The following is a 121,896-nucleotide window of genomic DNA, read 5'->3' on the forward strand; positions in this document are numbered from 1 at the left end:
ATTCTCTATTTCTTTTTCACTTTCTCCTTGTAGAAATTACTAAGCTATTGTAAAATATTACTGCATACATGAAAAATGTAAATGTTCAATACTCCACTGACTTTACAGGTGAGTTCTCTTTACATTCTAAGAGTACAGTTAAACTTGACACACTGATGCCACAGAAGAGTTCCAGGCAAGTGTTGCATAACCTTAGAAAGACAAAAGGAAAAGTATGTTCTGACAACCGAAAGAAGAGAAAAATTATTGTTATCAGGCTACTATAATTTAAACCTATCTCGCACCCAGAATTGTGACTACTGAGATTTAATCTCAATTACTGTGATACAGGAGACAAAATCTGTAGTTCAAATTTTTGGCTCTAAGGAGCATGAACTAGTAACTCCCTAATTGTCGTAATTGTAACTCGAGGCAAGACACAACAAAACACACTTTTAAGCTAAGATTAAGATTCTTTCCCAGTACTTTAATGAAAAAAATATACAAAAGGAAGAAGTTTATTACTGTTACTTTCAGTAACTATAAATTTTACCTAAAGGCTGCAGTAAGTATCTCCTGGTGTTAAATATTCTTGCAACTCCAGCCAGTGTTAATACCCATGTCTCAGCCCACTGTTTCTCAGCTGTATCCCTTGAATGATGGATGAGAATGTTGCCTCCTCCTGATTCAATCTTCTCTTTGTCAGCTGTGGTAGAAGATTCTCTAACTCTATCCAACAGGTGAAATAAAACCTGTGATAGTCAGAAGAAAAGAGGAAAAAACCTTTTCAAATAACATAGTTGTATTCATAGTAAACTAACAAAAAATAGTAATTTTTCCATTATCCATTCTGTCACTGTGTCACTCTGAAAATTCCCTTGTTCTAAATAGTCTCCACAGCAGCCAAGATTATGAATCAGTCAAATGATGGCCACTTGAGAAGGCTTAGAAATAGCACAATTAACCCCACCTAGAACAGTGTTAGGACTAACAGAAGGCTAAAACCAGTGGATGTAAGATTCAACAAGCAAGCTCAAATATAGCCTAATTTTTCCACAAAGAACAACAAACATGACTGTGACTTAGAACAGGGCATTTGACAGATCCTCTCAAAAGAAGAGAGTCAAAACAGATAGCAAAGCAAGGCTCCATCTAACATCAGGTCAGCCCAACCACATGACCCTCAAACATCTCCATTTTCACACAAAGAAATGTCATTCATTCTTGTAGGAAGGAAACAGTCTTTTAATCCAACTTACGAGTAAGAAATAAATAATCAGGACATGAAAATTACATTTCAAGAGAGGCTTTAACGGCCAAAGAGAAAGTGCAAAAAACATTCCCAAAACCTGAGAAATCAGATTTCTGACACCATGTTATCTTTAAAAAGTCTAAATAAGTTATATAACTAATAATGGTTATTAACCGGTGAATGCTCAATTATTATTGAAATGTGAATGCTATTTACAAAACCTTCAGTGGAAGCTTACACATCATACCTTCCATATTACTGTGTGCCATGTTGAATGTTGCAATAAAGTTCCATGAGCACCAATAGTAGAAAACAATGTCTGTCCAGCACTCTTTCTAACTGCAGGTCGGGGATCCACACACAGTTCTCCAAGTTTGGCATACAGGCATAACCAAAGACAGTCAAATGGTGATGCAGGATGAAAAGGTCTATTCAGCATCACTCCCTTTTCTTCTGCCTGTTTCTGCAACATTGCTTCTTCTCTGTTTAGCTCCTTTTCAATTATTTCGCCTCTTTGGAAAAAATAATCTGAAATATTCCACTACAAAATAAATAAGACATACGGTGTTGTACAATAAAAATATTGTACTGCTCTTAATGATAATTAAATAAATTGCTTCTCATTTTCAAAAAGTATTTTGTAACGTACATCACGATAATAATTTCTCTACATTGATGAAATAAGATCAGCACATAAATATTGCAAAGTGCAAAAAGTATTTTTCTTATCCTCAGCTTTTAGGCCCCAGTTATACATGAAGCACCAGAAAGGGGAAAACATATTAAAAGATGAAAAATGCATAGTGATGAAGAGCACGGTAAGAACCCCCCAAAAAAGCTTGTGGCCTTCATTTGTATCATTGTCTACAAATTAGTTTTCATTAAAATAAGAAAAGAAAAAAATGAAAGCCAGAAGCAGCATCACTGTAGGGTAACGTAAAACTCACCAACAAACCAATTGAAGTTAAGCTAATATTTAGCTCTTGATTGTGAAGTCCAAAGCTTCCAGCAACTTCAACAACTATCTGTAGACAAGTACATGGCATTGTTGGAAGGAAGTCGGTCACAACCAACTGAAGACACTGGAATGCAGTCCGTATTAAGGACTCACTTAAAAAAAAAACAAAACAAAAACAAAATACACACACATGCACTCATTTCAAATTTCTTCAAGAGCACAGAAATGTTTTGAATACAATACCTCAGGAGATAGTATTACTAAAAACAAAATGAAAAAATCAATTTAATGTTTTTGAGATGAGTTTGCAATATTTTAAATGGGGTTTTTTGAGATATTAAGTTGAAGTTTGGAATTCTGACTAAGCATTTTAGCCCATGTTAACTATCTAGTAGAGTTGAAGTTTAGACTTTCTGGTGGTTCTTAGTTAACTTTATATAGTAGAGTCTACTTCTCTGTTCTAGAGTTCTAAGACTTGTTAGTTCAAATGCAGTAGCTAAAATCCAGACTATAGATATGTCAATTACCTGTTTCAAAAACATAAATTAAATATTTTTTTTCTGATTAATCAAAAATAAAAGTCATGTGTGGGTTATTTCCACTGCATCATAAAAGCCAACATGATATGGAATCCAGAAGAATGCACAAGAAACTTCACATGGACAATAAAGGTATAACTAATAATTCGCTAATATGATGCATACTGCACGGAAACATCCACCCTGCCACATAAGATCAAAGTATTTATCATTACTATACTGATGGAGGAAATGCTCACAGCAGTACTTTCCCCCATATACATTACAGGAGTCTATAAAGTGAAACACAACCCAAAATTGCTGCAGTTCCCCTCCACCCTCCAAGTTCCAGAGGTATGTCACCTTCAAGGACTCTAAAAGAACAGGGAAGGAGAGAGGAAATGACAGTATAGTTACACTACTCATTTTGAAGCACTGAGTTAATGGGAAAGTAATCTCTCTTTCTAAACTTCAAATGCAAGGCTACAAGAATAAATTCAAAACAGGTCATTTCCCAAATAATGTCCCACACTACTATGTGTTTGGAGAAAGGTTTCGACATCCGTTGTGCAAGTGGCAATAGCAATACAGCTCTTCAAATCGTAAAACTGTCCTTGATGTTATAGGTGACCACAAAAAAGGTAAATATAAATGCAAGAAACTCAAGCTTAGCGAGAACTCTTTATATTGTACAGGGCTTTATCTATTTTAAAATAAACAGGGGTATCCCATTGAAAAATTCTTCAAAGACAGAATTCCTTTTGTTTGGCAGGCGGGTACTGTACAATCTGGAAGTGAATGAAGCATCAATGGCTCTCAAAAGAGCATTTTCTGTATTTATAACAGCCTAGAAAGAAGTTCTCTGGGGAGGTAAATGACTTTCTGTCCTGGAATCCAGGATGTTCACTAAGCAGAGGGAAGATGCTCGTGAAGAAAGTCTTGTGGTCAGTAAGTTTATATTTAAAGTATGATAATAGTATCTGCATCTTGTGCTCACAGCTGTAACTTAGGTAAGAAATTCAGTTGTTTCTCAAGGTAAAGGAGGCTTGCTTAATTTTTTCCTACTATAGTTAATATGATGTGGGCAAACAGTGCTTTTAGTTGAAGAAAAGTAGATTATTCTATATGCTTTGTAGGCGGAGACTAAGACATTACACAAGATGCTAGTAACATCTCGAGATATCTGCCACTGAGGTATGGATTTGAGATGTAACCGGATCTGAAGACTGTCTTGAGAAGGAATCTATGTTGGTTCTCATCCCTCACCAACAACAGTGAAAATCAAAAGGCATGCAGGAACACATTGCACCAAGTGTGGAAACAGCAAGTACCAAAGGATGCTCACAACCAAGAATCCCAAAATCCTTGGTGACATAAGAACTACTGCCAGAGAATACTGGTACAAGAGCAAAATCCTTCAAGCATTTGAACTGGCTTTAGGAGTTTTTATATTGCTAGAAGACCGAATCCAAAGTGGGACAAAAGGAGAGATGCGCCAAGGAGATTCTTCTGATACCAGAGTATGACCTATCCTGCTGCTAGTCTTGACTAGCACCAAAGAATGGTTTCAGTGTGTGGGTATAATTCTTGGTGCTTACAGTTCCAAAATCAGATGTTCAATTCAGTGCTCATTTCAAAAAAAACTCCTTGCAACTTCATCTCTCACTTTCCCTTGCAGGCAGAGGACCAGTCCAGTAACATTACACCTCTGGTGGCAACAGTCAACTATGTTAGTAGGTCAAGGAATTCACCCACAACAAGTAAATAATATTCCATCCTTCTGCTACCAGCAACCATTTAGGGAGAAAGTCTTCAAGAAAGAGAGTGATCAGAAGATGACACACAGTGGAGACTACTGGAAGATTTAAGAAGAAATAGAAACAACAGATAAACTGTGAGCAACAGCTGATTGATACAGAATTATCTGCAAGCAGCAGAGATGTGTCTAGCAGATGCTTAAGATGAAATTAAATGGCACACTGAGTACTCCTCCATGTATACTAAATGCTGACCACAGGAGAGGTTAGAGTGGAATAATATTCTAGTCTTCTGAGAGATGAATTCAGTAAAATAAAAGTGTGCTTCAGGAAAATTTAAAACCTGTATTTTAAAATAAAAAATTAAAAACTGTAAAATTTTTCACAAGCTAAGAACTACAATGAAACTATGGTTATTATTGAAGAGGGTATTAAAGAAGAAAATATAAGTAAAATTCTTTCTACTGTTCTTATCTTATCTGATTTTAAAATTTTATTTCCACCACTTACCCCTGATCACTTTGGATTGCCCCCATGACTCCAAGCACCAATGGCCAACCAGGTCCTAAGCTGTCACCCTGACTCTGTAAAATCTGTAGCACACACTCCAACTGCTTGATCCTGATATCAGGATGACTAATGTTTGACAGCTCCTTTAGTGGATTCAATAAAAGCAACTGCAGTCTCTAAAAGCAAACAATAAATCATATTAAGGACGCTAACATTTAACTGATCCTTAATTATTTTTATGTATAGTTAGTGAAAATATAAAGTACAAATTAAAGATTTATTAAATTAATTCAGTAGCTCACTGATTAAATGCTTAAATTCAGAGTCAGAAAGGACTTTCTAAAATACTTTTTATAAAGGATCTTAGCAGAAAATATACTTCCCTGGCCCCTGTTCTCCAGGTTCCTCAGGAAGCAGCTACATCATGCTGTTACAGCTGCATAAAAAGTATCATGCAACTTTATGCTCACCCAGCAGGGCTACACTCAGCTTCAACTCAAGAGATCTTGGAAAAGCTACCCACTGAACCTCAATAAATATATCAGAATGCTTTATTCATCATGGATTGAATAGCTGAAGGTTAAGCAATGTATTTTTACCTGCCATGACATCACATACACACTTCTAAACATTCTGAAATTGTTTTGCACTCATGAGGATGACCCATAATTTGTTCTAAAAAACGGACATAATATGCAAACATCACCACTCTCTGTTAGGTATTTGAAAAAAAAGGAGGATAGCTTATTAGAATGCACGAGGTGATTCTCAAGAGTTACATTTGAATGTTACAGCTATAGACTTTATAAACTCAATAGTAAAGCTCCTTTACGAATGAAGGAGGAAAGCAGCTGCTCTTAAACTTACTCTACCTGATTTTGAGACAATGGAGGATCATGTCTGAATGTCAACCCTGCTTTAATGAGAGAAGTTAAAGCTTCTGCTCCCCATTCTCTCATTCTGGAGTTAGGATGCTGACAGACCTGAAAACATAGCAGTGTTTTGTTTAAAGTCACTTTTATTTAACCAAGATTTATATAGAGATATACATATTAAAAATTGCTATTTTAATTATATTATAATGCACATACAATATTATAATAATTTTAAACCAGAATAAAATAAATCTCTAGATGATAAATTAGGTTTAATAGTAAAAAAAAAAGAAATTGATCTTTTGGGCAGACATACCTTCTGCATAAGGAAGCAATAGGGAGCAGTGAAAGACACAGAAGGAAACATAATGAAAGTTACATACATAATTCAAGTCAATAAATTTTCCAAAATTAATATACTAACTGCTAATTCAGATAATGATTGATCTAAAAGCACCGAACAACACTTCAGTGAATGCCTGAAACTCTCAGGTTTAACTTAGCCTTAAGCTACTATAAAACTGTAAGTATCACACACTGCTAAAGGCAATTAAGTGAGGAACATGGCAGCAGCCAACACAGAAAGTGTCTTCTATACTCTCAAATACAAAAAGTAACTACATATTGAAGGCAAAATAAGCCTTACACTTCATTATTTAAAAAAACTTGACAAAACACTAGTGAACACTTTGAAACTTGAGTTTCAAACATGTCTTCATTTCTCTTTGTCTCCTGATTATCTAAACCTAATAAATTCTGCCAGTTGCTTTTTTAAGAACAGGAAAATTAAAAACATTTTGCATATCCATTGCATAGATAGCTAGTATGAACTGTACCACCCATACCTAATATATTACACTCAAACAAATATGCAAAGTCTACAGTTTCTTTGACCTCTACATAATTATTCTCACTCATCCTTCCAGCCCTAGCTCAAATGGTGTGAGAACCCAAAGTCCAAGGCAGGATCATAAAGAAGGCTGATAGCTTTTGTTCGTGGACCATTCTTTTATCAGCCACTAGCCAAAGTGAAAAGGAGGACAACGTAGAAGAGCTAGTTTCACATTAAAAAATGCAGACAAGAAATAGCTACTCTCCTGATTTACTTATATTTTTGTAATCTTATATATAAAAAAAAAAAAAAAAAAGAGAGAGAGAATTTGAACTACTTCATAATGGTCTGAATCTGTCCAGATAATCAGCTCCAGAGAGAGGGAACAAATTATTCCCTCAGGTTGTGTTTAATTAAATTTGCAGCCAATGTTTTCTCCTTCCTTATTGGACCTCAACAACTTAGGTTTAAAAGGAAATAAGGCAATAATTTAAAATAAAATTAAAGACTTTATTTCCTACAAAACAGTGGCAAATTACCCACAATGCACGGGTAACGTTGCAATAGACTACTTTTGAGATGAAAACACACAATCTCAAGATGTGGATGGTAAAGTTTATTGTTTTGAAGGGAAAAAAAAACAAGAGAAGGACATGCCTGTGCTTTAAGTCTTTAAACCTCAAAGTATCCAAATTTTTTCTTCTAGATAAAACAATACGTGGCTTCCATAAATAGAGATGACCAATCCTTAATACTGTTTGAAATAATGCACTTGTGCTAAGGAAGGGTTTGATACACTCTGGAATATGAGGAAGAAAAGCTTTCTCCTTTACCCGCTCTAAATCGAACCCTGTTCTTGTATTTTACTCTTCTGCATATCTGTGTGGAGAATTGAAACTACAATTATATTCCATCACCTGTTTTTAGTTTTCAATTCAAAATAGAAGATTTTTTCCTTGATGGAGCATATTTTTCACATTGAAGTTAAAATATTTAAGAAACTGAAATAGGATTATATTTTATATTTGTACAGTATTCTTCTAAAGAAAGCAATTAAATGTTAGTTTAAATGTTTAAAACCCCAACCCTTTGTTAGTAAATCTCATGGCTTCAGTCCATCTCAAAATCTTCCTAGATATTTGTACTGTGTGAAACAGTAAAATCTGTTTGTGTTACCTTAATTACAACACATATATGAAGTATAATAAATTGACCCTTTTAAACATTTCTGTGTTAAAAACACAAAAAGACTGATGGCACCATAAAGACAAAGTTAGTAAAAGATATTAAAACAGTGGAATTTAAATATGTACATTAACTATTAAATTCAAATTGTGTTGCAAAAACAAGGTGCTTAAACCAAAACATGTAATTACAATTTAGATTTTTTTCATTAATACAAACTAAACTCTAGTACAACGGTTAAAAGCCATTAGTTACCTCCAGAAGATGACCGGTCAGAGGTCTCCAAAGAATCTCAATCCTGCGCATGTTAACTAGTCCTGTTTCCAGTAATTTAGCAACAGCAAAAAGCGATGGTTCCTTAATAAAATGGAATTTGAACACATGACTTTGATGTAACCGAGATAATGTCAGAGCATTTTGCTACATGATAATTTATGCATTAGGTGCACACCGTTTCGCAAGCTGTGAACGCTGGGAAGCTCCCGCAGAACCCGCAGCGCTGCAGGAGAAGCCACAAGGGGGCAGCAGCAGCACACCCTGAGGAACTCCCATAATTTTTCACATCGTTTTCCCTAAGTTTGACAACAACCAGAGCACTGATATTCCTTTAAAAACTCGCGGGTTTACATAGTCCTCTGTCCAACCAGTTTTATAACATACTTTGCTAGCAAAATAGCCTTTTTCCCCATTAAAACTTCTAAAGTTAAAATTGTATATGAACAATCTAGAATACTTCATTTAATAATCCTCTAATTCTTTATTTTCCATTGGCTTCAAAAATGCTCTGCAGGAATATGATAATCAAATACATATGTAAATATTTTTTATAAACTTCTTTTAATTTTATTTTTTTGAACATCAATATATAGTCAAAATTACTATTGTGCTGGAATTATTGTCTCTTCCCATTTCTGATGATTCCTTATTCTAGTTTTCAGCTGACTTTAAGCACAAACTTTGTTTATTTTAATTCACTCTCTGTTGCTGTAATTGCCAAATATTATGAAGCATGTTTTCTCTCTTCATTACCTCTAGTGTAACAGATGAATGAAAAACTTTCAGAAACTCTTCTCTGGGATTAGATTATGATTAGGATCATATATATTCAACCTTATTCAATCACAGGGTCTTTAACTTTTCTGGGTAAAGGTTGTTTACTGAGGCTGACATGAATACTATGGTTTTCCCAAGTAAATATGAATTATCAGGTTTTTTTAATATCTAAATTGTTGGCTTTCTCTGAAGTGCATTGTAAGAGAAAATTTAAATGAAAATGAGCACCTCACAGAACATACTGTGCTTCTCAGAATCCCTAACCTCTGAAATTATAAGGGCTTTTAAAAGTTTCATCCACCCACAATCTCATTAAGGGAAACACACGACATTCCTTAGTTAACAAAAAGAGCAAAGAACACAATGAGAATCTTCACAGAATTTAGAAACCGTTTAACTATCACAAATGAGACATTCTCTGGTTCATAATTTAATTTTTACTGTAGAGCATCAAAGGTATTACTGTTCTTAGTATTAGAAATAGTTAGCTTTGAGGATAAACACACAAGTCTTCTGAGTGCTTCACAAAAACATCTAAAAAGAAAGTAAAGAACTCTTCTTATACCTTATTGTTTCCATAGGCCATATCCATGGCTTCCAGAGACAAGGAGCAAAGGGCATTTATTAAGTGGTGTAAAGACACATCATCAAGGTACCTGAAAAATAACTGGTATCAAAACACTGTTTGATATACACACATTATTTTAATTATAAGATAAGGTTTCTTACTGTGAGTTTTCAAAAAGCTTTGAAATCATGCTGGATATAGATGGCAGATCAGTCATAACTGCTGTAGTCAGAACCTTAAAAAGATAGAGAAATATGTCTTGTAGACTGCAATAGAAAATACTGTGTAATCATTAACTGAAAAACGAACAGTGGTGCTTACTGTACTGGGCCCTTCCACAGCTCTTCCAGGTTTTAATGCACCTCCAACACTAGGCTTCAGTCCCAGAATCCACACAAGATGCTGAAATACAAAAGGATCATTTTCAGCAGAAAACCCTTTTCAGGCAGAGGGGAAACTAACATTATACTCGAACTAGTTAGCGACCTTCCAGCCAAACAGAATTCAAGGAAATGCTACAGTACTTACTCAAGGCAATTCAAAGTACAGCATGAAAAGAATCATAGCTTCTTCTCTTGCTCACAGACTAACTCAAAACCAAATTACGGCAAAACCTCAAGGTATAAAAGCAAGGCATAAATATTTCCTGCTATACCTGAAGAGTAGCCAGGACAAGCTGCCAAGATGTACCGAGAACGGCTCCATGGAAGTGAGCTAAGTTGAGTAATGTCCTCATACACTGGATATTTTTTGACGTCAACTAGGAAAAAAAAAGAAACAACCAACCAATCCACCACACAATTTTTATCATTCCACAATGACAGTGTTTCTAGCAATCTTCCAATTTTTACTAAGTAGCTTAAAGACTACATTTTGTTTGCACTGGAACACTATATCTTTTTTAGAGAAGTAGTTCAGTATCTTTCCTCTCAGTCTTATCCTGTTGAATATGACTATTCGAATATTGCATCCAGCTCTGGGGTCCCCAGCACCAGAAGGATATTGACCTGTTCGAGTGAATCCAGAGGAGGCAACCAATATGATCAGAGGGAAGGAGCATCTCTCCTATGTGGAAAGGCTGAGAAAATTGGGATTGCTCAGCCTGGAAAAGAGAAGGCTTTGGGGTGACTTAATTGCAGCCTTCCAGTACCTGAAGGGAACTTACAGGAGAGATGGGGCAAGACTATTTAAAAGAGCATGTGGTGATAGGAAAAAGGGGGAATGGGTTCAAATTGAAAGAAAGTAGGTTTAGATCAGATATTAGGAAAAAATTCTTTACTGTGAGGGTGGTGAGGTACTGGAACAGGCTGCCCAGGGAAGTTGTGGATTCCCCATCCCTGGAAGTGTTCAAGGCCAGGTTGGATGGGGCTCTGAGCAGCCTGGTCTAGTGCAAGGTGTCCCTGCCCATGGCAGGGGGATTGGAACAAGATGATCTTTAAGGCCCATTTGAGCCCAAACCATTCTGATTCCATGATTTGATCGCTGCCCTCTTCTCCCAGTTTCACATTATTATTAAAGACACAAGTTCAAGTGCTCCAGCTTAATTGCATCTTCTCCACAAAATCAGTCTATCTTAAACAAAATAATATGTAAGTGGACCTTCCCACACAGGCCCATAACAGAGCAGAGATCTAGGGTTTTCCAAACGGAATGGATGAGAGTTTCTGAGCTAAAAGTTGGGAAAAAAAAAAAAAGGAGTAAGACTTCTTCACAGTTAGAGAACTTTGGTGTCCTGGGCTGTCCCAATTAAAACCTTAGGATCATAGTTCAGATGACCATTATTTGTAAGAATGCTGTTTATCTGTAGCCTATTTTTGAGACACATTGAGATGCAGAAAGAAGCAGTTAAGCAGGATAAGATCACTTACAGGTTGTACTTACCATTACTGTTCCCTGTGGCTGAAGAGCTAAGGGTTGCCCTACTGCTACAACTTGCTGATGAGACTCACTTGAGGGACTAATCATTTGAACATTCTGTCCCTGAATGGAATATGCTATAGGAAAATTGAAAAGAAAAAAAAAAATCTAAATTTAAAATCCAGTACTACTTGTAGTAACAACCACCTTCTGGTAAATACGCTCCAGAGAATTTTTTTCACAGTATTAGCTTTAAGGTAGCTCACTTTGAGATCTTTAGTTATATTTAGATTATATCATTGCCTTACAGAGTTAAAGAGCCTGCAATTACTCCCTGTCTCTAACTATTAGACATTGCTCGCAAAACATTAATAGGTTTTATGTTAAGACTGAAATATTTATGCTTAAGATACAAGCATTAGACTCAAGTCAGCTATTGGTAGTAACTGTGGGTAAACGGTATCATTGTGTGCTACCATTGTACTAGTGCACTCAGAAAATGAGGGTGTCATAAATACTATGTCATGATGTTTTTCCAATACAGGACTTCAGGACACCCATTTTATAACTCACCTGTAAAAAGAAGGACAACCTACATACATAACTTAAGTTCTCTGCTTTGTTTCCAGCAGATATTTGTGTGGCTCAGTCATGCATACATCTTCACAGACTAGGATCTAATAATACACTTAGTGGATTGGACTGAAGTAAAGGTGCTGGTCCTTGTTCCCAGCCTAAGGTAGTTTTGTTCTATATTAAGAGGTCTAATGTTAGACCCATCTGTATATTTTTCAGGTAGTTGCATTTCTCAGTAAACAGTAATTCATTTTCAAAATTTGAAAGAGTACATCCTCAGCTGGTATATCTCATGAATTACAACATTCTCTCAAGGTGTGGAAAGCATCGATTCAACCTTCTGTAAGCTGAATAGAGCCCAGTGCTTAGATCTTTCACTTATGCAGTAAGTACTAACATCACTAGACAACTGTAGAAAACATTTTAGTACACCATAAATGCAAGATGTTCTAGCCAAAGCTTTAGTACACAAGTTGCCCAGAGACCTTTTCAGATTTTGGATGCCTTAATTACATATCCCAGCAGATCTTTAGCACGGCAGACAGATCCTTAGAATTCTGACATACCCTAAGCGTTCAGGAAGTTTTAGGTTGACTAGAATGATGCTCAGCAGATGCTGCAAGACTAATCAGGAAACCCAAGTCCTGTCTGAGGATTCTTACATACTTTATTATAGCCACATCCTGAAAAAAATGGGTTTAGAGGACAGTACATGGAAACACAAGGAAAATTTCTGTATTTACATTTGCTGGACAGAGCTGCAGTTGTGCTGTTTAATACAGTAAGGGCATAGTGAGGAGGCAAGGATCCTTTGCAAATGGCAGTGATAAAGGCATCTCTTGATGTTACAAGACCCAGTCTTCCACAAAGTGCAGCCATGGTCAATTCTGCTTTTAGAATATTTTCAGTGGCAGCTTCATCAGTACTGAAAGAGTACACATTGTTCAGCAAGAATTAATCCAGAGCACAGAAGCAAGTAGGTAACCAACATCAAAAGCCCTGAGAACATACACTTTAAACCTGTCAACACTATAAATACTGAAGAGTAAGCATAACCAATTAACAAAATTCTTCAGAATCATTTCTTATAAAATTGGACTTTAGTTCTCAGAGACTTGGTAAAGGAGACTATGAGGAGGTATTTAAAACTATTTTCAGAAAAAGATGTTTTATAACAAAAGGTTCTTTGAAGGAGACAATTAATTTACCATAGTTATTACCTAGTAAATAGCTTTTCCTCTTAAAAGATTAGATAGTACTAACAAGTAGCAAGACATTACTTAATCTCTTACCTACAGTAATTAGGACATGAAATCACGTCAAAGTAAAAAGAAATAAAGATCATTTAAATTAATTGTTCTTTATTGAAATGCATTAAATGTTGATGCTAGATGTCTGGAGACTTCTGTATCATTTACTCAGTCTAAGCCACAAACCTGACTGCTCAGGTGCCATGAACGGCACTCATGCTGACAACTGTCAACTTGGTCAGTATCAAAAGTGAGTTCAAAATAAAGCTTGGAATGTCATCTTAGAAAAATCAAGATAAATGAAAGACCAGATACCTTGCATCAAGTAGGAGGGATAAAGCAGCCAGAAGACCACACCAACAAGCATTCACCATTTCTTCCCAGACAGCTCTGCTAACTTAAAAGAAATACATAAACTTTTTTATAGCAGAAACACAGTATTTCCCTTAATAACTTTCAATTATATCACAAACAAAATGCTTGCTTGCTACTGCATCTTTTAATGTGTGTTTTTATATGTATGTTTACACAGACACATATATGTATATACAGAAACACACTCACACCAGTAGAATTTCAACACCTGCATTTAAAGTAACATTCTTAAAGCAAGAAATGTCATCAAGGCACTGCTTATTCTAAACTGCACCAAAAAAAAAAAAAAAAAAAAAAAGCAAAAATGAGGGACAAGAAACACACTAAAATTTTTCAGTGAAGGAAAAATACTCTCCCCTGGTACTCATAATTCTCCATTTCTGTTTTCCGTTTCTTTTATTTAATAGGGAAGAAGTATTGGTCTAGCAGATGGGTAGCTGCTTATACCATTTCCACATGTCCCTCTCCACCCGGCCATGACAAGTCCCAGGGCTGAGCCGGCACTGCTGCAGCACCATGGAGAGCTCCCCAGGCCCGAGGCGGCAGGACAAGCCCCTCTCTTTCCCTCTCGTCTCCCTTCGGCAGCCCCGGTGCCTGGGTTCGAACTTCAGCCCTACAGTCTTGGCTTCCTCTTGCACAAGCCAAACTCAAGTCTTCAACCACACGCCCTTCTGTACGTACAGACCCCTATACAGACTCGTCATATGTTGCACAAATAGAATCCTCAGTTCATATCAGTTCTGCTTTTAAATAAGTTCTTTCCTAATTGCTTCAATCTTTCCTGAAATCTCTCCATTAAAATGCTTATTGCTCTTTTTATCTTGTTACTAGAAATACATTTGTCTTCTAATGTGGACGTAAGTGCCCCGTTTTTGTCAGTCAGGTTGTCTCTTGTGACCTTGGATCTCAGTATTAAGCAGAAATTAAGGGCACGGGAAGGCAGAATAGTATTTCTGTCAAACACAATGCCTATTACCCCTCCCTCACATCCCACCTACCTACACATAAAACAGTATTAATAGACCATAAGGAATCTGTGACTAAGGTGCTATAGGACAGAAGCAGAACATAGTCAATTTTTTTTAATAGGCTACTGATGTTCCATTACAAAAAAAAAAAAGGCAAACCAAAACCACTTCATTAAAAGTTTTTATACATAAATAAGAAACACTAAATTTAAGCAACAAAGTAAGAACTTTAAAATCCTTCTTTCTGCAGAAATGTTGTATTTTATATAGTGTTTGAATTTTCAAATACCTAGTTCTTTCTCTGATTGATCAGAAAGAGACTGCAAATCTTGCTGTTCTGAAGACTGTGCCGGCAATGAAGTTGTCTCTGCTGTGGCTGGAGTGACTGTTTCTGTGTCTCCCAGCTCTCCTTCAATCATGGTAGTGATACCACGGACAAGATCCAGTAAACAGTGAAATGCCACCGACATGGCATAGCCTTCAGGGATTGTAGGTGGCTCTACTTTGTCCAGCATTTCCAAACTAAAAAAATTGAAAACATGACAAGTAAGTGTGTGGCAATACCATTGTTTTTAATAACAATAATAAAAAACAAGCTTCCAAATGAATGTTAAGTACAAACAGGCCCCAATTACCATCCTTCAAGATTTACAGTAACTCAAGGAAAAAAAACCCTTAAGTCATTGAGTAAAAGATTAAAGGAGTCACTAAATAAAACAGTAACAGAAGGAGTACATACACACTGAGCAGAGAACTGCAAATAAATATTTTTTAAAATGAACACTTACAAGCAAGTATCACTTAATGAATAATTCTACTTGTATTTTTATTTTTCTTAAAGCCACTGCAACAGAACCTATTCAAAAGAATACAAGTACATAGGAAAAACAGAAGAAATACATCATAAAGTCATGACAGTGTGAACATAGTTATAGCAAATTGAGAACAAGTCAGACGTTCCATTATCATTACCTTTGAGTCAATATGATTGGAAAAGCTTGTAATAGCTATTATTATAGCTATAGATATTACAGGGCCAAATATTCCTCACCTACATGCATAAATAGACAATGGAAGTTATTTGTATGAAGAGGAAATGTCTACATGATTCACTCCTGAAAAGCGTATAAATAAAACATCTATGCTGGAACTGCAGCCTCACTGCCACTTTTCTTCATCTTTTACCTTAAAAGCACATAAAGTACTGCTGACTTACAAATCTAACAGGAAAAGATTGTAGCTGACATACAGCAGCATCTACACAAGTAGAGACAGGCCATTACCTGCTATCTCAACCACCATTTCATTATCCTACAAACTACTCTTAAATAGCTAATATTCCAGCTAAAATATGCCAAAGACACTTTTACACTGTAGTGTCACCATTCTTTTCTGCACAAAGGATTATTCTTTCTCTCAAACATGCAACACTTCAGTTATCACCTCTAATTTCCTAAGATAGCTGCCTCAGATATCTGGGAGCACAAGTAGTACAGGTAAATCACATGATCAGTTCTCGTTATATACAAGTAAGTGTGAATGTATATACAGGTCTAATTAAAATTATTAATGGGTTTTATAGTTACAAACTATTTGTGACATACAGGTCACGTCCTCTTACTTTCAAAGACAAGAAATTCTAACTTCTAAATAAATTACAAGTTGTTACAGTTATATGTCAATGGCCACGAAAAATCTTGAACAGTCTGTCTAGTCCTCTTAAAAACACTTACTTCCTCATGTAAAGAGGCATAGTGGGAATGAGAAGAGACATTGTGTAAAACTGGGAAGAGACATCGTGTAAAAGTATAAGGTGTGGCCATTGTATGAAAATCTAATGGTAGCAGAAGAGAATCAGTGATAGGATGACCCAAACTCACAGTTACAGCAACTCATCTCCTTACATGCAGGGACTATAGACAAAAGTACAAGATAGGGGAAAAAACTGCTGACCAGACATGCTCATGACAACTCCATAATCTTACACAGAAGAAAAAAAACCACAAAAATTATGCAGAGGAAATCATGGAGCCATTTGAGGTATCCAAAAGTAAAAGAAGCAAGCTCAGAGCAGGATAGATTATGATGGTGGCCACAAGGTTCTTGAACCAGTTAAGAACAGAAAGAAAGAAAGAAGACAAGGAAGAAAATCAGAAGGTTGTGGTAGCTGACCAGATTAAAAATTTGTATTTCCTGAGAACAGACAGGTAACCTAAAACAACATTCATGGTCACTGCTGGAACAAAAAGTCAAGTTGACACATACATGTTAAGTACTGAAATCTGAAGACGAATTTTTCCTTCTGTCTGTCAACTGTAGAAAAAGGAGCTTCTACTGTAAAAAATACTAAGATCCAGGCTACTTGTAGATTTCACTGAATTTTAGTATGTCAAAATTTTATGGTATACAAGTAACTTAAAGTTTGGAAGATATTATTCATCAATGGTCACGACTGACATGAAAAAACTTTCACTATTTCAAAAGTAACATAGTATTCACAGCTTTAAATTGAGAACACCATCTCCATTATACAAACTCATGACAAAATAACTGGTCATTCTAAGAAGCATTCAGAGTCTAACCTTGGTATATAGGTCAACACATTGTTTGAAATGACAACCTGGCCAATATCCACCATAATATCCTGCTCAATAAAAACTGCAAATACAGTAAAGCTGGTGTAAGAAAGCTGTTTTTCACTCCCATTATTCCCATTTGCTTAATGCCCCTAATGTTTGCCATTACACATTGCAGCAACAGATATTCCAAAATTGTTACATACTACAGTGAGGCCTAGAAGTGAAGAGTTATTACAGAAACAGTAGGGGAGGGGAAAATCAACAGATGCTAAAACCATAGGGGACATTTGAATCAGAATCCAGGGCATTGAGACAAAACAGTAAAAAATCAGAACACCTCATGGCACCAACAAAAAGAAAATTATTAATATACCTCAATGTCAGAGAAACAAAACCTCAATACTCACTAGTAAAAAAACCCTTAAATCATCAAGTTCAAAATTATTATATATATGTTATATACATTTTCAAAAGGATAGAAGTACTTACTATGTAGCTTTAGCGCTGCCTTGTACTGTTACATTCAGGATGGGTATCCAAGTGCCTCTGTACTCAAAGGCAGGTAATACAGTTGCACCTCCTCCCATTCCTAGCACTCCTGGGTTAGTCTGTGCTGAGCCAGTATTCCCTGATGCATTGCTTCCTGTTCAGAAAAACAACGTGATAAAATGAACCAATCTTATTTTAGTGATCAGCAAACATCCTCTTTCTACATTTAATTTTGAGACACCAGGAGTAATCTGAAGACACCCTGTTCAATAATGAAAACCACCACCAACACAAAAAACTATTTCTGAGCTCCCTCTGCTGTCTAAAACATGATCATATGTGCAGCTCACGGATGCCAACTGCCTAATTTTCAGTCGGAATAAAATGTTTCTGTGAAAGGTATAGCAACGTACATAACAATCTGTGAATTAATCAAACTTACATAGTCTTGATAAAACAATATATATTTTAGTGAACAGTCAGACAGATATTTGAAAGTTAAGGATTATTTGAATAGTTGAATAGTTGACCTAGAACTCTATAATCAGAAAAAGAGGTTAATTATTCCAAGAACAAACTTTCAAGATTTCAGAAATGCAAAAGCCACAAGAAGGGTCGAAGAGAACGGCAACATTTGAATCTGTGCCATGCCAAGGTAGAATAAAACAAACTACATCAGGGAAGGGCTGACAACATGCCTACCAACAGCTAGGAAGGAACAAATTTTGGTTCCAATTGAAGGAACCAAAAAAAAAAATTATAAAAGGAGAAAAAATGCTGCATACATACACTTCCTACATATAGGACATCTATGCTTACTAGGAATAGGCCCCACAAGTTCAGATTCTCTCTGTACACACAACAGGGAGAGAGGGCAGAGTCCCCAGGAAGGCGACTCACAGTGCCTAATACATCAGTGTAACAGCCATTTTGGTGTGCTTGCTTTTAATACAGAGAGAGGCACTAAACTACTAATTTAGGCAATATGAATAGACAAAAGCTTATGCATACATTTTAATACAGCAAAATTTAACAGATTGAAAAAACCGCCATACTGCTAAACAGAAATGGTTAACCAAACGCTGCCCACTTAAAACACAATTACACTGGTGTCATTTTCTGTGATCCTACCGAGCAGTCAGACATATACAACTATTTTCATATCAACATAACTCAAAGTGGTTGGTAAACTTTGCAGCAGTATAATAAAAGAGACACAAAACTGCAGTAGATGCAAACTGCAGTAGATGCAGCTTTCAACTTCTATCAAACAGCTACCTTGTTGCAAAACTGAGGCTCAAAAGCCAGGTATATAAAGTGTGTAAGTGTCCAAGGCCTGGTTGGATGGGGCTTTTGAGCATCCTGGTCTAGTGGAAGGTGTCCCTGCCCATGGCAGAGGGTTTCAAACTAGATCACCTTAAAGGTCTCTTCCAACCCAAACCATTCTATGATTCTGTAAGACAGCCTGCTATGACAGGATTGTTGTTATAATCAAAAGACTTAGTTCTAAAATTACATTGCATTGATCTGCTCTTTGTATATTTGACCATAGGAGGAAAAAAGGTAGAAAGACAAATGTATGAGAAAGTGACGTGAGAAACACATGCAGAAAAAAGAAATCAAAAGGTAAAGAAGAAAACAAACTGAAACTGAACTGAAACCATAACCCAGTGAAACAGCAACAACACTAAGGGTATGACCCTATTGCAGTGCTGTTTCACTGCAATGAATGTGGAAAAAATTTAGGTTTTCAGAATGAGTATTTTAGAATGGCTGTTCATATGTACATGCTACATGACGAAAAGTGCTTTTCTGGTTTATCCTAAATGAATTAAAGTAACCCAGAAATAATACTAATACAAGTCTTCCATCCTTTGCTGTACAGACAGCTATTGAACAACAGATACTGACACAAATTTCCTCATGCTATCACTGCTAACTCCAACATGGAATTCCAGCTTCATGAATGAACCCTGAAAGTGTAACTCTAAAACCAAACTCTTTCATGTTTCTTAATTTAATAGTAGATATGATAGATAATAATTACACTTTGATTATCTGGTTTTTAGACCGAAAGACACCATTAGAAATTATTTTTATGTTGTTTACTGCTGAGGAATCTGCTTCCAGAACCCCAAGAAGAAGCAGAGAGCCATAACTTGGACATAAACATCAGAAAAAGTATTAACAAAAGGATCATTTCTTATTAAAATAAAAATATACCTAGTGAAATGCTAAAACCCTGGTTGCAAGAAAAGACAATCAAGTTTAGTTTCATTAAATGTCTGTTTTCAGCTAAAAAAAGCAAAGATCATCTGTAAAATACACATTTTTCATTCTACCTCTTGGCTTTCTCAGTTCAGTTTTGACCCTGAGTACCCAGAAGAATTAGTGTCTGCCTCCCAGGAACACACACTGTCTTACTACTCAAACTGCAATCATAAATGACATCCCAGCACAAGGAGGCAGAAATCAGATAAATTTTTTTATAGTTAGAAATTAAAAACAATTCTTCATATTTTCCCTCAGAAAAGTTGTGAAACAAGGAGTTTGGTCGCTGTAGAAACAGGAACTAATGCACCAGCACTGTTCTGCCAACTGGGGGCTATGTCTTTCCCACAATACAGGTAGATAAAATCCCCTGTTGTACCAGACCTGAAAACAGTATTTTGTCTCAAGGTAGGTTTTCACCTCAATGAACACGGAAGCACAGAGTTGTACAATGTCAGATGTATGTACTGAATCAAACCAGAATTTATTATAACAAGAAAATGATGGAAAAATAAACTGATAGTAAGGACAAGGCTTTACCAGTTTGGTTTGGTGTTGCTGATGTGTTCCCTGTGCTTGGTACAAGAAATAGTGACTGGATGAAGGACCCCAGTGCATTCACAATATCACGGAAAACTTTAGTGGAATGTTGCTTCATATCATACGATTGACAAAAGGACCTAGAAAATATTTTATAAAACAGAAAGTATTGACAAATTGCAGACTAAAAGCATTTTTAACAGCAACTTCACCCACGCACACACTCCATTCTGTAGACTAAATGCATATTTTAATGGTAAATATTTAGGTAAACACTAGTATTTAATTTTAAGTAAAAGTTCCTTTGACACTGGTAAGATAGAGAGGGTTTGGGATACTCAACCATAATTCAGCCCTTCCTAGATAACAAGCACTGCATAACGCATCATAAGAATTATCAGGAAGAGCTTATTGCATCTAAGTTTCTACAATTTTTACAATATTTACAATGTTTTAGAAAGCATTTCCTATTAGAGAAAAATAGAAATATTTTTAACATTTTATATAAAAGTGAAACTCAATATATTTAATACCTTAATAGCTGAGGCTGCACACAAAGCCTGTGAATAGATTCTACTGCAACGGCTCTTAGCCACTGTGGTTTGTCTGCATCCAGAAACTTAACCAGCAATGACAGAAAGATTTCACATTCTGTTACCTAAAAGATATAGTTTATAGTAATTAAATCAAAAGAAAATGCTCCTACAAAATATTTTCTAAATAAATCTTCTCTTTCATCCTAGGAGTCCTATCACAGCAAGTTGTGTACAGGATCTAAAAAATCCCTTGAACATGTATTTACTCAAAATGATATCAAAAAAATACCTAATAATTATAGGCATTACTTTTAACAAGCTAAAACCATAATATGCGATTGTACTAACAGGGTTAAATTCCTCACAGACATTGTAATAAAGGTCATACATTTGCCACAGTAAACAAATGAAACAGAAAAACGTCTTTTTTCACAAATATCTAAAATTTGGGAGGTAAGAACAGCTGAACACGTGTTTTTTACACACATTCTGTAAACAGCTTTGGCAACTCAAGTCAAAAGCCTCATATAAGACATTAACAAGGGACAGTAATCATCACTATCTAAAGCCAGGTAAACAACAGATCAAGAGGTTCCCAAAACCTGAAAGGCAGTTAAGTACAGAAAAAACAACAGCTAATCTACTAGGAAATTCACGCAAGTCCATGTTTAATAAAATCATACATTTAGAATATATGTTAAAAAAAATACACATAAGAGGAAAAGAATATTTAGACTTTTCTTCCCTCAGTATATGTTAACAGCTCCCAAGAACTAATCAATACTATTACTGACCACAGTACCCGCAAATACATAGAAAACCAGAACTGTATAATGAAAATTAGCATATTCTTACCAGCAAACTGTAAAACTGTTTAATCAAAACAGAAACTACTCTCAGCAAACGCATACAGATGGGGAAGTATGGTTTTTCCACTGGTGCTGGGGAAGATGACGTGCTGGAACCTTGCCTGAACTTGATATTTGGGGAGAAGAGCTTTATAACTAGAGGGCATACCCTTTCTTTAAGAAGAAAACTGAATTCCTGATGCTGAAAAAGGAAACAGAACAAGTTATAAGCAGATATTCTTTAACTGCTACCCCATAGCTCTCTGATCATGCATCTTATTTACATTTACTGTAAAGATCAAGCAGTCCAAAGTCATGTAAATCTTGGTATAAATGACATATTAAGGAAATGAAAAGGAAGAATTGCAGATACCATTGTAAAACTACCAAAAAGTATGATGAAATTACAATGGTCAGGTTCATACTATGCACCCTTCCTGTTCTATTTTGCAAGTTGAAATAGGCTGCTAAAACACCACTTATTAGGTATCTAATTTTTTATTTTAGCTACTATCTGCTAAAACATGTTACTGCAGGATCATGGTGTATTTACATGTAGTAGATAAGTGCAATTTACAGACATGATTCTTACTTTACAAGTGGGGTAAGGTTAATGCTTTCACAGAAATAACACCTAAAGTTACAGGGCTGTCATAAGTCAGGCAAGATAAGAAAATGCATCTTTGGAGGAAATATAAATGGCAAAACAAGAAGTGAAACAGAGTAAAACGCGCTCTACAAAATGCACACAAAGTGTTTGGGAATAGAAAAACATGGTCAAAAAAAATTGAAAACTTTCCTATTATAATGAAGTGTAAATTTTACTACCTATGTGAATAAAGTCTTTCTGTTTTCCCCCCCAAGAACTACTCACTTGTAAAAACACTTGTGGAAAGTCATTGAGGACTGACTCAAGAAGTTCGAGGCCAAATGTCCGGGTCATTTCTGTCATACCCACAAGCCAGTAAGGAGCATCGGCATTAACTAACTGACAAAGATCCTTAGAAAGAAACACAGTAACATTTACAATCTCTGTACCATTCTGTACCAGCAAAGTTTCCCAAGTTAATAACAAAATCTACACACTCTCCCGCTTTTGTAATGAGTAGTTTTCCAATTTCAAAATAATTTTTCCTCAAATATTTCTTTTACATAAATTATAAAGCAAAGAAAACTTTTAAAAGAAATCTTAAACTTTGCTAGTATCCTTGTAGCAATTCTGTTCATTCTTGCCCTCAAAAATATCTCACAACCAGTGAATTTGCTAAGTCAAGAAGATTTTTATTGGTGTGACAAATACAACTACTACTTTTCATTATATACTTGCCTTTAATGTACAATACCAAGCATAAGAAACAGGACTGAACTGTAGTAGCACTATCTGGCTCACATAAATAAGAATCTTGAATTTAATATAGACATGTATGCCTAGTTATTATTTAAAATTTATAGTAAAATGTTCTTCAAGGCCACTATGATGATTTCCAATCATCACCAATTACAGTAAATACACATAAGAAAGCCCAAGGCTCTGGTCAAGGACCTTGTCAATATGCCAACAGCAAATTTTTGAAATTCCTTAGAGATGTAGAAGCACCAAATCTTAACAGCAAATATATAAATATATGCTTCCCAACTACCTGAAAAAGCATATATGCATCCTTAGCACATGGTTTCAGTGTACTGACAGATCTTCTGTTACTATTTCCTTGAACTGCAACTGGCTGGTCAATAATATCTGTCCAAAAAAAACCAAAACAAAGTTTTGTGAACAAAGGAACTGTTGAAAATCAAGTATGTAATCAGTGTTCTTACAAAAAGATTCAAAGAGAATGGCTAGGTAATTCTTCTCCAACTTATCACGCCTTTGGAAACGAACACTAGATTGGCTACTAGAGATCAATACCAAGCACTTCTTTCCAATAAATGTTCTCTTCAAAACTACTACTGCCATGTATTTCACTCAGCAATCTAAGGTACCTTCATCTTAAATGACACCCTCACCTCAAATCTCTTCATAGTACTAACCTGAAGACCAGTTCTCAGAGCTTGAACAAAAAATCTGGATTTTTATATATTGCTGTACTGACTTGACAGACACAATGTCTGATGACTTCATCTCCTTTAAATACAAGTAAAGGATAGTTAAAATTAACCATGTCTGTGATTTTTTTTTAATAACATTTATAGACATTTTATTACTTCTTTATCTGAAAAAGAAACATCTGATGGATCAAAAAAACAGGTCAATAAAAGCAAGTTGAGTAGGCAGTATGCCCACCTTTATATCGTTCATCTTCAGCAACCACTCTCTCAAATACAACAGTAACCACCTGCCGCACTGTAGCTGCCGCGGTGTTATTTGTGATATTATCTTTTGTGAAGTGCAATCGAAAGCAAAGTACAATTGCCTGAAAGGAAAAGAAAAATAGGAAAAAAATCACCTTACGAGAATATATTTAATCTTTTAGCTAAGAGTCAAGACGGTTGATTGACTGAGGAATGCTTTCCACTACAGTTTGTCAAAAGGTTGCCTAAAAAAATATAATTTTAATAATGTTAAATTTGAAGAACCAGAGTAAGTTCTACAGATTACTCTAGCCAAAAAACTCTTTAGTAATTCTCCCCAAAGGTAATCTGAAAATGGTATTAACTAAAGACATTACCATGTGTCAATAAAAGTACAGTCATCACACCGATGATGACTTCCATCACACACAGTAATCACATAGACAACTTGTATGAATAATAATGTCAAAAGAATATTAGAATTATAAGGTTAATCACAGAAAGGTCAGTCAACTCCAAACTAAAATGCCATTCATCTCCTACATTAAATCACAATACTTTCACAATCATGTTGCCCTGACCGCTATTATTCCTCTCTGAGTCACACGTTTTACTGTGTCATTGTGCTGGCAGTGACCTCAGTTCTGCTTCCCATTGGATTTCATTATTATCTCTAACTCACAGTTTAATACTTACATATTTTATAATGAATTTTGAAAATTAACATCTGTATGTGTAGTGAAATCTGTATTTCTTGTTCTTCTGTCTTTATTCTGTGTTCTTGCACTTGCAAGAACCTCAACCACACCTGGCCATAGCACTACATGCTCTAAGCCATACAAGAATTAGAATTTTCTTTCGTTTCTTTTTCCTGTATATTATTTGTGGACTGTGCTCAGATGGTATTCACATGTCAGTTTGAAATCTTACCACACAATCATATACTTCCGCACTTTCACAAGACACTGCATGATTCTCTACGTTAATCTAACAGCAGTGCCTGTATTAAGTGGCTTTTCAAGATGGTTTACCAGTAACTTTCTTAATTTAAATCAGTCAAGCTAAAACATGAATATGTGATACATGTCTGGCTCAAACTAATTTTTTAGAACATAATCTAGAAGAGGAACTTACCTTAAGCAGAGTTTCACAATTCATATATGAGTAAACAATGTTGCTTCTTCAAAGAAAAGTATCTTATAATTTAAATTAAAATGGACTGGAATCCTTATTTTTTTGTTTTCGTTGAAATATAATATCCAAAATTATGCAGTAAATTATAATTTAAAATTATGCTGTAAAGTTATTTCAGTTACGACTGAAAGAGCAATAACTGGACTGCTTTCAAAAGAGATTTAAAGCAGGCTGAAAGGCAGTTTCTTTTAACATTTGCTTTATTAGTGAGAGCTTACACTGTGTTATGCGCTCTGATTTCAGTTCAAAAACATACAACAAATATAGCAGATGAGAATTAGCATTAGCTCAGTGTTTTTATTTCAAATTCTCATTAAGTCAGAAATGTATTATTGTGAAGGAATTACAAAACAGATTGAAAAAGAAGCTAAAAGAAATCCTGTTTTCAGAGTCTAGTCATAAAGACAATAGAGACACAACAGAATTAAGAAAGCCCTCTTCTCTTCCATTATTTTCATACACCACCTATGTAAAATTTCCCTGTTTTTCCTCTTGGGTATTTTAAGTACTATAGATGGCACTAACAAATTCTTACCTTGGACAGTGCTTCATCATGCACAACAGTGTTGGTTGTTAAAAGTACAAGAACTGTCTGGAGCAATTTAAGTTCTTCAAGGCTGTTCTCCATCAATTGCCAAAGCATATTAATAATGTTTCCTGCTGCAGCCTACATAGAAATAATTTTTTTCCAACAATTAAAAGTGTTTACATACTAGTATATCATGTGTAGATAGTTAAGAACATCACTGTCATAAAGACATATCATAACGGAATGTTCCTGATTCTCTGTACCATAGCACTACACTGAGAATATAAAGCCATTTTGTCACAAGCTTCCCAAAGTATTTTTAAAAAACTGACAGCAGAAATCTCTTAATGTGTAGTCCAAAGTGTGTACTACATTTTCTACTTGGAAATATAGCAGACACAGTAAAAAGATATTTTACCCTCAGAATTCATTCATATCAGAGAAAAACCAGTGTAACTTTACAATACTCAAGCACAACTGAAGGTATATTTTAACTGCATTATTTTCACCAGCTTCTTAACATGCTAATGTATACACTATCATAATATATCATGACATTTACAGTTGCACAAAATGTGCAACCATTTTACCTTATTTTTAAAAGTAAAATGTAACAAAAACATAATAATGTTATTGCACAGAGTATATTTTGTACATGCACAAGGTTCATTACATCTTCAGTTCCTGCAGTGTAAGAATGCAAACTAAATCATCTGGTTTCGATTTTCATTAATTTCTTTCTAGAAGTTACTAATGTTTCCTTAGGTTTTTTTTTTAATGCTCTAAAAGGTTTTCTCTTAAATTACTGAAAAACAGATATGAGTAAAATATCCTGCAGACTATGTTGATTATAATACAAACAGCCTCCTAAAACAACCCATTCACATTCAGTTTGAGGTCTGTATTTGCCACCCTGAAATATTTTTTTATTTAAAGACTGGTCTTACCTCTGAAACAACTTCATGGGACATGAGCCTCTGTATGGCTGCTAGACACAACTGAGTGATCTTTGGTTCCTTTGTTCCACAACCCATGAGAAAAGGCTGAACTACTTCTGAGCTGTTCTCTTTCAATGCTTTCAAAAAGAGATTTAAAAGCAGTCAATGTTTAATACTTTGAAGAATACAATGCAAAATTTGTTAACCACACCTATTAATAAAAAGCAATCTCCGGTCTTGGAAATTTGGGATTTACATTTGCACCACAGGGAAAAGCCAAGTGAACACAGACACTGGGCTGACACAGTTCACTTCCACAATTACCCTGGCTGAGGTTCAAATCCCAAGCAACTTCTCTCTTACACACTCAAGTGATTTCCTCTTTCCAAACTCAAAATATCCACTTAAGAGTCCCTTTGGTTAGCAAGGTGTAAGGTTCTGCCAACCCCAGAGCTTTCTCAGGCCTTGCAGCAAGGTCCAGTCCTAGGCTGGTAGCATTCTCCTTCTGCTCTGCTTCACCTCAGCACCTAATGCAAAAGCAACGGTGTGGCACAGAGCGACATACCAAAGCACAAAGGAGAAGTGTGAACTGCCATTGACAAAACAAGAGGAGAAAGAGACAGGACTGTTTGTATCCTGCCTACATTCACCTGGCTGCGAATTTGTCAAACAGTGTTTTAGTGACAAAGGGTAGCTTCTTAAAATGAAGTTTTGCCAGGAGAAAGCATCAGTTTCGTGCACTTCTCTCCCTCCACACCATTTTTTTGTTAAGGAGAAAAAGCTTCATAATGAATACAATATTCCACGCTGACATTTTAAAAAGTTTTTCCTCATAAAAGTAATTTGATAAATCTGATATAAACTTCATAAAACTAAAAGATATTAAACCATGAAAAATATTAAAAAGCATGACTGACTGATGAGTGTTTTTCCATTTACAGGTGTAGTTGTTGATTCATGCAAACTTTTAAGATTTTTTCCACTCTTCACCATTTCAAACACTAAAAATTTCCTCACAGTTGAAAGTTCCGTGTGTATTCGTACACTGAATGTCATACACTGTTTCAGTCTATGTGTAATAGAAGAAATGTGTTCATGAAAAGTTCCACACATTTTTCTGAGCACAAAACTTACCACAAACAAACAGAAAATACATTCTCACATAAAAATGCAAACATGATCTATACTATTAATATGATATTAAGTATCACTGCAACCAATTTGGAAAAAAAAGAAATATCAAGGTAAAAGCTACAAAAATATACTTTATTGATAATTTCCAACTGAAACATGAAATAACATGACTCAGCAGCTTCTATGAAAAGATTTGGCTAGTATAAATTATAGAGGTCAACTTTCTATAAGACAGTTCTTATTTTTACTTTATGAAGATAAAAAATTAATGTTTTGTAGATCTGGTTTGGTGCCAACCAGGCACATGCTTTAGTTCTTGTGGCTGTCCTGTGCAGGGACAGGAGTTGGACTTTAATGATCCTGGTGGGTCCCTTCCAACTCAGAATATTCTGTGATCATGTGATTCTGTGATTGTATTAGCTTCAGTCTTAAAATACACAAAAAATGTTATTGTAGCCAGGTCTGCCTTCATTTGTCTACCAGTTTATGGTAGAATATTTTCAAAAAGAAATCTGTCTTACTGAACCATAATAAAAAAGAAGTTTTGAGAAAGTAAAATTCTTTCATTCCCTCAGCAACATTATAATTCTGATTTTCTAGAAAAACTTCTAAAACCTAAGTTTTTGCACTTCTGAAAGCCATGTGGAAATAATTTCTCACATTTATTTCCTGTGAATTAAAGCACAAGTTTTCTCCTCCTTTAGAATTACTCAAATCCTCATAAATAAATTATGAAGCATGCACAGATTGCCAAGAATGAACACTTTGAAACTGCTCAACTTTTTCAAGAGATAGAAAGAAGTTAGATTAAGGACACTGGAGTTCTGGCAGGTTAAACACATCTCACCAGAAATAATAATGCTTTTAAAGATCCTAAAACCAATTTTAAGACTGCATCTATATTCCTAAAAATAATAATCCTACGCAATGCAATGCTTCAAGAAGGTATTGGATCAGCTTATTCAAAACAATCTGCTAAAGTTGAAATGACAGTTTACATCAAAATATTAAAAAAATAATATCCTAATCAAAATATTTATTTGCATTAGTAGAAATTCTAGTAGATGTTCCTAAATCATCTAGCAGTCAAAAAGTATGCACCTCACTAGATTTCACAATTACAGTAGTATTCTGCAGCTTTATTATTACTAAGTATACACAGTACTACATAGTATTACAAAGTATACATACTATCTTCCTTCAAAAAGTTTTAAAGAGTAGATAGGAGACAATATCTTGGCATTAATTTATCTACAAGATTAGGTTACAACTGATACTTCAAAAAATACAAGAGTCCATAAAGAATTAAGACTGTGTAATGACATTATGTCTAAACTGTGGAATGTTAGAATAACATGCAGGCAAAGTACACTTTCTCAGTATGAAACTGCAGAACAGAGGGGAACAGTTATTATCCTATTAGCAAAGATTAACTAATCAAAATAACTTTTAGGACCTGTTGGTTTTCCTAACCTCATAACAACAAATCTGTGCAGTTTTTTTGATTAACAAAACAAATACTGAGTACATTCTTGTTTAAACTTTCCAAAGGAAAAGTATTTTAAAAATTTGACCAACTACCAGAAAGTGTTCCCTCAAAAAGATAAAAGTAAAGACTGCCTACCTATGCCTAAATTCAATGATCTTTCATGTCTCTTCATTTTGAAATGAAGATTAAAAACCAGAAAATTTTGCAGGATTACAAACTAGCTTTCTAAAATACCAGCTTCTTTATACATTAATATGTCAAAGAATGTTGACTGTGAAGCTTCCCAAATGGTTAACTAGAGCTTTCCCTTGTTCATTTGTGTATTTTGATATAGCTGACATTACCTGGCATAGTTTTCCCACTTATGTCAGCATTCATGACAGCAGAAAAAACAAAGAAAATAAACAAATAAAAAAGAGGTATTAAAGTGAAACACTGAGGAGTGGGACTGTTACTTCAAATAATTCTAGAAAATGCCTCCTTAACAATATTTAATTTACATACATCAAAACTATATATGATTTTAGACCTGTATCATTGGACCTCCCAAATAATCTAGCATTTCAAGGATTTTGACTACAGCTGGGGTAAAGCACTCAAGTATTAATGCAAGGACATTCAAATCTGGTTGAAGACTTCACCAGCAACTGCCAAGAAGCCATCTATTTACATACTATTTCATAAAGCTTAAGACATCAGAGTTTGTGTTTTAAGCACTTACAAAGCTGCAACTCACAAGATATCTCCTGTCCCTCAAGGCATTGGTACATCTTAAATTGAATGACCTTGTCTCAGTCTAAGATGGATTTTTGCCTGCCAGTTACAAGTCCCCAAAGGCTGGACTCTCATATTAAATACACAGATGAGGATCACACTGCAGAACTCCACACAGAGCACTCAACAACAGTTGTGGTGAACAAAGACAGTGACTAAAACACTGAGAATGTGGGGTCTAAATATTTCATGTTATTTTTCTAAGTGGATGGTTAATTTTGTAGAGCATCAACTGAAAATGGAGCCCTTCCTCAGCAACAGTTCATGTTCATGTTCAGTTCATGTTCATGAACATGAAACAGAAGTAGTATTAAAAAACTTTTATGCCAGGATTTTTTGCTAGGAGCCCAAAACTAAAGCATCACTGATATAGCACATACTAAAAAGACGTAGTATTACTAGACATATCCAAGACATCTTTTTAACATTTTGATCTGTAACTCTGCTTTATTTTCCCCCATTGTACTGCAAATAATTACCTGCCAAAATATCAGTGTTGCGTGCAGCTATTGTTTTCACTTTTATTATTCCTGATTCAGCAGCCTGGAAGAGAAGAAAATAAGTAGTTTAGATGCATTATATGTCATACATCAATATCTGCAAAGAAATAAGAATACTGTAGAGAAATAAAAAGATATTGTCTCAGAGCAAAAAACGTTTTTGTAGTGCTTTCAGTAAGCAGAGCTAATGCAGAAGTGAAATCTTTGTAGCTGCTGGAATTCCTTTCCAGAATTCCATGGGAAGGGTTATATTCAGAATTTTTATAAATCATGATTCCAGTCCTATGAATGCAAAGGAAAATCACTGGTAAGCATAAACACTGTTAAATAGTCTCTGTACCGTTTCAAACTATGAGTATAAAAATGAAACTCATTTTTCCACGGATTTTGTCTCCCAAATGCACTATACAAATTATCCCAGGACAGCAGCATAAGGTTGGCTTTCTAACAATACTCTCTGTTCTCCCCAGCATGCCATACAGTCCACACCAGCAGTTCCTCCCCTTTCCCCATAAGTACAACCTGACAGACCCACAGCGTTCCCCCCTCCCTCACGCACATCTCCAGCGGGACGGGGCCCACGCGTGTGCAGGGTGGGGGCACACAGGCCTGGATGACAACCAGGTGCTGCAGGGCGAGGACATCACACACTGCTGCCAGGGAACAGCAGTGCTCTCTTCAATTATCTGCAAACACTTCCCCTCATAAGTCACTGAAGTCATGTTCTCTAATGAAATCAGGCCAAACTGAAAATATAACATGGAGGGTTTGCATTTCAACACTATGATTTCTGACAAGTTTTGTGTACAAAACACAAAAATGCATTGTACATGGTGCCTTTCCATTTTTTTAAATTCTGTTAATACACTGTAAGCCTCTGGAAACAATTAAATAAATGAAAACAAATGCAATAGGTTTTCCCAAACAACAGGATGCAAACTGCTGGAAAATACTGTTCTGCCAAATTTGAAAGAACACTTCCCCTTTTATTTCAACTTCATATTCCTGTGCACTTTCCACACTAAATATTTCTATTTTTCCTCTGATTTAAGGATGTGTGCTGTCACTACATAAAACAGATTAGAGAAGCAGACAAACTGTGGCAGTAGAAATATGAAAGTGACAGTTCTACCAAGTATTAATATTCTCTCTCCATCAAAACACTTTTCCAACAAGATTTCCCAGAAAGTCAGGTTAAGGTGACTGCACAAATTCGTAGTCAAATATTTTAATTGAGTTGATATACATATTTCTCAAAATAGTTAAATGATAAATGTCGAGCTGAAATTTTCAATTTTTATTTTTTTAATTTCCCAAAACAACACAGAAAGACTAAACACTGCCTTAATACCATTTAAGAGAGAAAGAAATTCTGGAGAGTTATTTAAGTTTTCCTGAACACAGTGCTTCTACTTCAAAACCAAACACAATATTATCCAAAGTGTTTGGTTAACATACAACATGCTCAAATGAGCACAAAACAAGATACACATATATATTTTGCATAATTAAAATGAGGAGATGAGGAGTGCCAAACGTAGCTCTCATATATTTTAATTACATTAACTTAACGTGTTGAAGTTCTTGAGTTTTAAGTCAATCTCTATTCCTCTTCACTTATAAATTGTCAGCTAACTGGCAGGGGTTTGTCACAACAAATCGTTCCTATTAATTAAGAAGGATTTGTCACAGTCCAACTTCAACTCAAACATCATGGCTAGGCTTTGCGTACGAAGATTTGGGAAGTGTGTGCCTTTCCAGTCCAATTTGGGGGAGTGGGAGGGGGCCCAGTGGGCCATGGGGACCCTGGACGGGCAGGAGGGTGGACAGGGCAGTCCTGCTTGGAGGGTTGCGGGTGGGCAGTGCGAGAGAAGTGCTGTAGTAAAATATGTCCAACTTCAACTACCTTCAAACTAAAACTCATCACATCTACTGGCAATTGATTTCTTTCTTGCCAGGAGTGACAAACTGAATCTTTCTGATTCAAAGAACTATTAAGCCTGCTCACGAGTGGTAAACACAAATACCATGCACTTGGCACAAAAAAGGAAAAAATTATTTCCAATATGTCTTTCAGTTGTTTCCATGCTCGCTTTATATAAGAGAGTATATATTTTTTTTAAAAAATAAGGTCAAACAAAACAACAGTCATTAGACTTTTTACTACCTCTCTGAATAAAACCTTTTTTTCTCCATGAGATACAGGAAGTTCTATGATTATCTGCATTATTCTATGGTTTCTATTCAGAATCCCAAATAAAAATGTTTACAGGTAAAAGCTAATTACACTGCACACATCCTACAAAAGAAAAATAACATACGTACGCCACTGCATACGTAAAAGAGACAACTCATTAACACAAAAAAATTACCTCAGTTGATCATAAATAACCAATAGAAAAAATGAGACCATACACAGTCATCTGTCTATTCCGTACACATGAATGTAAAAGTGTGTTTGGATTGCATTAATTTAACTGGCAAATTAAAACATATATAAGAGATTTTAAGCTTACAAATTTACATCAAATACTATAGCACTCTGCAGGACACTGCTCCATTAGAAAAAGATCTTAAAAACATGAGAATCAGCATCATATTGTGTATTTATGGGTAAAAATATTATAATATGATAAATATGATGTTTACATTCACATTAATATAAGGTACCATGTTTTTAAAGCAGTCACCACTTTTAGATGTAATATTATCAGCTTCCCTTAGCACCGCAATTAATAGTGGTCTAATGAGCAAGGCAGTTGTCCTTTATCTTTAAAAGAGGCAAATACATGTAATTCCTGTAACAAAACAAAGCTTGAGTGTACCTAAAACCTTCAGACAACTAGATTTCCTATTCTGCTGCTTTAATAACTGTGAAATGAACCTATATAAAATGCCTCAAACACACACTTCCCTTTATTGACTTTTCGTTCATGTTTCTGCTGAAGCAACTTTAGCGCCCAGTTTGGGGAGGGAAACATTGATGAAGAACAGAAATTGACTCTCAGTGATAGCACATATTCAAGTCATTCTCTTCTGGTACTTAGATTTGGTTTTAAACAAACAGCCAATAATCTCACTGCAAAATTCAACAGGACCCTCTGGGCTCAAACACTTGCCTCATCATCTTTCTCCTTCCTTGGAATTTACCAAATATTTGCTGATTATACCAGGAGCAGAGTGATAAGTGCATTTGAAAGGCACCAATTCTTCAAATCTGTCTTCTGGGGACACTGTGGGAGTTCTCAAACCCAACTGCAGTGGGCAGTCTGCATTACCAAAAGGTATCACAGTAGCTAACTCCATGATCATAATGATGTTACCTGGCAGCCCAAGAATGAGACTTGTCCTGGCAGCACGAGGAATAATGGCACAGTATATGCTTGAACATTTAACTCCCCCAGGCCAAGACATCTCGCAACGCATATGTACAGGCAAGCAAGGTACCAGAGGGATCACACGGGACGCGATCTAGCAGTACATCAGTTGCTCCACAGTAATTCCTATGGATTTGTCCTTATCCTGGGGTGAACATGAAAGAGCTACCCTTCCTTCACTGAAAAATAATAACGTAGTTAACAAGTTTTTCTAAGGGAACAATGACACAAAATCTGCACCTTTTTTATTTTGTTAACCAAAAAACATATATTACCATGAAGATATTTAATGCAACAACCATGTGCTAATTTCTACTGAGAACTGATCTAACGTTAAAGATATTTTTGCATGAACTTCTAAATTTGATAGCACTGTTACTGAAAGTTAATAAAATCAAGAATTTCCACTGCTAGTGCTTTTGAATGATCGTTTGTGTTTTGGTTGTACACTAGAGCAAATTGGAGAAGATCTCCAGAGACACTAAAATTGCTGTAAGGTTTGCAGTTCTTACTACACAAGCTATTGATTTCTCTATTCTAAAAAGAAAAGCATTCAGGAATGATGGTTTGCTTTGGTACTTACATTAAACTGTTTGCCAACCTTTTACTAAGACTAGATGAGAGTAATATATATTATCTATGGTCATTTCATAACTATTACATGAAATAAAAAGAGAATTTTTTCTATCCATCATTATCTGCCTTTCCAACTAGAATACTAGCCCTATATCCAATAGTTTAGGTAAGATATCATTCGGTCTAAAGTACAGTTTCACTTCATTGTTATTCTGGCTTGCTTTGCAAAAGCACATTCTGGACCATTACTGTACCACTAAACTATTATTTGGAAATGGACACACTCACAAAAAGCTCCTCACTAAACCAGTCGCATGAAAGCACTCAAGTATACCACATTTGTTTGAAAAATCACTGTAGTTGCCTTCTGTATTTTTATCTTCCTCCCCACGAGTACAATCCCTGCTCTGACTCTCCTTTCTTCTATACACCCATTCTACCTGTGATTTAAACTGGTGAATTGCCAGTTTTGATCTGACATTGCTGTGCACTCACAGGGGTTTATTATAGTGAATGATTTATTATCATTATATTAGAAAAATTATCATATAGAAAAAAATGAAAGCATTAACTGATTCTATTACACACTTTCTTCTCCAACTGAAGATTTACAATACTGCAGTTTGTGGTTTTTGTTTTTTAAAAACACACAACCTTGTTAACTTCCAGCTTTAACACAGAGCAACTGTATTAGTTGCTCTCACATTTGGAGTGCTCTTTCACTTGACAGAAGCGAACTTGACTCCTCTGGCCCACTGATCTTCCGAAACTGTCAGTCTGGAGTACCAGCAGCCAATTCAGAATCCTGAAGGTTAACCACCAATAATGCCAGGAAAGGTGCCAGTGTTATCTAAAGTGCTTCAGAGCTGTTGCCTCTGGAGCTACCTCACTTGACGTGAACATAAAGATAATTAAATACAAATATTTTATATTACAAGTTTTCATTGCATAATCAAAATGCTACACCTCAGCTGGAAAAACCATCACATATAAATTAACAGAAGAAATCAGAATGCATAACAAATTAACATAATTAAAATAACATAAAACAACTCATTACTGAACAGCACTAATGTAGATGGAAAGACAAAAAAGCTAACCAAGACTTGATAGAGAAGAAACACAGCCACTTAGCAACAAATTCTTAAGTTATACTTCTCTCTTCAACAGGCAGATAGAATAAGGATGTACCCCATATTTTGTATTATACTCTATATAAATTATACATATATTTTTAATATAATATTAATATATATATTTGAGATATATGTATGGATATCTGAGAGAGCCCATGTCTACCATTAACAGATTTTTGAGTGATCCACTCAAGCACCACACAACTGATTTTCAATCAATGACACAGAACACTTGCACTTGAATTTTAATGACATGCTTTTGACACAACAATCATCATTCTAACCTAAAAATAAAACAACAGCCTGTTTCAGAGCTTTAGGAGATGTATATGTGAAGTTCAGACTAATTTTGCTTTCAGCTTGTTGATCATAACAGATGGGACCAGGGAACTTCTGAGGCTTTGCTACAGGTACTACATTTAGAGTCACCTAGTCAGAGACAGCAAGGCCCATTTGCTGGGCACCTGGTAAAGAGAAACAGTTGACAGTCTGGGCACCAGTTGAGAACTGGAGTCACCAAAAATTCCCAACTTCTGTTACAGTTTCCTGTATGATCTTCAAGAAGCCATGGGAGGCAGATGGGGATTAAATCAGGTATTAAGATGCACAAATTTAAATATTTAGACTCCCATTACAATGGAGATTGTCTCTACTGAATGCTCCTTAATTCTTAAAGCCTCTCCTTAAGCTAATTCAGCTGACCTGCTAGTAGGGGCTCAATTCAGAGGTCTAAGCTTAGGCCTCTGTATCCAAGACAACTACACGCAGACACCAGAAGACCCATGCTCTCCTAGGCCAGATGCTGGAAGCCAAAGAAGAAACATTATTGCACTTCAAGTGGCAATGTAAAACACCTAATGTCTAGGTGATAGAGGGAATCAATTCCCTAGCTACATGATGCCCTGAATAGTTATTTGGATCTATTGACAGTACTTCCATAACAAACCAAGCCTGCACAATCAATGAAGGGAGCTTAGACATGTGACATTAGTCACCTTAATCCTGCACTATAACGTGTTCCTTGGAAGGTGTACAGACAGACCGAGATAGTGGAACTTTTAATCATTTTCTTTATTCATTAAATTGCAGGGTATTACGTGACGGAGAAATTTGGTCTATGTGCATGATGTGAATCCCTTCTGAACATATGACATTTCTTCTCAAACATTAAAACGATCACAGGAAGCTTAGAATGCATTTGAATAGATGACAGTCCCCTAGAAACATAAGAGATCACTTTTAAAAACATAATTTTGAAAAAATACTATGGTATGTAGATCAATATTGAATAAAAAACACTGTAAAATTAATGGATTCCAAACACGAAGTCAGCAGATACAGCAAGTGGTAAAGATCAGGAATTGTAATAGGAACCGAAGGAAATATTAGCAATCACCCATTTCAGGTTACCAGCTCAGCTTCAGGCTGGCAACTCAAGAATGCTACAGAGTAATCTCCAGTCACATGCACAAAACACATGCTTGAGTGCAAGCTGCATAAGTATGACAATATGCATTTTACAGAGCATTGTTTCTCTATTTCAAAAGAACCTTTAAAACATTAGTTAAGTGAATATCCATTAAAAGCAAATAAAAAACTCTACAGTATTTCATCCTTCTGAACTAATGTTGTGAAGACCTGAAAAGAAACCAACCTGGAAAGTTCAGAGTAGGTTAAGTTCCCTGTAGGCTATAGTGTCAGAATTATTTAATCCATTTTATTAAAAAAATTAAGCAGAAACCCCAAAAACTTGGTTACTCCTACAGAAAATGGTCTATGTATAAAGGCTTGTTCTTTGTTAGGTTCATTTGGCTCATCCTTTTACTACCAGAGTGGCACAAACACAGCACTCAGAAACCATTCAATGACAGTAGCACATCAAGTGACTCAGATGCCCAAATCACAAAGCATTTCAGCATGTCATTTTCTTTCTTAGCCTTCTCCAATTTGTGTACTGCACTAAGTTCAACAGAATTTCTTAAATATTATTACTGTTACAGAACAAACATATAATATTCACACATTTTTTAACTGTTCCTTCCTGTTGCATTATGAATCCTAACGACCACTTTGACATTATAAGCAAAATTACCTGATCAGCAAAATTACCTGATCAGCAACTTTTTAATTTATGTTTAACTTTTGCAATACATCCTCATGTTTAGTTTCATACAGCTACTCAATGACATCAAAGATTCCCTAAAAAGGACAGGCTTTGCAACTAATTATTTGTCATTAACTCTAAAATGTGTTCAGGATCGGCATATCATTCCTAAACAAGAATGATTTAACCCAGGGGATTACACTGTTATGTACATCACTCAATACAAATAAGACAGGACTCCAAAGGAAGAAATGTATGAATAATGCCTGTCTTCAGACAACACAACACAAAACAACACACAGACTCTCAGAAAGGGCAAATCCTATCTCTTGCCTTAGCTAGTCCACACCACTTCTACTGTAATTAAGTAATTTAAAGTCTGCTTTGTCCAGAAGTCATTCAAACCCAAACTTTCTAACTTTCACCTTAAGAACTTTGTAAGGCTACTTGCCTGCAAGTAGAGTTCTTATAAAAGAAGAAAAAATAAGATTACAACATTGGATTCTATTATTTTTCCTAGATACAGCAAATTACTATACAGTTTCAAAAATATGTCTGTATGCCAAGGGCACACACAACTCAATAAATAGCTAAACAAAAGCAATGCTGCTGTTTCCAACAAAGATCTGGTAAAAAACCAGCACAGTGAGGTTATAAAAAGCTTTCTTCCAGGAATATCAAGGGAACATTTCAACTGACTGAAGTATTCAAACTTAATTCTGTGCTGCTCTTCCACGTGGAAGCAAGTAGAATACTACTTCTTTTCCAACCCTACTATTCCAAATCACCACAGCAACAAACATCCTAAAATATACAGGCACCTGCAATCAATGACACAACTGCCAAGCAGAGGGCATGCCCTGTCCCAGGCCAAGATGATTCTGCCAAGGGAGGATGCGGTCCTTGTCTGCTCCAATCCCACCTGCCCTTTCCCTTCCCCTCTCCTACTAGCACAAGTTCACCTGTAACTGTGCAAGAGTTGGACAAGAGTTAATTTTTTGTGTATTTTTTTAAACTCATTTTGCTTTTACTGCTATTTAAAAGTCAAGAAAAAACCTGAGTCAACATAAAGACTACAAGCCTACTCGAAAGCTGAGACAGCTTGACTGGATCTGTGTAAACAACAGTTACATACAATTGGAAATCACGCTGCAAGGAACTTTCGGGAGGAACTTATTACCCTTTTAACTCTATTATTTCTATTAATTATAAATATTTTCCCCTTGTATTTCTAAGGTTTTTTATGCAGTCAAATTATCTGGTTTTTTATGCAGTCAGATGTAGCTTACTGAACAATATTCCCATTCTGTAATAAGAAACAGCAGGCAACCTATTTAGCACACTAAACTATTTTCAGTTTTGTGATAAGACGAAATTCTTACACCAGTTCACTAAAGAGAGCACCACCAGCTTCCCACAAGCACAGCACAGGAGATCAAAACTCCAAACACTAGCAGGTTAAAATACTTTATAAAGCTCTTTTCAGGTCGTATGCAATTCAGGGCAGCATTAGCAGCACTACAATACTTTATAGTACAAAGAAAATCGGAGAACCCACTGTATTAAAAACAACAAAATAATGACCAAGTAGTATTGTTTTCTAAGAGAAATGCCAGATTACTTAAAATAACATGAACACAACTGATGCCTGTACCAAAGACTGTTTCATCCTCTGTAATATCAAGCTCCAAAAGATACTGTTTAATTTACACTTGCCCTGAGAGCTTCTATCCCATCCACAGTCTCTATTTTTCTAACTGGGCAACAAAAACACATTGTGAAAATACAAACACATTTTTCAGCAATGTGGTTATGTCTGCCAGTGTAAACAGGCTTGTCATATCACAGACACAACCACCAAATTACCTCTTGGTCATAGTGAATAGCTTTCATGCCTACTATACTTCTGTAGTTGGTGCTGATCTGAGGAAGTATCAAAAAGAAAAACCACCTAGTAACAAACAGATGTGTCTGAAGTGCAATAGCAACTGGTATTCCCGATACCCTTAAGAAAAATAAGTCTGTTGTGTTAGTTAATCCCTAAACATCATCAGCAACATAATTTCAAGACCACAGATTCTTTCTGTAGCTCCCATTCTTAAAGCATTAAGTGGCATAACCAAGGAAAATCCTACTCAGGTATTATTTGTCACACAGAGCAAAAACGAGGTATGGATGCTCTGGAGCCAACAATACATCCTGTTATTTCTTCGTTAAAAGCTCTAAGGGGAAGGAAATTTGCCACATACTTGTGTCAGAAGTTTAACACTGAGAGAAACTCAGCAATTTCAACGTTTCTTAACAGATTATCAAAGTCAGAAAAGTCAGACTCCACTGTTGTAAGTAACTGGACTTAGAACTATATGATACCCACATAAATGTAACCTACTTAGAAAAGTTTACAGACTCAGAAGTAATAGAAAAATATGAGATGAAATTGCTTAAAACAGTGAAGAGTTCAAGCTCCTAACTGAGAATGAGATCTAGATTTCACATTAGGCTGTCCCCTTCTCTGCTGCATCCAAGCCCCACTCTCACCCTCCCCCGCCGAAAAAAGTCCCATAAAGTTCTTTAGCTGTGTCATCTACATGTCTGTTCAAAGAATCATTCAATATTTTTCTGGTCTCTCTGTACCTAATAGATATTGCTTACGTATACATTAGAAAGATGTTTTAAAAACTAAATTAGTTTGAAACTTGGTTTGAAAACTAAAATTCTTTTAATAACATGAAATCTCTATTTTTTTGATCATACAACTGTCTAAAATCCTACAGTATTGATTAAAAAAGGCTTTGCTCAAGTTAATCATCTGAGCAACAAGCAGAATTGAGAACTACATTATTACTTTTATGAGCAGAAAACCTATCAGTTTGTAGAATTTTGACACTATTAATATAAAAACAAAACAAAAAAGAACCAGAACAGACAAATCATTTTAGAAGTGGCTGATGATAACAAATAACTGTGAGCAAAGTTTTCAACTATGTCACACACTGGAAAGATTATTAGAAGCAGTTTACCTTCTTAAAGTACCTAGCAAATCTAACAACTATGATACATCTAATAACTATTAATTTTGGACTATGAGTTTTTCAATAGCTTTATCACAGTATGTTGAATTTATTAAGTGACGTGAAAGCATACACATCAGTTGCAAGATAAACTCATAAATCACAACGCACGTGGTAGCAATGAGGAGAGTCTAGTTACACTGCAAGTAAAAAAGTAAGATTGTAAGTAGTAGGAATTTGTTTTAAAAAGCCTATGTTTAAACATAGTTTAAAAAAACGGTGCTGTTCCAAATCAATAAGAAGAATTCCTCTGATCACTCTAGCCAAATCTAATCATGATCAGATCAAATGCATGCAATTAAAATATCTGTTTAGCAGTTTAGATTTGACAAAAAAGAACACCCATTTCCTTTAAAACTAGAACAAAAAAATGGCTTCCAGAAGTGAGGAAGTAAGATCATTTCCTATGACTGTATCATACATCCTACTGTAGGAACTCACAACTTAGCAGAAAGTCCCACCTCTTTTGTTAACATCTTCCAGTACTATTCCATAAACCTATCCAACTTCCAGACAACTGTGAAAAAACTTTGTTTTTAATGAAGAAAGCTAAGCAAATTGCCATCAAGATATAAAACGGAATAACACAAAAGTCAAACACAAGAATATGATAAATGTGCTGAACAAGTATCAAGAACTGCACATGCAGTAGTTACTAAACAGTCAGCATGGCAAATGTAATGAAGCATTACTAAAAATACTAGCTTAAGGGTGACACTGCCAATCTTCTTTGCAGATCTTAAAAGAAAGTAAACATTAACTCAGTGAGGAAACTTGTTCACGGACTAAACAACTTAAGGGACACAGTAACACACAGAAGAAAGTGGAAGCAGCACCTCCATGTCCCTCCAAAACACACAGGCAGATTTCTGTTCAACTGACCACAACTATTTCTTATTTACATGTGACTACACACAGTTCCTCAGGACTGATCACAACTTTCTCCTGTTTTTCTGTGACCACACAGAATTTCTCAAACAGACCAGCATTCCTCTGCAATCTACAGTCATACATAGTATGCTCTATTACAGTGTGTCACTTCATGCCTTTCAAAACAACAACAGTCATTAGCTTCAAGTCATCTGTTAAAGGGTATAATACTACATACAACACTAAATATGCTATTACTGAATTGGAACTCAAGTCACATTCCATATGCAATTTCTTTCTTCTGAGCTTCTGGGTCTGCAGTTTAATCTGAGTTAATGTATTAGTGTTTTTACTCCCACTACTGCATAGAAAACTACCGTTAAGGAAAATGTTAAACTGAGTATAAACATAACAGAGAGACATACGGTTAAAATTTATACTTTAGTTAGCGAGAAAAAAATCTGACTGCGCTTCAATTAAAGTAATCCGGCTCATCGAGATTACTGAAGTCCCTGGCTGCACAGTATAAACGGAGGTTTGAAAAATAAAACATACAACCTCACTCATGAGTTTATTAATGGGATTTTGTAGAAAGAAAAAAAAAAGTAATCCAAACTTCTGTATCTCCCAAGCTTCCTCTGTTGTATCAGCTGGAACTGATACAACCCACAGCGTTTGGAACCCAAACGACAGCCCCAAAACGACGGGGCACGCAGCGATCACCAGCGATCCGCACAGTTCGCACGGGCAGACACGGATGTGCAATGGTGAGGAATAAGGCGCGCCGACCCGGGAGCAACAGCAGCGTGTGCGCTCGTCGCAGGGGCACGGCACAGACCCGAGAGGAGACCTGCGCGGCCCCAGGGCCCCCCCGCAGCCGCAGCGCCGGGGCTGAGCACAGTCCTCCTTGGCCTGTCGAGCTCCCGCTTGTTCGGCGTCCGCCCGCCCGGGCGACCAAGCCCCGGTACCGAGCCCGCCTCGGGCGAGTTTCGCTCGCTCGGTGGTGCCGAGACAGCCAAGCCGAACTTTGTCTTCACCCTGGAGACCGCCGGGGGTGCAGCGGTGCCGCCCCCGCTTCGCCCTTGTCAACAGACGGTCTGTCCGCCAGCCCCGCTCCCCGCGGGGCACGGCCCAGCCCACGGCCCGCGCCGCGGCAGCGCACTGACAACACCAGCACAGAGAGCGCGACGGCCGCAGCCGAGTCCGGGAGCTGCCGAGTACGGGAGCAGCCACCGGCTGCGGCGGTGGGAGCTTCCTGGGAGCGGCACCGTTCCGGCGAGCGGGACACGGGCACGGCGGCAGCTCCGCTCGGGCCGGGCCCCGCGGCCAGGGAGGCCCCTCCGGAGAGGCGCCCGTCTCCCGGCTCAGCCCAGTCCGGTCCGGCTCGGCTCGGCCCGGTTCAGCGCCACTCACCTCCTTGACGGGGGGGAATTTTTTCCGACACTCCAGGCTCAGGCCCCGCAGGTCTCCCTGCATGTTTTCCAGCAGCTTCTTCACGGCTTCGGGGCTGCTGGTCCCGGCCATGGTGCCGCCGGGCCGGCCCCGGGCCGGGCGCTGTTCCGAGAGGGCCAGGGGCAGCAGCGCCTGTCGCTGCGCGGCCCCGGCCGACACGTCTTCGCCCCGCACCGGAACCCTCCGGCCCGGCCCCGGCCGCGTCCCCTCCCCGCGCCGTGGCCCCCCCGCTCCCACAATCCCGGGCGCCGGCAGCTTCCGCACACACGGCCGGGGGCGGGGAGAGCGGCGGCTGCGGGCAGGGAGGGTGAGCGGGAGGAGGTGGCGCTCGGGCCTGGGCTGCAGGGCCCGGGGCGGGGAGCACGGCCCGTTTCCGCAGCGTCACTGGGCCCATGGAGGGGCAGCTGCGGCGCTGGGACCGGGCCGAGGCGGAGCTGCCGGTGTGGGGAGCTGCCGTGGCGATGGGACAAATCGCGTCCATGGCCGAGGGTCACTGGGGAAGGGGGTGGCGGAGCTGCTTGCGCCTCAGCAGCATTCAACCCCGCCAAGCGGCTGGAGGGGTCGGTCTCCTTTGCCCAAGTCCGGCTCTGAAGGGAAGTCTGCGCTGAATTTGATTTAAAAAAAAAAACTAAAAAGCGAGACAGTCTGTTATGTTTTCCTTTTGAATCCTGAAGTTTCTTGGTTTCTTTCCAGTGCGAGCACTAGAACAGATTGCCCAGAGAGGTTGTGGAGTCTCCCTTGCTGGAGATACTCAAGAATCGTCTGGACACAATCCTGTGCCATGTGCTCTAGGACGACCCTGCTTGAGCAGGGAGGTTGGACCAGATTACCCACTGTGGTCCATTCCAACCTGACGCGTTCTGTGATTCTTCAGCGAGAGTGAAGCTTTGTGACCTTTGCAGCCTGTGTGTGTGTGTGCAGCTCTCTGTGTTTTCCTCTGGGCAAAGCCAGGGTGAATCCTTCATTGAGAACATTTTAGATAAACACAGGGCAAGACCAAGGGGATGTGGAACAGTTGGGTCCCAGGTACTTTCTTTGTCACCAGCAGTGTCTCTCTGAAATCTAAAAGCATTACAAACAGCAATTTTTGACTCATTTCTAAAGCAAGCTCTTGAATAATGAGCATGGGCTCTTCAATATCTGTTGCTTGTAGTAATGCAGGGAGCTTAGGCCTGATGGCTGCCTGGGAGCTTCCTTCTGGGGGACACCATTCGTCATTGTAACAGTTAGTATTTCACAAAGGTTCTGGTCTCTACAATAATAATTTTCCCACATTTTGTTTGCTGTAAATCATGTACTGTGTTGGTTGCCTACCTGTAATGCACCATGGTTCTGTTCCCTGTTCATAAACACAGGGAGGTAGAAAACATCCTTGAGTTTTGTCATGCTGTGGTTTTCAAACTTGGGAATCTTGAAAAAAAATATGAAGAATCCAAAGAAGAATAAATTTTTACTACGGTACTATTTTAAAAATTTCTATTTTTAAATAACAGCTTTTCTTCAGACTTTCCTGAAATTCCTCATTCTTATTCAGTGAATGTTCCAAGATTTTTTTTTGTATTGAAAAAGTGAAAAGAACTTTTCATAAATTTGAGCATCCCTACTTCTGTGTTGGGTTCATTTGCTGTGAGATCCATTGCAAATCATATCAGGTTCCCACTGGCACAGCACTGAACACTCTACCTGTACTCATAAATCTTTAGGGATGCTTTGTGAGGTAAAAAGTGCAGGATTGTTCTCTAAGTAATTTATTATTTTAAAATTTTTATTTTTACATTTTCATTTTACTGGCTGTTAGCTTGACAGAACTGGATAAATGGGTGTGAGTTTTTAAAACTGCATGTAGTACTGGTACAATTGAATAAGTTGGTCAAACTTTGCCTTCAGACAAGGAATTAGGATTTCATCCCTCTGTTCAGTAAAAGCAAACCTATGACTGAATAAGACTGTTGTCTTCAGTAGAACTATTTATGTGCTTAACCAATGAGCATTTTACTAACGATTTTCCTGTCTTAGTGTATCTGTTCTGGGCTTCAGTCCTTGTGGCAATTCACAGACCAGTCCAAATAACCTTAATAAGAAACACAGATGATTAGCTAGGAGAATGAGTTAATTAATTATTGAGTATGCCCATGTATTTCTTAGGTGTTGCCTTAAGAGACCACAGAAAACAGGACTTCAAGCCAACTTAGTGTATAAGATAAGATAAGGAGGGTAGGTCCTTTAATTTCTGACCTGAAGCCCACAGGAATACACAATGCCCCCCTCATGTCCACGGGGTTTCACAATTTAGGATATTATTCCATCCAATCCCAGATTTGTCTGCCCCCCAGCACCTCCCCCTGGCACACCTCTCTGGAAATTGAGACAGGGGGCTCTGGGACCCCCTCTTCAACATCTTCCTCTTCATCACAGCACGTTTAGTCCTTGGAGTTCCTCCGAAGTTCTGGGCTTGAAGGTCACTATGCCTGAGTGGTATCTTGTCGTTCAAGCCAGGGTGCAGATGTTCTTAAAAAGAATAAAGGCCTACCTTGAGGGAAGTCTAAACAAGCTAATGGAATTTTGAGGGAGTAATATGGAATGGGGTAACAGTGTTGGATAAATGTGTAAACTACTGTGCTAAGGGTAAGGGATATAATACAGCTACTTCTAAAATCTACAAAAAGCTAAAAATCAAAAAATCCATATGCATCATAGGTAAGCTTTAACTATTTACTTCCTTTTTGATATTTGGATTTTTCCACCTATTTATAGTGAGCCATGGGCACATTGGTACTCCCTGAATCTACTTGTCTACCTATTTGCATACCTTTTATCATTTACGTCACTCATACCTATCTTTTCAACTACCAGCTTTGACACTCAGTCTGCTCAGCATTGCCAGCCAAATACTGCGAGATTGCTCCTGGGTTTGGAAATGAACCTTACACATGGTTACAGAATTGAAAACTCTTTCAGATCTGCTGGGTACAAGAATTGGGAACTATACACGTGCCTGGATCTCAGGTCAGTCTCTTGAACAACACAGTCCTCTTTCTCACTGTTTTGATGTATGCCTTTTGTAAATGCAGATTTATTAGTTAAGCTAAATCAGTGCCGCTAAACTGTTTAAACTGGTCAGGATCCTTTTAAGTGACACTGTTTTGATTGTGAATGTGACTTCTGCAGTTGCATTTCATTGCAATAGATTCTGTTGCATGCACTCCTAAGGCTGAGCAGAAGTTCTTGCCAGTCTTTTGATACACTTTAAATATCTCAGTTTCAATTCAAGTCACTTTTGAATAAGAAGGTGGAACAATGTATGTGGATGTGTCTGAGGGCACATTTTTGACTAGTAAGTTAGGAGTACTAGTTAGAGTACTAGTTAAGAGTACTTGTTAAGCTGACTTAATTGGGAATTCTACACATGCCTGAGTCTCAGATGCATTTCTTAGCTGTTAAGCTAATTTTGTATTGCACTGCAATTATTGCATTGTGGTTTGCTTTGTTATTAAATTGTATGTTATTTTGTGAGGGGCAGTGGGTGATTGAAATAATATCCTGTAGCTTTATGGCCCTAATTAGCAACAAAAATGCTCATGAGACCTATTGTGATTCATTAAATTACCTCATATTCATTCCAAATGATGTGCATCAGTCCTTTTAATTGGATTAAACATGGGATAGCACTTGGCTGTATTAATTTCGGATGTTTAGTCCTAGTTATAGTCCATCCTGGTAGATGTATGCAGATGCAGGTTTTGTATGTGAGTCATCATGTTACACAGAGGCAAAACCATCAGATTTCATTCACTGTGGCAATGAATTGGTTTCATCCTGATGGGAAGAGTTGTGGCTTTTCCTCTGAGTTCACTTTAGTAACACTCCTGTATACTTTTGTAATTGATATGAATCTGTAAATAGTGACAGTACTAAACAAACTTCACAATATGAGAAACCAATTGTGTGGGAAAGTAAAGGTGTTTGCAGACATCTCTGGTGATTTTTTTTTTGTACTGCAGAGTTAAGAGTCACGATAGAGAAAATTTTGTCTCAGATTGAACATGGATACTGATATCAAAAGGCAAAGTTAAATTTCACATTAAAAGACAGTGAGAGACAGGTTAATATGAAATACTTCCTATAATCTTTTATAAAAACTATGCATTGTATTGGTCTGTGTAAGCACAAAGAAGCCCTTTACTATATGAACATTTCAGTAGGTCCTTCTTAAATTACAGACCCAAGAAGTGGAACATGAGAGTATTTCTGTTGTGACACAAATGGGTTAAAAGCACAAGTAATAAATTTCCCTCTAGTACCTATTCTCTTTTTTTTTTTATGGAATAGAAGTGAAGGCCTTGTTCCTTTAGGATGTGGCTGTGCAAGAAATTTAGATCAACCAGCAGATTGAAAAGTACTTTGTTTTCCAGTATAAACTCCTCATGAATTTAGCTTCTGTTCCTTTCTGCATAGGTGTGAGCATGCATTTACATGTTAGTACCCATTTTATTTGTATATTTACAGTTAATACACATTTTATTTCACTTGGTCAGCTAAAAAGCAATCCCAGCTGCTATCTATCAGTAATTATGGTACATTTTCTTTGAGGTCACTGACAAAAATATTAAGCAGCGTTGGTCTGGGAACCATGGCGGGGTTGGATCAAGGGTTGGACTTGATGATCTTGGAGGTCTTTTCCAATCCAGCTGATTCTGTGATTCTGTGAAAATGGCAGACCTATGACATCTATTAGATACTCAACAGCGATTCCCTATTGAGTTGCAGTACAATAACTTCAGGGCCTACACACAGATCTCTCAACCAGAGGCTCAGATGCTTCCATGACTTGTGTAACCAGGCAGTAAAGCTGTTTTTCCAATTTTTTCTGCTTGAATCCTGTCCAAACAGATTCTCAGAGCAGTGGGGGTTTTTTGTGTGCCCTTTCAAGTACTGGTAATTGAATCAGATGAACCTGGTAACACCCTTTTGTAAGAAAGAACTGCTGTCCACCTCTTGAATTAATTTATTGCTGTCTTACAGCTAGCAGTGCAACAACAGACCAACAGGGACATGATAATCACAAAATTTTATTAGCAGCTCCCAAGCCCTTTATACTTTCCAGCTCACACAGGAGGTATGTGACTGGCCTGGGAAACAAACCTTACTCTGTGCTTTAAAATGAATTCGTCTTTCATTCCTTTACACAAATAACAGAATTAATGTCTGTTCAGGCAGGACCTGTGTTTTTTTCCTGCAGGGTGTGTAATGCAGCCCATTCATGATCATTTTTTTTTTCTGTGAAGTGTAGAAAATAGAGGAACAGTGATGGAGATGTTACTTGACAGTTGTTTGCATAGAAAACCCCCATGCTGACCATCTCTGCCACCTTAACAATTAGCACAGCATGAGGTCATAGTCAGCCTCCGAGGTGTTGCACTTCTGATCATAATTTACTGCAATCTTTACGTCTGTTTTTAGGAATTGTGGTTTAGCGATAAAGACATAGATGTGCTGAAGCAAAATAATTTTGATTCTAGGCACTGTTCTTTGATCCAGAGCTCTTCCAGTGGACAGTAGATTCAGCTGTGCTCTAGGGATAAGTTTTTTCCTGAGTATCTCATGCTGACTGCAGGATGTCTAACTTAAAAATGCCTGTCTAGAATGTCAGAAATGTGCATTGTGCTGCAATCTGTTTATTTTGCTGCTCTCTAATCTGTTTGGCAAAACCCTCACTATATCTTAATAATTTCCCTTTTATCTCTTCTTCAGCTTGTATGAAAATTATGGAGGTACTTCCAGACACCTAGTAACCTACAGACAATCTACTAATCACAAAGCAACACCAGAGAGGAGCCCTGAGGCTGCTGAAGAGTTTCTTCAGGAGAAGAAGAAACTACAGGAGAGTTTCCATCAGCTGAATGGATGTTAGTTCCTTTGTGTTAGGGGTGGCCTTTATGTAGCAGGCACTGCAGTCATATCTATAAACCACAGAAAATAATTGTAGAAATAGCTACACTCACTATACTCACGTAAGTAGCATGGAGGCCAGCACACTATGTTGGTGTGCTCACACTGCCGCAGCTACACCGCTGGCATGACCAACGTAATTTGTAGGTAACTCAGCCCAGCCTATGACCAAGTACTTCTGAGGTCCTCCAGCACAACTGCCTGCAAAGATAACTGAAGTGTGACTCCTTCATTCTTTTACAGGCAGTTCTATAAACCATGAGGATTACAAATTTCCTATGGAAGAGATCCAGATGAAGAACTGTTTGGTGTAGAAGCCTTGATTTACCTTATGTGTTGTACTCATCTTTGTTGCTTTATGAAGATTACAGACCTCTTATTTCATTTAGACAAATTTGCCCTTGATATAAATATTTGTAGAGCTGCATATGTGGCTGTATTTATAACCAGCAGTGTGAAATAAATTAGGTTACTCAGGTTGCATCAAAACAGATAAGCAGAATGAACTTCTCAGGGAACTTGGAAGACAGCTGTAGTGGTAATCTGATCACAAAGAGCCAAATGCTTTCCTTTGTAGTCAAATGGCTACCCAGATCACCTCCACATGTGAATATGCATTCCCAATAAAGCAGAGCTGTACTACTGTATGTACCTATGTCCTGGGTAATGTGCTAGCAGGAACGTCCATAGCTAAGGATGCATAGATGTTGCAATTTCATAGTTGGTACTGGTATTTTGGCAGCATTTCTACAAGTTGTATTGAGTATTTCACAAATAGCAGCTGCTTTCTGGAACCTGCTCCCAGGGCACAATGGATGAGCTTGTTTGTCTCCTCACACCAGTGCATGGATGGGCTCTTGGCTGACTGCTGGCTGAAGCATAGGAAATTCCAGGTCAGAACACTCACTGTTCCACCTGAGAGCCAAGCCCTGGAGCTACTGAACAGATAATTAAGTAGGATGTAAAACTTGTTCAGCCAGTCTGAAACCTTATTTCCCTTTGACAGTATGGTCATCATTAGATTCCTATGGCTGTTTATTTCTAGGGGCCTTACTTCCCTGCTCCAATCCTAAGTAACTAAACCACACCATGACCTAAGAACATTTGACAAATGATTGAACTATATAATTAGGAGTTACCATGTACTACACAATGAGAGATTCTTTGCCAAATGGGGTGCTCCTGACCAGCTCTGCCACGGTTTGTTATGGCAGATACAAATATCTGGTGGGCTTGAATGTCTTATTTTTTGGAGGCAAGATTACAGAAAGCCAGAGTTACAGTAGAATTTCAAAGAAACGGACATTTCCTTGTCTTATGAGGAGTGGGTGAGGGATCTGGGGTTGTTTAGCCTGGAGAAGAGAAGGCTCAGGGGGGACCTCATCACTCTCTGCAACTACCTGAAGGGAGGTTGTAGCTGGGTGGGTGTTGGCCTCTTTTCCCAGGCACCTAGCAAGAGGACATAGTCTTCAGCTGTGCCAGGGGAGATTTAGGTGAATATTAGGAAGAATTTCTTCATAGAAAGGGTGATTATACATTAGAATCTAATGCCTAGGGAGGTGGTGGAGTCACTGTCCCTAGAGGTGTTTAAGGAAAAACTGGACGTGGCACTTAGTGCCATGATCTGCTTGACATGGTGGTGTTTGACCAGAGGTCTTTTCCAACCTGATTGATTCCATGATTCATTTTTCCCCCCTTCAGGACATTTGGAGCCTTCCTTTGTAAACCAGTTCCTCAAAATTATTAACTCGGCTCCTGATCCCAAGACATTATCAAACACTTGGACACGAGAGACTGCAGTTTTCTAGATAATGACTAGGTGAGGACTTGTGTCAAAAAAGAATATGGCTCTTCTATTAGTCTTCTTTCAAAATATAATGTGGTAGAATTCACATCTAGTTTGTTTCTATTCTACTGGTTTTCTGTATGTTTCACTAAGAACTTAAATCTATTGCTAGAAACCAAATTACTTTTTTTTCCCCTGTCTCTACAACACAAACTACAACTATTAAAGATTTTAATTCTCAGTTGCCTGTTAGTGACTTTTGCAGTATTTGCTTTTTTTAGTCACAGGACTCTGCTCTTTTTTAAATCCTGTAACACCTCCTTATTAGTATCTTACAGCTGGTTTCTCATTACATTCATATTTTCTGTTCATTCAGTATAGGCTTTTCCATATTCCTGCCCTTGTCTTAGCTGTGATTAATTGTTTTTACATACATTCACAGTTCTGCATTATTTCTTTCTCCCTGAAGGGGTTAAAACCAGGCTCACCAGTGATGAGCAATGGGATGGTGTGCCAGAACTTGAAGAAACAGCACTCATGGGATCCCTGAGTCTGCCTCTAGAGATGTTGACTACAATGTACCACTCCTGAAATGTTTCTACACCAATGCATGCAGCATGAGGAACAAACAATAGGATCTCAAAGCTTTGGCCCAGTCCCAGAGATTTCAGATCATTGGCATAAGTGAAACCTGGTGGGATGAGACCTATGACTGGAATGCCCTGTTGGATGGTTACAGGCTCTTCAGGAGAGATAGGTAGGGCAGAAGAGGCAGAGGAGTGGCACTGTATGTAATAGAAGGGTTAGAATGTATGTAGCTCACAGTTGGCAATGGCACTGTTGAGAGCCCCTGGGTAAGAATCAAGAGGCAAACAAATAATGTGGATGTCAGTGTGGGAGTCTGCTATAGACCTCCTGGACAGGATGATGATGCCAATGAATTATTCTTTGAGGAACTAAGGGACACTTCCAAGTCAACTGCCCTTGTCTTTACGGGGGACTTAACTTGACAGAAATTAACTGGCAGCATCATGCAGTTGGTTCAAGCCAGCCAGAAGATTCCTAAAAAATCTGGATGACAACTTTATGGAACAGGCCCTAAGGGAGTCAACTTGTAACGATGTCCTCCTTGATCTGCTGCTTGTCAACAGAGTGGATCTCATGAGCAAAGTAGAGATTGGTGGCCCTCTTGGCCACAGCACCACAAAAGGATCAAGTTTTAAATCTGTGTTGGCAGGAGGAAAAGTGCCAGCAAAACCTCAATGCTGGACATGAGGAGAGCAGGCTTCAGGCTGCTCAGGGAATTAGTGAGTAAGGTCCCCTGGGAAAATGTTTTTGCAGGTGCTGGGGTCCATCAGTGCTGGTCACTTTTTCAACATCACCTCCTAAGGGCACAGGAGCAGGCAATTCCCAAATGCTGGAAGTGAAGCAGGTGAGGCAGAAGGTCGGCTTGGCTGAACAGGAATCTTCTCTTGGAGATAAGGCAAAAAAGGAAGGTGTATGCCCAGTGGAAGTAAGGTCAAGTGACATGGTAATAATTCAAAGATGCTGCTTGCCACAGGGAGAAAATTTGTGTGGCCAAAGCTCAACTGGAATTAAAGCTGGCCAGAAATGTGGGGGACAATACAAAGAGTTTTTTCAAATACATTAATGGCAATAGGCAGTATAGAAATAGCATTGTCCCATTACAGGATGAGGATGGTCACCTCACAAACAGGGACAGAGACAAGGCAGAGGTGTTTAACGCTTTCTTTGCCTCTGTCTTCAACACAGATAATGGACCAAGGAGGTCTCAGTGCCTTGAGTTGGAGGACCATGACTGCAAGAATGATCAACTCCAGTTGACCCTGAAATGGTGTGGGATCTGCTGCTCCAGCTGGATCCGTACAAATCTGTAGGGCCTGACGAGATTCATCCCAGAATCCTTGAAGAACTGGCTGATCTCCCAAAACCTCTCTCAATGATTTTTGAGCAGTCTTGGAAATCTAGAGAGGTCCCAGCTGATTGGAAGCTTGCAAACATTGTCCCAATTTTCAAGAAGGGCACGGAGTACCCTGGAAACTACAGGCCTGTCAGTCTCACTTCAATGCCTGGTAAAGTTATGGAGAAGATTATTCTGGGAGGTGTTGAAAAACACCTGAGAGACAATTTTGTCATTCGTCACAGCCAGCACGGCTTCATGAGAGGAAAGTCCTATCTACTGAACCTGATTTCCTTCCATGACACAGTAATCTACCTAGTTGATCAGAGGAAGCCAGTTGATGTAATCTTTTTGGATTTCAGTAAAGCTTTCAATACTGTCTCTCACAGGAATCCTTCTGGACAGCACACAGCTGGATAAACAAATCATGTGGTGGGTGAGCAATTGGCTCGCGGGCCAAGCACAGAGGGTAACAGAATGGAGTAACATCAGACTGGTGACCTGTCACTAGTGGGGTTCCACAGGACTCTATCTTCAGCCCTGTGCTCTTCAACATGTTCATAAATTACTTTGACACAGGACTGGAGGGGATACTAAGCAAGTCTGCAGATGACACAAAACTGGGAGGAGCTGTTGACTCCTTCAAAGGCAGGGAGGCCCTGCAGAGAGACCCTAACAAGTCAGAGGACTGGGCAATCACCAACCATTTGAAGTTCAACAAGGGAAAGTGCCGGATTCTGCACCTGGGATGGGGCAACCCTGGAAGTTTGTACAGGCTGGGGAATGAGATGCTGGAAAGCAGTGCCATGGAAAGGGACCTGGGGGTCCTGGTTAACAGCAAGTTGAACATGAGTCAGCAGTGCCCTGGCAGCCAGGAGGGCCAACCGTGTTCTGAGGTCATCAGGCAAAGCATCGTCAGCCGGTTGAGGGAGGGGATTGTTCTGCTCTGCTCTGCACTGGTGCGGCCTCACCTTGAATATTGTGTGCAGTTTTGGGCACCACAATATAAGAAAGATATTAAGCTGTTAGAGAGCCTCCAAAGGAGGGCAACGAAGATGGTGAAGGACCTTGAGGGAAAGCCATTTGAGGAGTGGCTGAGCTCACTCGGTCTGTTCAGCCTGGAGGAGACTGAGGGGAGACCTCATTGCAGTCTACAACTTCCTTGTGAGGGGAAGAGGAGAGGCAGGCACTGATTTCTTCTCTGTGGTGACCAGTGACAGGACCCAAGGGAATGGCCTGAAGCTGTGTTAGGGAGGTTTAGGCTGGGGTGGTTGGGCACCGGAACAGGCTTCCCAGGGGACAGGCAACACCAAACCTGACAGAGTTCAAGAAGCATTTGGATGATACTCTCATGCACATGGTGTGACTTTTGGGAGGGGTCCTCTGCAGGAATTGGACTCAATGATCCTTGTGAGTCCCTTCCAACTCACCATATTCTGTGATTCTTTGATTCTGTGATATTATAGGAACAATTTACATCCGAAAAATGAGACCAACCATGGCATTACCCAAACAGAAATTCAAAGATTATAGAGAGAGGATAACCAAATGCTTCCCATATTAAGTAGTACTACAACCCTCTTTGATTTATCTCTTAATCTGCACTACTTTATCTGAAAAATATTACACAAAAAACTAAGTTTAAAGTTCCTGAAAACATCTTGTAAGGTATTATTTCCCATACCAAAAATCAATATGTTTTTGTATTTGCTTTTAACAGGTATAGATGATACAGAGTCAGTAATTACTGTCCCTTGTTTGCAGACTTTCTCCTCAGCCAAAAGATGCACTCACATTTACACAACACCCACATCGTAGTATGTATTTTAGAACATTGACAGATGTTGAAAACAAGCTAAGCTCATCTGAATTCTGTAGCTATGATCCAAATATTTTGCACACTGAATAAAAACTTTAATTTAAGACCAAGTGTCACTAACTTCTCCAATAACACTGCTATTCCACAATGACTTCCTAATGGAAACTATTTGAGCTTTTTGGTCAGTTCCTAAACTTTGTATTGGTGATACTGCATAATGTTCATGTTTTGATGAGAGCAATGTGATACTTAAGGTGACAATTAAGAGCCAAGCACTGAAATAATTCTAGGCACATCTAAATTATCATATTTATCAACTGTCTTTTTCAATTACTGCCCCCCCCCCCCATATAACAAAATTTACTTTTCATAAAACCATATGGACAGATGTGAATTCTTTATCATTAAAGTCCTGTATCAGCTTTTGTATTATTTGGCCCAGGATGACTGTCAATGCTACCTGGCTGCGGTGGGTTGACCTTGGCTGGATGCCAGGTGTCCACCCAGCCGCTCTATCACTCCCCTTCCCAGCCAGAGAGGGGAGAGAGTAAGGTGGAAAACAACTCATGGGTTGGGATAAGGCACTTCATTAGAGCAGAAGCAAAGCAAACGTTTGCCTGTGCAAAAGCCAAGCAAAAGATAGCACCGTTTATTCTCTACTTCCCATTAGCAGGGATGGTTGGCCTGTGTGAAGCAGGGCTTCAGCACACGTGACAGTTCCTCAGCAGGCAGCCACTGGAGACAGCGAATGCCTGCCTCCCTGCTCCTTGCCTCAGCTTTGATATCTGAACTGATGTCATATGATATGGAATATCCCTTTGGTCAGTTTGGGTGGCCTGCTTGTATCCCCTCCCAGGATCTTGCCCTCGATTGAGGGAGGAATGTTACAGTGCTGATGCTGTGTTGAGCAGTAGCCAAAACACCCTTCTAGCTACCAGTGCAAAGCACAGCACTGTGAGGGCTGCTATGGGGAAATGAACTCCAGCTTGGTCAGACCCAATACACTGGCATATAGTAACCCAGTTGATTCCCTAAATAAATTTGTCACATTTGGACTATTCCAGGGTTTTCATGTTACTCCAAGATGTAATTTCTTTTTAGTAAGATAGGTTTCTCTGCCTGCCTCAGGAGCACATGATGCCAGTAAAGCATGCAATATTGGAACTAGGGAAGTGGAACCATTTTCACAATGTTTACCTGCTAAGGAAAATGAATTAAAAAAAATCTGAAGAGAGCAATTTGCCTGCAGACTAAGAACATGCTTATTCTATCAGATACACCTTTCTTATTGTTTCACTACATTTATGGTGATTTTCTTTGTCGAAGTAACGAGTGCACAGAAACAATGAAAAGCCATAACCTGCAGTTACAAAGTCTGACCTCAAAGAAGGTGACATAATTTTTGAAGAAAAGTAGTGGGTTTGCCAATTAATTACTTTTCCAGCCATTCTGACTTCCTTCTTAAGATTTTAAATTACTTAAAAAAATACACTGCACTCCATAACACAGGGCTAACTTCCTAGGAAACCTAGAAGGGGTTGTGGGTCTCCCATTAGCAACTAGTGGTAGTTGCAGTATCTGACAGGGGAACATCTTAGAGCTTTTCTCATCCTGTCAGCTCAACCGTTAAGCTGCAAACTTCACCTCAGTGTGCCAGGAATTTAGGTGGGTGATGGAAGAGATCAGGGAACTGATCCACACTGAAGCATTCAGAACATTGTCTGAAGCCAACTAGAACAACAGGTTCTGGGCACTCTCTTCACCTTCCCTCCCAGTGTGGCTTTAAATGACATATTGCTGTCACAAAATCCATGGAGTAACTGACAATTGCAAGCTGTCTTCTGCCTCCTACTCTGTTTTGTTTCAGTGACTGTCATATTAACAAGGTTAAGTGAATCTTATAATTCTAGAGTTTATGTTGATACTCATTTATAGCAAGGTTTTTGATGAAAAAAGAAAGCTGACTGTAGATTTTTATCTGACATGATTCATAGGGAGATGTTAAGATCCTCTTCTCTATATAAATGTCTAGTTGAGTGACAATAACTTTTGATAAACACTGTAAATAATAATATACTTTCTGTAGTGTTAAGCATGTCCACACTGGATGAGTTATCATATCTTATGTATGAATATGTAAGTTTTATGAAACTCACAACTTGACTGAATTCCCAGAAACCTTTGACACACCCATAGAAATGTTACTGTTTTCTCTCTCTCTTTAGGAAGCTGATTACAGAAACTCTGTATGTGTAATCTTGGAAGCCAAATTAACAATAACAAAGAATTATGTAATTTTTTTCTAACTAAATCCTACTTTGATCAATAGCCTTTTAAATTCTAGTTGGATGATCCAACTATTAGAAGGTAAGTACATTCCTTCAAATGTAAGATTCTACGTATGTATATGTATTTGCATTTTCAAAGGGAGATTGAAGTGCGTTAGGAGACCTGAGTTATCAGATATTAAAGCTCCTATCTACCAACTCCAAAGTACTTCTGTAAATCAAACTAGATCCGTTGCTCCTCTATGATTTTTCCCATCAAGTTCTAGGCTAACATGATATGGAAAAACAAATGGGAGTATGAATGAAGGGGGCCTCTTTGTATGTGTTATTCAAAGAGTAGATCACTTCTCTAGAATTCCTTCCTCTACTCCACATATAACCCTCATTTAATTCATAAATATTGAGGTCATAGCTTTGTACTAGGTTACTGTATTCCATACCTAACTACAAGGTTTTAAGCCAAAAGCTTGTATCATCCCCCCTATATTGGTTTATCTAACCTTAAATATATTCCCTCATTTCACGAACCATCTCACAATTAGTATCTTTCCATTTGATTATTGTTACAGTATTACTTTTAATAAAAATAAAATATTTATGACAATACACTGTTTTTGCAGCCTTTTAAATACTTTTGGAGCCAATGATAGGACAAGCCCCCTTTTTTATATACTGTTGTCTGGAAATATTATTAATCTTATTCTGTGTTAGTTGTTACATAGCCATTTTGTAACTGAGAATGTAAGTCCTAGACAAAGATTATCCAGACACAGTGTGGGAAAAGAGCGTGTAACAAAATGGAACACTAAATAAGGCCTTGAATAGCTTTATTGAAATCTGTATAAATAAACATGCGCATTTCAAATGTAAACCCAAGTGAACTCAAGTGCAGACAAAATTTTAACCTCTGTCATGCAGGAGGTTAGTTTACATTTAAAAAAAAAACAAACCTCAAAGCAGCTTTAAAATACCAGGATGAAACACCAGTTTTAATATCAAGGTATAAAGCAAAGCCATGTCCAACATATCTCATTTATATCCTGGTCAAATGCAATTTTTTAAACTTTTTAATGCTAACATAAATAAATAATTTACCAAAATGTGCACTCACAGAGTGAACTTTTATTTACAATACACAATTTATAACCTATTGTATTTGATTAGTTCAAGTGAAGAACATCATACTTTTTGCTTTTTTCTTTTTTTAAATTGTTTAAACAGTGGGACACAAAGCAATTCTCCAGGTAGTAGATATGTGACGTGTGCCCCCACACTTAAGAGCCCCTCTCAAAGGCAGTATTGTATACAAATCAACAATACATTCTTCCAACTAGATCAATGGGAAAGCAGCAAATCAAAAAATGTTTCAAACTGTCACACTTATTTTGGCATCCTGGACCCCTGAACATAGTTAACTGAAATCCAATTCGGAGTTTGTATGCCTTATATACTGTACAGGTTCTGACTTGAACATGCAAATGCCAATTCTCTTATGAGTCACCTTTTCAGATATGCTGTAAGGCCATGGTGAATTCCATCAGGAACACACAAAATTAACAGGTCTACCTTTAAAGTGATTTTGTTAATTAACAATTTAAAGGCAGGTTATACTGAAAAAATTCTCATCTAAGCCTGATACACAGTCATTACTATGGATACAGAATACTATTAACTTTGACCTTAATACAGAGTAGTTTGCAAGCTGTCAAACTACAAAAACTGGGGAAAGAGAACTTACAGCACAATTTTAAATTTTGGACTGATACCAGATTAAAATTAAGCATATCTTATAAGCAAGATAACAGGAATTATGTCTGCAGAGTAGATTCCAACAAGCAACAATGAATACTTACATTTACTTGAAAACCTTTTTGTTAATGCAGCATGAAATCCAGAACCTGTTCCACAGCAGCAGTAAGATGAACATAATATTCTGGATGTTCCACTATAACACAAAAGGTTAAAACACCTTTTTCAAGCTACTTCTTCTATTGTGACCGAATTAAGAAAAAAATAGGGAGAAACAAAAATTTTTTGTTTCAAAAAAACTACTACTGTAGTTATTTATGACATTTTTACTTGTAGTCTGTGTGGCAGCTAAGGAACATTTATACAGTCATCCAGAAACTAGACTTGGCAGTAGTATTCTTGCAATACTTATAAAATAAATGTCAGAAGTCCACAGATTTAATATTTTAGTTATTAACTCACATCCAAAGAAAAGAAAACATAATTCATCAGAACAGCAGCAGAAACTTAAAAGGGGTTTATTTGTGATTTCCTATATATACCTTGTGAATACGAGACTGTAAATGCATTAGAGACAATTTCTGTTTAAGTTTTTATTATTTCACTTCAAGTACTGCACATGTTAAAATGTAATAAAGATTTACATTCTGTTATCTGAAACTCCCCATCTCAGATTTTAATTCTTAATTTGGTGGGCATTTTCACTCTTTCAATCTGTATCCCCAGTAAGAGAGTCTCTTTTATGGCTTCTAGTTCTTCCCATTAGTTAGTGTGCATACAATTTTCATTTTCTATATCATTATCATTTTCATTGCTGTCTTCATCACTTTCTAGAGGGATGCCTGTGGCAGCTGAAGCACCTTGTTTAGTTTCCCGGTCAAGTGGGAAAAAGCCAGTTCCACTGATTGTGTCCTGTCTCTGGTAGAAGAGCACATATGCTGCTTTGGACTGTAAAAGAGAAAAGCGTAATATGTTCATGAGACTCCAAACAAAACATTTACAACCCGAGGTACAATTTTTTTTTCTTTGTTTTCAAGTATACAGCGTAAAATTACAAAGAAATCTAGACCTTTCATTTAAGTTATTTTTGCATGTTGGAGCAAACCATTTTTGGTTTGTACTGTCCTTTGAGAGAACACAAACTACTATCTACAAATTTAACGCAAGTTTCACGGTTTACTCTTCATTTTTCTTCCCTCAAGCAGAAGATATCAACAGTCCCAATTTTAGAAACACAAAAGGTACTTACCACTATTTGGTCCTCACATGCAGGGGACACACTACTGTCATCAAAGTAGTACCATTTTCCATCATCCTTATTTTTTGCAAAAGCGGTATCTAGGACAAAAAAATACAGTGTCTTAGGACTCTGCATCTTCATAGATGTAATACAATCAGTTGGTAGACTCTGTTACTGTGAAATACTTTACATTTAACTAACTTAAACCTATAATCACTATTAGACTCACCTTTCACACTTTTTTTTAAGCAAAGAGAGCTTAACCACTAACATTACCCTTCTAAAGACAATGTATACTGAGACAGGATAGCCAAATAAAATCCCTCAGTCATTTTTTCTCTTTACTTTCAAGGACTTGCACAATGAACAAAAATATAGACAAGCAAGGCAAAATCAGTTGTAAGAGTACAGTAGCTCTTGTGGAGCTCTTATGTTTTCTCTTTTCGCAGCGTGCACAGCTAGAAGTATAAAAGAACCTACAATTTTTCTTGAAAGCTCATTGCATATATATTTTTGTGTCAGAGTACCTGTGAAAGCATTTCAAGGCAATGAAAAAAAATTGTCCCTAAATCATTAAAAAGCACCACTGATTCAAAGTGATCAGTACTTAAATCAAAATCAACACAGAAAGAAAGGTGACATGTAGAATGATGATACTTGAAATCAACTTACAATGTCCTCCTCCCATTCCTCCATAGTGGTTGGAGACAGCAATCAAGTTGTAGCGGCACGGCCCTGCATTAGGATTAATAAGGAACTCTGACATGTCCAAGTCACTGTTAAGAAACAAAACAAAACAAAACAAAACAAACACAAAAAAAACAAACCAAAATTCAGTCATGTTACTACTTTTAACCATTTTACATTTTGGTGGTCTTCAAGCTCTTTACCTTATATTCCCTACAAAAAACCACATACACCAGACTATTCTGACAGTGCATCTCTTTCACTCTGTGAGAAGTGGAAGGGGAACCAGTAATCTTCCACATTTATCTACTATTATTATTTTTCCAAGTTCATATTCTTAACCTACAAGCATTTTGTTATCAGTGTGTACTGGATACACACATAGAAACTGAAAACACACCCATTTTACATAATTGCTGTATTAAACACGTGCCCTAGTCAAGCTTTTACACCTCTAGCATCAAAATGTTTAGGTTTCTTACTTTATTGGAAAGTCAACCAATGTATCCAACTTGTCCCTCATATATCTGCTGTAGGAAAAGCGCTTTAGATGAACTACCAGTACAGGGGGCAGTGACCACAAGTCTAACTTCTTAGTAGCTTGCTGATGTTCTTTACAGTTTGGACAATACCTAAAAGAAAAAAAAAATCAATTTTAAATAACTGTAATCCATATGTATTTAAAAATACAGTACTACAGAGAAAGTCAGTAACACGGGAGGAACTGAATGAGCAAAACTCAACTACACACTTTTTTTTTTTGTTACTAATGCTATTGATTCTTTTCCAGTTTAAAATGTGCAAGTGTGATCACAGTGAAGCTCAACAGCATTTTAAACTCAAAAGTAGCACTCCCCCAATACTGAATTCTCATCTTCTATAGGATTCCCTATATGTGGCTTTCTTGTATTTTATAAAAAAAAAAAAAGATGAAGGGTTTTGAAACTGACTATAAGAAAAGCCAAAAATAACAGATAACTGTGACTTTTTCAAGTTTCAATTTCCAAATTCATCTGTCTCCGACCCCATCTCGCCTACACCTAAAACCAGATAACACTGACTACTAAAAAAACTTCCCTTCATAGTAGCCAAGTACTAAACAGGCTGTGACTTATAAACTTCTGTTCCCTACAATATGTACTTGAATCTTTCAGGAACTAAGGCTCAGGGAGGAAGATAAGTAAGAAAAATGAATGGAAGCAACTCTTCCGTGAAGTGGTCTATGCATATTCTACACCTTGGTATCTAACAAGTAAAAATCTAGGGAAGGGAAAGAAAAAGAGATGAGCCCTAATTAAAAAGACTGCACAAATGTCTTTAAATAGCAACATCAGATAAAGACAAGAAATTAGGAGAACTGTAAGGGCAGGCTGTAATTGAAAATCTGTTTTCCCAGCTGGCCTAGAATATCTAGAATACAAATAGTGCTGGACTAGGGATGAGGAGCTCTTGAAGATTAGACGTGTGAAGACCTAACAAATGAAGAAAAATGTGATTGATGACCTTTGGTGAAATGTATCTAGTAGCAGCTGCTTGACTTCTGCAGTAGTTTTATTTTGTAGTTTAAATAATCTGCTTAAAATGTGCTGCAAAAATGGAAGTGCTTCACCATACCTGAGTTATATGGTATCTCAAATAGTCTATTCAGTGTTGTATAATCCAGCAAACCCAATAAAAAAATGAGATTTTCTAAGTTAGCCCCCTACACTGCACAAATATAGGAGGATCTCTGGTGACAATGTTTGAAGGTCTCCAAAACTTTTAGGTATCTACAAGAGAAAAATTGGCAGACACTCTTTTCAAACTTAATTCTGAGCTCAAAGTTGATGAAGAATTTATCTGCTAGAAAATTCCTGGAGAAAAAGGATCTTACAGGAACATACTATAATTGTGAATATTCAGATATGATTCAAAATTATAATTTGAAAGAACCATGAATCAAAATCAATTTTTGTCTGCCCAAACCGAATAGTTAGGACAATAATTTGAGTGGTTGTAATGACTACAGACATCCCCCATCCCACAAACCTACCATTTAAGCACATCCCTATTTCAGAGATCAATGCAAGGCTAGTTATGTATTTGTATAAAAGACGAATAGTAGGCAACAACCTCTCTCATCTCAAAAAGGAATATTTGTTTAAACCACTGCACTGAATTTGTCATAATATTATCCATTCACTGTCCATCATAGTTCACAGACTAGAATATCTTTTTATCACCCCTTCCTCCTAATTTCCAATGCATTAACTGTTTCCCTTACAAACATAATCTTCTGCACATGGTAAAAATTTAAGTAATGGATCAAAGTAGAAAACATTTTGAGAATCTTCAATTATGATTGAAATAACAAGATTTAAAATACCATTAAGGAATCAGTTAGGTATCTCAATGTTCACGTGTGGTTTTGATTACACTTTGAGAGATGTACCATAGAACTAACAATTTTTCATTTTTTGCGCTTACCATGGATCTTCAGCACCTAGTTTTTCCTTTGTTGTGAACAGCTCAATGCAATCTTTTAATTTCACAAAAGGCTTTTTGGGAGGTTTATATTCCACACTTTCATGTTTTTCAAAATCCTAAAGAGAAGTATTTCTTGAGTTAAGAGAACAAATGAAACAAAACTCATTTTAGTGATGTCGTCTTACTAAACAGTAACTACAAAGCTCCTATATATGGAAAAACTGATTAGAAACCATTCAAGCAAAAAGTTTTCATAGCTTCAGATTTACTTCCAAGTTTGTAAGCCTCAGATTTGCTAATTACTTGGATGTGTATATGAAGTTTATTTATGACAACATATTTACTAAGAGTAACATGAAAAAAAGATATGTTAGCTTCTTCTTGTGAAGACTTACAATGTCTCATGTCACATTAATTAAACTGTATTTTTTACATTTAAGTTTTATCTGTGCTGGAAAGGGGAGCAACATAAACAGCTTACCTCTGCTGCACTATCATCAAAATATCTCTTCTTCAACTCAGGATCCCAATCCAAAGCAAGGAAAGATCTTTCTAAGATTAAAAAAAATATTTTCTCTTAATATTATTTCTTGCTTTACATGAAACTGGATTAACTTTGGGCAAACATTCTTCAAAACGAATGAAACAATGCTATCATGAATTTAAGATGAAAAATTGAAGCACACAAAAATTCTGCACTTCTAAGAGTCAATCTCAATAACAAATCAATTATTCATACAGAATTCATAACTGAAAAGAAAGAGATATCAAATATCACACAGAGAAAATGAAACACAGAAATGGAGTCAGAAAAGAGTATCAGAATCAAATGTTGCCCAACCCGTTCCCCATGACTTACCATCAAGCCTAGGTTGCCTATCATCAAATCTAATATGCCTGGTATCATCTTTGATGTAGTTTATGTCAGTATTGCCTAAATTATTGAACTGGAATGTAAACAATCGCTTTTTGTGTCCCGTGAGTGGTTGACCTTTGCAAGTATCCTCAGTACATAATCCATTTTCAGAGTCATTGTCACCTCCAACGGAATCTTCTGACTGGCTGTTTTCATTCTCTGAAGGAAGTTCCTGATCCTGGCTGGATTCATCATCTTGCTCATCTGTTTCCATTTCACCTGAAGCAATCAGAAGAATAAAAAGCAAGAAATGAGGCAGAATGACAATAATTGAAAGACGTTAGAGTTAACTTCTGTTTCAAATTGAACCCAAAACACTAAGCAGGTTTAGATATTCCAGTCTTACTTGGAGATCCTTCTTCATGTATTCCATTTGGGCCATTACCATTGATACCATGGTCCTTACAACAATGCAGAGATCCTTCAGTATCTTCACTTTCAGTACATGTTTTTACATATCGGCTAAATATAACAAGTGAAACAAACAGTTAGAAGCAATGGATTTTTAAATATTGACTTTGTTCAAACCAAGTCATTAAATTGTTAAAGCAAATTCTTTCTAATGTACTGCATTTCTGCACTTCTTTCTGATTTACTCAGAATTAACAGTTTTATTGCCAAACATGTCTACTGTTACAGGCATATTTGAAAACCTGCTCCTATATGATCTTACATTTTTGGCAGCTACTTATTTTAAACAACTTGATTCTTGGGATCAGTCTCTCTTTGTCCAGAAGTAATTTCTTTAACTGTTCATTAGCCGTATTTTTTTACACAAAAAAATTTATAAAGATTCAATTACAGAGAAAGTTACATCAACAGAAAATGAAGCGTAAATTTAAACTGGAATTTACATGATTCTAATTTCTTCCACATAATGACACTAATTCCAGTCTAGTTTCAGAAAGTGTCTACCATGTACTTTTACAACATAAATTAGTATATAAACTTGTACAGTAGATACAGGAGGTATGACCATAACAGAATAACTGGAAAACACTTCCATTTTACCAATTCCTAATGAACAGCTGAGTATACAACAGAATTATTTATCTTAAACTGACAATACAGATGAACTCTCTATTGTCATCTCAAATATTTTTGGATGAGGTCATGCTAACAAGAAATCAAATTAAAATCCATACCAGTTCATATCTTGAGGGGCTAAAATTTTAGATTTAATAAATTTAACAGAACGCAAATAAAAGACAAAGTACTCAGATCTAATCAGTTTGTTAGAAATGCATGTAAAAATAAGTGTCTACTGATTCCAATGATTAGCATTACTCTTAATAAATGTATTTTTCGTTAAACAATAACCTTACCACATTCTTAGAAGCAGCAGGTTATAGAGTTTATCTTCAGTATTGTTTCTAGGCACTGCTATGAGAAAAGGTTGACCAAACAGTAAAGAACCACTATGGCTATAGCTAGTGTGCCTGCACTTTTCCCTTAAACAAACAGGAATTATAACTTGTTCCGTATCTTCGGTTCTATTGATAGCAATTTCAAATCTAAAAGAAAAACAATCAGAAATACAAAGAACAATGGTCATGTAAAAGGGTGCAAAGGGGGAAAATAAAAAAATAATACCCCCTCCCAGTTTCATCTTTACCTGATGTCTAGGTTTTAATCCTTCGCAGATAACTAAACAAACTGCAAGGAGACGTAAAGCATGAATGTCTTACACATAAATGTATTTACGTACTTATGTACTTACACATAAATGTCATCACGTTCCATAATACTACTTAGATTTTCATCCATGCCAAATATCCTGTGGAACCTGTGATTGTATATATCAGTAACAATCATCTAAAAAGAAAACGGAGTATACATCATTAAATCAGGTTAATGTGCATTAAAATGTTCATTGTTGCGCTTCATATAAGAGATCACTCCTACCTTATCTGCAGCAACACCAGACAAAGCCGACAATGCTGTGCAAAGATCCAATATATTTCCAATTTTGGGAACAACTACTTTGTACTAAAAAGTAAAATATAATTTTAATTTTTTAAGAGAACAAATATACATGAGGAACAAACCTAAACAACTTATCACAAGTTCAGCATATTTCACATACTTCTTTCATATTCTTGAACTTACGGTGTGAAGGATGTAAATGAACTAAATCGAATTCCAAAAGCTGCTGAAAATGTAGCAGCTACCTGCACAACTTTACTCTCCAAACATAAACACTCTGAATACTCCATTTATTAGTTTGTATGATGCTGATTTGAATGTTATTTTATTTTCTCCCTAAGAAGACTAACGGCACCAATTAGTCAGATTTGTATTTCAACAGCACCTACTTATTTCACCATTTAAGTAATACGCATGCCATTGACTACATTATTAAATTTGGAATACAACACAAGTTGTTTATAAAGTATGACTGGGGAAAAAAAAAAGCAATGGCAGGCAATGAATTCTAATTTCACACGGAGAAAGAGAACCTGATGATTAACAGTCTGAATTCCACACAGGACTCTTATCTGTTATTTGCATAGTAAAGACAGGATTAATTAGAAATAAGATATTATAACTTTATAATTAATTGCCAACTATAGCATGTGTTTGTTATGTCCTTAAGTTTTACAGTTATTTAGACTCAAAAAAACTGTACTGAACTTGTACCCTTCCCAAACTCTATTACTCCTGCATAACCCTCTCAGGTCATATAAGTCATCTTCAACTACTGTGTGTGTCCCCTGTGCAAACATGTTTTCACAATTAATTAAATTTCTAGCAGACTTATCTGCCATTAGTTAATGACTTCCCTAATTCACACTGCCTTTGAGAACACTCCCTTTCCCCCCTACTTTCCTTCTCATGGTACTTTCATTTCAAGTGTTAAGCCTTTTTGGAATCTACCTAACTGCCTGTGTCTTATTTATTTCACCCAACCTCACTTATGCCATAAGGTACAGCTAGAACCATTTAATCACGACTTGGTTATGATAACCTTATCTACATTTTTTCATGCCATTATAAGGTGTATAATACTATAATTCCTAAAAAGTGGCAGAAGAGGTACTCTTCACAAAGAAATCTCATCTGAAGTTTTTTCTTTTGACAATCAGGTGAGAGCATAGAAGAATTCAGGACTACCTAAATATGAATATACACTTCTTATGAATATTTGGCTTTGGTGATTAAGGAACCAAGAAATTAAGACTGGATTAAGTGTATAAATACTTTTTATAACCATACAAATTCACTAGAGCAACACTCAAATAAAAAATTATGTCAGCATACATTTTAAAGATTAAGAAGCCTTATTATCATAACCACAATGAAATTACCAATTCTTCCTTGAAACTGATAGAAATATAAGAAGGTGTGTATAGTTTACCTCAGGTTTCCTAAGTGGAACTTCAGAATTCATACCAGAAACCAAAACTTTTTGGATTTGCTTGTTGTACTTATAAATTTACATCATGTAAAGGAACTCGTGGTTCACTGCTAATGTCACATGAATCAGGGTGTTACTATATGAATTAAGCCACTTACCTGCATAGGCTTTGCCAGTGGATCCATTCTAACTAAATAAACTTCCAAAGTGCGTTCTTTTTTCATGGGTAATGGAAGTGTCAAGTAACAAAACGGATCAAAGGTTACAGATATCTTAGCACATTCAGGACAAACTAGGGTGGATTTAAAAAGGCCATGGAATATATCTACAATGATGGAATCATTTCTCTTTAAATGGTTTTCCCAGGCTTCTTCAGCAACCACCTGTAAGTAAAGCATGATCTGGGTTACGACAAAGTAGTAGTGAGAATTATCAGTAAAAGTACTTGATAGACAACTTTCAGTAACCACCTAAACATAGAAATCTCACTCCCAATGACCTTGTAAGGTATGTTACTACTATCAGGATCACAGGTTAAAAGAGGTATGCTTTTCCTATGACAGAGATTCTGTCAGTGGTATTACATAGCCTGAGAGAGACTTCCAAATGACTTGGGGAAAGACAAAAGCAAATAAAACTAAAAATTCCACATGAATTAACTAATAACGAAAGAACAGTTTCCCTAAAGTAAGAGTACTGGAGAGAGACAAAATTCTGCATAGATATAAGAATAAAAGAACAACAGAATGAAAATTGTTTTTCTAACTGAACTTAGCACTGAATTGAAAAACAAGTCTGAATGAAGTCTTAAAAAAGCCACACCATCCTCCCATCCCCCCAGTTATCTTACAAATAAACAGAAATTTACACATGTTCTCGAAAAAACTCCCTATTTTATGGTTCTTATTTTCTGAAATCTCTCCCAGAAAAACACCCCATATGATCAGTGTCCCAACCTTTCAGTGCACAATCATGTAGAACATACAGCCTTGACTAAAATTAAGATGATCAACACCAAACACCCTACCTTGTCTGGTCTCCCATCTGCATCCTTTAACTGAATGTAAGGCTTTTTCCTAATTCTGTTCAAATCCTCATGTAATCCATCCAAGAGAAAAGCCAGTAGCTCTTGACAATCTTGTTGCTGATAACCAGAGAACTGTGGTGCAAATCTTCCCACTTGTGTCTAAAAATTAAATACAAATACTTCCAGTACCCTTGTTGTTAGAAAAAACAGATACTTCTGAAATGCTACAGCAGCATGGTGAAAAGGTAAAACTTAAAACAGAGAAGCTTTTCAATGGAGACAGAAGTCAAAACCAATTCTGAAAGACCAAAGCACAAGGGCAGGTGACATTTATTTAAATATACATCCAAGTGTTTTAACAGTTAAATGAATGGACTGCAAACTGATAAATATTACTTCAAATTCTTCTTCTTGCGTATTTCTATATGTTTTGTATACTTAAAAGTACAACCCCAAAATTGACAACGTACATTCAGTTTAAATTCCCTACTGACCTTAAATGCTCTTGGGGTAACATAGCTGTATTTTCCTGACCACATTTGCTTGATAAGCTCGGCATAAGATTTTGCTATTTCACCTCGCATTCCTAAAGGATTGTCAAAATTCAGCTCTTCTTGGTATTTATCATTGAGGAAGTACTCTGTAAGAGGAGGTGTGTTGCTCAGACACTGCAAATAGAAATACAGACTCCTTAGAACAGTGATTTGAATTAGTTCTAAACAAAGAATGTTTGAATTTTGTTAAGGCAGCCATGATTAAACTATAATGTCTAGTGCCTGCAAGGAAGGGGAGAAAAAACCCTAATCAATCTTTTCCAGAAACAAATAATGATTTTAAAATAAGACTGGTTGCAAATTATGCACAGATAATATTTGTCAAAAGATTTACCTCAAAATTTATTAAACACAGGAGTCCAGTCAACCACACCATGACAGCACAGTTGATATCAAGATTTAAAACAAAAGAAGGTAGTTCTTGAGACACGACTGGTAGCTTTATAAGAGTCCTTGCTGGAAGTTGTTAAGAGATGCACAAAGATGAAACTGCATAGGTGGTTGGAAGAGACAGCCAACAGGGCTTCCTAATTCAAATTATACCACATTCCAACAAACATGTGAAAAGAGGATTTTTTTTTGGCAGGGGTGGGAGGGGAAAGAAGGGAAGGTGAGGATGCTTGCCCTATTCCTTTTCTTCTATGGTTATGCCTATGGCTATGGGCTAGTCTTTGAATTAGAAATGGTGCAGACCTTCCTATGCTCTTTTAAATTTTGTGATGCTGTTTAGAGCTGAAATTAGTTCAAGGAAGTCAAGGACCTTGTTTTAGATTGAGCTAATCACTTATCCTCTGTACCAGTTTGTATCTTCTGCCAGCACTTGGATATAGCAGGACGTAACCACTGAAGTATGATTTACAATTTCAGGAAACCACTTTGAATTTTTGTGCACTGCTCTTCACACTCCTTTCAACACAAACTTTTCCATCACTCAGAAATGATCCCCATGCCATGCCTTAGCATATATATTTAGCAAAGGCTCTTCATTAAATATTATAAGCTTTTCTGCATTCTTTCCTGTATCAAAGATTCCAAGAAAGGTAAAATATTTCATCAATCTCATCTGCCTCTCTGTAAACAAGGGGAAAACCAAAAATTTTAGCTTCACATACTCTACAAAGCTACTGTATATGTACAACAATCCGATTGGAAGAATTACTACTTTTTTGAGTGGGGTAAAAAAAGTTATTCCTATGTCTGCCTATCATACCTGTGAAATGTTACACAGCAAAACCAGTCAAATGATGTAGAGAGCCGAGTTTCATGCCTATATTGAACTCCTTTCTTTCTCTTCCTCCTCACCTAAAGTTTTCATGAGCTGTCAACACTGCAAAAAAATTCCTGGTATTACAGGTGCTTTTGGACACCAAGGGTTGAAGAAAGCTTTTTTTTCACTTGCTACACAGCAAAGAGCTTTTATTGCTGGTAGTGGTGATCCCAAGCATCCCTACCTCAGATCTGTGTTGCCAGTTCTAAACTGACCCATGAAGCTATGAGGAGAAATGCTTGGTCTCTCAAATCCATACATAAGTGGTTAGAATTTTCAAAACATTATCTTCAGCATCAACCTAAATGCATGGATGGACTATCAAGTATCACCAGATGACCAGAAACAAAAACTGTCTACAAATAAAACTACACTTCAGGTAAAACTGCATGTTCAATTTGAGCAATGCAATAAATCCTACTGCCCAAAGAAGTCCTGCCCCTTCTCTGCTGATTCTCATCTGACTGCACAAGAGAAGTTCATCTCACTATTTTTTTCTCCTCATTTGTCTTCTGGATTATTTTTGGGCTGGTTTAGGAGATGAAATCAGTTCTACTGATCAGCTTAGTGTGAGAAATGTCCAACACAAGGAAGTAAATAATGCAAAACCAGTATATTTTTCTATAGGTTCTTAGTCACTACACAATGTGCTGAGAGTGTATTTTTCACCAAAAAACTAATTCATCTTTTTCTAGTCTTCACCAAATAAACTGGTTTTGTCACTTTCTCAGAATATTAATTTATATTTGTATGTCTATGTCAGGAAGATTATTACAGATAATTTCCCTTTTTCCTGTAACAACTGCCACATGACAACATAAGATAACACTGATAGTAGTTCTGGAGTGGCTACTTGAACACAGGAACTTCTCAGATACAAACCTGATGTATTTTCTAAACTATCAGATACCACAACTTTTAGAAGTGTAGCTGCTAAAGGAACTAATAGAGTTGGCCACACATCCACCCATCTTTTCAGCCTAACTGACAAAGCTAAATGATTACAAACATGTTTACTTCATGAAAAGGCTGACAACAGAGAATTACTTAAGAACGTGATTAAAGTCATAGGAAAAAGAGCATCCAGAAACCAATCTGAAAGGAAGCCTCCATTCTTGTTTTGTCACTATGTGATACATTGTAGTTTATCAAGGAAGTCTTATGGAAAGCATCAATTTGAACCCCATCCCTACCCAACCAACCAACCAAAAAAAAACAAACCAAAAGACATTAGAACCAAGACCATCTACTAGACAGCAAAGTCATCAGATTTAGTGCCCTATTCAATCTAGTAGCTTGGGGTTTTTTGTTTGTTTCAAAACACAGACATAAGTAAACTAACAGTATATCAACAGATGAAGAATAACAGAAAGCAAAAAGGCAAATCAAATATGGTAAAACTATGGAAAACTGTGAACTAAAGAGGTAACAGAATGGCACTTCATTTCAGGTACTGCAGTCTCCACAAGTTTTCTTTAACCAACTAAATGTCTATTAAGTTCTCAGTCTCTGAACCCAAACTGGTCATTCAGTGAAAAGATCATGGGAAATATGGGACAGAACGTAAAAACTCCAAGACCAACTATGAGACAAACCACAGGAGAGAGTATCAGTCTTCAGCACAAAAAAGATTAACACAGAAATTATAGTTCCATGTTATATATTAGTAACTTTGAAAAAGCTATTAGGATGCACAGGAAAATGAACAATAAATAATCATTATTTTTAGTGCCATATATATAAAAACACACATATACATACATCTCAATGCTGTAGTCTCACTGGAATACTGTAATTCCAGTGCTAGACTATGATCATGTTAGCAGGTCCATCTGTCCTATGAAACCTTCATAGAGGGGGAAATACACTTTTCTAAATACCTCTAATTTAAGTATGGGATAATTCTGAAATAAGAGTTTGCAAGGACGGAATTGATAAAAAGAAAAAAAAATTAATGAAGAAAGAGGGCCACCAAGACAGGCAATGACCTAGAAGCATTTGTCCTGTGGGAAAAGGCTGAACCATCAGGGCTTGTTCAGCCTGCAGAAAAGACTGTTTCAGGGACACTCAAGAGCAGCCTTCTCGTACCCAGAGGGAAGTTAAGGAGAAGATGGAACCAGGCTCTTCATGGTGGTACATAGTAGGAGGAAATTAAACAACGGGCATCAGTTGAAACATGAGAGGTTAAGAATATAAGGAAAAAAGTTTTCACTCTAAGAACAGTTAAGCAGTGGAGCTGAGAGGCTCTACCTTCTTGGAGGTTTTCAAGATCCAACTGGATAAAGCCCTGGGGAACCTGTTCTGACCTCAGAGCCAACCTTCCTTTGAGTAGGAGGTTGCATCAGAAACCTCCTGAAGTTCCACAAATCATCCTATAATCCTAAGGGAACAAGGAAACATTTCTTCATATCCCATATATAATATTATATAATAATGATAAAAATAAAATTCCAAAGTAAAGAAAAAATCACTACCTATCATGCCAGTGAACTGGGGAAATTAGAAGGAGACACTAAGATCATGAAATTGAGCTAAAAACTGAATATTCCTCTAAGTATCCTGGTTCTTCAGCTTCAGGTGCTACTTAATAAAAATTTAGGGAAAGGGACAATGAAATTTCAGATTTCAGCCTTCTAATAAAAGCCCAAGAGCTGATGAACTGAAAGAAAGACCCAAGTTATAGGAGAAAAAGTGATTTACTTTACACGTGCCTATCCTACTTTTGTCTGTTTGGTATCAGACATGGAAAAAAGTGCTCAGCTAATACATTCCTTAATCAAAACTCCATATCCCTATGATGCAACAGAGCACCAAAAACTTAATCAGTTCAGGTATCGGTGAAAGATGCTATCTTTGGTCCAGATAAACTTACAGCCATAAGTAGCTGTAGAGGGAATATTAATCAGCTTTCTGAAGAAATAAAACTGCTGAAATACCCCATTGCAAAGCTCTTAACAGCTGCTATTCAGAAGTCAAGTCATAATCACACTGACTGAAAAAAAGATAAAAACAAAATGTTGGAAAAAGAGAGTATTTTTAAGAAAAACATTTACTTTCTTCTCCTACTTTTGAATCACAAAAGGAAAATTTTGGGACTCTCAGGTTTTCACTGCAAAAGAAAAAAAAATTTTTACAGAGCTCTAATCTCCAGCATCCCACCAAAATAGCACAGTAATACTTCAAAAACATCCACAAGGGGCAGTACAACAATGCCTAATGAAACTTTTTTTTTTTTTGGTCTAGAATGTAGCTATGTACATGCACAATGTGAATGAAACCTCTACTTGCCAAACACTTTTTTTTTTTGCTTGATATGGGTTCAAGCATTCATAATTACATATTTTCATAAAGTCCAGAAGCTCCCTTTTGTCTTTCCTGTTTTATTTCACACTCAGATCTGCAAAAGCAGACATTCAGGCTTTATTAATAAAAATCGAGCCTTAGATGTTAGCACTCAAGTAAAATAAAATTAGATACATGGAATAATACCCCCCTCAAAAAATCTACACAAAAGTTCCAATACAACCAAAATAAGAAATAATATTGAATTATTGCTTTTTTTAAAATAAGGAACAGTAATAAGAGAACAGCACTTGGAAAAAATACAGTGGTATCTTAACCTTTCTGGCCTTACTCCTAATCAGCTTGCAGCTGTTTGTGGTACCACAGAGAATCCTGCCCATCTCTTCATCATCTCTCCTCCAGTTGTCCTGAGCTTTCTAACACTGAAAGCCCTTACTTGGAAGGGCAAAGATCTCTTTACAATAATCACTTAGATAAAGGGGTAAGCTAACCTTACCTATAGATTGAAGAACTACTAAAGAACTTGCAACAAAATTTAAGACACTGCCAGGATTACCACATTTCTATCTAGTATGGTTACAGGGCAAGAACCTTCAGGCAAGTTTGTCAGACTTGGGAGGTCACACTGTGTAAGGAACTGCCCCTCTTCCTCAAGGAACACTGATAATAGTTCTGATGCAAACCACCTTCACTGTACATGAGAGAAGACCAACGAGCAGCTGTCTGAGAAATGCAGTGGTTTCTGAAGCAGAAATGGCTCTTATGTGAACATTCAGTGCCCTCAATGCTCTTTGGAAAGGACAGAGATCTGAGAAAAGTAGCGATCAGCTGGAAAGTGGATAAACTAAACTTTGCTTCAGTTGCAGGAAGCTATATTGATTACACCCAGCACCAAATGAATGGAAGAGATCAAAGTAGAGCTTTGGGAACATTGACGGAACTGAAACTATTTCAGAGTCCAATACTCTACAGTAAACTATTTTGTTTAAAGAAAACAGATTTATCCTGACAGACAATCCTGTATTGGCATAACTGTGAAGGGATACACCTGTGGGAAGATGGCTGGGGGGTAAAAATTAAAGGAAACTGAGAAGTTACATTCACATCCTAACAGAAGTTATAACAGTATGGAAATCATAGGGTAAAATGCAGCGGTTACTTCCCGGATGGAATGCAGTTGGCATGCTCCATAATGATACCCCCCACAACAGTAAGGCAACACAATCCTTACTGGAGGGTGGAACAGTGAGCGGAGTGGAGTGGAGACAGCCAGGCTCTGTAGAAATCTTTGCAGGGAGGGGAACTCGATGGTACTTTGCAGCTGATAAAACCACATAGCACCTGTCAACCAAGGGAGATAGGAGATGTCCTCTCCTCAGATAAACTTGGTTCATTAAAGTCTAATTGCAATATTAGCGCACATCTCCATCCTGCAGTTACCTGCCTCCAAGGTACAACCACCCTGCACTGGGCAAGCACTCTCTATTTTTTTGACTGTATCTTTTAAAGTGAAGTGAGGGAAGGCTGAATAGCCCCAGATCTCTCTCTCTTCATGTAGGTCAGACGCTGCAATCCTTGATCACCTTTGTGGCCTCTCACTGGATTCCAGTATAACCCTATCTCTCTGTGGAGTCCAGAAGTGAACCTAGAACTCTGGGTGTGTCTCTCCAGCGCTGAGTGAAGGGGAAAGATCACCTCTCTCAGCCTGCTGGCAATACTCTTCTCAATGCAGTCCAGGATGCTGCTGGCTGCCTTGGCCACAGGAATACCCTGCTGGCTCATGTTCAACTTTCTGTCCAGCAGGACCCTGGGCGCTTCTCTGTCGAGTTGCTTCCCATTCAGTCTAACCCCCTACCCTAGTTCGTATTGCTGCCTGAAAAAAGACAGTAGTGGCAAGAGTAAGAATGCAGTCTGCGAGACCTTAGTGTGTTAAGAACACATCATACTTTCTCTAAAAGGCACTTCTATAGATTTCTTAGATAACATTAAACTCACAGTAGGTGAAACTGAAAGATACTTCACATTTCCTTGCTAAGAAGGCTGCCAAATAACGCATTTGAAAAAACACACCTTCAAAGACATATTAAAGGTACCAAGCCAAATTAAAAGCTGCACTGCTCAATACACCTAATTTTCTTACTCAGAGCACTGTCTTGTGAGTCAGCAAAATTGTATTTATTAATTTATGCTACAGTTTCTCAGAACTTATTTGAACATTTGATTCTCTAGATATAACTGAAAAGCAATGAAGCCAAAGCTGATATAATCTAAAATACCGACCTCAGAATTAAATCCTTTTAAGACAGTGGGATATTGATGTTACCTGTAGCAAGTTTGTTTCACTGTATAGCATTCCTAAAGGCAATAACCCATGCCTAGAATTCTCATCTAAAAGCTTACTTTTGAATCTACATATATGCAAATTCATGCATACCAATTTAACAAAACTTTGCATAAGTAATTAAAATTATCCTTGTTTTTAATCAGTATAGCCTGATGAACAATGTAGTATCTTAAAAAAAGAATCACTATGTACTAAGAATATTTTTTGAATTCAACTTCTAAAAGATAATTCTGGTTGACACACTAGACAAAACCATATTCTTTTTCTTTACAATAGCATAGTGACACAATACAGTAATCAAAGGACATTACATATAGCATTTTTATTTAGAACGGACACTGCAAAATGTGTGTCCTTTCCCCTTTCAGTTTACCTATCTTTTGTGCAATACAATAAAAACAAAATGAATTATTTCATGCACTGTTCAATTTCTCTTCAAATATCCTCATGAAAACATTTTTAGAAACAAGAAAAAATTCAATTTTATGGATGCCTTATGTCAATAAGTATGGAATAACCCTATATCACTAACAGGCTGGGGGCTGACCGGCTAGAAAGCAGCTTTGCATTATATGACCCAGTGGTCCTTTTCTGTGTAGATGTGATCCAGCTGTTCCCCAGGTGGGTTGTATTAGCAGCTGTAGTCAGACGCAACTGGAAGCAAGTCTTCCTCTCTATTTGGAACTTGAGAGACTGCTGCTGGAGCACTATCCTGTTTAGGGCTCCCCAGTGTAAGAAAGAGCAGAGGAGGGTCACCAATAGAGGAGGGTCAGGGGGCAGGAGAACAATACACAAGGAAAGGCTGAGAGATGTATGCATTAGTTCAACCCTGAGGAAGTCAAGACCAAGGGGAAAGCTCATGGCTCTCTGCAGCTACCTCAGGCTACAGAGGAGTGGAGCCAAATTATTCACTGATTCTCAACACAAAGAAGGGATAGAAAAATCTACACAGACTATGAAACTCTGAAATATTTCTTCTTTTGAACAAACTTCAATAACTTTATAATATTCCTTCTTTTGAACAAACTTCAATAACTTCATAAACTTAGCTTACAAAGTACCTGAAATTTCTTTTTTACCTGAACAGTCTAAACAATGAATGCGACATTTGCCTTTTTTTTTTTTTTTTAATTTTACCCAAAGAAATCACAAACATAAGCAGTAACCCTTGTGATGACAAAGCAGGATAACAACTTTGAAGAATGCTTGGTTAAGATCTACTGTTTTTACAGTCGGCAGGAAAATACGTGAACGAGAACTTAAATACGCTTTAGTTTTTTGACATGACTGCTCTGATGACAAAATATGAGTTCCAGAACTGAACAAAACCAAATTAAATACTGGTTCAACTATTCTACAACTCCAGCTTCCATTTAAAATTAAAACACTAAGGATTTTTTTATCTTGGTAGAGTAATAGTAGGTATACTACTATTTCTTTTGCATTCACAGCAGAGAAACAAGCTATCACATTCCTGTAAAATATCTCATCCATGAAATAGCAGCTCTTCAAAGAGGAAAGGTTAAAGGAAAATATTTTCTAGGGTTCCTGCATGTTAACCTGTGCACTAGAAGTACATAATGAGTCAGAAATAAAGGCCCAATAACGTACTTTCTGACACTTTTTTTGGCACTACAATCACTACCCAAGTGCATTTCAAAAGGAAAAGGTATTTTTTGTGACAGACATGCATGGCAATCCTTACGAAAACCAAAGAATCCCACTTAAGGGTTCACTCATGTAGAATGAGGGTCAAACATCTTTTTGACATTGATCACTATGAATGCAGTTATATAAATCAACTTTTATAGTATACCAATATAGAAGTATTATTTCCTCACTTTAATCCTATGCTGCTACTTAACATATCTCTTTCTACTACTTTTCTAACACGGCAAAACATAACAAGATATTAGTTTCCAAGTAATAAGACTAGCTGATTTTATTTTAAAGTACATACCTGAATTGCTGAATTCATGAAACATGTATTCCCCAAGTTACTCAGGCCACACAGGCCTGGCTGTTCACTGTGTCTTCCTGGCTCTGAATAATCATAATTCTTATAAGCAGTATATGATGGGAGACAATAGTTTGAATTTTTCACACTGTAAGAAAATAAGACATCTTTCACAATGTAAACATGTACTCTATAGTACTTTAAACATAAAAGTATTTAAAATGATTAAAAATGTTAAACTAACTTCTGCGAACAAGAAAGGATTTAAAAGACTTACTAATTTCAATTTATAAGTCACCTGTGCAAACAACCAAAATCAAATGTACTGCAGTAGCTGCAATTATTACATCCCTACCCCTTTTTGACAGGAGCAGCTTCACAGCTTACTCTATTCTTCATTGCTCCATCATATTTAATACACTCAGATTTTAGACACCACCAGCAGCAATCAATCATTTACGTTCCTTTTGCATCCTGCTACTGCAAGAGTGAGGTCGGTGGGAATGGGAATGCAGAGTTACAGGTGAAAGCTGAGATTTCCAAGGCCACTGTGGCATAGCTGCCTCACTGCATCAGACAATCTATTTATAGCTTCCCTGCTAGGACAGCACAATCCAGCATGCAAATGCAGAAAAGCTTTGTGAGGTAAAAGAATGCGCAAAATGCCTTGTAACAACTTCATTATAAATCTATGCTGCATCTGTTTGGAGAAACTGGAGAAGACTGAAATAGGTAAAATTATAATATTTAAAGCATTTGTTTTCAGATGAAATATGAAAATATCAAATACAGAATGACCCTCAAAACAGTAACGTAAGCATATCTGAGTACACTAGAAAGGCAAAGAAATCTTCTAGAGGATACTCGGCAAAATTACTGATGTTAGAAAAAAAGAACCAACTAGAAAGGTTTAACCATTTCAAGCTCTAATCATAATGAAATCTGTGTGACAGGAGCTTTGGCTAAAGTTCAGAACAGTTTCTGCAGCCACTAAGCATCATTCACACTAGAAGCAACAAGAACAAAAACCAAAAATTTGAAAGTCAGTTGCTAAGACTGGTAAGGAAAAATATGCAAGGAATCAATCCTGATAAATAATTGAGATTTGTAATTGCAAAAGTCTGAGGATCCACATGGCACAATTGTTATACTCCAGCCATTGCTTCCGAATGATATCATACTCTTTACATCCAACTGAATTCCAACTGTCCTCTCAGTGCACAATTATTCACTTTTTATAACTATTGATTTGTTTTAAATTATTGAAAATTTCAAACAGAAGCGGAAAAAAATTTCTCACTCATACAATGGCCTTTAAAATTTGTTTAGTTTATAGCTCCACTGTCCATAAAGCTGCTGTTCTCAAACTTACATTTGCTAATTTCTTTGTAATAGATGACTTTCATATTAGTCCTTCCCTTTTCTGTACACATGCATTTTCTCTGCTCTCTGGCTTACCCCCAAACCAGCTAAGTGGTATTGTATTTATTAGTCATTCTCAATGAAAAAAACACTGTAAAGGTAGTTTTGCCCATTCAGTTTAATTCTAACTTAAATGCTTAAACTTACTTTAACAAAAGATACTCTTTAAACTCCTTCAAGCTCGCTTCTGTGTTCACCCCTCCTCATATCATTAGTCCCTGGTTCACCCACGCCTGAGAATCTCCAGGGAAAATTACCTTCCATCTCCCTTTGCAGCTGCAGTCCACCTACCGCAGTCAACTCCAATTCCCTTGAGCTGGCAAGCCTTAGTTCCCCCAGGAAGCAAAACCACAAGCCTGCCCCTGGTGCTAATGCACCCTCCACAATATAATCAACCCCTGACCCAGCTCAACAGTGCATAGCAGTAACAGAAACGCACGCACACAAGGTACACAACAAGCTACTTTCAGCCCTGCTTCCTTCCTACTGCTTTCCTTACCTGACTCAAAGATTACACTTTTCACATGGTTAACAAAAGAGAAATCTCTTTAAGAAATTTAGGAGTCATAGGGGTAATAAACAGATTTAATTTAATTCTCCTAGGGATTTTCATTCCCCTTTGTTTTGCTTCTCTGCAGCTTTCCCCTTTCACATTTGGAGGGACGCTAGGAAGCTAGGAAATCCAATTGGTATTTTTTGGCTATAGCGTAGTCATGTAAAAGATTTTCTCAAGTTAGCTGAGTACCACAATGACAATTCAGTTTAAGACAATTGCAATGCAGAGAGATGCAGTGTTTGTTTGCTCTAAGGGACAAATAGTCAGTTTACTTCTCAAAATGGAAAGACACTTCTGACCACTTTCATCTTCTGTACTGGCCCACAGAAATACATTTGAGGGGGTTAGTGAATAAGGTTACCACTCATCCTGTAAATCAGGTCTATTAATGTATTTTTCTTTTGTGGTTCTAGGATATTTTATCAAAACGTCCCACGAAACAAAGTGCTTACTATATGCACGAGACTAGGAGATGTCTCTTTACAGCTTTAGCAGTCTGTGAACTTAATTTGTTCTGGAACAATTATTTTTATTTAAATTACATTGTTGCTCTTCCTTTTATGCTTTTGGGACTGGATGAAAAATAAAGTATTATTAACTCTCAGTAGTAAATGGCTAACAATGGAAAGCAAGTAAAGATGCAAAGTAAGTCTACACGAACTTCATTCAAACAGAGATACCCTAGAAAAAGTAACTTGTGATAATAGTGTGTCCCCAAGCCTCCATCTGCTTTTTCTGCAAAACCTTCCTACCTTTAATGAAGAAACAATGCATGGAAAAGCATAGGAGTAGTATCAAAATGGGCTGGTCGAGTAAGGGCAATAACAGAAAGAAAACTCTGATGCCTCTTAGAAGAAATTGCTGCTCAGAAACAAGGCAAGACTTGAAAACATGAAACCATCTTCAGACCCTTGAACAACTACGGTTCTTGAAATGGTAAAAATGGTAAAAGGAAGTTTCCAAATAAGATTTTATTATCTATACATTTATAAATTTTGAATTGCATGTGCTGTATCTGAAATGACTTATGTGTATTGTCTGTATCCTGCCTTTAAACATCAAAGCAGCTTTCAGATGATGCTGATGAACACAGAGCACTCTTTGTGCAACTGGAGTTCTGGGAAGTGTGGATTTTGAACAGAGAAGGTTGTAAAAGCATCACCACTTTGAAAGGACACAGTTTGACAATGGAGTGCCACGTACCAACAATAGGTGCTGCAAATGAATTTGAGTTGCAAGAACGAGCCCAGAAAATGAAATGTTTGGAAGACTTACTGTCCTCCATAATATTACAGCCACTGCCAAAGTGTTTTTGTGACCAGCCACTTTAAGAAACCTGTTACGAAGTTCCCTCAGATTTTAGAGATACCCGAAGCAGCAGGAGAGGCCCAAAGACCACTACTTTGTTATTGTTTACTATCATTGTCTGGAGAGCAAAAGATAACATTATAATCTATTTAAGTTAAAAAGAAAAAAAAAATGCCCTCCTCATAATATTTGGTTATGTGTCAGGTACAACATGAGTACAACACAAGAAACTGTTTCTGCAGGTGATGTAAATAACACTTGTACTTCTAGAAATAGGCATGGTGAAATATGCCAAGCATGCAAAAAAGCTGCCAGCTGTCCATCTTGACAGGCTGACACTACTAAATGATGGAATCAAGTAATTCTAGGAACTTAAACAATGATTACAAATAAAGGAAAAGGAACAACTTTCCACCTAATTGCCCAAGCAAAATCCCTGTTAAAGAGTTTTTAATCCCTACTCCATGTAATCTAGGAAACATCATATCTGAGATTGCTTTATTAACAGCAACAAACAGAAATTTCAGTAAGACCTAAATTGTGTGTGTCTCTCCCTGCTCTTCTGAATCCACTAACACATATTATGCTAATCCTCCTATGTTACTCTTTCAACAAGATAAACTGTAAAGGCAAAAGAACATCAGTGATCAATTATTTGGAATCCTCCATTCCATCAAACCCAAACACACATTCACAGAAATGAAGGCTTTGGACTAGATAAAGTTTGCACCAACTATTTCTATTATTTAACATATGACTAGCTCAACACACAATTAAATATCTACCAATTAGAGGCTTAATCTTACACAGAACACTTCCTGGATTAGACAAGTATTACAGAAATGTGTACCATATAAAGAAACCTGATACTTAAATATATACACAAGTTGTCGTTTGCTTTTTCTGCCTTACAAATCAGCTTTGTGAGCTACAATTATCTTCAAAACAAATGCTGGAATTTCTTTTAGAGTCAGAGCATTTCATGGGCATATGGAGGTGCCAACAGACCCTGGAAAGCCACAAATGTACAGTTTCACTACTGTACTAAAGAAAACATGCAATATAAGAGACAATAAGGCAGAAACAAGAAAATAAATTCCAGGCAAACCTGACATTAATTAGTTAATTAGGAAAGTGATGAAGATAGCATTAATTAACGAAAAATAAGTGCTTTCTTAGACAGGAAGATGTTTGTGAGAAGAACAGAACATAGAAGCAAATGATCTTAACCCAGAATGACAGAATACAATTAAATAGAGATGTATCTTTCCATTTACTTTTTGAAGTAAAAAATTCTTAATGCAACAGTGTGTACTTTAAAGTACAAAGTTTATAAATGCATATGACTTCATATGACTGAACTTGTATTCTGACAGAAGTGCTGCTAAAGATTCTTCTGAATTAGATCTTGTATTGTATTATTAATTTGTGATTTTTAAAGTATTTCTTTTAAACTCATCATAATTGGATTACTACATTGTAAGGAAAACCATATACTTCTGCACTGAATATCAGTCTTACCTAACATCCAGATATACTGTGTTTTGATATATAAGAGAAAAATGGCTAGTACTTCATAACACTACAGAGTTCACATACCTATTAGTGGATTTACAAATGTTTAAGTTACAGTTAAAGCACTTGAAAGGACCAATTCCTTATCAAATCTGAATTTTATATTACTTCCTTGTACATGTATTTCTGTTGAAAATCATAAAATAAAAAAATGCAACCAAAAAAATCCAACAAAACCCCTCTCGCAAAAAAAAAAAAAACCACACCAAAAAAACCCCCAAAGCAAATAAACCAAAAAACCCCAGTAAGTTCTAAAAGCTCATATTTTGGCTCCAAAATAAATCAAGAAATAAAATTAAAATCAGGTAATGCAAGTGAACAAACTATCTTTAAAAGCTGCAAGAATTGGCAACAGGTTTTCTAAGTGCTTTCTAAAAATAACTACAGGATCACTAGCAAGAAGCTAACACTGAAAAAGGAAACAAAAAACAAAACTTTAAAAAAAATTAGGAAAGCCTTGATGGCTTTATTTAAAATGGCTGCTCCCTAGGAAAAAGCAGCTGTTAAGTTTTGGTTTTGGCATTACAATTGCCTTTTGCTTAAGCACTGGGGGAAGGAGAGGTTAGTTCTCAGCTGGAGACTCAGTTCTGATCAAGTAACTTTTCACACAATCATAGATACAATATTCTTTTTATTTACTACACAGTCACACATGGAGTACAAAAGACTGCAGTTAAATACATGGATTTCAGCTGTTCAACAGTGAGAGTTGGGGCTACTCACAATTGGTAGAAGCACAAGTGACACTTCACCCCTTAGGAAAAATCACTTCTGATAAGTGCAGTATTTAACTGGAAAATATTGTATAAGATATTTAATACTTATGTCACCTTTTTAATATTTAACATCTTCATGTTTGATCACAAAATGCATGTTTGGAAAAATATTAAAAATTTGAATGAATTGTAAGAATAGGGCTCTTCAACTTCCCCCAGCTTGCATTAAAGACGAGTGCTCTCTGGTTTCAAGCATTTGAAAGATGCTCCATTATCTGTTAAAGTGAAATAATTCCATGTTTTTCTATATTCACCAACTTTTTTTACAGTTGTGTACAACAAAAAACCACAAAACCCCAAAAATTACACACAAAGTTGGCCACTGGAATATGGAAGCTCTTCTTTTAGAGTTTTATTACATTCTTTATTAAACTCCTAATTTGGAATATAAAGGAGAAAACTCATAAAAGTGAGAAGCTTTTTACTAAGTTTTTGCTCACTGTAATATTCAAGCACACAGACTCATCTCTTTCAAATCTTCCTGCACTAAGAAACAGAAGTTAGGTTGCTGGCTACATTACATCTAAAACTGTTGTGATTTCAAATCCATGTGTGATGTCACATACGCTCCTCTCATACCTTAGGAGCAGTAAGTATGGGAAAACCTGACCACCATAAATATAGGTAGTTTATGCTTTTTTGTTGTCCATTTAAATTCAGACAGGGTAATAATAACAACAACAATGTATTTCTAGAATGATAAACTCTACATGAAGTATTTACACATTTTCTTACGATGCTCAACATTCCTTTTAGTGTCTTCTCTACTGAAGACTAAGAGTTATAAACATCTTTAATGCTGTTTCATTTCCTGGTATCAGTTTTACAATACCTACACTATGAAATAGTGACCAGTAACAAATCACAAGCCAAATATTGCAAAGCAATTCAAAATCCTTAAGCTAGGAGCTATAAAACATCAAACTTTGTTTATGTCACACCAGGGTGATTAAATTAAATAATGTTTTAAGGTATATTGCTTACTTTCTGTTGTTCATGTTGTTATAATTATTTGATAGAGATGGAGAAATCTTTGGTAAAGTTGAAAAATTGGATGCACCTGGGGACCTTTAAAAATATGAAAATGATAAATTAGACAAAAATGCTGAGATACTAAAAACCATGAAAGAAAGATAGTAAATGAACAAAGCATATAAACAAGTATGGAAGAGAAACACTTTTCAAAAAGTGGGCAAAGCACTAAAAATACCCAGGACATGCAGCCTTCAGAATCCATCCTTTAAAACACGAAATACTTCACAGTACTTCACACTTTCATAACTTGTTGAAGAAATAGAGCTATTAAAAAGCAAAAGAAATCACAGGCCACTATGCTAAAAAAATAGTTTTCAGTTTATAGTATGACTGCAGGTATTTCGATCTTCTAAAACCTAAAATGTAAAGTTTCTAACACGGAAATTTTATTAATTTTTCATTTCAACCTAAATGGATGTTAAGATGAGATACAAAAATGATCAAGATACATATTTCAAGGTTAGCTTAACAGCAGCACGAAACCATTTAATTAAAGTAGTCTCAGTAATATTAAAAAAATTTCAGGATATTATGGCCAACACTTAATAATATTTAAAAATCTTTTTTGTCAAAAGTAAAAGCATTAACACTCATCCCCATGGTTTAAGACTATTTTAAAACCCACAAGAATACTGATCATTTTCATCACAAACACCCTCTGAACGTGAAAATTAAACACAATATTTACAACTATCTTGCAGTGTATTTTTCTTTTTTTGATCAAATCTTACAGGTAACCAAGGAAAAGACTCTAAATACTTAAAAGAATTCAGGCACCTTCATGTTTTCGTAGGCCCTATGCAACTTCAAGTGATTGGAGTTCCAGCTATCGTTGAAAAGCTTTGAAATACATATCACAATAATAAGAGAAGAAATGCTGCATGCTCAGGACTTTTTAAGCACCTTTCGAGAACTAAACTCTGCAAGGAGATAAACATTTTTACACAGGAAATTTTCCTGAGTACATTTTCACATTTATTTTCAACTTTCTATTAATAAACGTTTTCCAACAGAAAAGTTGCTGGGGGAGAAGAGAAATCAATCCGCCCCAATCATAAGAATTTGATGCCAGAGCTAGCAAGAGTTGGCCAGAGCCTGGAAATGGTTTGCAGGTCAGTAGGAGTGAACCTGAAATATGGCACAAAGGAATTCCAGCCACTGCAGCCAGAAGTCACCTTTGTGGAGGGCCCAACTTACACATCTCCATGCAAACGCACGCAGCATGGGCAAAAACCAAGAGGAGTCAGAGATGTGCACATGCCTGCAGGGCAATGATCTTACTGCCATCACTGGTAATAAGTGGTGGGATGGCTACTGTGGCTGGAGTGTTGGAATGAAAGGATACAGGCTCTTTAGAAGGACAGGCAGGGGAGATGAGGAGGTGGTGTTGCCCTCTGTCAATGACCAGTTGGAGTACATGGAGTTCCTCTTGGGGATGGATGAGGACCTGACAGAGAGCTTATGTGTAAGGTTTAAAGGAAGGACAGAGACAGGTGACATTTATAGTGGGGGTCTGCTACAGGCCACCAAACCAGGAAACCTGAGGAGGTGCTTGGTGACAGCCAACATGCTGCCAACTATGGGCAAAACTTGTTGAACAAATCTGGTGGCCTGCTACAATGGGGTTACGAGAGGTGGTGGATGAGGGAAAACTGACGTCATCTACCTGGACTTCTGCAAAGCATTTACACTGTCTCACATGACATCCTTGTCTCTAAACTGGAGAGAAACGGATTTGACAGATGGGCTCCTTGGTGGATAAGGAACTGTCTGGATGGCCACACTCAAGGAGTTGTGGTCAACAGCTCTGTGTCCAAGTGGAGACCAGTGGTCCTCAGGGGTCAGTACTGGAACCGGTGTGGCTTAACATCTTTGTTGGTGACATGGACAGCGGTATTAGTGCACTCTCATTAAGTTTGCTGATGACACCAAGCTGAGTGGTGTGGCTGACACCACTCAGTGTGTGTGAGCTGGTGGAGGGAAGGGATGCCATCCAGAGGGACCTGGACAGGCTTGAGCAGTGGGCCTGTGCAAACCTGATGAAGTTCAACAATAACAAATGCAAGGTTCTGCACCTGGGTCAGGGCAATCTCAAGTAAAAGTACAGGCTGGGCTGAGAACGAATTGAGAGCAGCCCTGAGGATAAAGAATTGGGCCTGTTGATTGATGAGAAGCTCAACATGACCCAGCAACGTGCGCTTGCAGCACAGAAAGCCAACTGCATCCCGGGCTACACCAAACGAAGTGTGACCATCAGTTCAAGATAGGTGATTCTCCCCTTCTGTAAAGCTCCTGTGACGTCCTGTGACTCTGGGGCCCCAACATAAGGACACAGACCTGTTGAAGTGAGTCCAGCGCAGGGCCACAAGATGATAAAAGGGCTGGAGTACTTCTCTGAAGATAGGCTGAGAATTTGGGCTGTTCAGCCTGGAGAAGAGAAGGCTCCAGAGAAAGTTTAGAGAAGGCTGCCAGTAGCTTAAGAGGACTACAAGAAAGCTTGAGAGGGACATTTTACAAGGGCACATAGTCATCAGGCTAGGGGGAATGGCTTTAAACTGAAAGAGAGTAGTTTTTGATCAGATGTTAGGAAGAAATTCTTCCCTGTGAGGGTGGTAAGGCCACCTGGAGAATGTGGTTGCCCCATACCTGGAAGTTTTTGAGGGCAGTTTGGACGGGGCTCTGAGTAACCTAATGTGGTCGAAGGTGTTCCTGCCCATGGCAGGGGGGTGGAATTAGATGATCTTTTCAGGTCCCTTCCAACCTAAACCATTCTGTGATTCTATGTATCACCATGTGAAGAACATGTTAGTTAACATTTAAAGTACTCTGATCAACATTTACAAAGTTTTCCTGCTGATTTCCTCTATCAATCTAAATCATCCACTTTGAACATTATCTTCAGAGAAGTAATATACACAGACTGTGTCCAAAAGAAAGATATCAAACTGAAGTCAGTTTAACCCTCCCTAAATTCAAGAAAAAAGTTAAATTATGACATTCATACATGTAACTGTCTTAGAAACTATTTGATCTGAGTGATTTTGAACCGAAATTGAATTCAAAACAAATTTGAAGCTTTTATATAATTTAAGCCAAATTCACATGCAATACAGTTTTAAATTTTAAAAACTCAAGGTCTAATTGTTGTGCAAAAAGCTAAAAGAAACCAGAATAAGCTACATAAAGGTCTGGTTTCCACCAAAATGTAAATTAATTTGTTTATGACAATCAGTAGTTTTAGTCTTTGATAGCATTTGCTATCAAATACAAAGTGCTACAGGTAAATTAGTTAGAGATCCCTGAACACCCTCTGAGATGTGCAGCCTTTCTGCTTGATGATGGCTGCTTACATTGCCAAATACTGTGTACAGAGAAGAACAGAATTCATTCTTAGCTCTTGCAGTTCTTAATATATTTCAATACTTCTGGGAAAACTTCATAAGAATATTGGCAGTAACCACTCCCCATCATTTAAAACAAACAAAAAAAATCAAAGCAAGGATAATAAAAAAACCTGAGAAGACCGTTAAGTGCTAAGGCTGAATGTATTGCCATACTTCAGTTATGCCTTTAAAATTATGCAGAAAAGAATGATCAAATGTATCTACTCATAAAACAACTGCTATGACTTAGGAATCCCTTAAGACAAAATGAAAAAGCTAGTGTGCAACAAAACTCAATTATTGCTTAAATACAAGGTTCTAAGACAGAGTAGCACTTTTTGTAGAGTACTAACTACAGTATGTATTAATGTTACTGTGGTGTTAACACACCACAGAAAGATGTTCAAAGAACACAGTTAATTACTTGACAAAAACAATAAATTTTAAATTCTGTGTTGTAAAAAATCCAATAGTCAGTAAATGGATTGTTCTCTCATGCAGGACAGGAGTAAACCAAATTCTCAACACAGCTAGAACAGCAGCAGGAACTACGCAAGAGATAAGTTTGAAAAGTAACATTTAACAATCTAACAAACAAACCCTGCAGCAAAAGACAGGTTAAAAAAACCCACTTTACTGTAGTCCTATGCCAAAAGAAACGATAACTCACATTACGTACTGACTTGCCCACATACTTCATTAACCCTAGTTAAACTGCACTAGAATTCCCCTAGTGACCAAAAACATAAATATGGACATCAGCAAAAACAACTGTAACCAGAACAACCTTTTTCCTCTAACAATCTGTGGGCATCTGCTATACACTGCCCAGATCAGGATAAAAAAAAAGGCAGATAAGACTTCTTTGGACAAACTGAAGAAGCCTAACATTCACAAGCCCTAGCCGTTGCAGGGGACCTAGTGGTAGGACAATACAGCAGGGTACAACAAATGCAGGAAGATTCTGGAATGCAATGATGACAACTTCCTGATACAGGTGACTGAAGAGCCAACAAGGAGAGGTTCTTGGATGGATCTGATACTTAAAAAACAAGGAGGAAGTAGTTGGGAATGTGAAGGTTGGGGCCTTGGCCAAAATGACCTTAAGATGGTAAAATTTGAGATCCTGAGAGAGAGCATGGTAGAAATCAGTAACACAGCTCTGGATTTCTGGAGAGTAGACTTTAACCTTTTCAGAGATCTGCTTGGATGAGTCCCATGGGTTACAGCCCTGTAGAGAAAAGGGTCCCTGATAGACTTCTATGATGAGATTAATAGCTTGGCAGATGAGAGAGAAGCAACATATGGCTTATCTCAACTTTTCTAAGTCTCTCAACAGCGTCTCCTGCAACACCCTCACAGACAAGCAGATGAAGCATGGGTTACGTAAGTGTAAGTGAAAATCACTCAATTCTGCCCCTGGGGGAATGGAAAGCAGCTTGGCAGGAAGTGACCTGGGGTCCTGCTGGACCAAAAGCTGAACATGAGCCAGCAGGGTGTCCTTGGGCCAACCACTTTGGCTCAGTGTGCTAGACTGGGAAAAGTATTGCCAGCAAGTCAAGGGAGGTGGTCCTTCCCCTCCACTCAGCACTGGCAAGACACCCCTGGAGTGTTGGGTCCACTTCTGCGCTCTTCAGTACCTGAAGGATGGGGACATTCTGGAGCAAGACCAGTGAGATGCCACAAAGGTGATCAAAGACTGCAGCATCTGACCGTTGTGGAGAGGCTGAGAGCTGGGGCTCTTCAGCCTGGAGAAGAGAAGGCTCCAGGGCAATCTTATCAACTGTATAAATACCTAATGGGAGGGAATTACGAAGATGGAGCAAAGACCCTTCTCAGTGGTGCCCTGTGAAAGAACAGAAGTCTATAGGTATAAATTGAAATAAATAAAATTTCATCTGAATATGGAATATGTTCAGATGGAATTGAAGGTCATATTCCTAAAGAGAAAAAAAAGTGATCAACTGTGACTTGTTTTACAACAAGGGTGGCTGAAAACTGGAACAGGTTGAGCAGAGTGGCTGTGCAGTACAGCAATACTCAAATGAGCCTGGATCTGCTCCAGCTGCCCATGCTTTGAGTAGGGGGACTGGAAGAGATTACCTTGAGAGGTCTTTCAGTTGTCATGGACTCTTACTCTGTGAAGCTGTGGCTATATACAGGCTGACATACAATTTTAAAGCAACCTTTAGTATGTTTCACCTACTACAGTTTATACTATTCTTTTCTTACAAAATCCATCTAATTTAGCTAATCATACTTTCTTGGGGGATTTCCATGAAAGGTTGATATTTTAACATTCAGCAATCAAAAAAGAATAATGTTCAGGGTATGCATTTGTTAAGAGTTTTTCAACCCTGCATTAATTGACATTAATGAACATGTTTGTTAAACTAACTTGAAAATGTGTGTTGAACATTACTACTGTTTGATGTTTACTCACAGGATCTCAGACCACAAGTTATTATGCATCAGCAAATGGCAGTCCAGCTCTTGACTGGCAGACAAGCTCTGACAGTTCTTGCTTTTACAATTTAAGACATCAGAGTAAGACCCCAGTTAGCTCTATTTTCCACAATTATCTTTTTTACAGAAAAGTCAGTAGAAAGGCACACCTGTCTGCATATCAACTGCTTCAGGGAAAGAAACTTGATTTTAAATCTCTTTGTTAAAGATGATAGTTTTCATTTCAGTAGACACAGTTTTTCCTTTGAAGATGTATGGATATTTTTTCCTAAAAAACTTGGATACACAACCATTATCTTTTTTCAAAAAAGCACAGCTAAGCATCTTTTATCCACTTTTTCTTCTCTTAAAAAACATTATGGGATCCAGCTCAGCAACCGAAAAGAATCAAGAAAGAGCCTTTAATGTTTTTCCAAGATAAGGGCATACAGTTTTGAATGAGAAAAAAAAATGTGAAAAAACTTTCCATGTGACAAATATTATAAGAAAACATTCATTATTACAAGGAGAAAAAAAAAAAGCTATGAACGTGTACACTCTCAAGTTTTTGTATGGTCAAAAACCCCCTACCAACAATGTATTCTCTTTTCCATGCAAAAAATTGCTTTAAAGTTAGCTGCAAACCATCTGTAAATTATGCAAAGTAGCCAGCTATTTGATTAGGTTGACTTACTCCACAGTGAAGTCTAAAAAAAAAAAGTGCCAGAATTAAATCTATTGCTTTTATTACACACAGATATAGATTGACAGATGAATTAAAAATTCTTATTTTTTTACCATATCAGAAGCAATTTTAAAGAACGTGATGGATCAATAGATTTAAAACTTGTGTATTAAGTTTTCTAAAAAAAGCAGCAACAACATTTTTTTTTAAATTAGAAGGAAATTCACTAGTAATATATAGATTCTTTGTATGTTTCTCTAACTTGCTTTTATATTTGCATATGGACAGGTAAAAACTTCTTAATAGAAAACTAATAGAAACCTTGTCATGGCTATTCATTTGCTAATTCATGGAATGTCAAAACTTAAATTCTTTGCTTCTCCTTGTCTAAAGTTTTAGAATCACAGGCTGGTTGAGAGGTTTTAACTGTTGTACAGTTTTTTCTGAAAGTAAGAAACTAGATTTTGTAGTTTTTTAAGTTACTTGAACTTCAACCTTAGATTTTCTTTATATCTTAGTTTAAAACATCGTCTTGACAATAATGAACCATTCAAATGGGATTGGTTGTTTTTTCTGTGGAATAATTTCCCACAAAAGGATACAGATATTAAAAAAAAGTTGTCTGCACACAGATCACAAGTCTCCTTTCAAATACTGGGATCAGCAGCAACTAAGCTACCAAAGGAACTGGGATCTGTACATTTGTGTAATTTTGTCACACGTATGACACTGAGAAGACAGCTACTCAGACAAGTTAGTACAACAAAATTTTCTGCAAAACTGCCCATTAATGCTAAGTAATACCTGTTTTGGGAGCAGATGACATTAAAGACACTCCAGGAAAAGTCAGTATGAGCCCTCTAGAAAAAGCTTCACAGAAGCCAACTTTCCTGAACAACAAATATCCCAGTAGCTGATATAAACAACTTCATTTATTAAATTGTTCATAAAGTTTTAAACAGGTGTAAAAACTTGTCCCCAACTACTATCTGTTGATAGTTGCTATTTGAATCCACTATATTTTGCACACCTTCTACTATTACAGGACATCGGAATACCAAATTTCAATCTTTCAAAACCACACCCTAACTTCACAGTAAAACCATTCATCCTCATTTGCTCATTTTCTTCCAACCTCCTCTGATACCAGTATTTTCAATTACCATTTGGTCTGTGGTCAGAGCACACATTTTTCAGGAGATATTCTTGAATTTATGTACTGCTCCTGAATATTTTCTTTAAAGTGGAAAAGAAGTTTGGCAGAATAAAAACAGGTTACCATCAGAAGAATATCTTCCTACCAAAACCTCCAAAAGAATCCATGACAGTGAGCTATCGCAGTTCTTTTAACCTTCAAAATCTACATCTAAAATTTGACTAAGAATTTAAATTTCTACTGGATGCCTTTTGAGGTCAGAGATTAAACTTCAAATACTTAGCATCCCATTCTTTCAACCGCTCCACATTCCCAATTCCTTGTGCTATAACATCTTGCTAAGTAAGATTAAACTGTTCATACTAAGCTTAAATTGAACTCAGATTTCATTAAATAACTTAATAGAAACTAGTGTTCCCAATAAAGGTGCTCAAGATAAAATACCAAAGACAAAGAATCTCTGTCCTTCAAGTGATAAGCAATGATAGCATAAAAATGTTTTAAAATAACAGTGACGTTCACATAAATGCATAATCTCAAAAAGAATAAAGAGAATTTAAAACAACTTCTTATGAAAGATATTTTCAAGAACCAGACAACAAAGGGAAAAAACACAGTTAATTATTTGTAAGGCTGAGATCATGTTAATTTACTAGTAACCTGTTCTAACTGTTCTTCAAAACCAACAAAACACAGATTTAGATTCTGGAAACAATATTAAAAAAAGTTTATCCATCTAAATGAGGAAAAACACACAAATCTTTCTACTCACTTGCCATTATCAAAGTGAGTAGTAGGAAGAACAGAAAAGAAAAACATCATCATACTGTGTTAACTGATGACAGTCCAACAAATAACAAACACAACATGATGGTAATGTAGGCTGCAATTTGAATAAGCTTTGTGTGTAAATATTGTTCTCTGGAGGAGAAGGAACAAGCTGTCCATGAGAACATTTTCATATAGGAAAAATATTGATAAAATACATATATCTGTGTTCACCTAACAGATACACTAAGCTTTGAAACAGAAATCTGAATAAAATAAGCTAAGTTTTACAGTTTCCTACTATGGATTTTTTTCTATTTTTAAGCAGGATAATATATATCACTGGTTGAAATCAACAAAATTAAGCAACATATATGCAGGAATTCACCATTATTATGTTATGTTCTACAATGCACAGCACTCAAAACAAATATATTCATCATATTTTCAACTAAAACATCTGAAAGATGATTTTCAAAATAAAATGCCACTTATAAAATCAGATTTTTTTTTTTTAATAAAGCAAAGTAACATGAAAACAGTTAAGCTATAGAGAACCACATGACTGGAATTCATAACTTACTTAGGAGTTGAAGGACCTCTTGGCCACGTTCCATCCTCATTCTTCTGTTCTATCACCAGGACCTACCACAAAAGGAGTAATAAGAAAACTGAAATAAAAGCATCAGTAGATAGCTCTCTGTTCCATCTTTTTAATGGATTTGCTAGCATGTGATTTAGACAGAAAAGACTTGATATTTAAGCTACTATTCACTAACATTCAAGAATATTCCATTCAATTACACTGCCCCTTCCTCTCTCCGCTTTTTTCCTCCACACTTTTTAATTTGTGCACCTTTGTGCAAGCCACTTAATATATCTATTCCTATACAAGCAATGGCAAGCCACTTATGTCTCAAAGAGGTCAGAAGATGACCTGCAATGTTTAAACAGCACCTATGAATCTACAGAAATCACATGTCTATACAACAGCCCTGTTAAGGAAGGAATATTCCTGAAGAAATTTTGCCTCACACAGATCAATAGGAAAAAACCCCAAACCACCCAAACAAAACTATTTTCTGCTTTGATAGCCTTAAAATCATATCTGTCTGGTTACTTCTGTATATTTTATAAAAGCATTTATCAAATATTACTTTTTCAATGGGATAGTAGGCTAATGAAATTAATTTAATTCAAGCTTAACCAAGTTATTGGTAAAAAACAGAGTAAGAACACTCAGTCCCCAACACAGGCATCAGGTGCCATTTTAAACCCCTTCGGGTATTTGTGGTATCTGCCCTATGCTGGCAGATATGACACAGGACCTACAAGCAGCTCATGCCTTTCTGGATTGACAGCTGAGATAGCAGATCATTTGAAATGGCAACTAGACTTCAACATTTAAACTGAATCCAACTCCTGATTTCCAATTCAACTAATTCTGCACAACCGTATACTGATGTTTCAACACACTAATTAACTGCCATGCTATGCCTGTGTCTACATAACGACATAAATTCCCATATGTACTAATGCTCAAAATCTTATGTATAAGTCATTCTGCCACTTGAAGATATAATCACATTTTCGGTCTGAATACAATAGGCTGTGACATTTAAAACAAGCTTTCTGTCTGGAAAAGAGTAGTCTGCTGTCTTTGGTCATATAAGACAGATTCTTCCATACTTCCTTGACTGGTTCGCAGAGACTACTAAATAAAAGTAGATTTAGACTTAAAAGTTCAATGGAACCCATAAAGGCTTGCTTCAGATATCAACTGATAAATTCAAAACATTAATTTATTCAATCACATACACAGTAAAAAATAACTATTAGGTTAGACAGACTGTAATAGTCAGAATAACTATTACAAGATTAGGAAGCTCAGCAAGAAAAATAACAACCATGTGTGTGTCAGCAAACACAACTGACCAAACACACATGGCCTACTATGACATTTAACATTTTCATAAACAATGGTTAAACTCTGCTTTAAACAATATTTGTTTCGCTCAAAGTACCGATGTCACCTAGAGATCTTTTCATGGCTTTATTAGACCATGCTTGCTTCATAGTTAATGTTTCACTGGGATAGAGCAATTTGCGAGTTCCATCTTTGATGCAAATCTTTTATGGGAGATGTGGGCTCTTCCAGCAGGACCTCTGCATTTTTAAAATTACCTGTGTGAGGGTTTAAGTGCATGCAGCATGAAGCTAAAGGGCACAATAGTTCAAGTAGTTATTTTGTTGCACTGATTACTTACCTTCCATGACATAAAAGAAAACTGAAACATAGCATAAATACTGCCGGTAAGTAGCTTAGAGTCTAGTATTTCAAGGTAAAAAGGAAATATTTTAATATAATTGCGCCTACAATTCCTTCCATCAAATTTCATCCATTCATATTTGCAGCATGACAGCGCGAACTACAGCTGTTGAAAAAACATTCAACTCTATCTGGAGAATAAAGAATCAATGTAATAGTATGAGAAGTTATTCTATCGATCAAATTACTCAATCTGTTCACGTTTATATTTGTGTAGTTTAACATTCAGTATCTGTTCTTTATACGGACATGGAAAAGCAAAATTTCTTGGAAGAAATTCATCTATAAAGTGATGACTTGAAAGTGATAATATAGTCTGATGTTAAAGCAGATTTACAAGCTCTTTTGCCTCTACCATTCTTAACTAAAATATTTTCATCTCTTCTTACTTTATCTCTGAAATCTGAACAGTGGAATTTGACTAGAGGACATTATTCTTTTACAGTACCTAAAAAGTTCTTCAGATTTTGAGTTTCATTATAGGAACATACCCTACATCCTAGGAATAATTTTTTATTTCCGGTTTTACCAAAGTCATGTCAGTAATTTTGTAAAATTTGATAAATTTAAAATTTAAGTTTGAAAAGTAATTTTAAATTTTAATTTTAATTCACCAGGAGAGTTAAACTAATCTTTAATCCTGAAAATGCACACAAAATCTACTTTTACTTCAGTAAATTTGCTTATAAAATCCTCTATCCCTAATAAAATCTATTAGGAGGCAATTTCATTTAAAAAAAAGTAAGAATTATTGGGTACAGCTACATTCTTATGAGCAAAAAAATAAATGTATATAAATCCACAAATAATATTTCACTGTACCTGTCCCTGGTATAAACCAGCATCCTGTATAGTACTGTCTGGTTTATTCAAAGGTTCAAAAGTATTACTCATGTATTTGTTCCACAATCTGGTCTCTTTTTCACCTGGAATATTGAAGATTTTTCTTATCTCCTTTTCAATTGTATCTGTTTTGTAAGGGAGAGAACACAAGTTTAGCATTTCAATACACAAACAGTACAAGGTCAAATAAAGCATCAGAATCCATTTCCTCATATTCAAAATATGAATGAAACTGTAGAAATTGTCATGCAACTGCATCATGTTGTAGGACACAGAGGAAGTTTTTAGCTTGCTTGCCTTTAAATTGGAAACAGTAGGAGCTTATTGCCTCCTGAATCTCTGTCACTAGTGGGGTTCCATAGGGCTCTATTCTGGGCCCTGTGCTCTTCAACATGTTCATAAATTACTTGGATGCAGGACTGGAGGGGATACTAAGCAAGTTTGAAGATGACACAAAACTGGGAGGAGCTGTTGACTCCTTCAAAGGCAGGGAGGCCCTGCAGAGAGACCCTAACAAGTCAGAGGACTGGGCAATCACCAACCATTTGAAGTTCAACAAGGGAAAGTGCCGGATTCTGCACCTGGGATGGGGCAACCCTGGATGTTTGTACAGGCTGGGGAATGAGATGCTGGAAAGCAGTGCCATGGAAAGGGACCTGGGGGTCCTGGTCAATGGCAAGTTCAACATGAGTCAGCAGTGCTCTGGTAGCCAGGAGGGCCAACAGTGTGCTGGGGGGCATCAGGCAAAGCATCTCCAGCTGGTCGAGGGAGGGGATTCAATATAGGAAAGATATTAGAGAGCCTCTAAAGGAGGGCAATTAAGACAGTGAAGGATGTTGAGTGGAAGCTGTATGAGGAGCAGCTGAGGTCACTTGGACTGTTCAGCCTAGAGGAGAGGAGACTGAGAGGAGACCTCATTGCAGTCTACAACTTCCTCTTGAGGGGAAGAGGAGGGGCAGGCACTGATCTCTTCTCTGTGGTGATCAGTGACAGGACCTGAGAGAATGGCCTGCAGTTGTCAGGGGAAGTTTACGTTGGATATTAGAAAGAGGTTCTCCAACCCTGAGGGTGGTTGGGCACTGGAACAGGCTCCCTGGGGAAGTGGTCACAACACCAAGCCTGACAGAGTTCAAGAAGTGCTTGGAAAATACTCTGAGGCACATGGTGTGACTCTTGGCAATGGTCCTCTGAGGGTCTAAGAGTTGGACTCGATCCTTGTGGATCCCTTCCAACTCAGCATGCGATTCTTAGCAAAGCAAGAATAAGACAAATAAAGACAAGTTGATAACAGATGACAGGAGCCACCTTAGCATCCATCTATTCATTCCTTAGAGTGTGCTAACAGAGGAGTGTGGGTAGATAGCAAATTATAAGAAATGAGAGTGGTAGCAAAACCAGGTGCAGGGAGTGCAAGACATTCTTCTCCTCTCCCTAAATCAAATCCTTTTTGGTTTCTGTTTTTCTACTACCCATATCCCAGTGCAATTAGCATGAACCACAACATACATGTCTGAAGTTTAATATACTTATTCATGGAAATTAATGACAACTCTGCAAAACTGAAGCACATGAATTTATTTTAAAAGGAAGATGAAAGAATTTACATCACTGAAAGATTTAATGTATAAAGGTCTATCAGCTCCTACTCTACCTGACAGAAATACAACCAGTGTTACATAATTTTAAGGTACCATAACTGTTGTCTACCACTGAAATTTAAGAAGTTCTTAATTAACTCTATTCTCCTTACACAAAAGTAGAGTTTATAAAAGAGCTTTTTTTTTAACAAATATGTACAGTGCTACACTATAGCAGTCTCGCTTAACTGCCTTTTTTAACTGGTAGAGTCATAAAGCCCCATGGCAGCTACATCTCATAACAGCTGACACAGAAAACAAAGTAGGAGTCAAGAAATCTACACTTTATTCCTGATGATCACTGAAAGCACAATTATAAAAATGGGCACTGTAAACTCTCTGAAAGACATTCCTCTGAAGCCTAAGGATAAAACACTAGTGTGTCAGCTCCCCTTGCTCCCTTCTTACGTGAAGCATAAAAAGTCAAATTGAGATTTTAAAATACCTTGCAAAAATCCAGCCATTGTCTTGTGAAATGTATGACAACTGGCCAATCTAATATTTGTATATATTGTACGTAAATTAATACAATTTCTTTCTATACTGGTTAACACATATTTCAGTCTGAAAGCAAATGTTAGACTGGATCATCTGTTTTTGTAACAGAAGTGATATGTTGGCAAGATAGATGCTATCAACAAGGTAACAGACTTATTTGATTTGTTGATTTTCAAAAAGAAAAGTCACTGTCTGAATCAATTTTCAACCAGTGAATTCAAATAATTAAATGTGAATCTAAGAACTAATCTACTCATCAATCTTGTAAAAAAAAAAAAAAGTAGAAAATCCAGATTTATCCATGGCTTTCACTAAAAGAATTTACAAAATATAATTTTTCATTCTTATTAAGGACAACTAATTATCTGAGCATTGCAGCTCATATTTGTCATAAGTACTAAGTTAACATTTATTATGTTAATTTTTAACATATTCCTGCCTCATTAACAGAACTGTTACGAGACAGGGAGCACCAGTCTTATCGGACAACTATACATTATGTCCAAGACTCTGGGAAGCACATGTTCCACTTGACTATTATGCCAATTTTGAGACTGTGAAAATAAGGTTCTTTTACATAGTTCCATGAACATAACCTTTGCATACTTTATAATTCTTCCTCCTATCCCCAGCAAGTATTACTGGACTACTGGGTTATGATCTAAAGTAAAAGTGCCTGTTCCAGCTTAAATGAAAACATATCAAACAGGTATGGTTTGAGGAATGTTGTGTATGGGGGTTCTCCTCTCCTAGAATCACAGAATCATTGAGGTTGGAAAAGACATTCAAGAACAAGTCCAACCTTGCGTCAAACATCAGTATATCAACTAAACCATAATACTAAGTGCTATGTCCAGTCACTTCTTTAACACTTCCAGGGATGGTGACTCCACCAATTCCCTGGGGAGTTGCAGTTATATACACCCAATGTATGAAATTATTAGTACTAGGATGATGTCTAAAAGAGACAGGAAGAACTGCCCTTTAAAGATGCCTCTCACTCCATCAGCTGTACGCACACAATTTGAGACAGTTCAATTTGAGAGTTAAAGGTTATGGATCCCATACAGGTTATATCCTATATTCTTAAAAATTAGCTCATCTATAAAAACAGCTGCATGCTTTAAGTACTATTTTGAAAAACTCCCTGGAACAGTCTTAATAAGACACTGGAGAAGTTCAGTGGGCTCCAATACAAGTACACACTGGCTCCTAAAGGCTACTGCTATCACAAATACTGGCTACAGAAAACCCTGAGACATTAAGTTAATGTCGAGATATCAATCTGTACTACGAATCAGTAATCCCTCATAAGGAAGGAAAAGTCTAATCACTGATCCCAGAATAAACAGTCCTCAAGGATGGCAAGTTTTATATTCTTGTATTCTGCAGCAGAATAAAGGGAAAGATGAATCAAAGCCATTTGCTAAGATAATTTGCTAGCAAAAGTCCATTAGGTGTGGAGCCACTGGTGTAATCTGTGAAGTTTATCAGCTCAATTTTGGAATTATTTTATGGCATTGCAGATAAAACCTGACTCCTATTCACCTGTAACAGAGGCTAGTGTTTCCGACATTTTGTGTTTTGTAAAACCCTTACATATTAGCTGATGACTACTTTGTCCTATCATACTTTCCCATTAGTGACTCCTGAATGGATCACTAAATGATTTTCACTCAGAAGCCCTGATGTTCTTTGGGATCAGCAACTCAGCTGAAATGCTGCCTGAACTCCATCTAGCTCATTTTCCTTCCTCATTTCCTCCCTCCCCCAAAAGAGTTAGACATCAATCACCCTCAAAGTCAATATGCAGTCTCCAAGGCAAGAGTCCTCAATTGTAGGAGATTCCCAAGAAGGTCCAAAGAACATGTCAGACGTTCCTAGTACCATCCCAAGACAATGACTGTCATTATTAGGTCCGCCCTTTATAATTACTTTTTCCTACTTCGTACTTATTTATTGACATACAGCTTAGTTTGTTTTCTATTTTAGTGGAAAAGCACAAGTATTCCAGGAATAACACATATGTGAATACTCATAGGTATTATACTGTACTTAGGATATTCCTCTGCTTTTGTGAATTAAGGAAGGTCTTGTACTGATTTTTTCGAGGGTAGCAGATAATATAACCAATGATGGTGGCTAGAAAAATTAAAACTTCTCGAAAAGACCACAGTACCTTATATCCACTCATTTCAGTGGGGCTGATACTGACTCTTTTGTACTACAAGTCTTCTGCAACCATAATAAAAATACATCTCTTACTGGAATATACAAGGAAGGGTGAAAAGTAATCAAGATCCTGCAAGATCCCTCTTGCATAAGATTAATTGATATAATGAGTATCTCTGTTGTGTATTTGATGAATTCCAGAACTGCCTTAAATATACTTGAGATAAGGAGAAGGAGGGAAAAAATAAATTACCATCTTACTAATGGACGATAAGAGAGATTATTTTTTCACTCTTAAAAAGTGGGTTTAATTTTTCTAGCTCTGCTTCTAAGGTACATTCCTTTGCATGTCCTGAATAAGATGGTCCTGCTTTGTGCTCTGCACAAGAAGCACAGCTTCAGAATGGGCATGTTTTTTAAAGGCTTTCAGGAGCATATCATCCACATCTCAGGAAAGCAAATAAGGCCAGTGTCTGGAAAGAGGTTGCCAGTGAGTTTGACCGCTTTTCATTACCTTTCTGACAATTTTCTCATAATTGTAATTCTCTCTTTGCCAAGAAAAAATGAATACACCTTCAAGTAAGTCATTCCAAAATGCCCTGCTTCTGATTAGAGAAAGAAAATATCAGAAATTCATCCATTACCTATAATTCCAATGATACAATTAAATTCAGTATAGCTGCAAAATAGCTTGCATTTGGTCCTAAGGGAAGGATAATGTTAGACTACTTTTTCCAAGTTTCTGGGTTTCCTTAGAGAACAATGAAGTACATCTTCCCACGTTAAACCAGATCTCAAGAAGGCCAATTAACACACGACACTTGCAGTCTTGTTTTGAGGAGAATTTTCACAATTTTTAAGTATTTATTCTAATACAAGTAGTGATTCCTTTTCTAACTTAAAGATTTAAATTTAACAAAGCAAAATGACTCAGTTTCTAAAGCAAGCAATCTGCAAAGAATTAAAGGGTGGTAAGTATAAGTCACTACCCATAATGTAAAAAGAAGCAAAACCTAAAAAAACCAACGTTGCTGTCAACAAAGGTAAACAAAGTGATGGCTGGGCATAAAGTACAATTCTAACTGCACAAATACAGATGATTGAAAGACTCTTATCTCAGATACACATGTACAAATACATCAAAAAATGAGTTTCTGTGATCAGCAATATCTTTGCATATATTGTGATTATTTTCAAAGTCAAATATGTTATCAAAATATAATTTCAAACAATGATAGAATGCTCAACGAGCAGTCAAAATAACTACAAATAAAGGTAAGTTAAAGATTTAAAGGTAAATTAAAGGTTTAATAGAAAACTCAATTACCGTAAAAGATTGTGCCTGGCCTACCACTTCACAACCCAAAGAATACTGCCTTTGTAGGTCACCCTTAGCCAGTAATTTATGAATTACATTTGTTCTTGTGTTTTGTAATATACTCTTCTCTTCATGTATATGGCTAAAACGTGTTGCTTAATGAAACACATTAAAATATATTTCTTACCTACCAAAAGTAAAGAAAAAAGTACTATGAAATCCAATAAACAATATCACACTGCTCACTTCCTGACAAGCTCAAACCTCTAAAGTTAATACAGATGCTTAGATAATAAAACACAAAATTACATTCTTAAAATTGTATTGAACCACTCCAATATTCTAAATTGTTTAACTTTTAACTTTGACCCAAACAAAATTACTCCCATCCTTTTTAATGGCCGCAATACCCATCCATCATTTACCTAGAAACCTATTCAGAACTTGACACCACATGTAAGTATCAACCACATATTTTTAAAAATAGTTGTGCGTACCTATTGTATCAGCTTTACTAAATCTTCGTGTGACAACATTGTTCATATTTCCATTTTCACAAAGTTTTAATTCTGTTAGATATACTTCTACTTTGCAGTGCTTTACAAACATACCCTGTTCAACGACCTGAAAAACAGAATGGGATCAGGTATCAGTCCGAGTATGTTTTCATATACTCACACTTCAAAATAATTTTGAGAACTCTTCATGAAACTGAAGTTGAGTGAATAAATGACACTTAATAAATGCTAAAAACTACAACTAAAATTCTCCTATAGCTTTTCAGAAATACAGTAAACTAGAAAGTAACTTCTTCCATGACAATGATTGTCTTACCTGTGTATAACACCACCACCATGACTTTCAAAGTGCTAAGTAGAGCAGAAATGACAAATATGCATCCTTAACCCAAAGATAAGATACTCAATCCAAAGATTAAAACCACCAAAAGTTATTTTATTTCAAAATACATTAATACTATACTACTTCCACAGAACATGAAGAACTAGTTTTCACAGTTAAAGAATGTTTACCCAAAATAGAATACACACTAATAAAATCTGTATATTACATTTTTAAACAAAACCTACAAATCTTCCACTTACATTTCAATAATGAATACATTAATTTGAAATTTTACCTACTTTTTCCAGTTGTTTATTATATGTTCATTTTTGTATCACCTATCACAAAATAGTTAAGTACACCAGACTTTTTTTTAATAAAAGTAAAATATATAAAAAAAGTATTCAGGGTCACCTCTTAAATGTTTTTCCCTTTGATCTTCCAAAGTGTAACTGCAGTACACTTAGTCATGTAGACTGTTCCAAAAATAACCATCAGCCTGATATGTGATACATCTGACAAATACAGTTAAAAAAAGCGCCACCAGCTAATTGCTAGGAGAGATCTGCTATCTGCTGTACAAATACAACTTGTACGCATGTGCCATAGGAAAAAAAATGAAGAAATTAGTGAATTATTACATTGCTTGCCTTAGCTTTAATGACTGTCAAAAACTACATTTAAATAAAAATGCATCTTAACTTGAGCAGCTTAGTTTTCATCTACTAGAGTAACAACAAAATAGCTGCAGTAAACAAAACTGTGCAGTATGGCTATGACACTTCTAAGAATAAAAACAGACACTGTGTGGTAGCATCACCACATTCTACTACAAAAAGTCATAACATTATTTGACATAGATCAAGTACAATATTTTATCAATTTAAAATTTGGATCCACATTTCAAAAATAGTTGACGTAAGAAAGGGGATGAAAGAAAAGTATAATCCCACCTTTATGAAAAAACCCCATAAAGGCAGACAGGAAAAAGAATCATGAATGACAAAAACATCAGAAAGAAAAATGCTGAACTGGAATAATGCTTCTCAGAGGATAACTACTGTTCACATTGGTGGAAAATAATGAAGCTAGGCCAATTTACCTGGCCACTCATTATACTGCATGTATATTTCCAGTTAGTTCCTTTCAAGTAGAAAGGAAATTACTCTAATTTCACTTCTGTCTCCTTACACTTTTCCCCCAAATTGAAAAAATTACAGAACTTTTGCTTTACCACAACGATGGAAGACTATTCAGTTTGCTGAAATCCATCTTCAGAAAAAACAGTAACAAGTTGGTAACAGATATATTTTTTAAAAAGGAGAGTTATTTTATTAGATCTTAGGTCTTAGAGAACTACAGAAGAAGACAGAGATGTTGCAGGGATGTCTCTTAGAAAAAAAAAAATTATTTTATTGTATTACTGTTAAAAAAGCCTCGACCAACTACTTCTATTGTTGACCAAATGAATCTTGAAGACCCAAAATTTCTTCTACAGCTGCATCTGGCATTTGTTTGAAAAGAGTGGACTTCAAGTAAGCAGCCAGCATACATGCATTTAGACCATTGTCATATCATAGGAAGAAAAAAAAAAGTTGTATTACACCAGAAGTCATAAAATTAAATTCTAATCCTAATATTCTTTCAGCAGTTTTGCAGGAATTCCAATAAAGATCCCTGTAACTGAAAGAATATGCTGTAATGATCAATATAGAAATGGTAAACATACCAAAATGTATTTTAAAACTTAAGTAATTCAGTCCAGTGAGGATGGAACTGTAATCATTATCCTGAAAATCTTAAGAAATAATACAAACAGAAAGCCATTTTATTATCAATAAACTGGCAAAATGTGGTATCACTGTAGTAATAAGTGTGCTATGTGCTGGAGCAAACACAAACAAATCTAAAGGTGTTAATTTCTAAGTATCTCATTCCAATGGAGTGCCACAATATCCACCATGCCATGGACTATAACTTGTGTTGAGGTAAGCTTTTTGCTTAAAGAAATAACTCCCTTAGCAAGCTGCTGAGCACAAAAGACTGGGTTTACCAGAAAAGAAACTACCAATTATTCTGCCAATGTTAACATTATTAGAGCTAGGTTTTTCACTAATACACTCAATACAGTTCTATTTACTCAATTACAAAAATATTTTAATTAATAGACTTACAAGCTTTTAAGGCAAATTGTTCTTGGGATCTTAAGAGGACTTATTTCCAGGAAAAGAAAGTATTATATCCTTTGCATCCCCTTTTCTCAATATTAAACACTTAAGCCTCTAAAATCTGAATAAAAATTAGATATCAATAAGCATCTAAAGCAGGAGTTGTCTCTATGATTATCACAGTTCAGGACTTATTATCTGCTAATAAATTCTTGTGCAACTCCTGCGTATTTGCAGGACTATATCTGAATCATATTCATCCCAGCAGGTAATTAGAAAGTACCTTGCGTGCTATTGGCTCTTGACCTTCCATCAGTGTGTACCAGCTAACTAGCCGATTCCAGCCTTCAGTTGGCAAAAGGATGTAGTCCAGCTCATCAATAAGATGTTCCTTGAGAGACTGAGAATCACCGTCTATAAGAGGAAGATATGTCTACCTGAATACTGCAAATCCGTACTGGAGTTTTTAATATAACATTTTTCATACAAACAGCAAACATGTTATTTTCTGAGTCACGGTCATGTTACCAGTATTATGGTGTTCAAAGCAAGTCTTCTGAAATGATTCAGAACTATCTAGTTTATGCTAGCACACCTAATAAAGGTAGTATTCCTACACTCAGGAACCCAAGTGGCAACCTTATATCCTCATGCACTCAATTTGTTATCACACACCATTCTAGTTTTCAGAGAAACCAATTAATTTCTCCCACCCACTTCACATGTTCACACATCATCACAGATACTTCCAAAACTAAAAATGCTACAATGAGTAGTAACTGTGGAGCAAAGACAAAGTTTGAAGTCATTTACTCCATGTCAGACTAGGAAAGTAGTATGGTACAACCCTCCTACTTAAAGGATTCTACGTGCTCTGGAAACAGTCACTACCAAATTCTTCACAGTGACAGCAACATGCAGCACTTGAAAGAAGCACAATTGGGGAATCTCTTTAGATAAGCAGCATGCTTTCAGCTTTAGTTCAATCCTTATTACAGTAATAAGCTACTTTTTAGGTATAAGAGGTGATTCCAGATGTGAGCCACTGTGAGCCTCAGACAATTAGGGGCAGCTGTCTTTCCATCTGGAAGTACCCAACTACAGGTACAGCAAACAACCCATTGTGACTGGGAGCACAATATGAGGAAAAATCCACAAGCAAATCTTCAGGTCCACCTATTGGTTACAGGCTCTTCGGGAGGGATAAGGCAGGGCAGAAGAAGCAGGGGGTGGCACTGTATGTAATAGAAGGGTTAGAATGTATGGAGCTTAGAGTTGGCAATGGCACTGTTGAGAGCCTCTGAGTAAGAATCAAGGGGCAAACAAATAATGTGGATGTCATTGTGGGAGTCTGCTATAGACCGCCCAGCCAGGATGCTGACACTGATGAATTATTCTTTGAGGAACTGAGGGACACTTCCAAGTCAACTGCCCTTGTCCTTATGGAGGACTTCAACCTGACAGAAATTTACTGGCAGCATCACACAGCTGGTACAACCCAGCAAGAAGATTCCTTAAAAATCTGTATGACAACTTTATGGAACAGGCCCTAAGGGATTCAACTTGGAACAATGTCCTCCTTGATCTGCTGCTTGTCAACAGAGTGGATCTCATGAGGGAATTGGAGACTGGTGGCCCTCTTGGCCACAGCGACCACAAAGGGATCAAGTTTGAAATCTCTGTTGGCAGGAGGAAAAGTGCCAGCAAAACCTCAATGCTGGACATGAGGAGAGCAGGCTTCAGGTTGCTCAGGGAATTAGTGAGTAAGGTCCCCCGGGAAAATGTTTTTGCAGGTGCTGGGGTCCATCAGTGCTGGTCACTTTTTCAACATCACCTCCTAAGGGCACAGGAGCAGGCAATTCCAAAATGCTGGAAGTGAAGCAGGTGAGGCAGAAGGTCGGTTTGGCTGAACAGGAATCTTCTCTTGGAGATAAGGCAAAAAAGAAAGGTGTATGCCCAGTGGAAGTAAGGTCATGACATGGGAAGAACTCGGAGATACTGCTTGCCACTGCAGGGAGAATATTTGTGTGGTCAAAGCTCAACTGGAATTAAAGCTGGCCAGAAATGTGGGGGAAAAAGTTTGTTCAAATACATTAATGGCAATAGGCAGTATAGAAATAGCATTGTCCCATTACAGGATGAGGATGGTCACCTCACAAACAGGGACAGAGACAAGGCAGAGGTGTTTAATGCTTTCTTTGCCTCTGTCTTCAACACAGATAATGGACCAAGGAGGTCTCAGTGCCCTGAGTTGGAGGACCATGACTGCGAGAATTATCAACTCCCAGTCAACTCTGAAATGGTGTGGGATCTGCTGCTCCAGCTGGATCTCTACATATCTATGGGGCCTGATGGGATTCATCCAAGAATCGTAAAAGAGCTGGCCAATGCCATTGCAAAATCTAATGATTTTTGAGCCGTCTTGGGAATCCAGAGAGGTCCTAGCTGACTGAAAGCTTGCAAACCTTGTCCTGATTTTCAAGAAGGGAACAGAGTACCCAAGAAACTACAGGCCTGTCAGTCTACTTCAGTGCCTGGTAGAGATTATTCTGGGAGGTGTGTTGAAAAACACCCGAGAGACAATTTTGTCATTGGTCACAGCCAGCATGGCTTCATGAGAGGAAAATCCTGCTTATCCAGCCTGATTTCCTTCTATGACACAGTAACCTACCTTGTTGATCAAGGAAAGCCAGTTGATGTGGTCTTTTTGGACTTCAGTAAAGCTTTCAATACTGTCTCTCACAGGATCCTTCTAGACAAAATGTCCAGCACAGAGCTGGATAAACACGTGGTGGATGAGCAATTGCCTCATGGGTTGGGCACAGACGGCAATAGTGAATGGGGTAACATCAGACTGGTGACCTGTCATTAGTGGGGTTCCACAGGACTCTGTCTTCAGCTCTGTGCTCTTCAACATCTTCATAAATGACTTGGACAAAGGGATACTAAGCAAGTTTGAAGATGACACAAAACTGGGAGGAGCTGTTGACTCCTTCAAAGGCAGGGAGGCCCTGCAGAGAGACCCTAACAAGTCAGAGGACTGGGCAATCACCAACCATTTGAAGTTCAACAAGGGGAAGTGCCGGATTCTGCACCTGGGATGGGGCAACCCTGGATGTTTGTACAGGCTGGGGAATGAGATGCTGGAAAGCAGTGCCATGGAAAGGGACCTGGGGGTCCTGGTTGACAGCAAGTTGAACATGAGTCAGCAGTGCCCTGGCAGCCAGGAGGGCCAACCGTGCCCCGGGGGGCATCAGGCAAAGCATCGCCAGCCGGTTGAAGGGCACGATTGTTCCACTCTGCTCTGCACTGGTGTGGCCTCACCTTGAATATGGTGTGCAGTTTTGGGCACCACAATATAAGAAAGATTTTAAGTTGTTAGAGAGCCTCCAAAGTAGAGCAATGAAGATGAGGAAGCCTTATGAGAAGAGGCTGAGGTCGCTTGGTCTGTTCAGCCTAGAGGAGACTGAAGGAAGATGTCACTGCAGTCTACAACTTCCTCATGAGGGGAAGAGGAGGGGCAGGCACTGATCTCTTCTCTGTGGTGACCAGTGACAGGACCTGAGGGAATGGCCTGAAGTTGCATCAGGGGAGGTTTAGGTTATATATCAGAAAGAGTTTCTTCACCCAGTGGGTTGCTGGGCACTGGAACAGGCTCCTCGGGGAAGTGGTCACAGCACCAAGCCTGACAGAGTTCAAGAAGTGCTTGGAAAATACTCTGAGGTACATGGTGTGACTCTTGGCAATGGTCCTGTGCAGGGCCAGGAGGGGGACTCAATGTCCCCCTTCCAGCTCAGCATGTTCTATGATTCTGTGATATCTCTTCTCAAGATTCAGACTGTATTTCTGCACTGACCTGATATAGTGAGAAGGTTAATTTGGATTCTCTTCTGTCCTTCTAGAAACATCAGCATTTATTCTAGTATAATGTTATTCAGAACCATCAAACAGGTACCCTGATTCTGACAATTCAGTCCCTCATATACAACGTTTTCGATGATGAAAAATCAGCTACTCTAAAAGAGTATTTCCTTGTGCCTGCTTTGATTATAACTCTCTTCTTTTGAAGATGGCACATGTGCATTCCGTTACATTCAACATTTTTTGCACATATTTGCACTTCACCCAAATGTTCTGGAAACAAGGGAGAAGCATTTAAGTAATACAAGCACAACACGCTGCTTCACTTCCCTGGAATCAGTCTTTCTTGTATTTAATTATTGTTTTCCTTATCTCTGCATTACATGGCAGAATATACGAGAAAGCATGTCCAATTTAGATTATTTTATTCTTTATATCAGATGCACATTTTCAGACTTAACACTTAAAGAGAGTGGTGTGGGAGCAACTAGTGCTTAAGACAAGATTAAATCCAAGCATTTTCAGGTTCAACTTATGCTACATAGAAAACCTAGTAGAGAGGATTACTGCTTTGCGGTGGGTGAAGGAGACAGCTAGTATTTGCTCAGCACTAATGCCCCTAATTTTAAAACTACCTTTACACAAGAACAGTAGATGTCAGACAGTAACTGGATGTATGGCATCACTGCCAATGCAGAGCAATAGTTTAGAACCATGAATGAGCAAAAAGTGAAGTTCATAAACCCCAATGCTCTTTATTTTAAAAGTGGCATTGGCAGTGTCAAAACAATAGAATACAGGTTTTCAGGAACTTTGAGGAAAATGGTTAGCATGACTTCAGATTTGGACAGCTAATCCTAAAGTAGGTTTCATAACCACAGTAACTTTAAACATAATCCGAACATGTATGTAGATTAAGTTATAAATAATACAGATCAACTAACACACAATGCTTGACACAACTAGAAATCACCTTTTTTTTAAAGGGGAGATACAGAAGAGGGAACAAACTGATCCTGCCTCACTGAGGATAAAAAGATGTTACTACATCTGATTTCAACTGAGAAGTATCACCTGAACTTCTCAGCCTCGCTGCAAGATTTACTACAAGAACGTACAAGAACATACAAGATCTATATCCTCACATTTCAAAAAACAAAACACATCACTCACCTGGAGCAAAAAGACCTTAAAGTGTGTGGATGGAAGAAAACATAGAGATGCCTATGACAATACAGCACCTTCTACAAAGGCACTGATATTAGTCACTGTCAGACACGCATGCTCACTCACACTGACAACTAGTACAACATGGTATGACAAGTTCTATGAAAGAGGCAATCAGCTTTAACATTTAACTTGTAAAATAATGAGATATTAATTATACAAGTTTTGAATTAAGAAAGTCAAGGGTTCATCACAAATCCCATGAAGCTGCATAAATTTATATTACTACTGCCAACAAAATAGTCAGTACTATTTACATTATTTGTAACTGCAAAGAAGAAAACCAATTATCTGCTAGATTTTGTATCCACTAGATTTTGTATCCACTAGATTTTGCAGATTAAATATTAACAGCTCTAATGGTATTTCCATACTGAACATTAAATATAAAATTTGACATGAAGATTAAAATATGTGGGAAAGTATTCTGAGACCTGTGTCTACAAATCTGGCTACAGTTCAGCAAAAGTCAGTCAGACCTAAGAATTATAGTAGTGACACCATTTAACCATACTTAGAAGACCATAAAAAATTAGGAATTATTGTCTATCATTTCACACTACTTAGTCACTGAACTGTATAATACCACTTCTTCAATTGTTCCAGAATCAAAGTAAGGGTTTGGGGCTCATTTACAAAAAGAAATTTTAGAGTTCAACTTACAAATCTTATTTTAAATCAACCAACCTAAGCTACCAAAAAAAAAAAAAAAATCTTAGTGAAACCAAGTTAGCTATTTGTCAACTTGACTAAATTTCAGCTCCCAGGATAACCCAAAATCTCATTATAAACCAGGAATTTGTACATTATTAAATATTCTGTTACCATTGCAAATAAGTTCCAATAATTTTATCTATAAAATTGTGATTTATTGGGAAAATCTATTCCAGTTCCCATGTCATAGTCTGAAGACAAAGAAACAAAAATTTTTACCTTCATGTTTGCTGAGATTCATTTACACTATTGACTTCAGAAGATGAACAACTGGTGAAAAATTTGCACTTTATGTTAGTAAGGACTTAATACAGAATCAGAAGCAATTACCTTTGAGAAGTCCAGAATTATCAATAGGACCAGGGTACACATTCTGATCTCCCATCTGGTATTTGTCCCAGCTGTCAAAACCAACATATTTTTTCCACTGTTTGAACCAGCGACTATCCACTAGATACCTTAAATAGAAGAAGATATACATGTTAATTATTGGTATGCTACTACTTCCTAGATCACTGATTAATTAATGATATGCACTAGTACTCATCAGCCTTCAAAATGGCAAATGTTTTTCTCTCTGTTCTGCTAACCATTATCAGCACCTCCCACCAACGCGGACATTAACTGCGGGTAATTAAAGACTCCATTAATCACAGTGCACAACTACATTTTGCAAGACTGCCAATACAATATATCAGATGGTGAAGAATGGCAAGTTGAACAAACATTTCCTTTTTTTAGTATGAACAATTATCACCTTTATTTTCTCTTCTCAATTTGCAAATTCAGGAGACACAAGGTAATTAGACAGCCCTTTAGAAAAGTGCAAGATAACTTTTAATAAAATACCGCTTCCTGCTGGGTTTTATTTATAACATTCATATGCAAGTTAAAAACTTTGGAATTTGATGTCCTATCAAGAACCAGTGTGTCTTCTTTTGAGTCAACATCAACAAATCCTACTTTTGAGGCAGGACTAGATATTCCTCCTACAAATAATTATCAACATCACACTTCCATACAAAGAGATTTTATCTCTAAACTCAGCTCCACAGTACTGCTATATAGATTAAACTGTTGCCAGTCTGGCTTTTGCGAAGTCCAGCGATGCCTACATTTTATATCTTTTTGTCCAGAATTTCTTTAAGATCAAGCTATCAAATTTGTTCAGTGATGCTCAGATTTTTTTCTTTTAAGATATCATCTTCATTATTTCTCATTCGTAAAAGTATTAATCTCCTTCTGCTTGGTCTGTCCCAAACCTTTTGCTACTACCTTAGGATGAAATGCTAGGTCAAACTGAAGATCATAGGCAATCTTTGCTATTTTCTTCATTATTTTACTACTGAACTTGTATTTGTAGCCCACCAATAATATGCTACTGAACTTCTAAGAGATTGCAAAACTTCCTGATGATTCAAATACTAGTCTCCTCATACATACAGCTTTAGTAGGCAATCATTCTGTAGGTGTTACTGATGAACACCATGGAAAAAATCAGAAGAAAAACATTAGCCCCATCTGCTGTGCCCATCCAGTTCTATTCCATAAGAGCCATAACTGTGTGTGGTTATGAATGCAGTCACTCTCAGGCACCCATTTGACCATCAAACCTGCCAGCCTCGTCCCCTGTTCCATCCCATGGCCTCTGTTTCCTTGATCTAAATTTGAATGAACTATGAATCTTAAAGAAGGTAAGATATAATTTCACACAGAAGAGAAATTATCATACAGGAAACTGCCTATTCTGTTAATTAATGCTTAAGAAATTACTGCTCTCGTAGAACTATTTTACTTTTCAAATGCTTTGTGTTACACATCTTATCATACACAAGTAACATAGTGATCAATACAGATTTTTGATAATTGGATTTAGCAGTTCAAGGAAGCAATTACACCATGCTCAGCTTAGGCGGATCAATCTACTAGAGCACCTATGTAGCTAAAATTCAGACTTCTTAGAGTTAATGGAAAAAGTAATAATCAGAAATTCACAGACTATAGCTTTTGATTCTACAAACACATTCAATATAGCCTTCTCACCGAGATCAACAAGACTCCTCATCTGCTCAAAAGAAGGCAAACCATAGGAAGGTCTTAATTTATCTTTTCATCAATGTCATAATATCCATGATACAATCAACCACCTGAAAACTAAACACTACCTATGAAGGACATTCAGTAATTTCAGAGGAAAATACACAGCTCAAGTAAACAGAGCTACATGTGCTAAACCTTCATTTCTTAAATAATATTTGATTACTTTTTAAGGGAAAATTATTAAATACTTGGGGCATGGACTTGAGACCACATACGCTGCACTGAATATATGTTGTCCCAGATACAAAAATAGCATACCGTGCATTAGTAAAACAAAAACATAAAATATGTACATTAAACTTGGTACAATGTTTGGTTTTATTTTTGTTACTATTACCTAATGCAGGAAAGAGTTCCAAACAAGTCTAATGCTACAGCAGTTTTTTGAACTGTGAACCTGACTCAGAAGGTGTACCCCAGGACACCTTAGCAAAGCTAAAAAATACGGCCTATCCATTTTTTAAAACTATGATTAAGAAATGTTTGTTACTTAGCTCTGATGAAATCAAGATTTCACTTAACCAGGAAACACAAATTTTGCTCTCTCAGATGTCATCAGTCAAGCTAGTAAGCAGCATAACCAAACCATCTTCAAGGGCAAAACACACCAGGAGGATTTGTAATAAAGACTGAAGACAAGAACAGTCTTGAATGTCTAGATATTCTGTTTTGAGAGGTAAACCCTAAAAACTAAGACAACTTCATAGCAAAGTGAACTGATCAACTCTAAAACAGCAGATGCTTGACATTTATAAACATTTTAAATAAACCAGTAACCTCAATCAGCTTGATAAAAATATTACAAACAAGTCACTTAGAGCCAACAAGTTGATAATATAAAATACTGATGTAGTCCCAAACCCATACACTTGAGTATGGAATTTTCAGTAGTAATAATACTGGAAATATCTGTACAGTTTAATTAACTTTGGGTGTTTTCTTTTAGTTGTATTATGTATTCTTAAACCAATCTAAATTTTCTTTAAGCATGTTTGCGAACATGTTCTCAGTTCAAGTTCGGCCTACTTCAGTACTCAGGGTTTACTTCTGAGTAGAGTTTCAGATTGTTTCATAAGATATATCTGCTCTCATTTGTAAAATGTTTCTTGCCTGTCTGAAGTAGATTATCATATAAAAGGAACAATTTATACTCTCGTGCCCCCTGAAATACCAGATAATGGAGTAAAACATGAGGAAGTGGAATAAAGTTGCAACAGGGAAAGTTCAGACTGGACATCAGGAAAAGGTTCTTGGCTGAGAGGGTGCTTGGTCACTGCAATAGGCTCCCAGGGAAGTGGCCACAAAACCAAGCCTGTCAGTTCAAGGAGCATCTGGACGACACTCTTAGCCATATGGTTTAGCTTTAGGTAGTCCTGCAAGGAGCAGGAAGTTGGACTCAATGATTCTTACGGGTCCCTTTCATTATTTGGCCTTGGCCAGTGGTCAGTCCATCTGGAGCTGGCTGGCACTGGCTCTATCAGACAGAGAGAAAGTTTTTGGCAGCTTCTCACCAAAGCCACGTCTATAGCACCCCTGCTACCAAAACACTGCCAGGCAAACCCAGTAAAACAGGGTCACTCAAATAAATTTACCAGAATAAGACTGTCCTTATGTATGATCAAGTGATCAAGCGCAGAGGCTCAAGGCAGCTCAGAATGGGATTACTTATAGCCTTTGTACATTAACTTACAAGTAAAAAAAACCAAAGCTATTACAACCCTCGTAAATACACCTTCATTTCTTAAAAATTCAACAAATTATAAAAATCAACAGTAAGTTTACGGATACTGTTCACTTAACAAAAGAAAGTGCTAGAAGGAAACTTGCTAACTGATTTCTAAAATTCTCCCATAGTTTGTAACTTTTTTGTGTAATTTAAGTTCACCTGTGGTTTACTGCACATTTTGACTTAATAAACCTAGTTAACATAGTATCAATATCACAGGCGTATAACGGCATTCATTCTTTACCTCAACATCCAGGCTGATAGAAAAAAATCTGAACAGTATGACTAAGAGCTTAGTATTTCCCATTGCCACCATATATAGAATTAAACAACATGCAACCTAGATTTATTTATATTGACTGATACATCAGCTCTCTGAATTCCAAATCAAAGCAGTTAACTGTAATATGCAATAAAGACACTTCACTGAGAGACACTCATTCCTGCCCTGTGTGTTGTTGGGACATCCTATCTTCTGAACACCAGCCATTTCACTTTTAATAGTAAAACTGTGCAAATTGTCCAGAGAGACAGATGAGGGATTTTTTTTTTACCCTCCTCACTGTGCATGAGCACAGATTAAGCAATAGAGAGGACAAAATGGAACAACTGTGTTGCTGAAAGCAAATCAGGACTCCTGTTTAAAGGCACAGCATCCAATTTTTGTTCTTGCGCAATTGCAACTATAAAAATAAGAAGATAAAAATGGGTTTGCACCTGTATTTCTACTTTGATCAAGTTGACCAAAATTGCTTGACTAAAGGCACTCATGAGTAATAGATGCCTTGAAAATAAATTTTCTTTCAAAATAAACAAGTTCTTGAAGTTCAAAATGGTGACAATTATTCTACACACAAACCATACCATCATTTTGTTCAAAATGTAGGTAAATTCACAAGAAAAAAAAAATTCAGGGGTCAAAGAGAAAAATAAATATAGCTTACCTTGCATTTTTAAGAAATCTTACTCTAAATATTTCACTTTCCTTTCCAGAAATAAGTTTAGTTCAACTAAATGCACTAAGATTTCAAATCAACTAAGCAAATTCTCACTACATCTCCCCATGCTGCGCTTCCATAACATGCTGCAGTAGCCCAAGCTGCACATTCTTCACCCATATTACCGAGAGGCTAACCAAAAACTATGATTCAGCCAAAATAAGTGGACTGCAATTTTATGCTAAAATTTCAGTGGGAACATTATATTAACAACCATTTAAGTATTTTGTATACCCTTAGAAATTTTCCATTTAAGTAAAGACTTTTTATTAAAGAATAATCTAACTCCTGAATCAACGCTTGACTTCCAATTTTCAGGCGAAAGCCTGACACAAACATGATTTTAACATGCTCTCACCCCAACTAATCTATTAACACAAGAAAATTACATCTATTCATTTCAATTTAAGTATTGTGCCAGAAGAATTTAAATCTTCACAAACTGTTGGTGAAATGCAGTACCATTTCTTATGCAGTGAGAGAAATTTAACACAAAACTTTAACCACAAGTAAAAAATCAGCAACTTAAACGCTATTTGAAAGAAAAAAAACATCCAATTCTTAATTCTATCCTTGGAACACTGACACAGTGTTCCCTGTCTCTCATTTTATGAAGCTATCAAAACAATTTAGGATATCATTCCAAGTATTATTGAGGTGCAGGTCCGTAACATCTCATCATGTCCTCAGTGAAATCAAGTAAAATCTTCCATTGACATTCAATCTAGATTCCCTTCATGTACAAGCACAGTGGTGGACGATCAAATGAGGAAAACACTGAGAAGACCATAGTGTAAAATGCTATTCAAACTAAGCACTTCAGCATCAAGGTTGTCATCAATTATGGGCACTGTAGGGTTTTCAAGTGAGACTACAGATGTCTGTTCATCAAGATGCATAAGTTTTCATTGCAGGTAGAATTAAAATGCTTATATATTTTTGGTGGAGAAATGCACTTCTGGAGGGAAAATCCTTTAAAGCTGAACTTGTCATATCTACTGATAATTCACTGGGAAGTATTTTTACCCCACTTCATTTTTACTTATTCTCTTCAGTGACCAAATATAATATTTGAAAAGCCAATGAAATTCCCACAGGTTAAAAAAAAAAATATTATCTTCACTGTCCAAGAAATGTACTCTATGGATAACAACAGTACTCACCCTGGACTCAGCAGAACTTCGTAAGTGATGGATATCAGAGAAACATCTGAAAACTTGAAATACTATACTTCCGTAGTTTTACTAATTTGCAAGTCTTAAAAACCAAGAACACATTAAGAATCTATCTTATCACTCTGTGAAGTGATGACTGGCACCGAAATTCAGTGGCTAACAGGGCTAAAAATCAACATCTTCCTTCTGGTCTAAACCTGACTAGCTTCAGTTTACAGATACTGTCTTAAATCTTTATCTGTTTGCCTAAAACTCCTTATCCTAGAAGAGTATTTCAGCACTGAGTATTTCAATGCAGTACTCAGAATTCTATACAAACAGATGAGGGTTCTCAAAGCTTGTCTCTGAAAGACAAGGTTTCCACTTTCCCTAGTACATTTTGAGAATTATGAACTCATTCCAAATAAACACCTTCCATGACATGTGGACACTAGAACTGGACAGTATGGTTTCACTAATATATTGCTGAATACAGTACATATTTGTATTGCTACTCTGTATTGTCTATTCAAACACCTAAGGACTGCATTTGTTCCCTCAGCCACTAAATAAACTTCTTGTGATACTTTTTGTTCACTGTAACAGCCTAATTCTTATCCACTTTACTACTTTTAAAAATACAAATAGCTTCTATATTCTCATCTGCCCTCAACTTATTACAGCAAGTAATAGATGAAAGATGCACAGTGGGGAAACTCTGGGAGAGAGGGAGAAAGTGGTGAAATTGCCTGAGGGCTGTTCACCATTTTTAAGTCATTGTCACCCACTCAAAGTAAACCATTTGTTGGCAGGGATACTTAAAGGTGAGAAATGTGGTTTCATACCCTAGACCACGGAGGGACAAAGTGCATAAGAGGTAGCCAAGAGTACGAAAGCATTTGTAATGTCACATTTACGTAACTGAGAAAACATCTCTGACTAAGAGAGCCATAGAAGAACAGGAACTACAGGGAAATCAGAACAGAAGGTGGTCTTAAAGGTAAAGTCAGGAAAACACACCTCAGTAGGGGGAAGAATTGACCGAGAAATTCACACAAGAAGCGACACATAGGAACTGACAGTCTTCACCTCTATAAGAAAACTGTGCCAAGATCAATAACTTTCAGTACTGAAAACATTACTTCTATGACACTGTAAAACCAGAAAAACTTGGCAAGGTTCTCAAGAACATCACTGTAGCTACAAAGGTATTAAATGACACCATCAAGACCAGTTAGTCATGCAAATTATACTGTGGTTAAAAAATTGATGAATATCAACAGCTCTTCAATTTCTGAGAGTGAAAGACACTGATTGAATTCAAATTTGCCTGCAGCTCTAACAACCAATATATTTTTTGTCACTCTAAATGAGAGGTTACAACCTCCTCAAACAATAAATTCTCCTTACTTGTCAAGCATCAGTAGAATTTCAAAACACTGAGAAATAATCATATCAGATGCTAAAATTGGAATATTTACAATGAGATACAGCATTTATTCTCTTCTTACACAGAAATCTAGGTCTTTCAACCACAGAACCTGAAGCTTCTTTGGACAATAATGCAAGAAGAAAAACTTACATTAATTCAAGTTCTGTGGAATACAAGTGTGCGTTTTATACTGAATTTACTAAAAGGAGTCAACATTATTTAAAAGAACTGATAAACAAAGGAAGTTTTTGCTTGGAAAAGCTTACATTTGATGTTTATTTAATGTATGTTTAAAAAACCAAGATAAGTAGAGAGACAGAAGAATGCTCAATCTCTCAGAGTTCAATAATTTATTAACTGCCCATAAAAGAATGCAAAGAAGACCACTGGGACAAACTAGCCCAAAATGTTGTGGCTGCAGACAGAACAGTCAAAAGATACCGACCTTCTCTGTCCACTGGAGCAATATAGTTTAACCCATACTATTCCCAAGCTACCCTTGAAAACATCTAATGGAACAAACTCTACAGCTTACTAAACTGCCTCTTCAAACGTTTCCGCATTCTAGCAATTCTTTTTCCAATATCTAACTCTAAAAACCTTGCATTTCAAGTCAATTTTATTTCTTTCTCTCTGCACTGCACATGAAAAAGTAACAAAGAAATTCAATGGCCTCTTCATAGATACTGTAAGACTTGCCTCTCTTCACCCTGTTCTTTAGTTCCTTTTTTCTTACAGGAAACCCCCAAAGCTTTGTACTTTCCATATATAGCTTATTGTTCTCTACACTTCGAATTCTGAAAAGCATGGACAAGACATTCAGTATAAGCCAGTAATTTTAAAAGGACTGCATTTTAGTGCTTTAAAGCTCCAACAGAACAAGCTTTGGAGTACTGTTGATTTTTTTTTAAGCAATATTTACTACTGAATGAATGGAATTCTGAATCATGGCTTACAGCACTTTAACTGTTTCTTTCCTTACTGATATGCCAAAAGATCAAAAAGCTATTGACAAAATACGTCTGAAAAAAAGCATTTGGACTAAACATACACTTTACTTTGTGCAGATATATAGGTCTAAGTATAAATCCTACAAATGCACAGGTATACACATTTATGTAGCGAGATTTAACAATTTTTGAATCAAACTTCACAGGACTTTGCCGTAGTTTATTCATTCTTAAAACATTTGGTTACTACCAGTGTCAGTCACAGCTGGATACATTTTCACAGAACATTTAGAAGTTTTTTCCGTGTAACTGTTCCTTTCGTGTTAAAATATCTAATGTACTAAAAAAAGTAACAGCACAGTAAACTTACTGTTTCGGTCACGCTGTAAACTTGTCATACAGGTACTATCACTTTTAATAATATTAACTGCTTGAGACATTTTTCTAGTAGTGAGAACCATAGAACAGAACATATAACAGAACCACAACAAAACATGCAACAGAATCATAACAAAAAATATTCTTGAAAGATTACAAGCCTAAGCATACTTTTACTACCACTGGTCATTTTCAACACTATCATGTGAATTGATTTCCTTTTTCTAGTTGCTTATACTTTTCCAGTTTAAAGAGCAGCCTGTTCGAATGCCAAAACTGAACATATACTCAGCAGTATTTGAATAATGCATCAGAATATATGCTTCTGACACATGCTGCAGTATCAACACTGTTAAATATAGGCTTTTACAGAACTGGAACAGTGAGTGATGACAGCTGAAATGAGGTGGGCAAGTTCTACTTCTGTGTATTCATAGTTAATTTTCAGTAAGTTAATGCTTCAGCCTTTGTCTTTGGGTGACAGTTTCACACAGGAAGAGGTTGAGTGGTGGAAAAAGTGTCAGTTCCTTTTTTTTTTCCCCTCCTAAAAACAAGTCTCGTTTCCTAGCCTCAGAGAACTACAACTACAGAAGCTCAATTACCAAATACATGCTAGAAAGAGATGTTTATTTAACCTAATTCTTTTCAATCGTAACAATTTAAATGGTATACTAAGAAACATTTTATGACTAACCAGGAAATCATATTTTTAAAACATTTATTGTAGAAAAGGTATCATAAAGGTCCGTTTGCACCTTCGGGGGCTCTTTCTTAGGTAGCTAACGCGTTCGCAATCAAAATAAAATTTAAACTTAAGGCTTGTCACAGCCACGGACAAGCTTCAGAGCACCCCAGACAGAGTACAAATACGATTTCTGACAACTTGAAGGTGACGCCGGGGCCATTTCAGCGTGGATAAAGGAAGAGACGCCTGCCAGCGGAGCTCCTCTCCGCACAACCCAAACAAGCCCCCGCGGGCTCCGGCCCCGCTGCCTCCCCTCCCCCACCGGGCGCTGACCTCGATGCCTTCCCCGCGGCCGCCGCAGCCCGGCCCGGGCCGAGGCCCCGCCGCGCCCAGGCGGCCGCTCCCCGCCCGACAGGGGCTGCAGGGGCCGAGCGGCGAGAAGCGGGAGGACAGCACTGCCCCCCTGCCTTCTGCCTCCCCTCTCCCGACAGCGGCAGAGCCGCCCCCGGGAGGAGGGAGGGCCGAGGGGAAGGAGGTCGGTCCCTCCGCCAGCCAAGCGCCCCGAGGGTGGGGGGCGCCGCCCGCGCCGGTCAGTCAGAGCCCCCCCGCCCCTCCCTCACCAGGTGTCGCCCTTGCGGAGGGCGGTTTTGAGCAGCGCCGCGACGTCCGTGCGCTGTGTCTCCAGATCCGCCGCGCCTCCCTCCGCCATCTTCTCCCCCGGGCAACGGCAGCGGCGGCGGCAGGGGCAGAAGCGCGCCGCGCTGCATGCTGGGAGTGACGCCACCGGGAGGCGCCCTCGGCCCCGCCCTGCCCACAGCACGCGGGGCGGGGCCGGCTGCGCCCAGGGAGCGGCAGCGCCCCCTGGCGGCCGGGAGGTCTTTCGTACGACCCCCGTCCCCCCCATCCCCGCCGCCGGAAGGGACGCGCGCGCCAAATGGCCCTCCCTGTTCCAATTGCAGCGCGTGCGCAGGGAGGTGCCGCAAATCAGTGTTTGGGGTCCTCGCACGGAGGTTCGGTCTCTGCTATTGTGCAAATAATAATAATTGTTGGGCGTTCAAGTACACTGAGTGACTCACATTAGCTTTCCCAGACCTTCGCAGAAACCAGCGGATAATTTGTTGTGTTTGTTTCAGCCGCTCTTACCGTGTACCGACAGTGCAACCTGTTGTTTGGCATTTCACAAAAACAAAAATTTAAAACAAGGCCATTTGCTACATTGCATAGCAGGATTCTCTCTCTGTCTTTCTGTTTGTATATAGATTTCAAAAAACCACTATGGTGTGGAAATTGTGGGCTGGGGTGCTGGTTACCACTCTCTGAAAAGAGAGTTTATTCTTGTAGATCTTGCTGGTGTATGTGTATGCCTGCAATTGTACACCTTGCCCCCTTCTTCCACCCAAGTGTGACTAACACTAGAAATGTATCTTAGGCTGCCAGTAAGGTTTTATAAGCTATCAGGCATTATTAGCTAATCAGCACATTGACTCTAGTAACATGTATCTGTTATGAACAGCACTAAGAAGTTTTATTTGGATACATACACAGCAAAAAAAAAATGGAAGTAAGGCTGTTAGGCAGCCATTGTAGCCAAAGCTAAGTAAAATTATCAGGATTATCAGTAAAGATGATGATGTTGAAATAAAGGCAAAATCGTTTGTGGCTGGAAAGGGAATACGAAAATCATACTGAATATGTAAGTAGAACTCCCAAAGGCTCAGGGGGACATAGCTTCTCTAAGAGCTGGAATATGAAATTCCAGGAGGAGGGGCAAGCAAGTTAAAGATAAATGTTATGGAGAGCTGTGGATGTAATGGCTACGTTTAATGAGAGAAAACTGAGCTGGACAACAAGATTTCCAGCCACTTGACGAACAGATTTCTGGATTAGAATTTCAGAGTTTGGAAAGAAGAACTG

The 121,896-nt window shown here is 37.2% G+C and overlaps 2 protein-coding genes and 1 long non-coding RNA gene across 14 annotated transcripts in view; 1 reads left to right on the forward strand and 2 right to left on the reverse strand.

The window, feature by feature from the left end:
- The window catches only part of MON2 (MON2 homolog, regulator of endosome-to-Golgi trafficking), a 68,884-nt gene extending 25,512 nt beyond the window's left edge, over positions 1–43,372 (reverse strand). For 2 of the 6 annotated variants that reach the window (XM_027656260.1, XM_027656253.1), the window contains exons 1-26: positions 43,171–43,366; positions 30,603–30,666; positions 26,736–26,863; positions 25,795–25,926; positions 24,058–24,187; positions 23,417–23,514; positions 22,651–22,776; positions 21,784–21,978; positions 20,926–21,050; positions 20,393–20,532; positions 17,582–17,735; positions 14,803–15,035; positions 13,486–13,567; positions 12,664–12,845; positions 11,369–11,481; positions 10,143–10,247; positions 9,809–9,889; positions 9,649–9,722; positions 9,485–9,575; positions 8,122–8,223; positions 6,166–6,168; positions 5,847–5,957; positions 4,975–5,150; positions 2,179–2,341; positions 1,479–1,772; positions 533–731 (exon numbers count right to left, since the gene is read on the reverse strand). In XM_027656260.1, coding sequence (XP_027512061.1) covers positions 533–731; positions 1,479–1,772; positions 2,179–2,341; positions 4,975–5,150; positions 5,847–5,957; positions 6,166–6,168; positions 8,122–8,223; positions 9,485–9,575; positions 9,649–9,722; positions 9,809–9,889; positions 10,143–10,247; positions 11,369–11,481; positions 12,664–12,845; positions 13,486–13,567; positions 14,803–15,035; positions 17,582–17,735; positions 20,393–20,532; positions 20,926–21,050; positions 21,784–21,978; positions 22,651–22,776; positions 23,417–23,514; positions 24,058–24,187; positions 25,795–25,926; positions 26,736–26,863; positions 30,603–30,666; positions 43,171–43,281 — 3,412 coding nt within the window. In that variant the 5' untranslated portion in view covers positions 43,282–43,366. Of the gene's footprint in view, positions 1–532; positions 732–1,478; positions 1,773–2,178; positions 2,342–4,974; positions 5,151–5,846; positions 5,958–6,165; positions 6,169–8,121; positions 8,224–9,484; positions 9,576–9,648; positions 9,723–9,808; positions 9,890–10,142; positions 10,248–11,368; positions 11,482–12,663; positions 12,846–13,485; positions 13,568–14,802; positions 15,036–17,581; positions 17,736–20,392; positions 20,533–20,925; positions 21,051–21,783; positions 21,979–22,650; positions 22,777–23,416; positions 23,515–24,057; positions 24,188–25,794; positions 25,927–26,735; positions 26,864–30,602; positions 30,667–33,946; positions 34,123–43,170 lie in introns of those variants that run through there. The other 4 variants (XR_003529821.1, XM_027656281.1, XM_027656254.1 and 1 more) reach the window with 4 other exon arrangements.
- A 157-nt stretch (positions 43,373–43,529) lies between these two features.
- Positions 43,530–52,262, forward strand: LOC113953331. The gene is made up of 6 exons (XR_003529848.1): positions 43,530–44,667; positions 46,063–46,215; positions 48,232–48,325; positions 48,961–49,115; positions 50,860–50,977; positions 51,414–52,262. It is a non-coding gene; the product is annotated as an uncharacterized LOC113953331 (long non-coding RNA).
- A 5,647-nt stretch (positions 52,263–57,909) lies between these two features.
- Positions 57,910–120,747, reverse strand: USP15 (ubiquitin specific peptidase 15). Of its 7 annotated transcripts, none has more exons than XM_027656309.1 (22): positions 120,603–120,737; positions 110,890–111,017; positions 105,041–105,171; positions 102,358–102,370; positions 96,101–96,246; positions 93,533–93,594; positions 84,462–84,545; positions 77,844–77,988; positions 68,910–69,083; positions 68,416–68,574; positions 67,547–67,771; positions 65,936–66,019; positions 65,751–65,845; positions 65,356–65,544; positions 64,377–64,492; positions 63,974–64,249; positions 63,596–63,666; positions 63,115–63,230; positions 61,131–61,280; positions 60,634–60,737; positions 59,971–60,059; positions 57,910–59,669 (listed from the first exon to the last, which is right to left on the reverse strand). In XM_027656309.1, exons 1-22 carry the CDS (start codon positions 120,689–120,691, stop codon positions 59,484–59,486), a joined length of 2,832 nt encoding a protein of 943 aa, XP_027512110.1. In that variant the 5' UTR covers positions 120,692–120,737; the 3' UTR covers positions 57,910–59,483. The 7 variants fall into 7 exon arrangements, 6 of the variants coding, with proteins under 6 accessions (XP_027512110.1, XP_027512100.1, XP_027512103.1 ...); XM_027656299.1 differs by having other exon boundaries at positions 102,244–102,370; XM_027656302.1 differs by lacking the exon at positions 84,462–84,545 and having other exon boundaries at positions 102,244–102,370.
- Between the last annotated feature and the right edge of the window lie 1,149 nt (positions 120,748–121,896).

The sequence above is a fragment of the Corapipo altera genome, unplaced genomic scaffold, assembly GCF_003945725.1.
Source record: "Corapipo altera isolate COAL_440 unplaced genomic scaffold, ASM394572v1 1, whole genome shotgun sequence".
Taxonomy (NCBI): domain Eukaryota; kingdom Metazoa; phylum Chordata; class Aves; order Passeriformes; family Pipridae; genus Corapipo; species Corapipo altera.

What these genes read in the sequence shown, in the direction of transcription:
- USP15 (XM_027656299.1), bottom strand. Translation starts at nt 120,691, where the DNA reads ATGGCGGAGGGAGGCGCGGCGGATCTGGAGACACAGCGCACGGACGTC. An exon ending in TCATGAATTCAGCAATTCAG is followed by an intron (nt 69,084 to 77,843) that starts GTATGTACTTTA and finishes TTCTATTTGCAG; the next exon opens with TGTCTGAGCAACACACCTCC. An exon ending in CTGGTGTTGCTGCAGATAAG is followed by an intron (nt 65,846 to 65,935) that starts GTAGGAGTGATC and finishes TTTTCTTTTTAG; the next exon opens with ATGATTGTTACTGATATATA.